The 144179-nt window shown below is 43.3% G+C and overlaps 5 protein-coding genes across 8 annotated transcripts in view; 2 read left to right on the forward strand and 3 right to left on the reverse strand.

Annotated features, from left to right (window-relative positions):
• The first annotated feature begins 11241 nt into the window (after window positions 1-11241).
• Window positions 11242-65839, forward strand: LOC124039980 (ubiquitin carboxyl-terminal hydrolase 22-like). Of its 3 annotated transcripts, none has more exons than XM_046356619.1 (13): window positions 11242-11725; window positions 32383-32515; window positions 39066-39179; window positions 49350-49451; window positions 52331-52497; window positions 52915-53062; window positions 56286-56391; window positions 57741-57899; window positions 58222-58348; window positions 58496-58587; window positions 62386-62445; window positions 63342-63491; window positions 64358-65839. In XM_046356619.1, the coding sequence occupies exons 1-13, from the start codon at window positions 11606-11608 to the stop codon at window positions 64398-64400; spliced, it is 1521 nt and encodes a 506-aa protein (XP_046212575.1). In that variant the 5' UTR covers window positions 11242-11605; the 3' UTR covers window positions 64401-65839. The 3 variants fall into 3 exon arrangements, with proteins under 3 accessions (XP_046212575.1, XP_046212576.1, XP_046212577.1); XM_046356620.1 differs by having other exon boundaries at window positions 56289-56391; XM_046356621.1 differs by lacking the exon at window positions 32383-32515.
• An 852-nt stretch (window positions 65840-66691) lies between these two features.
• LOC124039257 (tumor necrosis factor receptor superfamily member 13B-like) lies at window positions 66692-79041 on the reverse strand. Of its 2 annotated transcripts, XM_046355179.1 has the most exons (5): window positions 77140-79041; window positions 76087-76236; window positions 75633-75749; window positions 67871-68167; window positions 66692-67642 (listed from the first exon to the last, which is right to left on the reverse strand). In XM_046355179.1, exons 2-5 carry the CDS (start codon window positions 76199-76201, stop codon window positions 67389-67391), a joined length of 783 nt encoding a protein of 260 aa, XP_046211135.1. In that variant the 5' UTR covers window positions 76202-76236; window positions 77140-79041; the 3' UTR covers window positions 66692-67388. The 2 variants fall into 2 exon arrangements, with proteins under 2 accessions (XP_046211135.1, XP_046211134.1); XM_046355178.1 differs by having other exon boundaries at window positions 76087-79041.
• A 19459-nt stretch (window positions 79042-98500) lies between these two features.
• On the reverse strand, window positions 98501-102909 carry LOC124039258 (somatostatin receptor type 2-like). The gene is made up of 3 exons (XM_046355180.1): window positions 102434-102909; window positions 100048-100844; window positions 98501-99724 (listed from the first exon to the last, which is right to left on the reverse strand). Exons 2-3 carry the CDS (start codon window positions 100771-100773, stop codon window positions 99308-99310), a joined length of 1143 nt encoding a protein of 380 aa, XP_046211136.1. The 5' UTR covers window positions 100774-100844; window positions 102434-102909; the 3' UTR covers window positions 98501-99307.
• A 7329-nt stretch (window positions 102910-110238) lies between these two features.
• Window positions 110239-113306, reverse strand: LOC124039259 (somatostatin receptor type 5-like). Its single transcript, XM_046355181.1, has 2 exons — window positions 111580-113306; window positions 110239-111388 (listed from the first exon to the last, which is right to left on the reverse strand). Exon 1 carries the CDS (start codon window positions 112664-112666, stop codon window positions 111614-111616), a length of 1053 nt encoding a protein of 350 aa, XP_046211137.1. The 5' UTR covers window positions 112667-113306; the 3' UTR covers window positions 110239-111388; window positions 111580-111613.
• Window positions 113307-130737: 17431 nt separating this feature from the next.
• Window positions 130738-144179, forward strand: part of LOC124039981 (zinc transporter ZIP11-like) — a 153249-nt gene continuing 139807 nt past the window's right edge. Inside the window, 2 exon segments of the mRNA XM_046356622.1 lie at window positions 130738-130845; window positions 136276-136314. Coding sequence (XP_046212578.1) covers window positions 130738-130845; window positions 136276-136314 — 147 coding nt within the window.

The following is a 144179-nucleotide window of genomic DNA, read 5'->3' on the forward strand; positions in this document are numbered from 1 at the left end:
GACTTAAACAACACACTCTTGGGTGTCCTAATGCGTTTCCGCAAGGATTGCATTGCACTAACAGCAGATGTGCAACAAATGTTTTACTGTTTTGGCATACGTGAGGATCACAGAGATTACTTAAGGTTTCTCTGGTATGAAGACAACAACCCAGATAGAAACATAACTGAGTACAGGATGAAAGTCCATGTATTTGGGAACAGCCCTTCACCAGCCGTAGCCATCTACTGCATGAGACGAGCAGCGCTACAGGGTGAGAAGGAACATGGGTCAGAACCCAAGCAATATGTAGTGAGGAACTTCTACGTCGATGATGGTCTGACATCAGTAGCTACTACAGAAGAAGCTGTCAACATTCTAAGAAAAACACAAGCAATGTTGACGGAGTCCAACATGAAACTACACAAGATTGCATCCAATAGCAAAACAGTTATGGAAGCCTTCACTATGGAGGACTGTGCGAAAGACTTAAAAGATCTGGACCTAGGAGTGGATCCTCTCCCCTTTCAACGGAGTCTGGGACTTTCCTGGAACCTGGAAACAGACAGCTTCTCATTCCAGGTGTCCCACAATGAGAAGTCTTTTACGCGGAGAGGCATCCTGTCCACAGTGAATAGTCTTTATGACCCCCTTGGGTTCGTGGCTCCAATAACAATGCAAGGTAAAGTTTAATCAGAGAACTCTCTTCTAATCAGAGTGAGTGGGATGCCCCTCTTCCCACAGAAAAAGAACAGGAATGGAAAATGTGGAAGGAATCTTTGATGGAGTTGGAACATATGAATATTCAGCGGACCTACATCCCAGTCTCCTTGTCTACCACTCAAAGAAGAGAGCTACAGATCTTCTCGGATGCCTCTACAGTAACCATAGGAGCGGTAGCCTACCTGAGAGTTATTGACTCGGAAGGTCAATGCCATGTTGGATTTGTCATGGGGAAATCAAAATTGGCCCCTCGTCCAGCCCACACTATCCCACGCCTAGAACTGTGTGTGGCTTTGCTAGCTGTTGAGATGTATGAACTGATCAAAGACGAAATTGACATTGATATACATGCAGCCAAGTTCTACACAGACAGTAAGATAGTTCTTGGTTACATCCACAATGTCACCAAAAGATTATATGTTTATGTTGCCAATAGGATAACTCGCATCAGGAAGTCTACCCATCCAGATCAGTGGTGCTATATAAACACTGACAGCAATCCAGCAGACCATGCAACCAGGCCCATACTTGCTGCGCTCTTAAACACACTAGTTGGTTCTCAGGTCCACCGTTCCTGACCCAAACAAACTTGAGTAAGCCTGAGAACATCAATTTTGACCTTGTAGAGCCTCACACAGATGCGGAGATTCGACCAGATGTCACTGTCTTTGCCTCTAAAGTTTCTGGAGCTCAACTCGGCTCTCATCGCTTTGAGAGGTTCTCAAGCTGGAAAACTCTCAATCGAGCCACAGCACGACTCATTCATGTTGCAAGATCCTTCCATGAAGGTGCAGACAACACCAGCTGCAGAGCCTGGCATGACTGTAATAAACTATGCGGTACAAGTGAGTTGTCACAAGCCAAAACAGCAATCATTCACTGTGTGCAACATGAAGCTTTCAGAGAGGAATTCAAATGCATTGAAAAAGGAAAAGAGTTCCCAAAGCAAAGTACACTCAAAAAGCTTAACCCAGTGATTGATGAGGATGGGTTGCTGAGGGTGGGAGGACACTTATCCTCCGCTGACATGTTACAAGACGAAAAACATCCTCTCATCATCCCACGGACACATCATGTTGCCACTCTGCTGGTAAGACATTATCACGAGCAAGTGGCTCACCAAGGCCGTCATTTTTCAGATGGAGCTATTCGAGCAGCAGGCTTCTGGATTATTGGGAGCAAACGTCTGGTCTCTGGTATCATTCACAAGTGTGTCACCTGCCGCAAGGTTAGAGGGAGGTTAGTTGACCAAAAAAATGTCTGACTTGCCTGCAGACAGACTCACATCTGAACCACCATTCACCAGCGTTGGACTTGATGTGTTTGGACCATGGAATGTCATAACTCGTCGCACTAGAGGTGGTAGTGCAGACTCCAAGCGCTGGGCGGTGCTCTTTACATGTATGTCTACTAGAGCAGTCCATATCGAGCTTATCGAATCCATGTCCACATCCAGCTTCATCAACGCGCTGAGGCGTTTTTTCGCTATCCGTGGTCCAGCCAAAGTGCTACGGTCTGATTGAGGTACAAACTTTATAGGTGCCTGCAGGGAACTGGGTATCGACACAAATGACTCAGAACTGTCTAAATACCTCTCAGATAAGGGATGTACTTGGATATTTAATCCTCCACACTCGTCTCATATGGGTGGTTCTTGGGAGAGACTCATTGGGGTTGCCAGTCGTATTCTTGATGCTATGCTGTTTCAGACGGGCTCCACTCGTCTCACACATGAGGTCTTGAGCACTCTTATGTCTGAAGTTATGGCAATAATCAATGCGAGACCCTTAGTGTCAGTATCAACCGACCCTGACATGCCTACCATTCTCACACCCTCAATGTTACTTACACAAAAGACCAGCACTACCTCAGCCCCTTCCGGATACTTCAGCATGAACGACCTTCATGGAAAACAGTGGAAGCAAGTCCAGTGTCTCGCTGACACCTTTTGGAAAAGGTGGAGACAGGAGTACCTACCCAAGGACGCCAGAGGACAAAAATCCGTTAACCACCTAACTGAGGATCTCAATTTAACCTTGCGCAATACCCTAGATGCAGTTGCACCCCTAAAAACTAAAAAAATGTCTCATAAGAAACTAGCTCCCTGGTACACAGAAAATACCCGAGCTCTGAAGCAAGCTTCCAGAAAATTGGAACGGAAATGGCGCCACACCAAACTGGAAGTCTTCCGACTAGCTTGGAAGGACGGTACCGTGCAGTACCGAAGAGCCCTTACTGCTGCTCGATCGTCCTATTTTTCTAACTTAATTGAGGAAAATAAGAACAATCCGAAATTCCTTTTTGATACTGTGGCAAAGCTAACTAAAAAGCAGCATTCCCCAAGAGAGGATGACTTGCACTTTAGCAGTGATAAATTCATGAACTTCTTTGAGGAAAAGATTATGATTATTAGAAAGCAAATTACGGACTCCTCTTTAAACCTGCGTATTCCTCCAAACCTCAGTTGTCCTGAGTCTGCACAACTCTGCCAGGACCTAGGATCAAGAGAGACGCTCAAGTGTTTTAGTACTATATCTCTTGACACAATGATGAAAATAATCATGGCCTCTAAACCTTCAAGCTGTATACTGGACCCTATTCCAACTAAACTACTGAAAGAGCTGCTTCCTGTGCTTGGCCCTCCTATGTTGAACATAATAAACGGCTCTCTATCCACTGGATGTGTACCAAACTCACTAAAAGTGGCAGTAATAAAGCCTCTCTTGAAAAAGCCAAACCTTGACCCAGAAAATATAAAAAACTATCGGCCTATATCGAATCTTCCATTCCTCTCAAATATTTTAGAGAAGGCTGTTGTGCAGCAACTCACTGCCTTCCTGAAGACAAACAATGTATACGAAATGCTTCAGTCTGGTTTTAGACCCCATCATAGCACTGAGACGGCACTTGTGAAGGTGGTAAATGACATTTTGATGGCATCGGACCGAGGCTCTGCATCTGTCCTCGTGCTCCTAGACCTTAGTGCTGCTTTTGATACCATCGATCACCACATTCTTTTGGAGAGATTGGAAACCCAAATTGGTCTACACGGACATGTTCTGGCCTGGTTTAGGTCTTATCTGTCGGAAAGATATCAGTTTGTCTCTGTGAATGGTTTGTCCTCTGACAAATCAACTGTACATTTCGGTGTTCCTCAAGGTTCTGTTTTAGGACCACTATTGTTTTCACTATATATTTTACCTCTTGGGGATGTTATTCGAAAACATAATGTAAACTTTCACTGCTATGCGGATGACACACAGCTGTACATTTCAATGAAACATGGTGAAGCCCCAAAATTGCCCTCGCTAGAAGCATGTGTTTCAGACATAAGGAAGTGGATGGCTGCAAACTTTCTACTATTAAACTCGGACAAAACAGAGATGCTTGTTCTAGGTCCCAAGAAACAAAGAGATCTTCTGTTGAATCTGACAATTAATCTTAATGGTTGTTCAGTCGTCTCAAATAAAACTGTGAAGGACCTCGGCGTTACTCTGGACCCTGATCTCTCTTTTGAAGAACATATCAAGACCATTTCGAGGACAGCTTTTTTCCATCTACGTAACATTGCAAAAATCAGAAACTTTCTGTCCAAAAATGATGCAGAAAAATTAATCCATGCTTTTGTCACTTCTAGGTTAGACTACTGCAATCCTCTATTTTCCGGCTACCCGGATAAAGCACTAAATAAACTTCAGTTAGTGCTAAATACGGCTGCTAGAATCCTGACTAGAACCAAAAAATTTGATCATATTACTCCAGTGCTAGCCTCTCAACACTGGCTTCCTGTCAAAGCAAGGGCTGATTTCAAGGTTTTACTGCTAACCTACAAAGCATTACATGGGCTTGCTCCTACCTACCTCTCTGATTTGGTCCTGCCGTACATACCTACACGTACGCTACGGTCACAAGACGCAGGCCTCCTAATTGTCCCTAGAATTTCTAAGCAAACAGCTGGAGGCAGGGCTTTCTCCTATAGAGCTCCATTTTTATGGAACGGTCTGCCTACCCATGTCAGAGACGCAAACTCGGTCTCAACCTTTAAGTCTTTACTGAAGACTCATCTCTTCAGTGGGTCATATGATTGAGTGTAGTCTGGCCCAGGAGTGGGAAGGTGAACGGAAAGGCTCTGGAGCAACGAACCGCCCTTGCTGTCTCTGCCTGGCCGGTTCCCCTCTTTCCACTGGGATTCTCTGCCTCTAACCCTGTTACGGGGCTGAGTCACTGGCTTGCTGGGGCTCTCTCGTGCCGTCCCTGGGGGGGGGTGCGTCACCTGGGTGGGTTGATTCACTGTTGTGGTCGGCCTGTCTGGGTCCCCCCTTGGGTTGTACCGTGTCGGAGATCTTTGTGGGCTATACTCGGCCTTGTCTCAGGATGGTAAGTTGGTGGTTGGAGATTTCCCTCTAGTGGTGTGGGGGCTGTGCTTTGGCAAAGTGGGTGGGGTTATATCCTTCCTGTTTGGCCCTGTCCGGGGTGTCCTCGGATGGGGCCACAGTGTCTCCTGACCCCTCCTGTCTCAGCCTCCAGTATTTATGCTGCAGTAGTTTATGTGTCGGGGGGCTAGGGTCAGTTTGTTTATCTGGAGTACTTATCCTGTCCTATTCGGTGTCCTGTGTGAATCTAAGTGTGCGTTCTCTAATTCTCTCCTTCTCTCTTTCTTTCTCTCTCTCGGAGGACCTGAGCCCTAGGACCATGCCCCAGGACTACCTGACATGATGACTCCTTGCTGTCCCCAGTCCACCTGGCCATGCTGCTGCTCCAGTTTCAACTGGCCTGGGCCTTAGGACCATGTCCCAGGACTACCTGACATGAGGACTCCTTGCTGTCCCCAGTCCACCTGGCCATGCTCCTGCTCCAGTTTCAACTGTTCTGCCTTACTATTATTCAACCATGCTGGTCATTTATGAACATTTGAACATCTTGGCCACTTTCTGTTATAATCTCCACCCGGCACAGCCAGAAGAGGACTGGCCACCCCACATATGCTCTCTCTAATTCTCTCTTTCTTTCTCTCTCTCGGAGGACCTGAGCCCTAGGACCGTGCCCCAGGACTACCTGACATGATGGCTCCTTGCTGTCCCCAGTCCACCTGACTGTGCTGCTGCTCCAGTTTCAACTGTTCTGCCTTATTATTATTTGACCATGCTGGTCATTTATGAACATTTGAACATCTTGGTCATGTTCTGTTATAATCTCTACCCGGCACAGCCAGAAGAGGACTGGCCACCCCACATAGCCCGGTTCCTCTCTAGGTTTCTTCCTAGGTTTTGGCCTTTCTAGGGAGTTTTTCCTAGCCACCGTGCTTTTACACCTGCATTGTTTGCTGTTTGGGGTTTTAGGCTGGGTTTCTGTACAGCACTTTGAGATATCAGCTGATGTACGAAGGGCTATATAAATAAATTTGATTTGATTTGATTTGATACCTGACAACGCTGCAGAGATGCAGAAAATGGACAGCAGAAAAGCCAAATGTAAAAGTGGGAGATGTTGTCTTATTGAAAGACAGTCAGGCACACAGAAATGACTGGCCAGTCGGGCTTGTGGTAAAAACCTTTCCCAGTACTGACAAAAAGGTTAGGAAAGTAGAACTAAAAATTGTCAAGCAAGGAGCTGCTAATGTGTTTCTGAGACCAATCTCAGAGATTGTTGTTCTTCTTTCTGAAGCATCCTAGAGACAAAAGATAAAAATAGAAAGGACATTATTTGTTTCTTGATATGTTTTATTTCATAGTGGCACAATTTCATTATACCAGGCGGGGAGTGTGCTGCCATCCTGTTAGAAGGTAACAGATTATTTTATTACAATGGTTAAATTGGATTTTCATTGTGTTCAATGGTGTTATTTGCCCCCTAGTGGCGCTTTCTGGTACTTAGAAAGACCACGCTGTCACGCCTTGGTCATTGTATTTTGTGTTTTTGTTATATGTTTGGGTAGGCCAGGGTGTGACATGGGTTTATATGTTGTGTTTCGTATTGGGGTGTTATTAGCATTGGGATTGTGTATGATTAGGGGTGTGTCTAGTTAGGCTTGGCTGCCTGAGGCGATTCTCAATTGGAGTCAGGTGATTCTCGTTGTCTCGGATTGGGAACCGTATTTAGGTAGCCTGAGTTCGCTTTGTATTTTGTGGGTGTTTGTTCCTGTCTCTGTGTTGTAGTCACCAGATAGGCTGTAATTAGTTTCACGTTCCGTTCTGTTGTTTTTGTATCTAGTTCAGTTATTTCATGTACCGCAAAAAAAACAAAAAAAACAAAAAAAAAGAAAATCAGCAAACCTGTGTCCAAAAATTGAAATCGGCCATTCCGGTTAATCGGTCAACCTCTCGTCAATATAAGGTACCACAGTTGACATTGGATGTCAGAGTAAAAACCAAGCCATGAGGTCGAAGGAATTGTCCGTAGAGCTCAGAGACAGTATTGTGTCGAGGCACAGATCTGGAGAAGGGTACCAAAACAATTCTGCAGCATTGAAGATCCCCAAGGACACCGTGGCCATCATTAACTGGGAGAAATTTGGAACCACCAAGACTCTTCCTAGAGCTGGCCGCCTGGCCAAACTGAGCAATCGGGGGAGAAGGGCCTTGGTACTGGAGGTGACCAAGAACCCGATGGTCACTCTGACAGAGCTCCATAGTTCCTCTGTGGAGATGGGAGAACCTTTCAGAAGGACAACCATCTCTGCAGCACACCACCAATCAGGCCTTTATGGTAGAGTGGCCAGATGGAAGCCACTCCTCAGTAAAAGGCACTTGACAGCCCACTTGAAGTTTGCCTAAAAGACTCTCAGACCATGAGAAACAAGATTCTCTGGTCTGAGGAAACAAAGATTTAACTCTTAGGACCTGAATGCCAATCTGAATCTGGATGAAACCTGGCACCATCCCTACGGTGGAGCATGGTGGTGGCAGCATCATCCTGTGGGGATGTTTTTCAGCGGCAGGGACTGTGAGACTAGTCAGGAAAAGACAACAACCCTAAGAACACAGCCAAGACAACGCAGGAGTGGCAAGTCTCTGAATGTCCTTGAGTGGCCCAGCCAGATCACGGACATGAACCCCATCTGACATCTCTGGAGAGCCCTGAAAATAGCTGTGCAGCAACTCAGCCCCATCCAACCTAACAGAGCTTGAGAGGATCTGGATAGATACAGGTGTGCCAAGCTTGTAGCGCCATACCCAAGAAGACTAAAGGCTGTAATTGCTGCCAAAGCTGCTTCAACAAAGAACTGAGTAACGGGTCTGAAATTTTACGGAAACTTGATATTATTTTTTTTATTTTACAATTTTGCAAACATTTCCAAAAACAAGTTTTTGCTTTGTCATTATTGGGTTTTGTGTGCAGATTGATGAGGTGGAATACATATTTAATACATTTTAGAATAAAGCTGTAAAGTAACAAAATGTGGAAAAAGTCAAGGGGTCTGAATACTTTCGGAATGCACTATATATATAGTTTACTATTTAATCTGAATTATTTTAATGTTCCGACATATTAAATGTACTGTAACTTTGCCTGTTCCTGATAATTACAGGCATCCACTAGGTGATTCTATCATGCATTATTACATCTATTTAAAATACATTTTCTTCAACACCAAAATGTCTCTAACAGACCAAAAGGGAAGACAACTGTTTATCAAGTGCCACACTGTTTTCTTAATTTTTGCCCTTGAAAACCAAACCCAGAATCAAACTGAAAAGACATTTGAAACCCTTAGACATGCCTCCCCATCCTTCCTTTCAGAATGTTAAGTATCAAAGAAAATGTCAACAAAGTGGAATTTCATTGTGCTTTATTAACACATTTGCTAAGTACAAGATGTGTTATGGTATGCTTAGATGAGTTCATTAAGTGCCATATGAAAATAAAGAGCTATACAAGGTACATTTCAAATATTAGTAAATCACAAGGAGTTATATTTAGCCATTAGATAAACATGTATGAAGAAAGCTGTACAAGCCAACAAAAAAAAACACAAATCAAGAGTTATGCTTAGATAATAAGGTAGAGCTGACAGAGAGAGCTTTACCAGGCACAAAATACAAGATCTTTTTAAAAACACAAAGTATTAGGCCCCGAGTCTAAATACCACATAGATTAACATATTTGGAGCACGGAGTTAGTCTGAATGATTGGAACTCATCTACTATCCTTGGCAGCATGTGTGAAATAGAATGCCTTCAGTTTAGGAATAACATCAGCACAGAACTTCACATCAAATGGCACATCAATAACAACTTGCTTGGATGGAGCCCAGACAAGTAGTTTGCATCTCTCCAGTCCTGTGTAGAACATGCCCATTTGCACCGCAAGTAGTAGCCACGGGCTACATTAGGTTGCCGCTGAGGCAACAACCAGTTTCACATCAGTGAGTTTACCAGAGAACAGTTTAGTCAGAGACTCACACTTCTTACTCAGAACAGGACATTTGATTTCTAGAAGTGTGTAAGCCACCTGCTCGTTCTCCTTGCCAAATGTGGTTGCTGAGTTCCCATGGGACATGGAGAAGAGATGCTCCCACACAAAGTTGTCGGAATTTTTGTGGTGCGCACGGGAAACTTCTTTGCTGAGCTATAAGGGATCCGCAGTTTACGTCCGTCATAACACACATGGGAGGCTCTCTGTGCTTTAGTGACCTCCTTCAAGGTGACACATTTACACTCCTCCAGCTTAACATAAAAATCATAAAATGACAGCATTTCTGACACTGCATATTTATGCCATGTTCACCATGAGGCTGCTGTAGCTGTTGCTAGAACTTGATGACTGTTTGGTTTAGCTTTGATACACTTGTGCAGTAGGATCTCCACTGGAACATTGGCCCCTTCCAAACTGAGATGGAGAAGCGGGCGGGTTTCTGTCAGAGAACTCGTCACTTGGTTTGTGATGTTTGAAACATATCCCGCTCAACCTTTTTGGAGCTAAATTCCGCTGCGTCTCCGAGTTCCACTGGCATTGCTCATACAGTATTTACAGGACATCCATGTCAATCCTCCATAGATAGCATTCTGCACCTTCAGCAAAAAAAAACTACTGTTAGAATAGTAAATTACAGTACAGAACACTGGTTTACATGGTGCTCACAGTTGACTAGTTTAAATAGTTCCATTTTAACTAGTAGGTTTAAGTTATGCTGGTAATGACCAATTTCATTGTAAAATTCACCTTGATTCTGTACCTACCTCATTGTCATTCGAGATTAGACTGATATACTTACACAATGAGCCATTGAAACCAAGAACTGTGTGTGCATGTTGTAATAGTTAACGTTATCAGTTCTGGTCAGTGATATGGTATAATCACAATTAGCGAGCTAACATCAAACGTATCAGTCATAAACAAAAAGACAGCGAGCTTGCTACTTTCCATAGTATTGCAGCTGAATGACTGCAATATTTCCCCTGCCCCTCTGACTGGGCTGGACATCTGCTTTGAGGAACACCAGGTTGTCATCCTCAAAGTGAATAAACACCCACCCAACTTTGCCACTGTGGAGGTATTGATATGCATCTGTGCTTTTGTAGCTCCTCATCTCTGAGCCATCCACACAGACAGACAAGATTCAATAATTCAAGAAGTCTTTGTAGGTGATATGTGGCCATTTTTTCACATCGTCCTCCCACTCTTGAATAATCCGCAGATGTGGCCCAGACTTGCCATTCAACTTTGAAAGGTTTTTCTTGGTGTGATTTTACGACGTTTTGAGCTAGCTAGCTAATGTTCGCAAAAACGGCAAGAATATCACAACGCATGTCCTCCACAAAACTGAACGTTCAGACATTGTTTTGTTTTCCAGGTTCTTAAATAAGGTGAATACATGAGGCCAACTTTACCATATTATCCTGGAGGCATACTTACACATCCTGTCTCATTACTATGAGTGAAAGATATCTCTGAACTTTAAACAAATTCTAATACAAAATCTTTGTTCAGCTTCTTTCTATTCTGTGGTTGCATGAAATAGCAAACATAATGTGAATTCAACAATGACATTACTTTATCTTTGTTACTCCCTGATAAAACAGTAACATCCTTTACTGTAGTTAAACAGTGGGTTAAATAGATTCCACGATCCGGATTCGATCCGAATTTACGCAAGTGCTTGCTTCAGTTCTCGCCCTGTGTGCACCCATATGCTTGCAGAACTGTACGCCCACCTTGAAGTATAATAGCGCCGCCCACCAGGCGAAATGTCGTGAAAAGAGTGTGTCCACCAAGGAAAGAGGACCACTGGAGAGGAAGCATGGTGGTCTTTCGCCCAAAAGACAAAACCTCTGTATTTGTTTCGAACAGTGTAACACAGATAGAAAAACGAGGTTAGTTATAACAATATTTGAGTCTAATGTACAGTACCAGCGCTTCATGTAGCCAATGGGAGTCGTTTTACGAGCGGATAAAGCGCGTAATAAATAATTGAGCCAATCACAATATCAGTTTCCAAATAGGGGCGGGACATAATACGGAAACGATACACACACGCCAATCAAAACCAGGCACTCCTTTCCATTGGCCGATCGAGAAATGAATGAGGTGGGGCTTGCAGCAACGCTCGCGGTGTTCTGTTGAAATTCCATTGCCGAACATTAGCTAGCTAAAATAACTGGAACTAAGGATATAGCTTCCGAAGTGTGGCCAACGACCAATACCACCCAAATGTGGATTTAATTTGGGAAAAATATGTCAAAATTCTGGAATGGGATTACTCAAGGATTGCTTTGATGTGTACTGCATTTACCTCCGATTTAGCTGTGGCTACCTCTCAAGCTAGCCGAATCGGAACAATCGGCGGATAACTGGCTAACTAACGTTAAACGTAACTAACTTAGCTAGCTAATCCTTTAACGTCAGGACTAGGACGGAACACGTTTCATCGTTAAAAATACATAAAACGAATGTTGTTACTGTCATGAGTCCAGCCGGGTGCCCCCATGTGAACGGGTTCAAAGTGGATAACTGGAAACAGAATCTACGGGTCATTTACCAATGCTTTGTGTGGAGTGGGTCTGCCGAAACCAGGAAACGCAAGGTAAACATTTTAAACGTTAGTTAGCTAACGTTGGCTACTACTAACTCGCTCAGAACATGTATGCAGACCGCTTCTCGAGAGAACAGTGCCTACAACGTCTCTCTGGCTAGCTGTCGTACATCGTCATTGTTACCAAGCCACACACGAAGAGGCAACTCGTAGAGTCTGTGAAAGACCCTGTTTTTTTCCCCCGATTAACTGGTGATATATGCTACTGTTTCCCTTGCACGGATAGACCTTGTCCAACGTTAGCTAGGCACACATTTTCAGGCATTTCTTTTTCTCGGCTTGGGCACTTGTAAGTTTGCTTACGCGGACTGCTGCAGTTTTAGACAAAATTGACACTGACTGAGGGTTTGTGTGTGAGAGCCTGTTCGTTAGCTCAGCTCACTACCTAAACCCCCTGCGTCTCTTGCATCACAAAATCTGAGTGTCAACTCTGCCCATGTGTGCGCGATCCTGTTTAAAGCACTCCCAGTTCAAAACTTAAATGTAATGGCAAAATGTAGATTTCCGTCTAAATAGACATACCCAAAAGTAACTGATATTCATGTGTAATTACAAGATTCTGACATGTAATAACTTGGTATATTTGGAAAGAGAACATCTGGGAGACTGCGGAAATGATCAGGAGTTACGTAGTTAAGAATACACAAGATCAAGCACACAAGTTTTTCGTTTGAGTCATCTTTCATTGACAAGCTATAAGTGAGTTATTGATGACTAGACCTGGAAATTCATCAGATGGCTTCCACGGCATGTGAGCAATAGCATAAAAAATGGGATTGATAGAGCAACTAGAAATGTATTTTTTATTTTGCCTTTATTTAACTAGGCAAGTCAGTTAAGAGCAAATTCTTATTTTCAATGACGACCTAGGATCAGTGGGTTAACTGTCTTGTTCAGGGGCAGAACGACATATTTTGTACCTTGTCAGCTTGGGGATGAGATCTTGCAACATTTCATTTACTAGTCCAATGCTCTAATCATTAGGCTACGTTGCCACCTCAAATGGGGAATCCTGGGTACATTCAAGTGTCCTTTTAAACGCTCCAAAGGGTCCAAATGTGCTAAATGCACAGGATGTGCCTAAAAGTTATTGTTCACTATTAAAACAACATTCTTACCACATCAACCTCTCACAAACATTGTGGTGGTGTCAGGGAACATACAGGGGATATCCAAGTGTTTTTTAAATATTTCTTATATTTCTCAACCTAGTCACTCATTGGACATTTTGATTTTGCCATTAAGTCATACATCATGGAAATAGGTTAGATTTGTTCCTACCAGCTTAAAGATTAACTTCATACCTACCATGTATCTATAGCTCAAACACAGACCAAATCTAGGCGTACCTTGTAATGTTTGGTGAAAATGTTGTGTAAAATAAATATTTTAACTCTCGGGGCTGGTGATCAATAACGGTAGATCACAGGCAGACACATAAGATATTCTCATGGTCTGTGGAGTCTCTGCAATCGGTGTGTATCAACGTATTCCGTGTTTATTTTGTTTATGCTTCACAACGTTAACCGGAATGGAGGTAGCAGCCATCTTGAAATGAGGTCATCGGCTTGGCCTTCCCTTATCAATTTGTATGCTCATATATACATTTATATACATATATATATAAGTCACACCAAAGATTTGAAGGCACCGATCAATAGCCAAGATACTCAGCTGTCCGCAGACACACCAATTTTGCACATAGTGGCTACCGTTCTAATACCAGACTGAATTGAATTTAGAAAACAAATGTGGTTTACATTTTTAAGGGTAACGTCATTGCATTCCCAGCTAGCTACATTGCTGGTCTCTCTGGAAAGTATCTTGTGGTTACATTGAAAATAAGTAAATCATGCCATGCTTCCTGAAGAACATGAACACAGTACTTTGGTTGTCTCATCCAAATGTGCAATACCTCTATAGTAGATATGGTACGCCAGCAGCGCTCATCAAATAAAATTGTATTTGTCACATGTTTCGTAAACTAACTATGAAATGCTTACTTACTGGCTTTTTTCGACAATGCAGAGAAACATAGAACAATTGTAACACAAGGAATAAATGTATAATGAGTAATGATAACTTGGGTATATATACTGAGTGTACAAAATGTTAGGAAAACCTTCCTAATATTGAGTTGAACCCAATTTTGCCCTTAGAACAGCCTCAATTCATTGGGGCATAAACTCTACAAGGTGTCGAAAGCGTTCCCCATGGATGCTGGCCCATGTTGACTCCAATGCTTCCCACAGTTGTCAAGTTGGCTGGATCTCCTTTGGGTGTTGGACTATTCTTGATACACACAGGAAACTATTGAGCGTTAAAAACCCAGCTGCATTACAGTTACACGTTGCGGTGCACACTCAAAACCAGCGTGCCTGGCAACTACTACCATACCCTGTTCAAAGGCACTTTTGTTTTCCCCATTCACCATCTGAATGGCACACATACACAATCCATGTCTCAAGGCTTAAACATCCTTCTTTACCCTGTCTCCTCCCCTTCATCTACACTGATTTCAAGTGGATTTAACAAGGGCCATCCAATAAGGGATCATAGCTTTCACCTCTATTCACCTAGTCGGTTTGTCATGGAAAGAGCAGGTGTAAGAAATGTGTTGTACACACAGAGTGTACACAGTGTACCAGTACTGAGTTAATGTTGCAAGGGTACAAATTAATTTGGGTAGATATCAACATATAGGTAGGGGTAAAGTGACTAGGCAATAGGATAGATAATAAGCCGTAGCAGTAGTGTATGTGATGAGTTGGTGCAAAAGGGGATCAATGTAGATAGTCCGGGTAACTATTTGGTTAATTATTTAGCAGTCTTATGGCTTGTGGGTAGTGTCCTGTTGGTGCATCAGTACCGCAATGGTACAGACCGACACAACATTCAACTGATAATCTTATGTCCGTTTGGACCCGAGTACAGTCTGGGATATTGCTAACTAGCTGTTGTAAAATCAACATGACATGTATTTCCATAGCATGTAAATGTAACCCATGCTCCCATTGGATACAGACAGTGCTCATTAACGTATTAATTCATCCCAAAAGTGTTCATTGGTGTCAGCGCTCTATGCAGGTCAGTCAAGTTCTTCCACACCAATCTCAACAAACCATTTCTGTATGGACCTCGCTTTGTGCACTGGGGCATTGTCATGTTGAAACAGGAAAGGGCCATCCCCAAACTGTTGCCACAAAGTTGGAAGCACAGAATTGTCTAGAATATCATTGTATGTTGTAGTGTTAAGATTTCCCTTCACTGGAACTAAGGGGACTAGCCCGAACCATAAAAAACAGCCCTTGACCATTATTCCTCCTCTAAACATTACAGTTGGCACTATGCGTTGGGGCAAGTAGCGTTTTCCTGGCACCCGCCAATCCCAGATTAGTCTGTCGGACTGTCATATGGTGAAGAGTGATTCATCACTCCAGAGAAGGCGTTTCCACCGCTCCAGAGTCCATTGGTGGCGAGCTGTGCACTCCAGCCAATGCTTGTCATTGTGCATGGTGATCTTAGGCTTGTGTGCGGCCATGGGAACCCATTTCATGAAGCTCCTGACAAACAGTTCTTGTCCAGACGTTGCTTCCAGAGGCAGTTTTGAACTCTGTAGTGAGTTTTGCACCCGAGGATAGATGATTTTTACACTCTTCAGCACTCTGCGGTCCCATTCTGTGAGCTTGTGTGGCCTTCCACTTCACAGCTGAGCCATTGTTGCTTCTAGACGTTTCCACTTCACAATAACAGCACCTACAGTTGATGGGGACAGCTCTAGCATGGCAGAAATTTGACGAACTGACTTGTTGGAAAGGTGGCATCCTATGACTGTGGCACGTTGAACGTCACTGAGCTCTTAGTTTGGCAATTCTACTGCCAATGTTTGTCTATGGAGATTGCGTGGCTGTGTGCTCGATTTTTATACACCTGTCAGTAACGGGTGTGGCTAAATTAGCCGAATCCACTAATTTGAATGTAAATTTAGCTACATTAGAGACTATGCCTGTTGGAGTTTGTGTGGGTGGGCAGTGAAATTTCCATTCGCATATATTTTCAAATGTTAGGCTGACATTAACCAACTTATCCCACCCTTGTGTTTTTTCTGAGTTCATCTGTCAAGTTCCACTGAGAGGCTGCAGTGACGGTTTCAATGTACAGTGTAGCTTCCTTCTTAATGGTTTCAACATTGAAGAAATGTAACAGTTTCTTCTCGGGGGGGGGGGGGGCTCGGCTTGCTCAACAGCAACACACAGTATATCCAGTAATGGTAAGGTAAAAGGTAACCACCTCACTATCTGAAAACATTATGAGCAGTACTGACTGAGTCCCCATAAGACTGTAGCATTACTTTGTATCAGTAATGCTACATAAAAATCTACCATGGCTCTTGAAAAGGGGCCCATGGATCATGAAGTCATTGATGCTGCATGAAACAGACAGTTCATAAGACAATTCATAACCCCACCCCCACCCACCAACTCTCCATTTCTGCTGGAGCCTCTATATTTGTTTGACTCCACGCCACCCAATCATATAAGATGTTGAAAGTACTGTGCGTTAGGCCCGGCAATCTTAGATTTATTGCATGGATTGGTAATGTAAACCTACCTATTCACTGGGTAGTGGTTAGTTATGGGGAGGGACGGTGACACCTGTGTTCAGAGCTGTCACAGACTAGGCTTGTATTTAATCAGGGCTGGCGGACTGTCTGGGGGGTGTGGAGCAGGGACTACACAAAGATTTATCAGTTCAAACACTAGCGTCTTTTGCTCCTTTCTTCGCCCCCTCTTTCTGTCAATTTCTTTCTCGCCCTCTTTCTCTTTATGCCTTCCTTTCTTACTCTCACTTCCCCCCCACACACACACATGCAGTTGCCCCTGCTCCATGGATAAGTCAATTAGGATAAATGGAGTGAATGTTGCATGGATGGAGGAGGAGAACTAACAGATCAATCAACTGTGGATGACCTCCTAATGAGCAGTTGAATTGCTCATCGGTCTGCTTTATAAACACCTCGTTTCTGCGCTAAGATGAACAGACCCAAAGGGATGAGGTGACATACCATTGGCAACCATCCAGGTTGTGCTGTACAGCACACTGTAGCAAAATGTTTTGAAACAGAAAATAAAAAGGAGAGTTTCTAATCGGGACATTGCAGGTATTACCTCCCTGTATCATTCTATTTCAAACCTATGTCTCAACCTAGTCTGTTTTCTCTTTTGATACTGTGCCTACCTCCTAAACCCCACAAAGGCTCCATGTGAAGAAGACGCAGCACACCGTGTGAAGTCCCCTCAACACCTTGGACCAGCCACTCCTCTTTGCAGATGGTTCTTTGAGTTATCTGATTGTTGAGGAAATCGTAGCGCCTAACAAGCTGTATAGCAGCAGTACATCAATAATTCATGCACATTGTAACCAGCAGCTATTTTTCATGCTCATATATAGGCTACAGCGAGTGTGTTCAGAATACATATGATCTCCAGGCTGCTGGTTGAGATGAGGGGCTCAAGGTTATTTTCTCAATTTTGTTACCTCTTGAGAGAGACCAGTTCTGGCGACTGCAGGTCATTGTCCACATGCCCAGTCCCTGCTGGGTTTTAGAGAGAGTGTGTGTTTGTGTGTGTTTGTGTGTGCGTCCTAGCGCAATGGTAGGAGGAGTGGCTTGCACACACAGCCTCACACGCACACTGTTGCATATTTATGCTTCTTCATAATTCATGGACACAATGAGAAAGTGGATAGATCTCGTTTCTCATGATAATCAGTAAAATTGTCATTTATAAAATGGATTACTAGCTTTTTGAGACTATAAAAAAAACTATGACCAACCACCCATCTTTGGAGTAGTTAGGTCTATTTCCCGGCTTTTGAAAGGCTGCTGGCTACTGTCCTGGGAGACTTTCAGCAATTGTGCTAAGCTCACGATATGTTATCTTAAATCATCTCAAAACTGCACCCAGAGACATAAAAATGGTATCCATGAGTTTCTCTGACTCTGGGTAATTAAACTTCCTGAATCTCAAAATATCACACTATCCCTTTTAAACATGCAGCGTTCTGACTGGAATAAATATGTAATGTTTCTATCAAAGGGCGTCTGTCATTTGATATACTAGCTCTGAAATATAGCCTAGGGATAACATTTTTGTTTACTTCAGGACCGTAGGTACATTTCCCAACCAGAAGCCATAGATTACAGGCAACATCCACACTGAGTTAAAGGCTAGAGCTGCTGCTTTCAAGGAGCTGGACACACATCCAGACTCTTATAAGAAATCCCGATACGCCCTCAGACGAACCATCAAACAGGCAAAGCATCAATACAGGACCAAGATCCAATCCTACTACACCAGCTCTGACTCTCGTCGCATGTGGAAGGGCTTGCAAACTATCTCCGATTTACAAAGGGAAACCCAGCTGCGATCTGTCCAGTGACGCAAGCCTATCAGATGAGCTAAATACCTTCTATGCTAGCTTCGAATCTATCAACACTGAACCATGCATGAGAGCATCAGCTGTTCTGGACGACTATGATCACACTCTTCGTAGTCAATGTTAGTAAAACCTTTTAAACAGATTAATATACACGGATTACCAGGACGCATACTCAGAACATGCGCTGACCAGCTGGCAAGTGTCTTCACTGACACATTCTACCTCTCCCTGACCGTCTGTAATACCTACATGTTTCAAGCAGACCACCATAGTCCCTGTGTCCAAGAACACCCAGGTAACCAGACTATCGTGCCGTATCACTCACACCTGTAGCCATGAAATGCTTTGAAAGGCTGGTCAACACCATCATCCCAGACACTCTAGAACCATTCCAATTTGCATACCACCTCAACAGATCCACAGATGATGCAATCTCTATTGCACTCCACACTGCTCTTTTCCATCTGGACAAAAGGAACACCGATTAATCGGACGATTTAAAAAAATATTATACATTTTTAAACGTTTTATTTTAAATGTATTTGTAATAATTACAATTACAACAATACCGAATTAACACGTATTTTATCTTAATATAATACATCAATAAAAATCAATTTAGCCTCATTAACATGTTCAATTTGGTTTAAATAATGCAAATGCAAAAACAAAGTGTTGGAGAAGTAAAAGTGTAATATGTGCCATGTAAAAAAGCTAACGTTTAATTTCCTTGCTCAGAACATGAGAACATATGAAAGTTGGTGGTTCCTTTTACCTTAGAATATTGAAGTCTCATGTTAAGAGGTTTCAGGTTGTAGTTAATATAGTATTTATAGGACTGTTTCTCTATACCATTTGTATTTCATATACCTTTGATTATTGGATGTTCTTATAGGCACTATAGTATTGCCAGTGTAACAGTATAGCTTCCGTCCCTCTCCTCGCCCCTACTTGGGCTCGAACCAGGAACACATCGACAACAGTCACACTCGAAGCAGCGTTACCCATCGCTCCACAAAAGCCGCGGCCCTTGCAGGGCAAGGGGAATAACTACTCCAAGTCTCAGAGCGAATGACGTTTGAAACGCTATTAGCGCACACCCAGTTAACTAGCTAGCCATTTCACATCGGTTACACCGGCCATTAGGCTGATAGGCTTGAAGTCATAAACAGCTCTATGCTTGCGAAGAGCTGCTGGCAAAACGCACAAAAGTGCTGTTTGAATGAATGCGTACGAGCCTGCTGCTGCCTACCATCGCTCAGTCAGACTGCTCTATCAAATCATAGACTTAATTATAACATAATAACACACAGAAATACGAGCCTTTGGTCATTAATATGGTTGAATCTGGAAAATATAATTTCGAAAACAAAACGTTTATTATTTCAGTGAAATACGGAACATCTAACGGGTGGCATTCCTAAGTCTAAATATTCTTGTTACATTGCACAACCTTCAATGTTATGTCATAATTACATAAAATCCTGGCAAATTAGTTCGCAATGAGCCAGGCTGCCCAAACTGTTGCATATACCCTGACTCTGCGTGCAATGAACGCAAGAGAAATGACACAATTTCACCTGGCTAATATCGCCTGCTAACCTGGATTTCTTTTATCTAAATATGCAGGTTTAAAAATGTATACTTCTGTGTATTGATTTTAAGAAAGCCATTGGCGTTTATGGTTAGGTACAGTCGTCCAATGATTGTGCTTTTTTCGCAAATGCGCTTTTGTTAAATCATCCCCCAGCGTTGCATCGATTATATGCAATGTAGGACACTCTAGATAAACGAGTAATATCATCAACCATGTGTAGTTATAACTAGTGATTATGATTAATTGATTGTTTTTTCTAAGATAGGTTTAATGCTAGCTAGCAACTTACCTTGGCTTCTACTGCATTCGCGTAACAGGCAGTCTCCTTGTGGAGTGCAACGAGAGGCAGGTGGTTATAGCGTTGGACTCGTTAACTGTAAGGTGAAAATCTGTGGTTCTGCCCCTGAACAAGGCAGTTAACCCACCGTTCCTAGGCCGTCATTGAAAGTAAGAATGAGTTCTTAACTGACTAGCTTTTTTTTTCAAATCGCCAAAATCGGCTCCCTAAAACACCGATTTCCGATTGTTATGAAACCGGCCCTAATTGATTGGCCATTCCGATTAATCGGTCGTCCTCTAGTCCACACACACCAACACAGTCATGAAGAAAGAGGGCATGACAAAGCCTCTTCCCACTCAGGAGGCTGAAAAGATTGGGCTTGGGCCCTTAGATTCACAAAAGGTTCCACAGCTGCACCATTGAGCATCTTGATTGGCTGCATCACCACTTGGTATGGCGACTGCTTGGTTTCCGACCAGCAAGACACTACAGAGGGTAGTGCGTACGGCCCAGTACATCACTAGGGCTGTGCTCGCTACCATCCAGCACCTCTATACCAGGTGGTGTCAGAGGAAGGCCCTAAAAATTGTAACATACTCCAGCCACCAAGTCAGACTGTTCTCTCTGCTACCGCACGGCAAGCGGTACCGATGCAACAAGTTTGGAACCAACAGGACACTGAACAGCTTTTGCACTAACTCTTTTGACTCATCACATACACTCCTGTTACTTGGTTATTGTTTCTCATTGTGTACTTATTATTTGTTTTCTATTATATCTCCTTTTTTCTCTGCATTGTTGTGAAGGGCCTGAGCATTTCACTGTTAGTCCACACATGTTTATGAAGCGTATGACATTTGATCTATCTGGCACTTCTGAGCTCATTTGCTTTCTATCCCATCATGTCTTGCATTTCACAGTCACGCTCTCCGTCTCTCTCTTGTTTTTCAGTCCGAGCATTACAGCAACATTGTTGGTCAGTTCACAGGGGATCTTTCCATCAGCCTGCTGCTCACCTCCCCTTTTGATGTTTGTCTGATTTAGTCGCCACTTCTGCTGCCTAGCCCCCTTTCACCCTCACCGCACCATGCCTCCTCGCCAACACAGAGCAGCCCTTCTCTCACTCTGGCCCAGCCAAGCACTGATGTCATCCCGGAAGAAGACCAATCAACATTCTTAGGCCTCGCTCACTCTTGTCCAATTCCATATTGAACACCAGTGTGTGAGCTAAAATGCATCAGCATGAATGGATTTGTGCTTGTGTCATTTGTGCGTGTGTGTCAGGGTTTCCGTTAAGAAAATGGAGCTAGACAACGTGACGGGAAGATTTTAATTTACCGGCCATTTGTGAAATTTACCGTACCCATATGCATTTGGTGCATAACCCATTAGGTTGTCCACCCATGGTGCTCACAATGACAGAAATCAAATTTTAGGTTAGGGGAATAAATCCTAATTTAATGTCCTCCGGATGCAATGATTTGCACACTGTCCTACCAATCTCTGCAGAGCGCATCGGAGTATAATCTAATCAAAATCACATTTTATTGGTCACATACACATATATTTAGCAGATATTATTGCGGGTGTAGCGAAATGCTTGTGTTCCTTGCTCCAACAGTGCAGTAATATCTAAGAATTCACAACAATACACATCTAAAAGTAAAATAATGAAATTAAGAAATAGAAATATTAGGACGAGCAATGTCCGAGTGGCATTGACTAAAATACAGTAGAATAGAATGCAGTATATACATATGAGATGAGTAAAGCATTATGTAAACATTATTTAAAGTGGCTAGTGTTCCATTTATTAAAGTGACCAGTGAATCCATGCCTATGAGAGGTTGACCGATTTTAATTATGGCCAATTTCAAGTTTTCATATCAATCGGTGGGCGCCTATTACATTGCAATCCGCAAGGAGACTGCGTGGCATGTTGACCACCTTTTTACGCGAGTGCAGCAATCTGAAGGACCTTGTGGCTGCAAGGAGCCACGTTAAGTTGCTAGCTGGCATTACACTTTTCTTATAAAAAACAATCAATCTTCACATAATCACATCGAATCACAGCCTACTTCAACTTTGAAAAGCATATTTGTGGAAAAAAAGCACAATCGCTGCACAAATGTACCTAACCATGAACATCAATGCCTTTCTTAAAATCAATACAGAAGTATATATTTTTTTAAACCTGCGCATTTAGTTAAAATAAATGCATGTTAGTAGGTAATATTAAATAGCGAAATGGTGTCACTTCTCTTGCGTTCAGTGCAAGCAGAGTCAGGAAATATGCAGCAGTTTGGGCCACCTGGCTCGTTGCGAACTGTTGTGAAGACCATTTCTTCCTGACAAAGACCGTAATTAATTTTCCAGAATAACATTGAAGGTTGTGCAATGTAACAGCAATATTTAGACTTAGGATTGCCACCTGTTCGATAAAATACGTAACAGTTCCGTATTTCACTGAAAGTATAAACGTTTTGGTTTTCGAAATGATAGTTTCTGGATTTGACCTTATTAATGGGGCGGCAGATAGCCTAGTGGTAAGAGCGTTGGACTAGTAACCAAAAGGTTGCAAGATAGAGCAGTCTGACTGAGATAGATAGAGCAGTCTGACTGAGCGGTGGTAGGCAGCAGCAGGCTCGTGAACATTGATTCAAGCAGCACTTTACTGTGTTTGCCAGCAGCTCTTAGCAATGCTTGAGTTACAGCGCTGTTAATGACTTCAAGCCTATCAACTCCCGAGATTAGGCTAGCAATACTAAAGTGCCTATAAGAACATCCAATAGTCAAAGGTGTACATAGAAATAGCCGACGTGTAGTTTACGTGTCATAATTCCTATAATAACTACAATCTAAAACTTTTTAACTGGGAATATTGAAGACTCATGATAAAAGGAACCACCAATGTTCTGAGCAAGGAACTTAAACTTTTGCTTTTTTACATGGCACATATTGCACTTTTACATTCTTCTCCAGCACTGTTTTTGCCGTATTTAAACCAAATTAAACAGGTTTCATTATTTATTTGAGACTAAATAGATTTATTTATGTATTAAGTTAAAATAAGTGTTTGTTGTTAATTCGGTATTGTTATAATTGTCATTATTACAAATATGTGTATTTTATATTAAAATCGGCAGATTTGAATCAGTATCGGCTTTTTTGGTCCTCCAATAATTGGTATCAGCGCTGAAAAATCATAATCGGTTGACCTCTACTATGTGTATATAGGTCAGCAACCCACCTGAGTAACTGGGTCGTAGCCGACTAGTGATGGCCATTTAACGGTCTGCTGGCCTTGAGATGGAAGCTGTTTTTCTGTCTCGGTCCCAGCATTGCTGCACCTGTACTGACCTCGCCATCTGGATGATGGTGGGGTGAACAGGCTGTGGCTCGGGTGGTTTATGTCCTTTAGGATCTTTTTGGCCTTCCTGTGACATCGGGTGCTGTAGGTGTCCTGGAAGGCAGGCAGTTTGCCCCCGGTGATGCATTGGGCAGATCGCATCACCCTCTGGAGAGCCCTGCGGTTGTGGGCAGTGCAGTTTCCATACCAGGCAGTGATGCAGCCTGACAGGATGCTCTCAATTGTGCACCTGTAAAAGTTTGTGAGGGTCTTAGGTGCCAAGCTGAACATTTTCAGCCTCCTGACGTTGAAGAGGGCCTCCTGATGATCTTCACCACACTGACTGTGTGGGTGGACCATTTCAGTTTGTCAGTGATGTGTACGCTGAGGAACTTTCCATCTTCTCCACTACGGTCCTGTGGATGGCGGCGTGCTCCTTCTGCTGTTTCCTGAAGTCCACGATCAGCTCCTTCGTTTTGTTGAGAGAGGGGTTATTTTCCTGGCACTACACCGCCAGGGCCCTCACCACCTCCCTGTAGGCTGTCTCATCATTGTTGGTATTCAGGCCTACTTCTGTTGTCGTCTGCAAAGATTGAGTTTTTGGCCACACGGTCATGGGTGAACAGGGAGTACAGGAGGGGGCTGAGCATGCACCCTTGTGTGTTGATGATCAACGAAGTGGATGTGTTGTTTCTTACCTTCACCACCTTGGGGGGGCCCGTCAGGAAGTCCAGGTCCCAGTTGCATAGGGTGGGCTTCTATGGTGTTGAAGGCGATTAAAAGGACCTTGATAAGCTGACTGCTGTGTTTGAACAGGGTTGGACCAAAAGTCTGCCTACAATACTTCACCAAAAAGCATGGCCACAGAGGAATTGAGGATCATTAGCTTCTTTAAAAAAATTGCTGGTGATTGTTTCAAAACCACAAGCACGTGGGCCTATGTCTATTTGGGAAGCCTGTAATTTGGGAAGCGCGTGTGTCCCATTCCTCCTGACCGAGCTGGTGTAACTGAGTCAGGTTTGTAGGCCTCCTTTGTGAGCCCTCCTTTGTGAGCCCTCCTTTGTGAGGGCTTTGTGATGACTTTGTTGTCCTTAAGCCATTTTGCCACAACTTTCGAAGTATGTTTAGGGTCATTGTCCATTTGGAAGACCCATTTGAGACCAAGCTTTAACTGATGTCTTGAGATGTTGCTTCAATATATCCACATAATTTTCCTGCCTCATGCTGCCATCTTTTTTTTTTAAGTGCACCAGCCCCTCCTGCAGCAAAGCACCCCCACAACATGATGCAGCCACCCCTGTGCTTCACGGTTGTTCTTCGGCTTGCAAGCCTCCCCCACTTTTGTACCCGTTTCCTACAGCATCTTCACAAGGTCCTTTGCTGTTGTTCTGGGATTGATTTGCACCTTTCACACCAAAGTATGCTCATCTCTAGGAGGCAGAACGCATCTCCATCCTGAGCGGTATGACGGCTGCGTGGTCCCATGGTGTTTATACTTACGTTTGTACAGATGAACGTGGTACCTTCAGGCGTTTGGAAATTGCTCCCAAGGATGAACCAGACTTGTGGAGGTCTACAATTTTTTTTCTGAGGTCTTGGCTCATAAATGTATTGTTAAATGTACATTTATTTTATTTCTTTAGCGTCTAAGACATTGGTGGTGGGGTGCTATTATGCTGACATATTGGAATTGTTTTAAAATGCCCATACTATGGTTCATTTAGCTATTTGATTTTATTATTTTAGTACCCCTTTAGGTATCAAAAATATAAAATGTTGATTTAAAAAGTGTATTTTGACCTTTACAACAAATTCATACATGTCAGGAAGGACAGTAAAAAAAGCAAGTCTTTTGATGTCTCTGTCCAAAATCCAAGAGATATCTAAATATTTTTTTAAACTCAGGAAATGTAGATTTTTTTTTTACACATGAACCCCTTTTTTTGAGTAGGCACAAAAATATGTGACTCTTGTGGGTGTCCTAGAGAAAAATGGAGAACACCATCGTGTTTGAGTCTCCCCTTTCCATAAAATGGTAATAGTTTCTGTACGGATGCTACAGACGTTTTAAGTGAGAAGACCGATTTTTCTTTCTCGGGATGTCTCATCTCAGCACTGCTCAAGCCCTGCCCTTTACAGTTCTCATTCTCAGAGTGGAAATGCTGTTTGCAGAGTTCACAACCTGCTTCATTTGTGAGAAACAAACAAGTTTTGGTTGATTTCATAACCATACTTTATGAGATTTATTTTGTCTGGAGTGCTCAATGTGAGCAATAAATAGGTAAACTGATTTCTCTGTCCTGATAATGTTGAAGGGGTGCGCACACATAGAAGTACCTGGCCTGCTGCCTTGAAATGTAGCAGTGTTTTTAACATCCATTGTGAATGATAATATATTAAAGCTATAGTTACTAAAATTAAGTTATTTGAACAATCTCTCATAGAAGTTATTGTCCTACTGCTACATTGGCCTATCGGCTATGAGGTCCACACGCTAATTTCTCTAGCGTGTGGATTGCTGCCCTACCAAGCAAAAATGCAGTAACTGCTCATTGCGTGGAACTGAGAATTTGTTTTTATTTACATTGGTTTCACAGTACATTTATGCAGTTACTGTTAACATGACCCCCATTTTCTCCAAAACACAATACAATAGAGGCAGGATACTTGTCAACATGATTAATCATGTACACTGCTCAAAAAATAAAGGGAACACTTAAACAACACAATGTAACTCCAAGTCAATCACACTTCTGTGAAATCAAACTGTCCACTTAGGAAGCAACACTGATTGACAATAAATGTCACATGCTGTTGTGCAAATGGAATAGCCAACAGGTGGAAATTATAGGCAATTAGCAAGACACCCCCAATAAAGGAGTGGTTTTGCAGGTGGTGACCAGACCACTTCTCAGTTCCTATGCTCCCTGGCTGATGTTTTGGTCACGTTTGAATGCTGGCGGTGCTTTCACTCTAGTGGTAGCATGAGACGGAGTCTACAACCCACACAAGTGGCTCGGGTAGTGCAGCTCATCCAGGATGGCACATCAATGCGAGCTGTGGCAAGAAGGTTTGCTGTGTCTGTCAGCGTAGTTTCCAGAGCATGGAGGCGCTACCAGGAGACAGGCCAATACATCAGGAGACGTGGAGGAGGCCGTAGGAGGGCAACAACCCAGCAGCAGGACCGCTACCTCCGCCTTTGTGCAAGGAGGAGCACTGCCAGAGCCCTGCAAAATGACCTCCAGCAGGCCACAAATGTGCATGTGTCTGCTCAAATGGTCAGAAACAGACTCCATGAGGGTGGTATGAGGGCCCGGCGTCCACAGGTGGGGGTTGTGCTTACAGCCCAACACCGTACAGGCACCCTGTGCTCTTCACAGATGAAAGCAGGTTCACACTGGGCACATGTGATCGACGTGACAGAGTCTGGAGACGCCATGGGGAACGTTCTGCTGCCTGCAACATCCTCCAGCATGACCGGTTTGGCGGTGGGTCAGTCATTGTGTGGGGTGGCATTTCTTTGGGAGGGCCGCACAGTCCTCCATGTGCTCGCCAGAGGTAGCCTGACTGCCATTAGGTACCGAGATGAGATCCTCAGATCCCTTGTGAGACCATATGCTGGTGCGGTTGGCCCTTGGTTCCTCCTAATGCAAGACAATGCTAGACCTCATGTGGCCGGAATGTGTCAGCAGTTCCTGCAAGAGGGAGGCATTGATGCTATGGACTGGCCCGTCCGTTCCCCAGACCTGAATCCAATTGAGCACATCTGGGACATCATGTCTTGCTCCATCCACCAACGCCACATTGCACCACAGACTGTCCAAGAGTTGGCGGATGCTTTAGTCCAGGACTGGGAGGAGATCCCTCAGGAGACCATCCGCCACCTCATCAGGACCATGCCCAGGCGTTGTAGGGAGGTCATACAGGCATGTGGAGGCCACACATACTACTGAGTCTCATTTTGACTTGTTTTATTGACATTACATCAAAGTTGGATCAGCCTGTAGTGTGGTTTTCCACTTTAATTTTGAGTGTGACTCCAAATCCAGACCTCCATGGGTTGATAAATTTGATTTCTATTGATAATTTTTGTGTGATTTTGTTGTCAGCACATTCACAGTATTTAATAAGAATATTTCATTCAATCAGATCTAGGATGTGTTATTTTAGTGTTCCCTTTTATTTTTTTGAGCAGTGTATTTAATCTAGCAAAAATGACTAACTAATTTCTGACCAAATTAGCACTTACTGACTTTTTGCTTGGTGGGGCAGAATGGATCAGTGTATCAATGTGTCCACATGGCTGGTGGTCTTGCATTAGTTGACTTTAAACTTTTAGATCTTTTTCATTCCGATGTTTATGATTAACATCACATGAAACGAAAACAACATTATTATTTAAATGAAACGGTTCCACAAAAATGCACATATGACAATCATAACTCACACGCAGAACAGTTGAAATGTTTCAAGCTTCCCTAAACTTGAAACTTAAATATAATAATTGTCTCCACATTTCCATGGTTGGATTTTGCCTGTAGGCTACTTTGAAATTAGGTAAGACATGCCTCATAATATGAATTAAAACAATCAGGATTCAAAAAATTATGTTTTCAAAATGCATACTGCCTCCAGCTCGCGTTGTAAAGTGGTGGATGACGTGTTGCCTGCACTTGAATGGTGAATGGGAGGCACACTTTAACTACCAGTTGAACATTTTTTAGAAGCTGGATTTGCCTGTTTTTGCAATTAGTTTTAGGTTAGTTTTAGCTCGTTAACATTTAGCTACATGATTTCGCTATTAGTTTGTGCTAATTTTGTAGTCTGGTTAGAGGCCCAATGGGCTTTTCTTGCATTTTAGCACCCCCTTGTGTGCTATGCCGTTAATGGCGTAAATCCCCATATGAAAGAAGGATGGTATGACAATATGAAAATCTGGATACCACCCAGGCCTAGCTCCTACAAAGGTTGTAATGATGAACTTAGCATTTAGATAGGCCTTGATCTGATCTGTCTCCAGCTCTCTTTATCAGATGGTCTGGTCATGGGCGAGGCTGTGATTGATGCACCCCCTAATAGCATATCAACACCAACTGGGAAGACTGCTGACAACATTGCCTTGCCTGCCTGCTACAGAGGAGGGAAGGAGGGATAGCGGGAAAGGATGGGGAGAGGATAGAGAATGCATCCGTACTGGTTAAAATACAGATGGAGAAAGTGAAGAGAATGATGAGAGGAATAGATGGAAAGGAAGAAAGAAAGAAGAGGGAGAGTGAGCAGTGGAGGAGAGATGTATGACGATGGGGGTGTGAGAGGGCAGGCTGTGAGTCTGGGACAGACCAAGGAGAGAGGGAGTCTGAGAGCAGCTGTACTGCAGTGCAGAATCCTGTTGTCACGATACCCACATTTTCTGCCATATTTGCCAGTCACAGAATGGCACTTGATCCAGACAGATCTTTTGAGTTCAAGGGAGAGCCATGCATTAATGAATCAATTATATAGTGATAAAATCGATTTGACTTAGTTTTTACTAATGTAACAACAATAGTAATAATTAATTTGAATGATAAATTTCCATTAATAAACTGTTTTAATCAAGATGTAGCCTAGGTCTATTCACAATACAGATGAATCACAGGTGTCTGGTGTAGAGGTCGATCGATTAATCGGAATGGCCGAATTAAAGTTTTCAATCGGAAATCGGTATTTTTGGATGCCGATTTTGCAGGTGTAAAAAAATATATATATATATTTTTACAACTTTATTTAACGAGGCAAGTCCGTTAAGAACACATTCTTATTTTCAATGACGGCATAGGAACAGTGGGTTAACTGCCTTGTTCAGGGGCAGAACGACAGATTTTTACCTTGTCAGCTCAGGGATTCAATCTTGCAACCTTACTGTTAACTAGTCCAACGCTCTTAACCACCTGCCTCACGAGGAGCCTGCCTGTTACACGAATGCAGTAAGAAGCCAAGGTAAGTTGCTAGTTAGCATTAAACTTATCTTTATAAAAAACAATCAATCATAATCACTAGTTATAACTACACATGGTTGATGATATTACTAGTTTATCTAGCGTGTCCTGCATTGCATATAATCGATGCGGTGCACATTCATGGAAAAAGGATTGTCGTTGCTCCAATGTGTACCTAACCATAAACATCAATGCCTTTCTTAAAATCAACACGCAGAAGTATGTATTTTTAAACCTGCATATTTAGCTAAAAGAAAGGTTAGCAGGCAACATTAACCAGGTGAAATTGTGTCACTTCTCTTGCGTTCATTGCACGCAGAGTCAGGGAATATGCAACAGTTTGGGCCGCCTGGCTCATTGCGAACTAATTTGCCAGAATTCTATGTAATTATGACATAAGGTTGTGCAATGTAACAGCAATAATTAGACTTATTGATGCCACCCGTTTAGATAAAATACAGAACGGTTCCGTATTTCACTGAATTAATTTAAAAAAAATATATTCGAAATGATAGTTTCCGGATTCAACCATATTAATGACCAAAGGCTCGTATTTCTGTGTGTTATTATGTTATAATTAAGTCTATGATTTGATAGGGCAGTCTGACTAAGCAATGGTAGGCACTAGCAGGCTCGTAAGCATTCATTCAAACAGCACTTCCGTGCGTTTTGCCAGCAACTCTTCTCAATGCTTCAAGCATTGCGCTGTTTATGACTTCAAGCTTATCGACTCCCAAGATTAAGCTGGTGTAACCGATGTGAAATGGCTAGCTAGTTAGCGGGGTGCGAGCTAATAGCGTTTCAATCGTCACTCGCTCTGAGACTTGGAGTGGTTGTTCCCCTTGCTCTGCATAGGTAACGCTGCTTCGAGGGTGGCTGTTGTCGATGTGTTCCTGGTTCGAGTGTTACACTGGCAATACTAAAAGGCCTATAAGAACATCCAATAGTCAAAGGTATATGAAATACAAATCGTATAGAGAGATATAGTCCTATATTAACTACAACTTAACTTCTTACCTGTGAATATTGAACACTCGTGTTACAAGGAACCCCCAGCTTTCATATGTCCTCATGTTCTGAGCAAGGAACTTAAACGTTAGCTTTCTTACATGGCAAATGCTGCACTTTTACTTTCTTCTCCAACACTTTGATTTTGCATTATTTAAACCAAATTGAACATGTTTCATTATTTATTTGAGGCTAAATTGATTTTATTTATGTATTATATTAAGTTAAAATAAGTGTTCATTCAGTATTGTTGTAATTGTCATTATTACAAATTCATTAAAAAATCGTCCGATGTATCGGCGTTGAAAAATCATAATCGGTCGACCTCTAGAACGGAGTTCCATGCAATAATGTCTCTATAATAATGTATGCTTGAATTTGTTCTGGATTTGGGGACTTTGAAAAGACCCCTGGTGGCATATCGGGTGGGGTAAATGTGTGTCAGCTGTGTAAGTTGACTATGCAAACAGTTTGGGATTTTCAACACATTAATGTCACTTGTTAAAAAAAATGTGCTGCAGTCAGTCTCTCCTCAACTCTTATCCGAGAGAGACTGGCATGCCACAGTATTTATATCATCCCTCTGATTACAATAAAGAGCAAGTCTCTGTTGTTCAGCTGCAGCTTAACAAGGTCTTTCCTTGCTGCACTCGACCACACGACTGGACAATAATCAAGATAAGACAAAACTAGAGCCTTCGGGATTTAGTTTTTGGAGTGTGGTGTCAAAAAAGCAGAGCATCTCTTTTTTATTATGGACATACCTTTCCCCATCTTTACAACCATTGAATCTACAGCACCAGTCAAAAGTTTGGACACACCTAACGGCACGTTTTTTTTTTTAGCTAACTTTGATTAGCAGACCGTGCCGTTTGGTTGCTGTTAAGGAGGTTGTCATGGAGAAGTGTTCTATCGTGTCCAACTACGTTGACAATTTTAATTGGCTGAAACGGAATTAGAACCGGATATAATCACGGCCACCCGGTGAGGATGGCATGGGGCTAAATAGGCCAGGTTATGTAATGGGAAAGGCTAACATGTAGCCTTTTGATCACGTACTACTACGTCAATGATTTTAATTGGCTGATGCTTTAACTTTTTCTAATATTCGCAAGTATGGCCCCAGGGTTTTATGGAGTTTTTTGTCTTGTCTGTGTTTTCACTCTCATGCGTGCACTCTCTCTCCTCTCCATTTCTGTGTGTGTGATTTTTGTGCTTCCACTTCACCAACTGATTTTGGCTGAGGCAATGGTCATGGTGTGAACATGTGTCACATATACTCTCTCAGCTCACTCAGGTGGCATGTCAACGGGGGACACTGTGGCAGGACAGCTTGCCACGCCGAAATGGGCTCGGTGCAAAATGTTACATCAAAGAAACTGTAACAGGAAGGCTACCCCAAAGCAGCCTAAAGAAAAGGGAACCAAAAATCGAGGTCTATTTCAAGATCTGGTTGTAGGCCTACCTGTGTTATTGATACGATGCCAAATGGGTTCTCTTTATTGAGAATACATTGTGTGTCGCGGACTTGTGATCTCCAGGCTGATGATGTCAGGGGAGGGGTTTGGCAGGTGTGGAAGATAGCGATCTTTTTCACCTTGCCAAAAGTGCGGAGATGAGGCAAGGACATTATAAGCAAACACCCACACGCCAGCTGAAAATGACACGCTGGCTTTCTCTCTCCATGACAAATGGATGTGGTGTTTTATCATGTGCCTTCCATTCCTTTGTGTCCCAGAGATGCCAGGTGTTCTCTTCAGCCCATTTTGTCTTTTGTGAAAAGAAAGTAAAGTACAACCATGTAAATTTGCTCCTCTTTTCACGACAGACTTTCGCTCCATTAGGCTCTAACACGGCTGCCGACTTTCACTATAAACTGGATAAATCCGGTCTGATTGACTGACCTGAGTCTTTGTGAGTTTATGATGGTGATGATGACACTTTTGGTTTCTATCAGTGATCCTCAACCTGTCACCGTCTCTCGTCCCCCCGCAGGCCAAGTCGTGTGTCTGTCACATGTGCGGTGCCCACCTGAACCGGCTCCACTCCTGCCTCTACTGCGTCTTCTTCGGCTGCTTCACCAAGAAACACATCCACGAGCACGCCAAAAACAAACGACACAATCTAGGTAAGACAGGTGCGCACTCACACACGAGCGCAACAAACGCTTGAGAACATCACAGCAAACTGCTCATTGTAAGTCGCTCTGGATAAGAGCGTCTGCTAAATGACTTAAATGTAAATGTAAATTGTCCTATCAGGTTGGGTGGTGCTGTAGTATAGCTCTCCTCCTATCCTATGGACCACAGCTTGAGTCCACACCAGCTCTACACTGCCCTCTGAGGGGAAGCCATAGCTCATGTTTCCGGCGCCGACTGAGATGGCCGCCTCGCTTCGCGTTCCTAGGAAACTATGCAGTTTTTTGTTTTTTTACGTGTTATTTCTTACATTAGTACCCCAGGTCATCTTAGGTTTCATTACATACAGTCGAGAAGAACTACTGAATATAAGATCAGCGTCAACTCACCATCAGTACGACCAAGAATATGTTTTCCGCGACGCGGATCCTGTGTTCTGCCTTACAAACAGGACAACGGAATGGATCGCATGCAGCGACCCAAGGACACGACTCCGAAAAAGAGGGAAACGCGGCGGTGTTCTGGTCAGACTCCGAAAAAGGGCACATCGCGCACCACTTCCCAGTATTCTTCTTGCCAATGTCCAGTCTCTCGACAACAAGGTTGATGAAATCCGAGCAAGAGTGGCATTCCAGAGGGACATCAGAGACTGCAACGTTCTCTGCTTTACGGAGACATGGCTTACTGGGAAAACGCTATCCAGGGCGGTACAGCCAACGGGTTTCTCCACGCATCGCGCCGACAGAAACAAACATCTATCTGGTAAGAAGAGTGGAGGGGGCGTATGCCTCATGACTAACGGGACATGGTGTGATGAAGGAAACCTACAGGAACTCAAATCCTTCTGTTCACCTGATTTAGAATTCCTCACAATCAAATGTAGACCGCATTATCTTCCAAGAGAATTCTCTTCGATTATAATCACAGCCGTATATATCCCCCCAAGCAGACACATCGATGGCTCTGAACGAACTTTATTTAACTCTTTGCAAACTGGAAAACATTTATCCGGAGGCTGCATTCATTGTAGCTGGGGATTTTAACAAAGCCAATCTGAAAACAAGACTCCCTAAATTTTATCAGCATATCGATTGCGCAACCAGGGGTGGTAAAACCTTGGATCATTGTTACTCTAACTTCCGCGACGCATATAAGGCCCTGCCCCGCCCCCTTTCGGAAAAGCTGACCACGACTCCATTTTGCTGATCCCTGCCTACAGACAGAAATTAAAACAAGAGGCTCCCACGCTGAGGTCTGTCCAACGCTGGTCAGACCAAGCTGACTCTACACTCCAAGACTGCTTCCAGCACGTGGACTGGGACATGTTTCGTATTGCGTCAGATGGGAATATTGACGAATACGCTGATTCGGTGTGCGAGTTCATTAGAACGTGCGTCGAAGATGTCGTTCCCATAGCAACGATAAAAACATTCCCTAACCAGAAACCGTGGATTGATGGCAGCATTCGCGTGAAACTGAAAGCGCGAACCACTGGTTTTAATCAGGGCAAGGTGTCTGGCAACATGACTGAATACAAACAGTGCAGCTATTCCCTCCGTAAGGCTATTAAACAAGCTAAGCGTCAGTACAGAGACAAAGTGGAATCTCAATTCAATGGCTCAGACACAAGAGGCATGTGGCAGGGTCTACAGTCAATCACGGACTACAAGATGAAATCCAGCCCAGTCACGGACCAGGATGTCTTGCTCCCAGGCAGACTAAATAACTTTTTTGCCCGCTTTGAGGACAATACAGTGCCACTGACACGGCCTGCAACGGAAACATGCAGTCTCTCCTTCACTGCAGCCGAGGTGAGTAAGACATTTAAACGTGTTAACCCTCGCAAGGCTGCAGGCCCAGACGGCATCCCGAGCCGCGCCCTCCGAGCATGCGCAGACCAGCTGGCCGGTGTGTTTACGGACATATTCAATCAATCCCTATACCAGTCTGCTGTTCCCACATGCTTCAAGAGGGCCACCATTGTTCCTGTTCCCAAGAAAGCTAAGGTAACTGAGCTAAACGACTACCGCCCCGTAGCACTCACTTCCGTCATCATGAAGTGCTTTGAGAGACTAGTCAAGGACCATATCACCTCCACCCTACCTGACACCCTAGACCCACTCCAATTTGCTTACCGCCCAAATAGGTCCACAGACGATGCAATCTCAACCACACTGCACACTGCCCTAACCCACCTGGACAAGAGGAATACCTATGTGAGAATGCTGTTCATCGACTACAGCTCGGCATTCAACACCATAGTACCCTCCAAGCTCGTCATCAAGCTCGAGACCCTGGGTCTCGACCCCGCCCTGTGCAACTGGGTACTGGACTTCCTGACGGGCCGCCCCCAGGTGGTGAGGGTAGGCAACAACATCTCCTCCCCGCTGATCCTCAACACGGGGGCCCCACAAGGGTGCGTTCTGAGCCCTCTCCTGTACTCCCTGTTCACCCACGACTGCGTGGCCACGCACGCTCCAACTCAATCATCAAGTTTGCGGACGACACAACAGTGGTAGGCTTGATTACCAACAACGACGAGACGGCCTACAGGGAGGAGGTGAGGGCCCTTGGAGTGTGGTGTCAGGAAAATAACCTCACACTCAACGTCAACAAAACTAAGGAGATGATTGTGGACTTCAGGAAACAGCAGAGGGAACACCCCCTATCCACATCGATGGAACAGTAGTGGAGAGGGTAGCTAGTTTTAAGTTCCTCGGCATACACATCACAGACAAACTGAATTGGTCCACTCACACTGACAGCGTCGTGAAGAAGGCGCAGCAGCGCCTATTCAACCTCAGGAGGCTGAAGAAATTCGGCTTGTCACCAAAAGCACTCACAAACTTCTACAGATGCACAATCGAGAGCATCCTGGCGGGCTGTATCACCGCCTGGTACGGCAACTGCTCCGCCCTCAACCGTAAGGCTCTCCAGAGGGTAGTGAGGACTGCACAACGCATCACCGGGGCAAACTACCTGCCCTCCAGGACACCTACACCACCCGTTGTTACAGGAAGGCCATAAAGATCATCAAGGACATCAACCACCCGAACCACTGCCTGTTCACCCCGCTATCATCCAGAAGGCGAGGTCAGTACAGGTGCATCAAAGCTGGGACCGAGAGACTGAAAAACAGCTTCTATCTCAAGGCCATCAGACTGTTAAATAGCCACCACTAACATTGAGTGGCTGCTGCCAACACACTGTCATTGACACTGACCCAACTCCAGCCATTTTAATAATGGGAATTGATGGGAAATGATGTAAATATATCACTAGCCACTTTAAACAATGCTACCTTATATAATGTTACTTACCCTACATTATTCATCTCATATGCATATGTATATACTGTACTCTACAACATCGACTGCATCCTTATGTAACACATGTATCACTAGCCACTTTAACTATGCCACTTTGTTTACTTTGTCTACACACTCATCTCATATGTATATACTGTACTCGATACCATCTACTGTATGCTGCTCTGTACCATCACTCATTCATATATCCTTATGTACATGTTCCTTATCCCCTTACACTGTGTATAAGACAGTAGTTTTGGAATTGTTAGTTAGATTACTTGTTGGTTATCACTGCATTGTCGGAACTAGAAGCACAAGCATTTCGCTACACTCGCATTAACATCTGCTAACCATGTGTATGTGACAAATAAAATTTGATTTGATTTAGTGTTGTGCCGACATGGCCGTACTGGTCATCCTATACTCAAATCAACAGTTGATAATCTGATTGGATGATACTCCTGATTGTGCAAAACTGAAGTAAAAAAATAAATATATATTATATGCCTAAGTAGATATTGGCAAGATACCTCTCTGCACATTCTCACTGCAAAAAATCTGCAGATTAGAAGCAGCGCACAGAAGGGTGTCTGAACATGCAGCGGGAAGCCAAGTTTGCTGTCAACCAGTTAGAATATGCGGATCAGCGTTTCGTCTTTTTTTTCCCCGTACCCTTGCCCCGCTTGTTAAATGTTATTCACGTTGATAGCTTCATAGCAAACATCCTCGTCGTGTAATTTATCACGGTAGCAGGCAGCAGCAATCTCACCTGAAAAACATGCAAGGAAAAGTGATTGGGTGAAATTATGACACGAGTGTACGGAGAAATACAGTTTCACTTTATCCAATCAGAGCAGCAGGATCAACGTACAGCCCGCCCTTCTCTTTACAGACAGTCAGTTGCGTTATTTAGACCACGTAGAACCTCACACATGACTGCCTGACATGAGAAAGAAGCGTGCTAGCACCCGATTAAAAAAAAAATATATATATATATATATTCTTTTTTAAATTCTTTTGTCCATATCCGTTGCGATACTCGTTTAGTCCGACTACTCGGCACACCTCTAACATAGAACATGTGCTCTGCTCCTCTGTCTTACTTCATATTTGACACGTTGGACCTGTACAGCACCACCACAACACTCCGCCCCCTGCCAGGTCCCTCACCCACACCCCTGAAACATTAAAGAGTCATAATTACCCCCTTCGCTGAACTAGGCAGGCCTCGGCTGCCCCTCCTTCACACACGGGGCCCAAACAAAGGCTGCTAAGTAGCTAATTATACTGTTGAGGGTAATAAGCACCAGTAAATAAAAATGTATGTCCTTTTGTTCAGCTCTAGGGGTTTTATGGTGGCAGAAATGAGCCAATGTCAAGATGAACGTGTCATCAAACCTTGTTGGGTTATCGTCGCTGTACCACATCAGGGATGGAGCTGATGGCGACATAAATCACCGACCTGTTATGCAACCTAACGCAACATAATTGCAACACAATGCAACACGCCAGGACTGATGCCCCAGGGGTTATTAAATGTGGCCTGTGTAGTTGGCCACATAGGCACTTGGCACCAGTGGGGTTGCTGATTCTCTGTTGCACAAATGTGCCTGAGCAGCTCAATGCATTGCAGCCCGCGTCTATTAGCCTATAGGGCATAGATAGATTTACGCTACAGCAGGAGGAGAAGAAAAGAATGACCGATCTCACTAGATGAGTACACAGAGTAATTAACATGTCTTAATAAAACCCAACAGAATTCAGTTAAACCAGTTCCTTCATTTTCCAGTAATTATTTTTTGAGTTCTTTCTTCCTTTTAGATGTTTGGTCTGTTCTTCCTCTATTTTGGCTCTTCATGTTATGTTTCTCCCTGTATCGGGTTATTTCTCTTTCTCTCCCTCCTTTTTCTCGGTTCCCATGGTTACATGAAGGTCTGTGGGTTTATTTTCATTTTGTCTTCTCTCAGCAAGTCTCACCTTGTTACGCAACTTTGTTCTCACTCTCTCTCTCTCTCTCCAGCTCTTATTGTGCCATTAACAGTGTGGCTGTTATTCAATCTGAGTCCTAAGGCTAGGGTTTTACTTTTTCAGTCTCTATCCTATTTTTGTGCCCGATTTTTGTTTTTGTGTTTTTTTTGGTGAATAGCCTCCCTCGATGATGTGGCAATCTGCAGGAAAGTTATATTTTCACTGCAATGACAGCATTATACACTTATGTCCAATATCCACAACATATTACAGCTGTAAAACTGGTTGTATTTGGTTTGGTGTGTGAATTGAATCCACAGGCAGACTTGATGTTCCACTCTTTGCTATTAGCTGCAACTTGGTTCTCCCCAACACCTGCAGGGCCCAGTTTGACATTTCAATACATTCGGTCACAGCTGGGACACCAGTCAACACTGTATCTATCCACATTTTAATACCGTAATTAATCATTCGGGCGATCATTTAGACATACACACAACCTGCATACCCCGTGCTTTCTCTCCACATACACCTAATGATTGTTATGTCTGCCTCAAGCAGCCAATTGCATAGGCAGGTTGTCATGGGAACTGCAAACAGGTATTGGAGCTGCGGCTGCTGAGAAGGTGAGGAGGATATTAGAGGGGGAGAGAGAGAGGGATAGGGAGAGGTGCAGCTTTTACCTGGCTCTATCCTCTTTCTATCCCTCTGTCTGTGGGTACCTGCATGCGTGGTAGCTGACGAGTTGACGGTGAAAAGTCTGATTTTTCAGATTGAAGTGGTGTAAAAGATGTCAACGATGGCTGACAAATTGTATTAAAAAACGGGCCCTTTACACTACATTCATAAATAGACATTTATCAAAACATTATCAAGCGGGGATGTGTTCACATCGTCACATTGACTATAAGCCCTCCCGCTCGCCCCGGATCTTTTCCTACGCCAAAGGATGTTATCAGAAAGTCAAGATGTCAGCGCGTAAGCTGGCCTTGCAGAGGTAGAGAGCTAGCTAGCTGCCTACTCCTTTCTCCAGGACTGATCTTGGATTCGCGACCCAAATTGGCACCTTTGCCTCTGTAGTGCACTGGGCCCTGGTCAGAAGTAGTGCACTATATAGGGAGTAGGGTGCCATTTAGGATGCAACCTAGAGCTACAAATGAACAGAATGTTCCAATGTAGCCTTGAGCTGTTTCATACCTCCTTTTCCTCCCCATTTATCATTTGTCACTTCATTCTCTTTCTGTGTCTGTTTTTCTTCCAGCTATAGATCTATTGTATGGTGGTATATATTGCTTTGTGTGCCAAGACTACATATACGACAAAGAAATGGAACAGATTGCCAAAGAGGAACAAAGGAAAGCGTGGAAATTGCAAGGTAAGTTCTTTCCCCTATTCAATCCCCCAGTATTGCCCTCTGATTTATACATTGACACCTCGGTTATAACACAGCTTTTGTTTTCTAAACTTTTGATTTATTGCTTGAGTTTAGCGTTCTCTCTCTCGCTCTCTCTTTTGGCCTGTTCCCAATCCCATTCACCAAGCCCTGCCCCCTGTTACTCAAGCAGGCAGTTTCTCATGCTCAATATTCACTCTGCATTGCATGCATTGACCAAACAACAGCATGCAGTCAACAGGTTTTTACAAAAAAAAGATCAACACACCTTTCCATTTTTCTTGTTAATATAAATCCACATGTTTTCTGTCGTATACTATTCTTTTGTGTAATTTGCTAGTAAGTTGGTTTTAGCAAGCTACAAATTTGCCCCTAATGCTAATCGCTTGCTAGCTAAATCTGGGAAACACTCTTTTCACACCACTTCGATAGCAGGTTAGGAGATTGACGTTAAGGTTAGGAAAAGGGTTAGTGAAAATGCACCCCTAACCTGCCACGAAAATCCCTTTTTCTCTAAGTGGTGTGAAGTGTCTCAGCTTTTTTTAAATGTGTATTTTTCCATATAGACACACCCTATATGCATCGAACTTGTCTGATGCTTTAAGCGTACTGTTTGAAATAAGACACAAACAAGAGGGAGCCAGATATCAAGATAAATTGACCCGACCATCCCCATACCGCTCCTACTGCTGATAATTTGCTACACGAGGAGGCGGCAACCTTTTTCTGATATGTAATTTCAATTTATCTTACCACTTCTACCTGATCTGCGTGCCAGTTATAGTTTTCATGTGCACGTTTTTTTTGTGCAACAGTTTAATTTCATTTCTAATAATGTCTTCGTTTCTCAAAGTTATTGTCATGTGGCTAATTAAAATTATATCTGAATGAAAGTGATACCTCTTAGGTTTGTAACTTCTATTGTCATTGCCAATTATGTAAAAAAACACTTTGAAAAAACAATAAAAACATTGCAGGTAGAAAATATCCATAAAGTAATGTATATCCAATAAATCACATTGGCTGTGCACGGCCTGTCTACAACTAACTTGAAACAATGGTTCAACTATTAACTTGGGTCTGGCCTGAAGCTCATGCTAGCAAAATTGCAACATTGTATAAGGTATTCTGGGCCCTCAGTTTCCTAAGCCAGTAAAGCTCAGGAAAGACGGATATATACAGTGGGGCAAAAAAAGTATTTAGTCAGCCACCAATTGTGCAAGTTCTCCCACTTAATAAAATGAGAGAGGCCTGTAATTTTCATCATAGGTACACTTCAACTATGACAGTCACATTGTAGGATTTTTAATGAATTTATTTGCAAATTATAGTGGAAAATAAGTATTTGGTCAATAACAAAAGTTTATCTCAATACTTTGTTATATACCCTTTGTTGGCAATGACAGAGGTCAAATGTTTTCTGTAAGTCTTCACGAGGTTTTCACACACTGTTGCTGGTATTTTGGCCCATTCCTCCATGCAGATCTCCTCTAGAGCAGTGATGTTTTGGGGCTGTTGCTGGGCAACACAGACTTTCAACTCCCTCCAAAGATTTTCTATGGGGTTGAGATCTGGAGACTGGCTAGGCCACTCCAGGACCTTGAAATGCTTCTTACGAAGCCACTCCTTTGTTGCCCGGGCGGTGTGTTTGGGATCATTGTCATGCTGAAAGACCCAGCCACGTTTCATCTTCAATGCCCTTGCTGATGGAAGGAGGTTTTCACTCAAAATCTCACGATACATGGCCCCATTTATTCTTTCCTTTACACGGATCAGTCGTTCTGGTCCCTTTGCAGAAAAACAGCCCCAAAGCATGATGTTTCCACCCCCATGCTTCACAGTAGGTATGGTGTTCTTTGGATGCAACTCAGCATTCGGCATTCTTTGTCCTCCAAACACGACGAGTTGAGTTTTTACCAAAAATTTATATTTTTCTTTCATCTGACATTCTCCCAATCTTCTTCTGGATCATCCAAATGCTCTCTAGCAAACTTCAGACGGGCCTGGACATGTACTGGCTCAAGCAGGGGGACACGTCTGGCACTGCAGGATTTGAGTCCCTGGCGGCCTAGTGTGTTACTGATGGTAGGCTTTGTTACTTTGGTCCCAGCTCTCTGCAGGTCATTCACTAGGTCCCCCCGTGTGGTTCTCTGTTTTGCTCACCGTTCTTGTGATCATTTTGACCCCACGGGGTGAGATCTTGCGTGGAGCCACAGATCGAGGGAGATTATCAGTGGCCTTGTATGTCTTCCATTTCCTAATAATTGCTCCCACAGTTGATTTCTTCAAAACAAGCTGCTTACCTATTGCAGATGCAGTCTTCCCAGCCTGGTGCAGGTCTACAATTTTGTTTCTGGTGTCCTTTGACAGCTCTTTGGTCTTTGTCTTTTATACTGATAACAAGTTCAAACAGGTGCCATTAATACAGGTAACGAGTGAAGGACAGAGGAGCCTCTTAACCTCTTGCGCCGAGCCATCTCGGATCCGGTATCGTGACTACAGCCTCAAGCTCATTACCATAACGCAACGTTAACGATTTCTAAAAATCGCAAATGAAATGAAATAAATATGCCTGCTCTCAAGCTTAGCCTTTTCTTAACAACACTGTCATCTCAGATTTTCAAAATATGCTTTTGAACCATAGAAAATCAATCATTTGTGTAAGAGTGTTGATGGCTTGCTTAGCATTTAGCGTAGCATTTAGCACGCAACATATTCACAAAAACCAGCAAAGGAATCAAATAAAATAATTTACCTTTGAAGAACTTCAGATGTTTCAATGAGGAGACTCTCAGTTACATAGCAGATGTCCAGTTTTTCCTGAAAGATTCGTGTAGGACAAATCGCTCCGTTTTGTTACTACACATTTGGCTACCGAAATGAACCGAAAATTCAGTCACCAAAATGTCGAACTTTTTTCCGAATTAACTCCATAATATCGACCGAAACATGGCAAACGTTGTTTGAATCAATCCTTAAGGTGTTTTGTCAAATATCTCTTCATTGATATGCCGTTCGTGGAAGCCTGGTTTTTCTCAGAATCCCATGGAAAAATACCAGCAGCTGAGTTTTGCGCACCAATTTCCACGCAGGACACCGTGCCGACACTTGGCAAATGTAGTCTATTATGGTCAATCTTCCAATGATATATCTGCAAATACGTCACAATGCTCCAGACCCCTTGGGGAAACGATAGAAAGGGTAGGCTCATTCCTGTCGCATTCACAGCCATATAAGGAGATAATGCAAAACGTAGCCTCAGAAATCCTGTTCATTTCCTGGTTGCAGAAACATCTTGGTTTTGCCTGAAGCTTTTGTTCTAGGGCACTCACAGTGAAAATATTTGCGGTTCTGGAAACGTCAGTGTTTTCTTTCCAAAGCTATCAATTCCATGCATAGTCGAGCATCTTTTCGTGACAAAATATTGCGCTTAAAACGGGCACTTCTTTTTATCCAAAAATGAAATACTGCCTCTAGAGTCTCAAGAGGTTAACCTGTTGCGACGAGCAATCCCGTATCCGGGATCCTATTTATAGCCTCAAGCTCATTACCATAACTCAGGCCAGGAATATAGTATATGCATATGATTAGTATGTATGGATAGAAAACACTGACGTTTATAAAACTGGTTAAATCACGGCTGTGACTATAACAGAATGTGCGTTTCATCGAAAAGTGCAGGAAAATCTGATCACTGAAAGTGGAAAAATATATCCATCCGCCACTTCAACCCATTGTTATGGGCGAACAACATTAATTGGGGCTGAGGTTGCAGTACCTACAGCTTCCACACGATGTCAACAGTCTTGTCATTTGCCAATTCTTTGTTTCTTGGTCAAACTAACAAGAGACAGGCTTTTTCTTCAGGTCTCCGACCGGATATTTTGGTTGAGAAATACACGGACATTATTTCCAGACGGACCCCTATAGAAAACACTTCGTCTCGTGATTAATTTGATCGCTTATTAACGTTTACTAATACCTAAAGTTGCATTACAAAAGTATTTCGAAGTGTTTTGTGAAAGTTTATCGTCGACTTTTTTAATTTAAAAAAATGACGTTACGTTATAAGACGCTATTTTTTTCCGTTTATCACACAGTCTTCATAGATCGATATCTAGGCTATATATGGACCGATTTAATCGAAAAAAAAGACCCAATAGTGATTATGGGACATCTAGGAGTGCCAACAAAGAAGATGGTCAAAGGTAATGAATGTTTTATATTTTATTTGTGCGGTTTGTGTAGCGCCGACTATGCTAATTATTTTGTTTACGTCCCCTGCGGGTCTTTTGGGGTGTTACATGCTATCAGATAAAAGCTTCTCATGCTTTCGCCGAAAAGCATTTTAAAAATCTGACTTGTTGCCTGGATTCACAACGAGTGTAGCTTTAATTCAATAACCTGCATGTGTATTTTAATGAACGTTTGAGTTTTAACTAGTACTATTAGCATTTAGCGTAGCGCATTTGCATTCAAATCTCTAGATGGGACGCCTGCGTGCCAGGTAGGAGCAAGAGGTTAACTATTCATGAAAATCGCAAATGAAATGAAATAAATATATTAGCTCTCAAGCTTAGCCTTTTGTTAACAACACTGTCATCTCAGATTTTCAAAATATACTTTTGAACCATAGCTAAACAAGCATTTGTGTAAGAGTATTGATAGCCTAGCTAAGCATTAAGCCTAGCATTCAGCATGCAACATTTTCACAAAAACAAGAAAAGCATTCAAATAAAATAATTTACATTTGAAGAACTTCAGATGTTTTCAATGAGGAGACTCTCAGTTAGATGTTCAGTTTTTCTCTAAAAGATTATTTGTGTAGGACAAATCGCTCCGTTTTGTTCATCACGTTTGGGTAAGAAAAAATACGAAAATTAAGTCATTACAACGCAAACTTTTTTCCAAATAACTCCATAATATCGACAGAAACATGGCAAATGTTGTTTAGAATCAATCCTCAAGGTGTTTTTAACATATCTATCGATGATAAATCATTCGTGGCAGTTGACTTTCTCCTCTGAAGAAAATGGAACGCGCATGGACCTGGAGATTACGCAATAATTTCGACGGAGGACACCGGGCGGACACCTGGTAAATGTAGTCTCTTATGGTCAATCTTCCAATGATATGCCTACAAATACGTCACAATGCTGCAGACACCTTGGGGAAACGACAGAAAGTGCAGGCTCATTCCTGGCGCATTCACAGCCATATAAGGAGACATTGGAACACAGAGCATTCAAAATCTGGACCATTTCCTGTATGAAATTTCATCTTGGTTTCGCCTGTAGCATTAGTTCTTGGGCACTCACAGATAAAATCTTTGCAGTTTTGGAAACGTCAGAGTTTTTTCTTTCCAAAGCTGTCAATTACATGCATAGTCGAGCATCTTTTCGTGACAAAATATCTGGTTTAAAACGGGAACGTTTTTTATCCAAAAATTAAAAGAGCGCCCCCCTATCTCGAAGAAGTTATAGAAGAAGTTACAGGTCTGTGAGAGCCAGAAATCTTGCTTGTTTGTAGGTGACCAAATACTTATTTTCCACCATAATTTGCAAATAAATTCATGTGTGATTTTCTGGATTTTTTTTTCTCATTTTGTCTGTCATAGTTGAAGTGTACCTATGATGAAAATTACAGGCCTCTCTCATCTTTTTAAGTGGGAGAACTTGCACAATTGGTGGCTGACTAAATACTTTTTTTGCCCCACTGTATAGGCTAGTTTGGCAAAGGAAAAATAAATAATCAAGTAGGCCTATTTTATTAACTTTTTTCTCTTTCATGCGGAGTGGTTATCGAAAGGGACAGAGCTGGAAATATTTTTCAAAAACATTGAGGAGATAGGATTGTGTCAAGGCACAGATCTGGGGAAAGGAACCAAAAAATGATTGCAGCATTGAAGGTCCCCAAGAACACAGTGGCCTCAATCATTATAAATGGAAGAGGATTGGAACCACCAAGACTCTTCCTAGAGCTGTCCTACCGGCCAAACTGAGCAATCGGGGGAGAAGAGCCTTGGTCTCAAGCACCCGATGGTCACTCTGACAGAGTTCCAGAGTTCCGCTGTGGAGATGGGAGAACCTTCCAGAAGGACAACCATCTCTGCAGCACTACCAATCAGGCCTTTATGGTAAGTGGCCAGACGGATGCCACTCCTCAGTAAAAGGCACATGACAGCCCGCTTCGAGCTTCCCAAAAGGCACCTAAAGGATGAGAAACAAGATTCTCTGGTCTGATGAAACAAAGATTGAACTCTTTGGCCTGAATGCCAAGCGTCACGTCACGTCAGGAGGAAACCTGGCACCATCCCTACGGATGGTGGTGGCAGCATCATGCTGTGGGGATGTTTTTCAGTGGCAGGGAATGGGAGACTAGTCAGGATCAAGGCTAAGATGAACGGAGCAAACTACAGAGAGAACCTTGATTAAAACCTGCTCCAGAGTGCTCAGGACCTCAGACTGGGCATATAATAATTTCTCATCAAATCACAGCCTTCTTCGCAAAACGGGCGATGATTTAACAAGCGCATTCGCGAAAAATCACTGTTGCACCAATGTGTACCTAACCATAAACACCAATGCCTTTCTTTAAAATCAATACACAAGTATATATTTTTAAAACTGCATATTTAATTAATATTGCCTGCTAACATTAATTTATTTTAACTAGGGAAATTGTGTCACTTCTCTTGCGTTCCGTGCAAGCAGTTTGGGCCGCCTGGCTCGCCTGCAAACTGTGTGAAGACCATTTATTCCTAACAAAGACCGTAATTCATTTGCCAGATTTGTACATAATTATGACATAACATTGAAGGTTGTGCAATGTAACAGCAATATTTAGACTTATGGATGTCACCTGTTAGATAAAATACGGAACGGTAATTTTTTATATTTTTTATTATAGTTTCCGGATTTGACCATATTAATGACCAAAGGCTCGTATTTCTGTGTGTTATTATGTTATAATTAAGTCTATGATTTGATAGTGCAGTCTGACTGAGTAGTGGTAGGTAGCAGCAGGCTCGTAAGCATTCATTCAAACAGCACTTTCGTGCATTTGCCAGCAGCTCTTCGCTGTGCTTCAAGCATTGAGCTGTTTATGACTTCAAGCCTATCAACTCCTGAGATTAGGCTGGTGTAACCGATGTGAAATGGCTAGCTAGTTAGTGGGGTGCGCGCTAATAGCGTTTCAATTGGTGACATCACTTGCTCTGAGACCTTGAAGTAGTTGTTCCCCTTGCTCTGCAAGGGCCGCAGCTTTTGTGGAGCGATGGGTAACGATGCTTCGAGGGCGGCTGTTGTCAATCTGTTCCTGGTTCGAGCCCAGGTAGGGGCGACGAGAGGGACGGAAGCTATACTGTTACACTGGCAATACTATAGTGCCAATAGTCAATAGTCAAAGGTATATGAAATACAAACGGTATAGAGAGAAATAGTCCTATAATTCCTATAATAACTACAACCTTCTTACCTGGGAATATTGAAGACTCGTGTTAAAGGAACCACCAGCTTTCATAGGTTCTGAGCAAGTAACTGAAACGTTAGCTTTTTCCTTGGCACATATTGCACTTCTACTTTATTCTCCAACACTTTGTGTTTGCGTTATTTATTTGAGGCTAAATGGATTTTATTGATGTATTATATTACCGTAATTGCTGGACTATTAAGCGCACCTGAATATAAACCGCACCCACTGAATTATAAAAAAATATGTATTTTGTACATAAATAAGCCGCATATGTCTATAAGCCGTAGGTGCCTACCGGTACATTGAAACAAATGAACTTTACACAGCCTTTAAACGAAACACGGCTTGTAACAAATTAAACCGTGGCCTAGCCTACCAAGAAAGTCATTGGTCACTATCTTCCTCCTCCTGTGCACTGAAACCACTGAAGCCATCTCCTTCGGTGTTGGAGTTGAATAGCCTCTGAATTGCTTCATCCGATGTTGGATCGTTTTCATTGTCGCTCTCGTCACTTTCATCCGGAGGCAAATACCCCGCTGAGCTCATGCTGCCCCTTCAACACGCAGCAGTCCAGCCTTTCGAAACCCGTTGATGATAGTGGATTTTTTGACAATGCTCCACGCTGTCAGAAACCACTGGCAGACTTGACCATAAGTTGCTCTTCGCATGCGGCCCGTTTTAGTGAAGGATTTCTCCCCACTTGTCATCCAAGCCTCCCACTGAACAAGGAGCACCACCTTAAATGCACGATTTACACTGATGTAGAGTCGCTGCAAATACTTTGGGCCTTCTGCTTTTCTTCCCTCTGAAAGCTGTTGTTGTCTTTTTGCACTGAGTCAGTTCCTCACGCTGCTTTCCAACGTCTTATCATCGACTCATTAAGGCCAAGTTCCCGTGCAGCAGCTCTATTTCCTTTTCCAACAGCCAGATCGATCGCCTTCAATTTGAAAGCTGCATCATATGCATTTCTCCGTGTCTTTGCCATGATGAGGGTGACAAAATTACTACCGTAATCAGAATGATGGGAAGTTTGAGCGCGCTCGATTTACATCACATTATGTGACGGTGCTCAGTTTTTTGGCGGCATGATTCTTGTGAAAGCGGGAAAAATCCATAAATTAGCCGCGTCATTGTATAAACCGCGAGGTTCAAAGTGTGGGAATAAAGTAGCGGCTTATAGTCCGGAAATTACGGTAAGTTAAAATAACTGTTAATTCATTTTTGTTGTAATTGTCATCATTACAAATAAATAAAAATAAAAAAATCGGCCAATTTAATCGGAATCGTTTTTTTTTGGTCCTCCAATAATCGTTATCGGCATTGGAAAATCATAATCTGTTGACCTCTACCGGAGAGACCTGAAAATAACTGTGCAGCGATGCTCCCCATCTAACCTGACATAGGTTGAGAGGATCTGCAGCGAAGAATGGGAGAAACTCCCAAAATACACGTGTGCCAAGCTTGTAGCGTCATACGTCAAGAAGACTCGAGGCTGTATTCGCTGCCAAAAGCTTCTTCAACAAAGTACTGAGTAAAGGGTCTGAATACTTGGGGTATTTCTAGAAAACAGGTTTTGCTTTGTCATTATGGGGTATTGTGTGTGGACTGAGGGGAGAAAAAAACAATTGAATCAATTTTAGAATAAGTATGTAACATAACAAAATTTTGAAAAAGTAAAGGGGTCTTGAATACATTCTGAATGCTCTGTACATGCATGCATGCAAGTACGTATGTGGACATCCTTTCAAATTAGTGGATTCGGCAGTTTGAACATTGGCAGTAGAATGGCCTTACAGAAGAGCTCTTTGACATTCAACGTGGTACCGTCATAGGATGCCACCTTTCCAACAAGTCAGTTCGTCAAATGTATGCCATGCTAGAGCTGTCCCCGTCAACTGTAAGTGATGTTATTGTGAAGTGGAAATGTCTAGGAGCGACAATGGCTCAGCCACGAAGTGGTAGGCCATACAAGCTCACAGAACGGGAGTGCTGAAGCGCTTAACGTATAAAAATCGTTGGTCCTCAACACTCACTACGAGTTCCAAACTGCCCCTGGAAGCAATGTCGGCACAACTGTTCGTCGGAAGCTTCATGAAATCATCTTCCGTGGCCGAGCAGCCGCACACAAACCTAAGATCACCATGCGCAATGCCAAGCATTGGCTGGGGTGGGTTTGGCAGATGCCTGGAGAATGTTACCTGCCCCTTAGTTCCAGTGAAGGGAAATCTTCACGCTACAGCGTTCAATGACATTGTAGACAATTATCTGCTTCCAACTTTGTGGCAACAGTTTGGGGAAGGCCCTTTCCTGTTTCAGCATGACAATGCCCCAGTGTACAAAGCAAGGTTCGTACAGAAATGGTTTGGTCGGTGTGGCAGAACTTGACGATCGCAAGTAGAATCGCAATAATTGGGACCAAAATCTCCATTTGTTTTTGTTGCCCTTATTGTACAGCCCTAGTGCAGTACATTACTGCACCTCTGGTATATGTCAAATGCATATTCTCTAGAGATTCCACTGCATTGGCCATGTAGGTTTCCCTATTTCCTGTTCCCCTCCCTTCAGGTTTAAGGTAAAGCCACCCATCTAGTTAAATCTAAGTTCTCACATCCTCTCTCTAGCTCTCTGCCTTGCACTTGTTTTTTTTACTGATTTCTTTCCTGTTGTTGTCTGTGTCAGGTGTAGGGGAGAAGTATTCGACGTGGGAGCCCACCAAACGAGAGCTGGAGCTGCTGCGGCACAATCCAAAGCGTCGGAAAATGACGACAAACTGCACCATCGGTAAGGGCTCCTCCTCCCAGTGCTGCACTGTCTGGCTACAGCAAGAGTTGTCTTGTGCCTCGTCTGAAAACCATCTCCCTGGTCCCTTATCCTAGCTTCTTACCCCTGCCTAGCCCATACCCTCTACCCTTTCTGTATTTCCAAATCTGATGAATCCCAATAATGGGATAAGCAATATGGCAGATGGAAATTATAAGGCTTGGTGGAGCCATTGTCGTATTGAACCCGCCATATTGGTCCATTCAGACCTGCCAACACAGAAGGGTTAGTGGTGAGGACTCGGGCAAACCGCTCTAGTCTGCTTCTCTCTATATGGGCGTAGTTCATTTCCTATGAGGTTCAGTGCGATGACAGCATCTGCAGTACAGACTGTGTGATGTCTGTGGGCGGATAGAACCCCCAGTCTCTCCTTAATCTCATTGCAGAGGCTTCTGTTGGCTGTGTCTGAAAAATGTGTTTATCTGTGTGTGTGTGTGTGTGTGTGTGTGTGTGTGTGTGTGTGTGTGTGTGTGTGTGTGTGTGTGTGTGTGTGTGTGTGTGTGTGTGTGTGTGTGTGTGTGTGTGTGTGTGTGTGTGTGTGTGTGTGTGTGTGTGTGTGTGTGTGTGTGTGTGTGAGAGAGGTAGTATGTTATTGATCAGGGATTTAGAAAGTGCTGTCCTGTGGAGAAATAAGACATTCCTCTCATCTCACTCATCCCTCTTTAATTCTCACTCCTCCTTCACACAGCTATGGAGCAGCTCAGACAGAGTTGGAGATGAGTGGTGTTAAACATCATCGCAGTATGCTTCTGCTAGGTGCTAAACGTTCACGCTCGTGCGCTCTCTCGCGCGCTTGCAAATCTCAATTTGTTTTTTTTGTCAAGATGCCCTGTACTGTGTGTAATGGTGCCCTGTAGGGGTACTGAGGTGAGCAGCTGGTTAGGGGCAACATGTTTTTTAATACACAAACGTCACTTAGAAATGTCCTTGTTTTTGAAAGAAAAGTAACATTTTTTTGCCCATTTAAAATAACATCAAATTGATCAGAAATGCAGTGTAGACATTGTTACTGTTGTAAATTACTATTGTAGCTGGAAACGGCTGATTTTTAAAGGAATATCTACATAGGTGTTTTCTTTCAAAAACGAGGACATTTCCAACTGACCCCAAACTTTTCACACGGTAACTGTGTGTCATTATGTCTTTGTTTTCGTGGCATTTGTGTAAAAAGTTTGGAAGAGATAATTGAAAATAATGTCATTGTTGATTAGATGCTTCTCTTTCATTAATTAGGCTATTTTTCTCTTCAACCATAAGGTTTATCTACTACAAACTCATGGACAATATGGACAGACATATAACACATCTATTCTGTATATATGATTCATTTTATAAAAAGTTATTCGCATCAAAATTTGTATTTGTCACGTTCTTTGTAAACAGCAGGTGTAGGCTATTAGTGACATGCTTACTTACAGGTCCTTTCCAACAACGCAGAGTTAAAGCTAAAACATTCAATGACGTCGAGACACGAGGAATAAACACACAGTGAATAAACAATAACAATAACGAGTCAAAAATAACATGGCTATATACAGGGAGTACCAGTACCAAGTCTATGTGCAGGGGTAGCAGGTGATTGAGGTAGCTACATTACCAGTCCAAAGTTTATAAACACCCACTCATTCCAGGATTTTTCTTTGTTTACTATTTATAATAGTAAACAAAACTATATAAGACATCAAAACTATGACATAAGACATATGGAATCATGTAGTAACCAAAAAAGTGTAAAACAAATACAGTGTATATATATATATATATATATATATATATATATATATTGAGATTCTTCAAAGTAGCCAAACTTTATCTTGATGACAGCTTTGCACATTCTCACCCCTCTGTTTCCTGTAGTCCACGATCAGCTCCTTTTATCTTGCTGATGTTGAGGGTGAGGTTGTTGTTGTCCTGGCAAAACACTGCCAGGTCTCTGACAACATCCCTATAGGCTGCATCATTGTCGTGTGTGTGTGTGATCAGTCCTACCACCGGCGTGTTGGCGTCTTACATGCAGTCGCATGTGAACATGATGTACAGGAGGGGACTGAGCAAACATCCCTGAGGGGCTCCCATGTTGATGGTCTGCATGGCGGATGTGTTGTTGCCTACCCTCACCGCCTGGGGGCGGCCGGTCAGGACGTCCAGAATCCAGTTGCAGAGGGAGGTGTTCAGTCACTGTCCTGAGCTTGGAGTGGACTATGGCGTTGACTGATAAGCTGTAGTCAATGAACAGCATTCTTACCTTGGGTATTGCTTTTGTCCAGGTGGGCAGCGTAGAGTGTGATGGAGAGTGCAATGGAGATTGTGTCATATGGTTGATGTGAGCCATGACCAGTCTTTCAAAGCTTTTCATGGCTATAGATGTGAGGGCCCAGGGGGCGATAGTCCTTTTGGCAGGTTAACTTGGCTTTCTTGGGCACGGGGGACTGTTATTCAAGTATAAATTACCAAAGTTACCATAGACTGCCGTAGATTACCTGTTATGTACCCAAATGACTGAAAATGCCAGTAACTTTGGTAAATTACCGGTAGCTTTGCATGCAACCCTACCTGTCAGGGTAGCCCAGCTCAGTGGGTCTTACCCTGTTGTCCTCCTGCCAGTGTGAGGCTGCTGTATTCACTCCAGCCTCCGTCTAGGGACCACTGTGGCCATCTGTTACAGCCATGTTCTCCACTGGTTCTCATTTACTGTAGTGGTTTTGGCGCTAGAATTGATATTATGTCTCTTTCTGCATGTCCCCCCCCCCCCCATTTACCTGTCTGTTCCTTTCTCTCTCCATCTTCCTCTGCGTCCTGCTTCACTCTCTCGCTCGACCTCTAACCCTCCTCTCCCTCAGGACTTCGAGGTCTGATCAACCTGGGCAACACGTGTTTTATGAACTGCATCGTCCAGGCCCTCACCCATACGCCCCTGCTGCGGGACTTCTTTCTGTCCGACAGACACAAGTGTGAGATGCAGTCCAACTCCTGTCTGGTGTGTGAGATGTCCCAGCTCTTTCAGGAGGTAAGGGGGTTAAAAATATCTTTCTCTTTCAGGCTCGCACACCTCCTCCATCCTTCTCCCTCTTTCTTTGCCTGGCCACCTCTACTGCTGTCTATAACGCTCTTGTTCTAAATCTCTCTCAACCCAAAACTATCTATCTCACCCCCACCTCTCTCCCTCTAAAACCATTGTAGTGGAAGTACTTAGCTAGCGAAGTTGTTGTCAGTACGTGGTGGGATTTGCATGGTTTTAAGTTCCTGTTTCATCCCGCCCCTTCTCCAACCCTTATTCTCTCTTATACCTCTTTTTATTTTCCCTCTCCTCACTTTCGCGCTCTCTCTCTCCATTCCCCCTCTCCTTCTCCCCTCACATTTAATGTTTCCATTCTTTCTTCCTCCTCCTTTTTTCTTATCCCTCCCTCTCTCTCTCTCTTGTCAGTTCTACTCGGGCCACCGTTCGCCCCACATTCCCTTCCGACTGCTGCACCTGGTGTGGACGCACGCGCGCCACCTAGCAGGCTACGAGCAGCAGGATGCCCACGAGTTCCTCATCGCTGCCCTGGACGTGTTGCATCGCCACTGCAAAGGTTTGCATCATAGTACAGGGGCGAACGCATAGAATCGCGCAGGAACACACACACACACACACACACACACACACACACACACACACACACACACACACACACACACACACACACACACACACACACACACACACACACACACACACACACACACACACACCACCTTTTTTAAGACCTACCTTTTTATATATACAGGGGTAAACACAAATATATTACACAGCCTTACACCCACATACAGTGCCTTTGGAAAGTATTCAGACCCCTTGACTTGTTCCACATTGTTACGTTTAACCTTTCTGGCGCAGGCGTTCTGCTAGCGACCCACCTCGACAACATCCAGTGAAATTGTAGAGAGTCGAAATTCAAATGACAGAAATAGAAATATTTAACATTCATGAAAAAACAAGTGTCATACATCAAAATAAAGCTTAACTTCTTGTTAATCCAGCCGCTCTGTCAGATTTCAAAAAGGCTTCACGGTGAAAGCACACCATGCGATTATCTGAGGACAGCGCCCTGAATACAAAAGCATGAAAACATTTTTCCATCAGGCAGGTGCGCCACGCCACGAAAGTCAGAAATAGCGATTTAATAAATACCTTACCTTTTGAAGATCTTCTTCTGTTGGCACTCCAAAAGTTCCCAGCTACATCACAAATGGTCCTTTTGTTCGTTACAGTCCTTCTTCTTTATAACCCCACAAACTCAGTTTAGCTGGCGTGTTTCATTCTATAATCCACTGGTTTCCCTCCTTCAAAATGCATACAAAATGAATCCCAAATGTTACCAATAAACTTCTCCAAACAAGTCAAACAACGTTTATAATCAAACCTCAGGTACGCTAATATGTAAATAAACGATGAAATTTAAGACGGAGAATCAATGTCTTCACCGGAGTTAAACAACAAAGAACGCGCTCTCACTCATGCGCATGAAAACAAGACAGCCAAAATGGGAGCCACTTAGAAAAACTACAAATTCTAGCTCATTTTTCCAAAATCAAGCCTGAAACTCTTTCTAAAGACTGTTGACATCTAGTGGAAGCCCTAGGAACTGCAATCTTGGAGGATTTCACCTCATAATTAACATGACAGCCATTGGAAACAGTGGTAGGCTGAAAATGTTAATTTTTTGGATGGTTTGTCTTCGGGGTTTCGCCTGCCATATCAGTTCTGTTATACTCAGACATCATTTTAACAGTTTTAGAAACGTTAGAGTTTTTTCTATCCAAATCTACCAATTATATGCATATCCTACTTTGGGCACGCTTTTCATCCGAACGTCAAAATACTGCCCCCTAGCCCAAAGAGGTTTAAGCCTAATTTTAAAATGTATTTAAATCTTTTTTTTTCCCTCATCAATCTACACACAATGCCCCATAATGACAAAGCATAAACAGGATTTTAGAAATGTTTTCTAATTTATAATAAAACAAAACACTGAAATATCCTATTTACATAAGTATTCAGACCCTCTACTCAGTACTTTGTTGAAGCACCTTTGGTAGCGACTACAGCCTCAAGTCTTCTTGGGTATGACGCTATAGCGTTGGCCCACCTGTATTTGGGGAGTTTCTCCCATTCTTCTCTGCAGATCCTCTCAAGCTCTGTCAGGTTGGATGGGGAGCGTTGCTGCACAGATATTTTCAGGTCTCTCCAGAGATATTAGATCAGGTTCAAGTCCAGGTTCTGGCTGGGCAACACAAGGACATTCAGAGACGTGTCCTGAAGTCACTCCTGTGTTGTGTGCTTAGGGTCGTTGTCTTGGTTGTTGGTCAACCTAAGCCCCAGTCTGAAGTCCTGAACACTCTGGACCAGGTTTTCATCAAGGATCTCTGTACTTTTCTCCGTTCATCTTTTGCTCAATCCTGACTAGTATCACAGTCCCTGCCGCTGAAAATCATCCCCACAGCATGATGCTGCCACCACCATGCATCTCCGTAGGGATGTTGTCAAGTCTCCTCCAGATGAGACGCTTGGCATTCAATCTTTGTTTCAAACTCCAAGCGTGCTGTCATGTGCCTTTTACTGAAGAGTGGCTTCCGTCTGACCACTCTACCATAAAGTCCTGATTTGGTGGAGTGCTACAGAGATGGTTGTCCTTCTGGAAGGTTCTCCCATCTCCACAGCGGAACTCTGTCAGAGTGACCATCGGGTTCTTGGTCACCTCCCTGACCAAGGCCCTTCTCCCCTGATTGTTCAGTTTGGCAGGGCGGCCAGCTCTTTGTGGTTCCAAACTTCCATTTAAGAATGTTGAAGGGCACTGTACTTGGGGACCTTCAATGCTGCAGAATTTTTTTGGGCACCCTTTCCCAGATCTGTGCCTCGACCATAATCCTGTCTCGGGGCTCTACGGACAATTCCTTCGACCTCATGGCTTGGATTTTGCTGTGACATGCACTGTCAGCTGTGGGACTTTTTATAGACAGTGTGCCTTTCCAGATCATGTCCAATCAATTTAATTTACCACAGGGGGACTCCCAAGTGGTAGAAACTTCTCAAGGATGATCAATGGAAACAGGATGCGCCAGGACTCAATTTCGAGTCTCATAGCAAAGGGTCTGAATACTTATGTAAATAAGGTATTTCTCGATTTAATACATCTTGTAAAATTTATAAAAAAAACCTGTTTTTGCTTTGTCAGTATGGGGTATTGTGTGTAGATTGCTGAGGTTTTTTAAAATACATTTTAGAATTAGGTTCTATCGGGAAAAATGGGGGTCTGAATACTTTCCGAAGGCACTGTGCATGTACACATACTAACTTGAACAGACAATCAGATTGTAGAAAGCAGACTGCTCTACTCAAATGGCGCCCACGCTCTCTACTTCTGCTACAGTCAAATGGTGGGAGGAAAAGCAGGAATACGGGAAAGGAAGGGAGCAGTGATTGGGGGAGAATGAACTAGAGAGGAGGAGAGTGAAGAAAATGGCTGGTCTGCTATCTGACTGGATGAGCTGAGACGAGGGGCTGCTAATTGACACAGACAAAGAGCCTCTTTACATAAGTGCTGATTGTGTTTGCTTAGCCCTGTGTCCTCCTTCAACATCCCTCATTCTCTCACTCTCTCTCTCTCTCTCTCTCTCTCTCTCTCTCTCTCTCGATTATGTCTTTCTCTGATACTGTGGTGGAGCGGGGGGGTGGAGTTCTGCAGCAGTCGACAAGCTTTAATTCTCAATCGCGTGTGTGTGTGTTTTGTCCCTGTGCTCTCGATGTTCACCAAGGAGATGATAACGGGAAGAAGGCCAACAACCCCAATAACTGCAACTGCATCATCGACCAAATCTTCACTGGGGGTCTGCAGTCTGACGTCACCTGTCAAGTCTGCCAGTATGCTCCTCCATCTTTCTCTGTGTGTGTGTGTGTGTGTGTGTGTGTGTGTGTGTGTGTGTGTGTGTGTGTGTGTGTGTGTGTGTGTGTGTGTGTGTGTGTGTGTGTGTGTGTGTGTGTGTGTGTGTGTGTGTGTGTGTGTGTGTGTGTGTGTGTGTGTGTGTGTGCGCTTGTAAACAGTGTGAAAGTTATTTCCTCTACATCTTTGTGCTTCACCCTTACTGTTTGTTTGTGTGGGCGTGTGTACTGTTGATGCATCATGTTGATCACGTTTCAAACCAGCATTTGTAAAAAATATATTTAAAAAATGTTTTTAAATCACTCACTCTTAGCCCTGGTCAGACCCCCTCTCTGCAGTGAGTCAAGGAGAGTGGGACTGATTTTTAAAAATATTTTTTTTAATTAACACACGCATCACCCTTTGCTCCACTCCCACTGCTTTAGCAGCAAGGCACCTACTGGGCAATGTAGACTCTGACATAGTGTTCTACCTACATCTGGTGGACACAGAGTAATGCACAATATTTACTCATTCACAAAGAATTAGTCATTTCGTGTTGAGTTTGCAACACTAATTGAGAAGCATTTGTGCAACATTTTGTAAATGTGTATAGACAGGTTTGTTGTTTAGCAACAAAACCAACGTGGGCGCAACTATGGGGCAAAACAGACGGGGTTGGCTTAGATTGTTGACAACACGTAAACAATTTTTAATCTCCAATGTTTAATGAAAACATAAGTGAATTTGCACAATGAGCACTTGTTGTCTCTCAAATTCATCGTTATAGATGTTTGTTGGTTGGTTAGCTATCTCGCAAACTTGAGCCATATTAGGATTGACATGAAATCAGTCGAAATACCTCAAAACAAGACCTATCAAGAACAAGATGAAACTAGCTGAAACAAGTCACTTACGATTCCCCACGTCACAGTTTCTTGTCATAGTTGGTAGCCATCCCGAATCACAACAACTCCGACTTCTACCCCATTGAAGCGTGCGCATCGTTTTCGTGACTTTGTCAGCTAAGTCGTCTATATATACACTCACACTCGCATGCAAACGAACATTGTTCAAGTGTTGTAACTGGCTACTTAGGTATTCTAGCGGTTAAGAGCATGGGGCCAGTAACTGAAAGGTTGCTGATTCGAATCCCTGAGCCAACTAGGTGAAAAATCCCATGTGCCCTTGAGCAAGGCACTTAACCCTAATTGCAACTGTAAGTCGCTCTGGATAAGAGCATCTGTTAAATGACTCAAATGTAGAGGTTATAAGATGGATTCATAGGCTTTGGGTCAGTCAAAGCCCAAAAGCCATTCCCTAACAGACCCCCTCCCCTCTCGTCCTGTAGTGGTGTTTCCACGACGATAGACCCGTTCTGGGACATCAGTCTGGACCTGCCGGGGTCGTCCACGCCCTTCTGGCCCCTCAGCCCCGGGGGAGACGGGATCACACTCAACGGAGAGAGCCACCTCTCAGGGGCCACCACACTCACAGACTGTCTACGCAGGTATCTCACCCCTCTCCCCCTCTCTCAGGGGCCACCACACTCACTGACTGTCTAGGCAGGTTCTGCTCATCCCTTTATCACCATCCCTTTCTCTATCGCTCTCTTTCTCTCATTCTCTCTTCATCTTTCAGGGGCCACCACTCCCACTTTCTTTCTATGCAGGTAATCATCCCTCTGACTAATTCCTTCCACATCATCGCTTTAACCTTCTCTGTATCTCTCTGTTCTGCTGTCCATCTTTCTATCATGCGAGCGCACACACACTCGCAGGCACACACACACACACACGGTGTGGGTTCTGACCCTGGTCCGTCTTCTGCAGGTTTACCCGACCAGAGCACTTAGGGAGCGGCGCCAAGATTAAGTGTAGTGGTTGCCATAGTTACCAGGAGTCCACCAAACAGCTGACTATGAAGAAGCTCCCCATTGTGGCGTGTTTCCACCTCAAAGTGAGCGTGTGTGGTGTTTTGTTGTTGTCTGTATTTGTGTAAAAGAAATGTAAGTGTGAGAGCTCAACTTTAGTTCGTCCTTCGCACTGTAATATCTCTAACCTCTCTCTTTGTCGTGTTCTTTTTCTCCCCCCTCCCTCCCCCCAGAGGTTTGAACACTCTGCGAAGCTGCGGAGGAAGATCATTACGTACGTCTCGTTCCCCTTAGAGCTGGACATGACTCCCTTCATGGCCTCCAGGTCAGTCTGAACAATGAGCCAGTCGCACAGTGGCGGAGACCAGGGCTGCATCTCAATAGTCTGAAGACTCTTCCTTTATTCATATTATTCATCCTCTGCACTGAGCCGAGAGAAGTGAAAGTCAGTCCCCTGATGGTCTCTTTGCTATGTAGCCTTCACCTGCTGATTTCTTAAATCAGTGCTAGTGAAGTGAAGGAGCCTGGGAAAAGGAAGCCCCTTGAGTCAATCGAGTGTGCGCATCGGTGTGCGCATATTTGTGTGTGTATGTGCTGTCCGACCAGCCATGTTCATTTGCCGTGTGTGTGTAATTGGTGTTTTTAACTTAATTAGCCAAACAAACACAGGTGTGCGCTCACACACACACACATCAACCCATGACTCCCCATGCGTATCCCCTGATGTGCAGGATGTCAAAACAGCACCTGCTGCTGAAGGGGACTCCAATGAACTCAAATGGATTCAGATCTCTCTCCTCCAGAGAGAAAGAGAGGGATGACTGGAACTGCATGAATTGAATGAACGAGTATACGTATGAAAGGGATGCGCCATATTGGTGCGGAGTTGGGAATGTGATCTAGGATTGTGTCAGACGAAGCAGTCAGGGGCCTCATTTAGAAACAGTGCCAGACTGGGTGAGGTGTTAATCTCATAGCTAACTCAACTTTAGGGGTGCTTTTTATTATTATTTTTACATTTATCCTTCATTTAACCTTTATTTAACAAGTCAATTCAGTTCATTCTTAGGGCTGCAATCCCGTTAACGGGATGATATGACAACAGCCAGTGAAAGTGCAGGGCGCCAAAAACAACAAAAATCTCACAATTAAAATTCCTCAAGCATACAAGTATTTTACACCATTTTAAAGATAAAATTCTCGTTAATCCAGCCACAGTTTCTGATTTCAAAAAGGCTTTCCAGCGAAAGCACCACAAACGATTACGTTAGGTCACCACCAACTCACAGAAAAACCCAGCCATTTTTCCAGCGAAAGAGAGGAGTCACAAAAAGCACAAATAGAGATAAAAATGAATCACTAACCTTTGATGATCTTCATCAGATGACACTCATAGGACTTCATGTTACACAATACATGTATGTCTTGTTTGATAAAGTTCATATTTATATTAAAAAATCTGAGTTTACATTGGCGTGTTAGGTTCACTAGTTCCAAAAAGATCCAGTGATTTTGCATAGCCACAACAATTCAACAGAAATACTCATCATAAATGTAGATGAAAATACAAGTTATACACATGGAATTATAGATATACAGTGCTTTGCGAAAGTATTCGGCCCCCTTGAACTTTGCAACCTTTTGCCACATTTCAGGCTTTCAAACATAAAGATATAAAACAGTATTTTTTGTGAAGAATCAACAACAAGTGGGACACAATCATGAAGTGGAACGACATTTATTGGATATTTCAAACTTTTTTAACAAATCAAAAACTGAAAAATTGGGCGTGCAAAATTATTCAGCCCCTTTACTTTCAGTGCAGCAAACTCTCTCCAGAAGTTCAGTGAGGATCTCTGAATGATCCAATGTTGACCTAAATGACTAATGATGATAAATACAATCCACCTGTGTGTAATCAATTCTCCGTGTAAATGCACCTGCACTGTGATAGTCTCAGAGGTCCGTTAAAAGTGCAGAGAGCATCATGAAGAACAAGGAACACACCAGGCAGGTCCGAGATACTGTTGTGAAGAAGTTTAAAGCCGGATTTGGATACAAAAAGATTTCCCAAGCTTTAAACATCCCAAGGAGCACTGTGCAAGCGATAATATTGAAATTGAAGGAGTATCAGACCACTGCAAATCTACCAAGACCTGGCCGTCCCTCTAAACATTCAGCTCATACAAGGAGAAGACTGATCAGAGATGCAGCCAAGAGGCCCATTATCACTCTGGATGAACTGCAGAGATCTACAGCTGAGGTGGGAGATTCTGTCCATAGGACAACAATCAGTCGTATATTGCACAAATCTGGCCTTTATGGAAGAGTGGCAAGAAGAAAGCCATTTCTTAAAGATATCCATAAAAAGTGTAGTTTAAAGTTTGCCACAAGCCACCTGGGAGACACACCAAACATGTGGAAGAAGGTGCTCTGGTCAGATGAAACCAAAATTGAACTTTTTGGCAACAATGCAAAACGTTATGTTTGGCGTAAAAGCAACACAGCTCATCACCCTGAACACACCATCCCCACTGTCAAACATGGTGGTGGCAGCATCACGGTTTGGGCCTGCTTTTCTTCAGCAGGGACAGGGAAGATGGTTAAACTTGATGGGAAGATGGATGGAGCCAAATACAGGACCATTCTGGAAGAAAACCTGATGTAGTCTGCAAAAGACCTGAGACTGGGACGGAGATTTGTCCTCCAACAAGACAATGATCCAAAACATAAAGCAAAATCTACAATGGAATGGTTCAAAAATAAACATATCCAGGTGTTAGAATGGCTAAGTCAAAGTCCAGACCTGAATCCAATCGAAAATCTGTGGAAAGAACTGAAAACTGCTGTTCACAAATGCTCTCCATCCAACCTCACTGAGCTCGAGCTGTTTTGCAAGGAGGAATGGGGAAAAAATTCAGTCTCTCAATGTGCAAAACTAATAGACATACCCCAAGCGACTTACAGCTGTAATCGCAGCAAAAGGTGGCGCTACAAAGTATTAACTTAAGGGGGCTGAATAATTTTGCACGCCCAATTTTTCAGTTTTTGATTTTTTTACAAAGTTTGAAATATCCAATAAATGTCGTTCCACTTCATGATTGTGTCCCACTTGTTGTTGATTCTTCACAAAAAATACAGTTTTATATCTTTGTTTGAAGCCTGAAATGTGGCAAAAGGTCGCAAAGTTCAAGGGGGCCGAATACTTTCGCAAGGCACTGTACCTCTCCTTAATGCAACCTCCTTAATGCAACTTCATGCAAAATGCTTGATTTGTTTGATAATGTCCATTATTTATGTCCAAGTAGCTACTTTTGTTAATGCGTTTAGTACACAAATCCAAACGCTCGTGCGGGTCCATCCGAACGTCGGACGAAAACTTCAAAAAGTTATATTACAGGTCGAAGAAACTTATCAAACTAAGTATAGAATCAATCTTTAGGGTGTTGTTATCATAAATCTTCAATAAAGTTCCAACCAGAGAATTCCTTTGTGTGGAGAGAAGCCAGCAGGTCGCTAATCATGTGAATTGTGCATGACCAGCCCTTGGCTCTCTGCCAGACACCTGGCTCATTCAGCTCCACAACACAGTAGAAGCCTCATTCAAGTTTCTAAAGACGGTTGACATCTAGTGGAAGCCCTAGGAAGTGCAACTTCTTCCATATCCCACTGTGAATTCAATAGGAGCTGGGTTGAAAAATCGACCAACCTCAGATTTCTCACTTCCTGTTTGGATTTCTTCTCAGGTTTTTGTCTGCCATAAGAGTTCTGTTATACTCACAGACATCATTCAAACAGCTTTAGAAACTTCAGAGTGTTTTCTATCCAATAATATTAATAATATGCATATATTATCAACTGGGACTGAGGAGCAGTGCCAATTGTGCATCGCCCTATGGGTCTCCCGATCACGGCCGGTTGTGATACGGCCCGGGATCGAACCAGAGTCTTTGGGGATTCCTCTAGCACTGAGATGCGGTGCCTCAGACCGCTGCGCCATTCAGGAGGCCTGCTCTGAGGATTGATTGTAAATGTATACGTGTGGTATTATGCTAGAGTTTGGCTTAGTGTGATGGTCTTTGTTCATTGTTGCTGACATATTGTCTGATCGTGTGTCTTTCAGCAAAGAGAACAGGATGAACGGACAGTACCAGCAGTCAGTAGACGTTTTCAACGACAATAAGTAAGTGGACTCTCCCTCTAACACTGAGTATACAAAACATTACGAAAACATGCTCTTTCTGTGACAGACCAACCAGGTGATTCTAGGCTAAAGCTATGATCCCTTATTGATGTCACTTGTTAAATCCACTTCAATCAGACTTGAGACAATTGAGACATGGATTGTGTATGTGTGCCATTAAGAGGGTGAATGGGCAAGACAGAAGATTTTAAGTGCCTTTTGAAACGGGGTATGTTAGTAGGTGCCAGGCGTACTGGTTTCCGTCAAAACCCAGCAGCGTTGCAGTTCTTTTCACGCTCAACAGTTTCCCGTGTGTATCAAGAATGGTCCACCACCCAAATGACATCCAGACAACTTGACACAACAGTTGGAAGCATTGGAGTCTACATGGGCTAGCATCCTTGCCTTGACGAATTGAGGCTGTTTTGAGGGCAAAAGGAAGGATTTCAACTACATTTTAGGAAGTTTTCCTAATTTTTTATTTATTTTACCTTTATTTAACTAGGCAAGGCAGTTTAGAACAAATTCTTATTTTCAATGATGGCCTAGGAACAGTGGGTTAACTGGCTGTTTAGGGGCAGAACGACAGATTTGTACCTTGTCAGCTCGGGGTTTTGAACTTGCAACCTTCCGGTTACTAGCCCAACACTAACCACTAGGCTACCCTGCCGCCCCAACAGAAATACTCATGAACACGTATTCCATAATTTTTGGTATAGTCAGTGTATGTTGCATGTAAAGAACAATATATAATGACAGTGAATTTGCTCTGTTCTCTTGCTTTGATTTGAACCAATTCTCACCCATTTTCTGCCTCCCTTCCCTTCTCTCTCTTCCCCCTTTCCCTCCACCTCCTTCCCTCCCTCCACGCCTTCGCCTCTCCTCCCTCCATCCAGGTATTCTCTGTTTGCGGTGGTCAACCACCAGGGTACTCTGGAGAGCGGTCACTACACCACGTTCATCCGGCAGCACATGGACCAGTGGTTCAAGTGTGACGATGCCATCATCACCAAGGCCAGCAACAAGGACGTGTTGGACAGTGAAGGGTGAGCTCAGACCGCTGCAACCTCGACCTTTATGGTGCTAAGCTCGACGTCCATTCCCCCGCGGAAATTGAATTTGCGTAAAAAATATTTTAAAAATCCCCACAGAAATCTGTCAGGTTAATCTACAGATGGGTTTTTTTGTTGTCGCATTGGATGGGTCTCAATCCACCGTATCCGCCGATGTCGCACCTCCGCATCTGCGGTGACCGAGCTAGAGCGGTGTTTGTCAGAACTCGAGACGTGGTGAAAAATTGGTTTTCTCACAAAATCGTGTGTAGCGTCCGAATGGGTTACAAACTATTTTGACCCCTCGATGGAAAGATGAGACTCTAACGAACGCGGTGGTGTTCTCCGCTTTGCTCTTTGAACCCCACAAGCGTCTTGGGACTGGTCTGGAGTCGGGTACAGCTTCTTCTGTCTGTTTTTCATCAAACATATAGCAGATCTGGTGTCAGAGGTAAGGGGAAACTTCTACCTACTCTGTATTGTTGGGGAAGGTTTCCCAGACGTCGTTTAAGCCTAGTCCAGGACTTAAAAAGCACTTGGAGATTCTCCATTGAACTTGCTTGTCGTCCAGGTTTATATTTTATGGTCAATCAGTAGACTTCAAAGCTACGTTATTTTTAAAATGTTTAACAAACTTCAAAGCCACGTTATGAACACCTGCTATTAGGAAGGTGTTTTAATGTTTTGTACACTCTGTGTATATTATTTCATTCAAAACTCCATCTCCCCTGTTCTTTCCATTTGTATCATTATGCAGTAGCTTCGACCTTGTGTTTTTCATAAGTAATTCCTCAAGATAATGAGAGAAATATATTTTGAGTGTGAAATCTTACCAGTGATTCTTTTTTTCTTGTTGTCAGGTACCTTTTGTTCTACCATAAACAGTTTCTGGAGTATGAATAGCCAAGCTTCCTTCAGCACTGATGTCAACAGCCACCAAGAGTTGCGCAACAACAAAATGGCAACATAACACAAGCCTGCCTGAAACTCTACATCGGTGAAGATTTGAAGCTGTGGGAATGGAGGAACCCCGCATCCTTTCTAACTAAAAGGACACTCCACAACCAATCTGCATGGAAGCTACTACGTAGGATCTACTTGATAGGGCAGAAAGGAGGAAGAGGAGGGGGAAGATTGCAGAACGGCGAGAGAAACCAGGAGCCTTTGTTGGAAGATGAGGTGCTTCACTCTCTCGCTCTCCTCTCCTATCGTTTCGGGCAGATGAAGGAACAGTCCGGCAGTGGCCACATCTCATAAAAACAGTCAACTACACGTTGTATTATTTTCTGAAAACCATAATTCCACCCCCCCCCCACACCACACACACACACACACACACACACACACACACACACACACACACACACACACACACACACACACACACACACACACACACACACACACACACACACACACACTCAAGTGACCAAACATTTCTGAGGGAAGACATTTGGTTGTCTAAGTTCATTTATATGCATTGTTATAGCTCTGAATGCAAAACAAGCTGACAGATTATATTAAGAACATTGCAAACACAAGAAGAGATGATTATAATCGTTGTTTGAACTTTTTGGTTTTGAAAATACTGTATGATGAATCTAGCGCACATTTTTTTTTTTTTTTTTTTTTTACTGAATAAAAGATGGGAGGTAGAGAAAGGGAGGTTGTTGTTCTGTGAAAAGTCCCCCCCTCTTTCTTTTCTTTTTTCTTTGAGGGCAGGGAAAATGTAGAAGTATATTTTTATAAGTCATTTGAATCCTTGTTCACGGTTTCCAATGTCCCCCCCTCCCTCGAACCCATGTCCTTGTTATGTTGTGCAGTCAATCATGTATTTTTATTTTTTATGTATGCTTCTTCTCATGAGACTGCTGTTGTGGAGCCTTTTTCACATTTGATGGTTGGTTTGTTTGTTTCTTGTGACGGGATAATTATTTTGTTGCTGACTTGGTTGTGAAGGTGTTTCAGGTGATGCGTTGTTGTGAATAAGAAAAAGACGAGCACTATTCTGACACGGTGTGTATCCTGCCGTGGCGCGATCCAACAGTGTTAAACTTTGGTCACATGTTGCTCTTAATTGTGTGTGTGTGGGTGTACGCACATGTGTTGTGCGCATGTTTGTGTACTGAATCAGTACTTTTTTTTTCACATGTTAATTATGTATGTTAAAGTATGTATGTATGTTAAAAAAGAAAACCAAGGTATAAACTGAGTTCCTTTATCCATGTTGCAGGAAAAGGTCAAGGGTTATTATGCTAGTCAAAAATACATCCCCCACACTTTATCTGCTGCAAGAACTGGACACTGATGGTGAGACACACAATAAAAAATCTATATCTATACTCTCGTGTGCGTCAGGGTTTTATTAACTTCTACAAGACTTACTGGAGGTCTTTGCTGAATCATGACACAAGGAGGCCACCCACATGTGAATGTCTCCCGAGAGATGCAGCGGGTGTCATTTGGGGTGAGTACATACAGGCATAAATCATGTTCTCTGTTACTCCCTCAATACCGTTTGTGTATCCTTTACCACCTATTTAATTTCTGCTCTCCAGACTTCTCACATCACAGTTGTTTCTGGTCTGCATGGTGTAGGCCAGGTGAAGTTCACCATAGATGTGGCTGATCTTGTGACAGTTTAGAGTTATTGTTTTTTTCCTCCTAATGATTCAGGTTAGGATTGTGGAGGGCAAGCTGATCCTAGATCTGTACCTAGGGGAAACTACCCTGGAGTGGGCGTGTCATCTGTCTAGGGTTGTTTTATTGCGATTATAATACTAGAATGGCCATGAACCTCATGATGGTCCAAAGGTCAGCCATGATGGTCATGGTCAACCTTGGTTTGCCAGTGCTGTGATAAGATATTGTGTAAAACAATGAATGTGAAGAATTGATCCGCTCTGTGTATCAAGGCACAAGGTGAGACCAACATGCTAACACAGTAGGCAGATGGTTGGAGTCTTACAATGTTAATTAATCCAAAGGGGTAGGTAAGAGAATGGTTGTGAACAAGCAAAAAGGTCAAAACCAGATCAGACTCCAGGAGGTACAGAGTGGCAGACAGCCTCGTGGTCAAGGCAGGCAGAATGGTCAGACAGGCGGGTACAAAGTCCAGAAACAGGCAAGAGTCAAAACCAGGAGGACTAGAAAAAGGAGAATGCAAAAAGCAGGAGAACGGGAAAAACGCTGGTTGACTTGGAAACATACAAGGCGAACTGGCACAAAGAGACAGGAAACACTGGGATAAATACACTGGGGAAAATAAGCGACACCTGGAGGGGGTGGAGACAATCACAAGGACAGGTGAAACATGACAGCATGACAGGATGGGTGTTTGCTAGCTAGCTGGCCAACCTTTTTTGAGGAATGACACCATAAATGTGTCTAATTAACTGCCAACAAGCAAACATTCCATTCAAACAAGGCAGACAATACACAGCTATACACTGGCTCAAATCAGTTGATGAGACCTAAATGCAACAAGTACTGATATTGTATCATAGAGTAGCACACCGTTTTTCAAGAAAACTAAGACGTATGGTCTGTTTACATGTATTTTAGAAGGTATTTGTACAGAAAATTGGTATAAAACCAGTATCAAATGTTTTTAGAATTACAACACTATTTTAGGTTGACTATAATTACATTACACAATTTCTAATACATCATCTGCCTTTTATTTTCCGGCATCAGTAAAAACAGGACATGCATCACCTATGCCTCTGCCATTCATTCCAATTAGACTGGTTTTGTATTTCTCCCTGACCAAGATTGCTGCCATTTTCACCCCATTATGGAACTTTGAGGGTTTATGACATAGCCCCTCTAGTCATTTAATAGGATTTCTATCATTGCCGTAGTGTCCAGTCGGTTTCAGTTCTGCTCCTGTCAGAAGCTAGGCTGAGAGGGGGAGCAGATTATTTTTTCTGATGATCCACAAGTGAGTCGTCTGGTAGGAGTGTGGAGGTCCTGCGAGACAGCCTGCTGGTAGAGGGTGAGAGGGGGTCTCTGCTGCTTCTCACCTCTGCCAGGCACTCTGAGGTCAGGGAAGCAGTGGACACACACACAGGTCTCTATTGGGCTGGACGAACGGCCCGCTGTAACACTGTTCAGCTTGGGCAGGGATGGATCCATCAGGTTGTCTAAAGATGGTACGAATGCATGCACACAGAGAAGAGAGATAAATGAGCTAAAAGAAGCCATGCTGAGTTATTCGATTGTGATCTAGGATCATTTTTGCCTTTTGGATCTTAATGAATAGGAATACATGGACGAGGGGACCTGATCCCCAATCAGCACTCCTACTCTGAGTGGCTTTATGAAGACATGCCCTGAGCTATGTTTTAGACTAGAGTTGTGCCCAAACTGACCTTTGGAGGACTTGCTGTGCTGGTTAGGCTCTTGGGCCCCCTGGCTTCCACGGACCTGGGTGGGACTGCTCTGTGTGGCCCCTGGTCGGGGACCTCTGGCCCTGGCCCTCCTCAGCAGCACAAGCAGGGCCAAAGACAGGGTCAACAGCAGCAGAGCCAGACACAAGCCCAGCAGAGAGTACACCAGGATGACTGAGTTAGACACACCACTGAGTAGGGAGCCCCCCTTGGTGGTAGGGTTCTGGAAGACTGTCCCATCCACAGGCCTCAGGGTTGCACTCAAATCAGGCTGTTGGGCTTAAGGTGAATTAAATTACTTAAATTACTTAATTTAAATCCTTATTTACCTTCCAATAACATCAATGTAATGCAAAGTGAGTCTAAACAAATGTATGCACCATTTCCAAATGTCAAAGCTCTACTTCTAGGAGTTTCTCAATTCAAAAGATCAAAACCAAAAGCATTTAATCCCAAGGTTATCCTATTTAAATGTGACTGAATTACAAAAAGACGCCAAATGGCACCCTATTCCCTAAATAGTGTACTTCTTTTGGCCAGTGCCTCATTGAAGGGTGCCGTTCGGGACGTAAACAACACATTTCAGCCTTTGGCGTTGGGATGTATGGCAGCAGTTTTACGGGCTCCTGACCAATTATGCTATTTTGAGTTGTTTTTTTATTTATTTTTATGTAATGAAACAGGCAGGGAGCAGGTCTCGAACCATCGACCTTCGAGCCCGAGGTCCAGCGCGCTATCGACTGTGTCACAAAAGCGTGCTCGTGCGACAGACTCGATTTCCGCGCTTATAAACCCAGGGTCGTTACAATAATATTTTTTTATATTCACCCCTACTTGTTTTGATTGGGCCCCATCGCACATTTTTTAAACGAGTGTAGGGGACTCGTCTAGATAAATGAATCAATGTCAGATCTTTGTTTTCGCTGAATTACCGTTTGGATATTTAGTAACGATTAGGCTAGGGGAAATGTTAGCTAAATTGAGGCGAGTGCTTAATCATCATCTTCGTTCTAGTTTTCTCATATATTAGCTGATCAGAACAGTTTGCTAGCATCTTATACAAATGGATTTTGCTCTTCACTCGCCTGTCATACTCCCGACCAAAAGCCTGTGATTTGTCTGATAATCAATGTGAATTTTTCCCCCACTGAATCTGTCTGTACACAGTAGTTGGTTAGTTGATCTCCGTCTGGAAAACTGGAAGTTGTAGCTCATTTATTTGTTTGCTCATCTATCACTGATCAGAAACATGGAGCATGAAATAATGTAGCGGAAATCAAGTGTATTAATTATCTAATGACCAACGTAGAATGCGTATATAGCCTTAAATAGATTCCATGATGTTTTCCTATCGTCCCAATCCCACTGAAACCCAGAATTCAGACTCCTGTCTCACATGGAAACTCCTAACTGTATTCTGTAATCCATAGGTGGCATTATCAAAGCACGTCTCGCCTATGCATGTCAACATATTGCTATAACATTGTTTATAAAAATTTCCTCCGCTTCTCTGCGCTGTCCCATATGAGAGCTTTGGTAGATAATATTACATTTACATTTTTACATTTAAGTCATTTAGCAGACGCTCTTATCCAGAGCGACTTACATAATATGTGATCATTAAATGGTTTAAGAGTAGATATGGATTTTTTTTAACAGAGTTGATCCCCATTATACCTTGATATTTAAGCATTTCCATCTCCCCGTTATTCAAGCTGATCTGCTACCTGTATAATCATCAATTCGATTTGACCAAATAGGACATTGTGATAGGTGAGTCTCGGTGAGCGGTGTAGGAGTCAGGCGCAGGAGAGCAGGGATTTCTGAGAAGCGTGTTTAATTAATATATATATATATATATACACACACACACACACACACACACACACACACACACACACACACAGTCCACCAATACAAAATTGGCACAGATGAAAATCCAAAACAACGTTCTCGAAGGAACAGAAACTAGTGCCAATACACGAAGGAACAACCACAGTTCCGACACTACATACAAGTGCCTAAATAGTGAAGACAATACAGAAACTCGTGCCAAACGCACACGGAGGAACAAACTCAGTCCCGAAATTTAACTACACGTACGTAATAGCGAAAACAATAAACATCATAGATCATCGAACGCAAATACACACAAGCTTAATCCTGCACGAATTAAGGTCGGTAACAGGTGCCATATATACACACAGAAATAAACGCAATTGAAACCAGGTGTGAAAAGGAACACAGACAAAACAACCAGAAAAGGAAAAAGGGATCGATGGGGGCTAGTAAACCGGCGACGCCGAGCGCCGCCCGAACAGGGAGAGGAGTTACCTTCGGTAGAAGTCGTGACAGACATAATATGTCATTCGTTGGAGGTTCTCTCGCAAGCTTAGCAACTTTGGTCGTTTTTCTTTTGTTTGACTGCGGTTACAAAGTTTGTATGATTTGACAACGCGTTGGCCAACTCGGGGACCGCTCTGTGTTAAGGTAGTTTACAGCTGAAATGCGCTGAATTAATTGTGGAACATGATAAACCTCAAAACCGGCTTGCTTAGCAATTCACAACAATGTCATTGTCGATCAAAGTTACTCTATAATTGTTTTTATATCAGTTTTACTTACTGTAAAATATTTACAAAGTGGCACAGCAACAATCTTTTTGGGGGAGAAACCCGAGTAAAGATATCTTGGTTTTAAAAAATTTGCACTTATGGTTTTTTAGGTATTTCCCGGGACAAATATAAATTATTGAAACTTGGTTGATTTTCGAGAAACTTTAAGGGGCAATTTGAGATTGAAGTTCGAAGAAATGTTAAAATGATAAAATGTATTCAAAATGAAGGTGTCTGAAGTTGAACACTTGTTCTTTTTCCATATTCCCTTGTATAGAAATAATAATTTTTGTAAATTATCCCAAGTATATTGAGGTAACTATTTGCATCAGCTTTTTAAGTATAGCTGTGAGTATATATTTGAGTAGTAGGAACCCAATTTAAATACATTTTACTAACCTGAGTACCATAAGTAACTGAGCTAAAAAACATTTGTAGAATATCAATTATGACACTGAGTAAATTCAGAAAATTAAACTTACAATATTAGTTCTGTAGCTGATTACATTAAGTATATCAAACTTATAACGTTAGTTCTCGGACTTGAAGGACTTAAGCAGGTAAAATAAGAAAAAAAATAAGTTGAATTAAATACATTTTTGAGATCCAGTTAGTTGTTTGCACTTAATATATTTGAGTTTGTTATACACTAAAAGCAACGTAAATTACACTTAAAACATCCTCCTTGTTGGATTTTAAAAAGCTGATGCAAATAGTTACCAAAAATGTTCAAGTAAAAGGGGCACAATATTTTTTACAGTGTGGGATTCTCTGCCTCTAACCCTATTACGGGGGCTGAGTCACTGGCTTACTGGTCCTCTTCCATGCCGTCCCTAGGAGGGGTGCGTCACTTGAGTGGGTTGAGTCACTGACGTGATCTTCCTGTCCGGGTTGGTGCCCCGATCGGGTCCGTGCCGTGGGAGAGATCTTCGTGGGCTATACTCAGCCTTGTCCCAGGGTAGTAAGTTGGTGGCTGAAGATATCCCTCTAGTAGTGTGGAGGTTGTGCTTTGGCAAAGTGGGTGGGGTTATATCCTGCTGGGTTGGCCCTGTCCAGGGGTATCGTCGCATGGGGAAACAGTGTCTCCCGAATCCTCCTGTCTCAGCCTCCAGTATTTATGCTGCAATAGTTTATGTGTCGGGGGGGCTAGTGTCAGTCTGTTATATCTGGAGCATTTCTCCTGTCTTATCTGGTGTCCTGTGTGATTTTAAGTATTCACCCACTAATTCTCTCCCTCTTCCCCCCCTCCCGGAGGACCATGTCTCAGGACTACCTGGCCTGATGACTCCTTGCTGTCCCCAGTCCACCTTGTCATGCTGCTGCTCCAGTTTAAACTGCCTGCGGCTATGGAACACTGACCCGTTCACCGGACCTGCTACCTTGTCCCGGATCTGCTGTTTTCGACTCTCTCTCTCTACTGCACTGTTGTCTCTAACTCTGAATGCTCAGCTATGATAATCCAACTGACATTTACTCCTAAGGTGCTGACCTGTTGCACCCTCTACAATCACTGTGATTATTATTATTTGACCCTGCTGGTCATCTATGAACGTTTGAACATCTTGGCCATGTTCTGTTATAATCTCCACCCGGCACAGCCAGAAGAGGACTGGACATCCCTCAGAGCCTGGTTCCTCTCCAGGTTTCTTCCTAGGTTCCTACCTTTCTAGGGAGTTTTTCCTAGCCACTGTGCTTCTACATCTGCATTTCTTGCTGTTTGGGGTTTTAGGCTGGGTTTCTGTATTGCACTTTGTGACATCGGCTGATGTAAAAAGGGCATTGTAAATAAATTTGATTGATTGAAAACTGTCATGGTCAAAAAAATAAAGGGAACACTAAAATAACACTTCCTAGATCTGAATGAATGAATGAAATATTCTTATTAAATACTTTTTTCTTTACATAGTTGAATGTGCTGACAACAATATAAAAATTAAAAAATGATCAATGGAAATCAAATTTATCAACCCATGGAGGTCTGGATTTGGAGTCACACTCAACATTTAAGTGGAAAACCACACTTCCTCTTGCAGGAATTGATGACACACTCCAGCCACATGAGGTCTAGCATTGTCTTGCATTCGGAGGAACCCAGGGCCAACCGCACCAGCATATGGTCTCACAAGGGGTCTGAGGATCTCATCTCGGTACCTAATGGCAGTCAGGCTACCTCTGGCGAGCACATGGAGTGCTGTGCGGCCCCCCAAAGAAATGCCACCCCACACCATGACTGACCCACTGCCAAACCGGTCATGCTGGAGGATGTTGCAGGCAGCAGAACGTTCTCCACGGCGTATCCAGACTCTGTCACGTCTGTCACATGTGCTCAGTGTGAACCTGCTTTCATCTGTGAAGAGCACAGGGCGCCAGTGTCGAATTTACCAATCTTGGTCTTCTCTGGCAAATGCCAAACGTCCTGCACGGTGTTGGGCTGTAAGCACAACCCCCACCTGTGGACATTGGGCCCTCATACCACCCTCATGGAGTCTGTTTCTGACCGTTTGAGCAGACACATGTACATTTGTGGCCTGCTGGAGGTCATTTTGCAGGCCTCTGGCAGTGCTCCTCCTGCTCCTCCTTGCACAAAGGCAGGGGTAGCGGTCCTGCTGCTGGGTTGTTGCCCTCCTACGGCCTCCTCCACGTCTCTTGATGTACTGGCCTGTCTCCTGGTAGCGCCTCCATGCTCTGGACACTACGCTGACAGACACAGCAAACCTTCTTGCCACAGCTCGCATTGATGTGCCATCCTGGATGAGCTGCACTACCTGAGCCACTTGTGTGGGTAGATTTAAGTCAACACTGTAACTCGGCCACTCAAAAACATTCACTGTCTTCTTGGTAAGGAACTCCAGTGTACTGTAGATTTGGCTTTGTGTTTTAGGTTATTGTCCTGCTGAAAGATTCATCTCCCAGTGTCTGGTGGAAAGCAGACTAAACCAGGTTCTACTTGAGGATTTTCCCTGTGCTTAGCTCCATTCTGTTTATTTTTTACCCTGAAAAACCCCCATCCTTAACGATTACAAGCATACCCATAACATGATGTAGCCACCACTAAGATTGAAAATATGGAGAGTGGTACTCAGTAATGTGTTGGATTTACTTCAAACATAACACTTTTTATTCAGGACAAAAAGTGAATTGCTTTGCCAAATGTTTTGCAGTATTAGGGGTGGCAGGGTAGCCTAGTGGTTAGAGCGTTGGACTAGTAACCGAAAGGTTGCAATTTAAAATCCCCGAGCTCACAAGGTACAAATCTCTTGTTCTGCCGGAAGTTCACAGGCAGATAACCCACTGTTCCTAGGCCGTCATTGAAAATAAGGATTTGTTCTTAACTGATTTGCCTAGTTAAATAAAGGTAAAGGTTTCAAACAGGATGTATGTTTTGGAATATTTTTTTATTCTGTACAGGCTTCCTTGTTTTCACTCTGTCAATTAGGTTAGTATTGTGGAGTAACTACAATGTTGGTACATCCAAAGTGTTCTATTATCACAGCCGTTAAACTCTGTAACTGTTTTAAAGTCAGCATTGGCCTTATGGTGAAATCTCTGTGTGGTTTCCTTTCTCTCCGGCAACTGAGTTAGGAGAGAGGCCTGTATCTTTGCAGTGACTGGGTGTATTGATACAGCATTCAAAGTGTCAATAATAACATCACCATGCTCAAAGGGATATTAAATGTATGCCCCCCCCCAATCTACCAATAGGTGCACTTGTTTGCAAGGCATTGGAAAACCTCCCCGGTCTTTGTGGTTGAATCTGTGTTTGAACACTGCTCAATTGAAGGACCTACAGATAATTGTATGTGTGGGGTACAGATATGAGGTAGTCATTCAAAAGTCAAGGTAAACACTATTATTGCACACAGAATGAGTCCATGCAACTAATTGTGTGACTTGTTAAGCAAATTTTTACTCCTGAACTTATTTAGTCTTGCTATAACAAAGGGGTTGAATACTTATTGACTCATAACATTAAAGCTTTTAATTTTATTAATTAGTTTACAAATATATATATATATAATTACACTTTGACATTATGGGGATTGTGTGTAGGCCAGTGACAAAAACATCTCAATTGAATCCATTTTAAATTCAGGTTGTAACACAACAAAATATGGAAAAAGTCAAGGGGTGTGAATACTTTCTGAAGGCACTGTATATTGGGTAAGACACCAAGAAACAACAAAAAAATGCTATTTGCACTATTCACATATACAGTACATATTAATATTCTTATATATACAGTAGAGTTAAATTAGATCTTTAGACAGAGGAGAGGTGCTGTGATACAGGATTTTTTTTGTCTGTTTTTTTTATGCTAAACTTGCTTTTTGCTTGAGAAACCTCTGGTGGGAGATCATTCCATGATGACATGACTCTATACATAACTGAGCGACGAGTTAAATCTTTGTGTTCCGTGAAGGAACCCATAGTGGCGTGTCAGATGGGGTATGTACACTACCGGTCGAAAGTTTTAGAACACCTACTCATTCAAGGATTTTTCTTTATTTGTACTACTTTCTACATTTTAGAAAAATAGTGAAGACATCAAAACTATGAAATAATACATATGGAATCATGCAGTAACCAAAAAGATGTTAAACAAATCAAAATATGTATTATATTTGAGATTCTTCAAATAGCCAGCCTTTGCCTTGATGACAGCTTTGCACACTGTATCTAGAGGGATTTGTATTTAGCTGAGCCTGCTAGCTAGTTACATTTCGGTTAGCGAGAGATTGCTGTGAAGTCATTGAAATAACTTAAAAATAACGATTAAGGTAGCCACAGTATGTAATCTAACTCAACACTTAACTACTACAAACTCATTTCAATTACAATAAATAAAGGTCAACGTATTTGTTTTCCACTGTCCAGTGGCAGCACAAGTGGGGCATTTGATTTCCGAACTCATCACATGATCAGTGTGTCATCAGCAACACTAAAAAAGTACTTCTAGGTCATGGAATTTTGGACCAATTTTCAAAATAAAATATGTCTAAATATTGGATCGTCAGCCAGAAACTATTTTGGAGATGGCTGTAGGTTCAATTAATTATTTAGTATTGTACAAACTCTTATGACTGTTTGTGAGAGCTGTCTGTGTATGTGTGTACCTGCCTGCTACTCACTCTGACATTGGTGGGAACACTCTGAGGGATGGTTGCCACACACGACAGCACACGTCAGACACTTCTTCAACAGCCTGTCGTAGTACTGCCCTGGGACTGCCTTACACCCTAGAGAAACTGGCACAAACATACACACAATGGCACAGGAATGGTATACGTATTATAAAATGTCTGTGTTTTGACACAAAATGGCTACTATGTATCAATCACAATTTCACTAGACTATGCTTGTTACTTAACCCCACAAAAAGGATCTTGAGATTCATTGATCTTTGTGTGAGCCTTTTACCACTGATATAAAACCATAGAATGAAATATAACATGTATGTTATGTGTATAACTTTGAGGACTGAGTCATATGGACAATCGTGTGGTGCATTGGCCTCTCATTGACTTCTTAAGTGTATGTGTTATTTCCTTCGGTGAGCGTTTGTGTGTGTGTGTGTGAACTTACCACAGTACTCGATGCATCTGAGGTGGTGGTGAGGCTGCTGGCAGACCATCTGACAGGTCAGACACTTCCTCACCAAGCCATCCCAGAAGTGACCCTCAGGACAGCCAAACCCCATGGCTCAGCTCAGGTGTCAACTCACACTCTGACTCACTGAATGACAGGCAGAGGAAAATCAGGGTCAGTTCATGGAATCCTTGCGTAATCAGCTTTGTATCACTTGGTTGGGATTGATTCAAACCTGACACGAATCAAGTTGATTTGGGGGTGTTAGGATTCCAGATTTGACATTACTTTATGATGGAGTTCCTTAGATTTTGTGTTTTATTTTTCTTCTTTACTTTTAGATGGTGTAGGTTCGTCTACAGGCAAACAAGCAGGCTCAAACAAACTGGACACAAAAAAAATGATGAATTACTCATGTACTGTATATTATTCTGTCCAAGTAACTCTAGAAGGTATCAGAAGAGAGGACAAGCCTCTATACACAACTTCAAAGATTTAAATGCACTTTTCTTGACAGAGGCATACTGCGCTGTGCTCCACTGGGCACAAAATCACTGAGCTGGAGAAATGACACGCTCTACAAATAAAGCTACGCCTCGCCTTGGTCTTCAACTTCATAAAATTGACTTGTACATTTGTTCTTATCTGTGAATTTGCCTAAATCACTCTCCAACAATAGCATTTTACGCCTTTACTGATTATTCATTCCTTTTACCACACATGATGTGATCAATGGTGTCTTTGTTGGTGTAACACTCTATAGCATAAGCAATGACTCATTGCTTACACCATGTAAGTCATGTATTCAAGGCATGATGTTGATCTTTAAGTCTGGATATCCGATAAGTAAAAATGTAAATAATTATGTTCTCCTTCAATACCATTCCCAGGTGTTCTATGAATAATCAAAGACAACATCCATCTTTTAAAAAGTTTATAAACCATGAACAGCTTACTCATTAACCAGCTCACTTGTAACTAAAAATACATCTCATCATGGAATGTAATAATAATGCCCAATGTAATACAACACAATATCGTATGACTTACCTACAGAGAGAAGAAAGACATCTGAGGACCTCAGCTTGAAATGTGCCCCTCTTGCAGTGACCTTGGGCGACATGTATTTGAGTAAGGGGCTGATTTGGGTGCAACCACAATGCATTTTCTGGGACTTCCCCCTTGCACTGAAGGTAAGCTCTTCTCCAGTTATGATGAGTCAGGCTTGATAGGTGTGAATTGTGACTAAAATGTGGAGTTTTGTCATATCTATGTATATACTACTACTAAGAAATATGAATTTGCCTACCTTTCCCAAATGTTGAATGAGACCGTAAGTCATTTTCAGTGGTGTGTCATTTATACATGGTACAATGTCAGTTTCATGTCAAGTTCATGGAGAATGCAGACTTGGAGAGCAATATACCGTACGGTTCTTTTATTGCACTAGACTTCCATGACCATCTTACTATGCTATTTGAAAGAGCATGCACTCATCTGTCCTGCATAACCATATTCTGTTAATTTGAACCGGTGTTTTGCAGAATGACAATTGTCTGTTTTTAATAGTAACGTGACAGAGAGGTTACATACAGTATGCATGCATATCTGTTTCATAAGCTACCGTTCATAAATATTGCTAGACTTACACACAGCAGATGTACTTTAAATCCATGTTTATGTTTTCACATACATGCAAGTAGTTTGTAGATGAAGCTGTAATAACAGCGTCAACTCAGTGGCCTTGTGGTTAGTGAGTGTCCGCCCTGAGATCGGAAGGTTGAGCGTTTGATCCCAGGCAGATTCATACCAAAGACTGTGGAAATGGGACCTGATGTGTCTCTGCTTGGCAGGTAGCATTAAGGAGATATAATTGGGGGGTAAGGCTCTGCTGTAGAATAGCCACATACTTTCCAGGGGCTATACTTGTACATCAAGCTGCCTCACGCTACAGACACAGGAGATAGGCTCCTGCTCTCCTATGAGCTGTTCCGGCTCGCTCATGCAAGGCTACTTAAGGGAGACCAGGGTTTGTTGTATCATGGTTTGGTTGTATCATGGGTTGGTTGTATCATAGGTTGGTTGTATCATGGGTTGGTTGTATCATAGGTTGGTTGTATCATGGGTTGGTTGTATCATGGGTTGGTTGTATCATAGGTTGGTTGTATCATGGGTTGGTTGTATCATGGGTTTTTTGTCCCGGTGCTTATTACTACCAATCCAGAGGGCACTGTGTAATAATTCTACACTTAAAATGTGTGAATTGTTGGAAATAACTCATCCACCTGGTCAATTAATATCAGCATTACAAAACATTTTGGTGATGGGAATGTACTGTATGTGTTTTTCTATGCATTGATATTTTCTTGAATTATGGAAGTATCAAATTATATTAATCACATGGGCCGGATACAACAGGTGTGGTCTTACGAGCCCTTTCCCAACAATGCAGAGTTAAATAGTAAGAAAAATAGCAAAAATAAATAGGAAATAGTAACACAATAAAATAGCAATAATGAGGTTATAGACAAGGACTACCAGTACCGAGTTATAGACAAGGACTACCAGTACCGAGTTATAGACAAGGACTACCAGTACCGAGTTATAGACTAGGACTACCAGTACCGAGTTATAGACAAGGACTACCAGTACCGAGTTATAGACAAGGACTACCAGTACCGAGTTATAGACAAGGACTACCAGTACCGAGTTATAGACAAGGACTACCAGTACCGAGTTATAGACAAGGACTACCAGTACCGAGTCAATGTGCTGGGGTACGAAGTAGTTGAGGTGATTGAGGTAATATGTAATGTACAGGTAGGTAGGGGGGAAAGTGACTAGGCAATCAGGATAGATAATAAACGGATAATAAACAGAGTAGCAGCAGTGTGTCTGTGTGTGTGTGTCGTCAATATGCATGTGTGTGTATGTTTTGTTTGTGTGTGTTTTTTTAAAGGGGTTGGATCAGCTTAATATTGCGGAAAGGTTGTTGCTTCCATCAATGTAATTGTCTGCATCATTTCCAATCCCCCATATATTTCTGGGGTAAATATATATATACATACACGTACACATACATCTACACATATATACATACACATACCTATATAGATATACATACTTTTTAAAGAATATAACTTTATTATTCCCCGCAAACCCTACCACCCTTCCCCCAATTGGAGTAAACTAATAAACACTTAGGCTTCTACCTTCAGATTATACATCTTATACACATTTTACAGACACAATCTATTTTACAATAGTTATATTTGTTTTGTTTTTAGTCCTTCCTCTATTTCTAATGTCCATCCAGTTTGATTTCTATTTGTAACTGTGCTATTTCACAACATTTCAGAACCCATATACATTTTACAGACCCTGTATTTTTTACATTGGTTATCTTGTTGTTATTAGTCCCACCCTTCATTCCCCTTCAACCTCTCCCATCCATCCATTTTGGATTTCTATGTGCCATATATTTTTAAACTGTGTGCGAGCATATGTTGTGTGTGTGTGTGTGTGTGTGTGTGTGTGTGTGTGTGTGTGTGTGTGTGTGTGTGTGTGTGTGTGTGTGTGTGTGTGTGTGTGTGTGTGTGTGTGTGTGTGTGTGTGTGTGTGTGTGTGTGTGTGTGTGTGTGTGTGTGTGTGTGTGTGTGTGTGTGTGATGGGGTGTCGGTGTAGTAGTATGTGTGAGTGTGTGGTTAGAGTCCAGTGAGTGTGCATAGAGTCAGTGCAAGACAAATACGAGTCAATGCAAATAGTCCAGGTAGCCAATTGATTAAGTTTTCAGCAGTCATGGCTTGGCGTTAGAAGCTGTTCAGGAATCTTTTGGTCCCTGTCTTAGGGCTCCAGTACCGCCTGCCGTGCAGGATCACAGAGAACAGTCAATGACTTGGGTGGCTGGAGTATTTGGCAATTTTTATAGCCTTCCTCTGACAGCGCTTGGTATAGAGTTCCTGATGATGTTGGAGGGCACTGTAGTGTTGAACGCTGAGCTGTAGTCAATGAACAGCATTTTCATGTCGGTGTTCCTTTTGTCCAGGTGGGAAAGGGCATCTGTGGATCTGTTGGGGCGGAATGCGAATTGGAGTGGGTCCAGGGTGTCTGGGATGATGGTGTTATTGTGAGCCATGACCAGCCTTTCAAAGCATTTCATGGCTACAGATGTGAGCAATGTGGTAACTAGCATTATAGTTAGCATTTTTGCCAGGTTTGGGGATTGTTGTCACATGGAATTGTTCTGCCCCAGAACAGGCAGTTAACCCACTGTTCCTAGGCCGTCACTTAAAATAATAATTTGTTCTTAACTGACTTGCTTAGTAAAATAAAGGTTAAATTAAAAAATTTAAATCTGGGGTTGATCCGTTATGATAAGAAAATGGGGATTGGTTGTCGCAATCTAACTAATTTTAACCATATTGCTCAGGGTACATTGCCCCTGTCAGCATACAGTAAATCCCAAGCTCTTTTGTGCTTGTGCTATAAAGAGCTCCCTTTGTTGCTTCTCTCTCACACACATATTTTTTTCTGTCACATACCCACACACATGCATGTGCATACACACACACACACACACACACACACACACACACACACACACACACACACACACACACACACACACACACACACACACACACACACACACACACACACACACACACACACACACACACACACACACACACACACACACACACACACACACACACACACACACACACAAAATATGTTGTTCTCAAGGCATAAAACACTGCATTTTCTCAGGAATATTGTTTGATCAACGAAAAGCTATTTTTAAGACTGTATGCCATATTGCTTTATTTCCTGTTACAAAAGGAATAAGCTACTAGCAAACATTGTGACAAGTTGACTGGCTAATAACTACGTGCTGGAATTGGATATGAGGATAAAAAGGGTCTCCATTTTACCCCAAGACCTTGGTCTTTCTATACATTTTTAAATGAGTCATACAAACTGGTGGTTTGGAATTCCCATTGTCAGAGCCTAGCCCATGATTTGTAACGCCAGGATAGTGGGTTCAATCCCCGGGACCACCCATACATAGAATGTATGCACACATGACTGTAAGTCGCTTTGGATAAAAGCGTCTGCTAAATGGCATATATTATTATTATATTATTATTATATTATTATTATATATAGATGACTTACACTGAGCATACCAACAGTAGGAACACCATCCTAATATTGAGTCGCACCCCCCCCCCCATCTCCCTTTTTTTGCCCATAGACTCTACAAGATGTCGAAAGCCTTCTTCAAGGATGCTGGGCATTGTTGACTCCAATGCTACCCACAGTTGTGTCAAGTTGGCTGGATGACCTTTGGGTGGTGGACCGTTCTTGATACACACAGGAAACTGTTGAGTGTGAAAACCCAGCAGTGTTGCAGTTCATGACACACCAAAACTGTTGCACCTGGCAGTGCCTCCCGAATGGCGAAGCGGTCTAAGGCACTGCATCTCAGTGCATGAGGTGTCACTGCAGTCCTCGGTTCAAATCCAGGATGCATCACATCCGGCTGTGATTGGGAGTCCCATAGGGCGGCCCACAATTGGCCCAGCGTTGTCCAGGGTAGGCCGTCATTGTAAATAAGAATTTCTTCTTAACTGACGTGCCTAGTTAAATAAAGAGTAAATAAAACCTACTACCTGTTCAAAGGCACTTAAATATTTTGTCTTGCCCATTCACCCTTTGAATGGCTGTTATGGATCCCTTTGGAACTGTGTCATTAGGCACACCTGGACCCCATTCCCACTGATTGTAATTGTTTAAACGTGCACTTTGGTTTCCATTGGGTTTTGATTATTGTTCCAATGTCCATTGGTCGTGTGAGTACCTGTGCTGTGTTGTTTTGGCTTTCGTGCCGCTTGTATTGTGCAGATGATTACGGGTCTCGTCCCGTGTGGTATCATTGTGCGCTTGTGTATTTATTCGAGGTACTCCTCGGCTCTTTTGTTTGGGTCTTAACCCTGTGTTTTGTATACGTGTTTGTTTGGTCTTCATCCCCGTGCATTTACATGGCACACTAATTTGTGTAAATAAAAAACACAATTACACATTCCTGCACCTGTCTCCCTGTCACGTTCGACATAAGGAATGGACCAAGCCGCAGCATGCGTAGAGTTACACATTTTAATAAATAGAAACTCATCAAACAAAACAAACAAGCACAAACTAAACATGACTACTCACAGGCAGCTACACAAACAAAAGATCCCACAAAGCACAAAGGGGAAATGGCTGCCTAAATATGATCCTCAATCAGAGACAACGATAAACAGCTGCCTTTGATTGGGAACCATAACAGGCCAACATCGACATATAAAAGCCTAGATGACCCACCTTAAATCCCACCCGACCTAACCGACATAGATAATAAAAGCTCTCTATGGTCAGGGCGTGACACTCCCGATGCCTTTATACCAACTTGACAATGGCACACATACACATTCCGTGTCTCAATTGTCCAATAATCTTTCTTTAACCTTTCTCCTCATCCTTAATTTACACTGAAGTGGGTTTAACAAGTGACATCAATAAGAGATCCTAGCTGTCATCTGGATTCCACTGGTCAGTCTATGCCATGGAAAGACCAGGTGTTCTTAATATTTTGTGTACTCAGTGTATGTACAGTATGCTTTTGCTGAGAACCAACCCTGGTATCCCCTACTTACTTTAAAAACAACACAACTGCAAAGGAAGGGAATTTGCAATGACTTCACAGCTATACAGATCTGTGTGTTGAGTCACTGTGAAACTAAAACCGGCGACACATAATTGTACCCTCCTCTGCACCTGGTGTACCAGTTCTCTGTGTGCTAGTAGACATCATGTAGAAACAGGCAGCCTGTTTTTGAACAGTTCACCTACAGAAACCTACTAACTCTCAGAATAGGCCTACAAACAGATGTTCAGTCAAATAGGAGGAAGAAGAAAAACCCAAACAAGTCAACACACTTAATCCCCAACAGCACTGGAAATGCTAACAAATTTGTCAACCCAAACGAGTGAAGGCAGCCATTTTTAAATGGAACTGTTTTAATTGCAAATAGTAGTAGCAATAGTAATATTAGTAGTAGTATTAGTAGTAGTAACAACAACAGTAGCAACAATATGACATATTTACAAAAAACAGACATTTGACATGAAACCAACATAAATGCTACAGTGGATTTTGAACACAATAAGAAATCGAACAAATGATCTCAACCCAGGTATTCTCAGATAAACCATTTAGGATCTCACAATGTCTGTTTGTTTGGCTGTATGGACAAAGAGCCTTCTTCAAGCCTAACAGAGTAAGTACAGTCAGGTCCATAATTATGGGCACGCTTGATAAAGATGAGCAAAAGATACTGTAGAAAATCAATTTTACAAATACTGAGCTATATTGTATACTCCAAAGGAATGGGAAACAACATTATGCTATGCTATTACAGTTGCTCAGATAAAGAGATTTTGTTGAACAAGTAATACAAAAACAAAAATCAACAACAAAAAACATAGGGGTCAAAATGATTGGTACCCCTGTATTCAATAGTCTAGCACTCTACCCTTGCGAGGATAACTTCACTGAGCCACTAGGGAGCTCTATTTTTACATCATCTGAACATAGCACTGGTTCCAATCCAAGTGCCAATGCCATTTATCAAACGTTAGCCAGTGCTATGGGCAGATAACATGAAATATGCAGTGCCTTTGAATGTATTCAGACCCCTCGACTTTTCCACATTTTGTTACGTTACAGATTTATTATAATCGTTTTTTCTCCACATCAACCTACGCACAATATCCCATAATGACAAAGCAAAAACGTTTTGTTTTATGTTTGCTCATTTATTACAAATAAAAATGACATTTACAAAAGTATTCAGACCCTTTAATCAGCAGTACTTTGTTAAGCGCCATTGGCAGCGATCACAGCCTCGAGTCTTCTTGGGTATGACGCTAAAAGCTTTGGGGAGTTTCTCCCATTCTTCTCTGCAGATCCTCTCCAGCTCTGTCAGGTTGGATGGGGAGCGTTGCTGCACAGCTATTTTCAGGTCTCTCCAGAGATGTTCGATCAGGTTTGCCTAGTTAAATAAAGGTTAAATATAAATAAAAAATAAGTCCGGACTCAAGGACATTCAGAAACTTGTCCCGAAGCCACTCCTGCATTGTCTTGGCTGTGTGCTTAGGGTTGTTGTCCTGTTGGAAGGTGAACCTCCGCCACAGTCTGAGGTCCTGAGAGCTCTGGATCAGGTTTACATCAAGGATCTCTCTGTATTTTGCTCCATTCATCTTTGCCTCGATCTTGACTAGTCTCCCAGTCCCTGCCGCTGATAAACACCCCCACAGCATGATTTTGCCACCACAATTCTTCACCGTAGGGATGGTGCCAGGTTTTCCTCCAGACATGACGCTTGGCAATCAGGCCAAAGAGTTCAATCTTGGTTTCATCAGACCAAAGAAACTTGGCTCTCATGGTTCTGAGAGTCTTTAGGTGCCCTTTGGCAAACTCCAAGCAGGTTGTGATGTACCTTTTATTGAGGAGTGGCTCAGAAGGTTGTCCTTCTGGAAGGTTCTCCCATCTCCACAGAGGAAATCTAGAGCTCTGTCAGAGTGACCATTGGGTTCTTGGTCACCTCCTTGACCAAGGCCCTTCTCTCCCGATTGCTCAGTTTGGACAGGCGGCCAGCTCTAGGAAGACTCTTGGTGGTCTTGGCACTCTATGGACAATTCCTTTGACCTGAGGGTCATGGTGCATTTCCAAATCATGTCCAATCAATTGAATTTACCACAGGTGGACTCCAATCAAGTTGTATAAACATCTCAAGGATTATCAACGGAAACAGGATGAGGCTGAGCTAAGTTTCGAGTGCCATACCAAAGGGTCTGAATACATTTTAATAAATTAGCAAACAAAATTAAAACCTGTTTTCACTGTCATTATGGGGTATTGTGTGTAGATTGCTAAGGATTTTTATTTTTAAAATCCATTTTAGAGTAAGGCTGTACCATATCAAAATATGGAAAAAGTCAAGGGGTCTGAATACTTTCCGAAGGCACTGTAGCTCTTTGGCCACACTCACCAGTGGTGGGTTTGGCATTGAATAACAGAAGCATATGCAGAAAAGTAACTCATACTTACGGTAAAATGTGGTGTTATGACGCTAGTCCTGTGGTCAACAGCATCATTAACTTTACCAAGTACCAAGACATTTTTTTTGCCAAAAACCTGGTTACCTCGGCCAGGAGTCTAACATTTGGCCTCAAGTGGATCTTCCAGCAACACATTAACTCCAAGCACTAATCAAAATCCACAAAGGAATGTTTAATTTACCACAAAATCAACATTTTGCCATGGCTATCTCAGTCTCCAGACTTGAACCCCATTGAAAACCTGTGGTTTGAATTGAAGAGGGCAGTCTATAAGAGCAGGCGAGTGATATCATGGATCTGGAAAGATTCTGTAAGATCCTTCCTAACATGTTCACCAACCTATTTTTTTTTTTTTTTAATGTAAAGGCTCAGCCTTGTTATCCTCGCAAGGGTGCAAGAGTGTTGTAAAAAAACATGGGTGCTAAAAATGTAGAACCATATCTTTTTTACAGGATTTTTTATTACTTGTTAAACAAAATCCACTTTCTCTGAGGAATTGTATTATCAAGGGTTCCAATAATCATGGACCTGACTGTATATCCAGTGTATCCACAGTGGTTTGTATATCTATATCTAGCTATCTTGGAGCGATCACATTACATAATTTCAAAAACTAACCATGTGAGGGAGACATTTAGTAACATTTTTGGTGATATCTCAACCAGATTTGACGTGTTACAGTAACCACCCACTGGGCAAATACAGGTTGAATCAACATTGTTTCCACAGCATTTCAACCCCTAAAATCTATGTGATGACATTGAATCAACGTGGACAACTGATTGGATTTGCAAAAAGTCATCAACGTAGAGGCATTTTGTGTTTGTTTTTTCACCAAATGTTTTATCTAAATCCAATGACATGGAGATATGTTTTGTTCATTTCATGTTGAATTCACATTAGATGACAACTCAAACAAATGTAAATCAAATCTAGGTGTTGAACTGATGTCTGTGCCCAGTGAGCAGATTTCCTTCCAACCTTTTTATGCAAGTAAAGTACATGTCGGAGAAAAATTTTCATGAGGGGCCTGATGGAAACTGCTAATTTGTCGGTAAACTTTCCAGATGTTGACTAAACAAAATACGCTAGACAAGGTGGAGCTTTGATGTCGGTAAAATGTATTGTGTGAGAAATGGTGGTGGAAATGCTTTTATGAGCAAATATTGAGCTACAGAAGGACCATATTATGGTCCTTCTGTAGCTCAGTTGGTAGAGCATGGCGCTTGTAACGCTTGTAACGCCAGGGTAGTGGGTTCGATCCCCGGGACCACCCATACGTAGAATGTATGCACACATGACTGTAAGTCGCTTTGGATAAAAGCGTCTGCTAAATGGCATATATTATTATTATTATATTATAATAACAATTATTTCAAAGTAAATTGGAGTCACGCAATGATATTGTGTGGTTCTCATACTACTACTCGGGAAGGTATGCAGTTTATTAGGCTACAAATTAAATAAATTATTATGAACTTCACAGGGTGGTGAAAGTGCACGGTGATGAGCTTAATGCTAATTTCCAATAAATATTGAGGGTTTTATTCTGGTGAGATGATGAACAATCCTTGGTTTCTGTTTAACAAATAAAAATAATCTAGTTATTTTGTTCATAATAATCTCATTGTGTATAGTAGGTAGCCTACCCGCACTGTATATACGAGTGCGAGGTGTTGGCTAGAGCTCATGTGCCAAGGCTAGAGTGGACACATTTGTTATTGTCACGCACTGAACATAGAGAGCTGTTTATTCTTTATGTTGGTTAGGTCGGGGTGTGATTAAGGGTGGGTTAACTAGGGGAATTATATGTCTATGTTGGTCTGGTATTGTCATGTTTTGTCATATATTGTCTTGTCATTATGCTTTCCCTTCTGTTCGTTTCCCCCTGCTGGTCTTATTAGGTTTGTTCCCTTTTTCTATCCCTCTCTCTCCCCCTCCCTCTCTCTCCTCTCTCTATCGTTCCGTTCCTGCTCCCAGCTGTTCCTCATTCTCCTAACTCACTCATTTAGTCTTTTTACACCTGTTCCCTATTTTGTCTTCTGATTAGAGTCCCTATTTCTCCCCTTGTTTTCCACTTCTGTCCTTGTCGGATCCTTGTCTATTGTTCACCGTGCTGTGTTTGTGTATCGCCCTGTCGTGTCGTGTTTCCCTCAGATGCTGCGTGGTGAGCAGGTGTCTGAGTCTGCTAAGTTCAAGTGCCTTCCCGAGGCAACCTGCAGTTCAAGATCAAGTCTCCAGTCGGTTCTCGTCATTACGAGTGGAAATTGTTTTATTTGATTGTATTTTTACTTTACTGGATTAAAGACTCTGTTTTCGCCAAGTCGCTTTTGGGTCCTCATTCACCTGCATAACAGAAGGATCCGACCAAGAATGGACCCAGCGACTATGGATTCTCTCTACTCTACTCTCGAGTTCCAGGGAGCGATGCTCGGCAGACACGAGCAGGAATTGTCTGCTGCTCGGCATGCCGTTGAGAACCTGGCCGCTCAGGTTTCCGACCTCTCTGGACAGTTCCAGAGTCTTCGTCTCGTGCCACCTGTTACTTCCTGGCCTGCCGAGCCTCCAGAACCTAGGGTTAATAACCCACCTTGCTACTCCGGGCAGCCCACTGAGTGCCGCTCCTTTCTCACCCAGTGTGATATCGTGTTCTCTCTCCAACCCAACACATACTCAAGAGAGAGAGCTCGGATTGCCTACGTCATATCACTCCTTACTGGTCGGGCTCGGCAGTGGGGCACAGCTATCTGGGAGGCAAGCGCTGAGTGTACTAACAATTATCTGAACTTTAAAGAGGAGATGATAAGGGTTTTTGATCGCTCAGTTTTTGGGAAAGAAGCTTCCTGGTCCCTGTCTTCCCTATGTCAAGGTAATCGATCCATAACGGATTACTCTATAGAGTTTCGCACTCTTGCTGCCTCCAGTAACTGGAACGAGCAGGCGTTGCTCGCTCGTTTTCTGGAGGGACTCCACGCTAAGGTTAAGGATGAGATTCTCTCTCGGGAGGTTCCATCCAGCGTGGATTCTTTGATTGAACTCGCTATTCACATTGAACGACGGGTAGATCTTCGTCACCGAGCTCATAGAAGAGAGCTCGCGTTAACTGTGTCTCCCCTCTCTCCGACACTACCGTCTTTCCCCACTGACTCAGGTGTTGAGCCCATGCAGCTGGGGGGTATTCGCATCTCGACTAAGGAGAGGGAACGGAGAATCACCAACCGCCTCTGTCTCTATTGCGGTTCCGCTGGTCATTTTGTCATTTCATGTCCAGTTAAAGGCCAGAGCTCATCAGTAAGCGGAGGGCGACTGATAAGCGCTACTAGACGGTCCTCTCCGTCAAGTACATGTACTACTTTACCGGTCCATCTACGCTGGACCGGATCGGCAGCTTCCTGCAGTGCATTAATAGACTCTGGGGCAGAGGGCTGTTTGATGGACGAAGCCTGGGCGCGGGAATATGACATTCCTCTCAGACAGTTAGGGGAGCCCACGGTCATGTTTGCCTTGGATGGTAGTCCTCTCCCCAGTATATTATGTGAAACACTACCTTTAACCCTCACTGTATCTGGTAACCATAGTGAGACCATTTCTTTTTTGATTTTTTGTTCACCTTTTACACCTGTTGTTTTGGGTCATCCCTGGCTAGTGTGTCATAATCCTTCTTTTGATTGGTCTAGTAATTCTATCCTTTCCTGGAACGTTTCTTGTCATGTGAAGTGTTTAATGTCTGCTATTTCTCCTGTTTGTTCTGTCCCCTCTTCTCAGGAGGAACCTGGTGATTTGACAGGAGTGCCGGAGGAATATCATGGTCTGCGCACGGTCTTCAGTCGGTCCAGAACCAACTCCCTTCCTCCTCACCGGTCGTATGATTGTTGTTCTGATCTCTTTAAGAAGCGTTTTGCATCCGCTCCTATCCTTGTTGCACCTGACGTCACTAAACAGTTTATTGTTGAGGTTGACGCGTCGGGGGTGGGCGTGGGAGCCATTCTGTCCCAGCGCTCCGATACTGACGATGGGGTCCACCCTTGTGCGTATTTTTCTCATCGCCTGTCACCGTCGGAACGTAACTATGATGTGGCTAACCGCGAACTGCTCGCCATCCGTTTAGCCCTAGGCAAATGGCGACAGTGGTTGGAGGGGCGACCGTTCCTTTTGTCGTTTGGACTGACCAAAGGAACCTTGAGTACATCCGTTATGCCAAACGACTGAATGCGCGTCATGCTCGTTGGGCGTTGTTTTTCGCTCGTTTCGAGTTCGTTATTTCTTATTGCCCGGGTACTAAGAACACCAAGCCTCATGCTTTATCCCGTCTCTTTAGTTCTTCTGTGGCTTCTACCGATCCCGAGGGGATCCTTCCTGTTGGGCGTGTTGTCGGGTTGACTGTCTGGGGAATTGAGAGACAGGTTAAGCAAGCACTCACGCACACTGCGTCGCCGCGCGCTTGTCCTAGTAACCTTCTTTTCGTTCCTGTTTCTACTCGTCTGGCTGTTCTTCAGTGGGCTCACTCTGCCAAGTTAGCTGGCCATCCCGGCGTTCGGGGTACGCTTGCTTCTATTCGCCAGCGGTTTTGGTGGCCTACTCAGGAGCGTGACACGCGCCGTTTCGTGGCTGCGTGTTCAGACTGCGCGCAGAAGAAGTCTGGTAAAAAAAATTCTGCTTCTGCTCCTGGTCTTGCTGGGTCTCAGTCTGTTCCCTGCCATCGCATCTCTCCTGTTCTTGTTCCTGCCCTTGCTGTGTCTCAGTCTGTCCCTAGTTGTTACTCTCCTGGCCTGTTTGGTTCTGTTTGCTCTTAAGCTTTCAGTTCTCTACCCGTGTCTCATTTTTTTTTTAGAGTAGTACCCTAGTTTCCCTTTTTATCGTTTTCCGTTACGGTCCTGAGGAGAGGAGTTGGGTTCTTTCTCGGGACGTGCTGGACCGTTTGTGATCTATGATTTCCTCCGTTGCCGCCAGTGTTCCTCCTCGAGAGCGCCAGGAGGCGCTCGGTGAGTGGGGGGGTACTGTCATGTTTTGTCATATATTGTCTTGTCATTATGCTTTCCCTTCTGTTCGTTTCCCCCTGCTGGTCTTATTAGGTTCGTTCCCTTTTTCTATCCCTCTCTCTCCCCCTCCCTCTCTCTCCTCTCTCTATCATTCCGTTCCTGCTCCCAGCTGTTCCTCATTCTCCTAACTCACTCATTTAGTCTTTTTACACCTGTTCCCTATTTTGTCTTCTGATTAGAGTCCCTATTTCTCCCCTTGTTTTCCACTTCTGTCCTTGTCGGATCCTTGTCTATTGTTCACCGTGCTGTGTTTGTGTATCGCCCTGTCGTGTCGTGTTTCCCTCAGATGCTGCGTGGTGAGCAGGTGTCTGAGTCTGCTAAGTTCAAGTGCCTTCCCGAGGCAACCTGCAGTTCAAGATCAAGTCTCCAGTCGGTTCTCGTCATTACGAGTGGAAATTGTTTTATTTGATTGTATTTTTACTTTACTGGATTAAAGACTCTGTTTTCGCCAAGTCGCTTTTGGGTCCTCATTCACCTGCATAACAGGTATGGTTCCAATCAAAGGCAGCTGTTTATCGTTGTCTCTGATTGGGGATCATATTTAGGTAGCCATTTCCCCATTGTGCTTTGTGGGATCGTATCTATGTATAGTTGCCTGTGAGCATTATTATAGCTTCACAGTTTGTTTGTTCGCTTTGTTGTTTTGTTCTTTGAAATTTTCTATTCCAAAACAAAGGATGGAAACATACCACGCTGCATCTTGGTCTACTCCTTATGACGAACGTGACAGTTATACAACATTTTTTTGGTGAAAAAACATCAGTAAATACCATGGAAACCCATTTAACTTGTATTTTTTATTCGGTACATGGATACATGGAATTTAACCGCAAAAGTAGTTTTTTTGTGCAATACGTCATCATGCAGCCTTTTACGCATAAGTCAATTTGATGAAAACACATTTCCTTTGGAATTTTTTAATGCAGATTTTTGAATATTCACATTCGCTAATTGGATGGAAAGCTAGTTAGTATTAGCCATTCAATATGACCTCAACACATTCAAATACATATTCCTCCATTTCTATGGCCATTGGGAGTAAAACAGAACCTCTAAACATCTTTCTAATAATAGGCTAACTGTGTGCCACTGCTGCTAACGCAAACTCTCAAATAAAACTAACCAACCATTTTTACATGTGCAGGGTTTCAAAGACAACAATCTGTAAAAGTGTCAGAGAAGATGCCAAAATAAAGGAAACACTGACATAACTTGTATAAATAGGGCATTGGGCCACCACGAGCCAATGGGGCGGCACACAATTGGCCCAGCGTCATCCGGGTTAGGGGAGGGTTTGGCCAGCAGGGATCTCCTTGTCCCATCGCACTCTACCGACTCCTGTGGCGGGCAAGGGCGCATGCACGCTGACACTGTCACCAGGTGTACAGTGTTTCCTCCGACACATTGGTGTAGCTGGAATGCTGTTCATTGACTATAGCTCAGCGATCAACACCATAGTGCCCACAAAGCTAATCACTAAGCTAAAGACCCTGGCACTAAACACCTCCCTCTGCAACTGGATCCTGAACTTCCTGACGGGCCGCCCCCAGGTGGTAAGGGTAGGCAACAAAAAATAAGCCACGCAGATCCTCAACACGGAGGCCCCTCAGGGGTGGGTACTTAGTCCCCTCCTGTACTCACTGTTCACCCACGACTGCGTGGCCAAGCACGACTCCAACACCATCATTAAGTTTACTGTAGACACAACAGATCACCGACAACAATGAGACAGCCTATAGGGAGGAGGTCAGAGACCTGGCAGTGTGGTGCCAGGACAACAACCTCTTCCTCAACATGAGCAAGACAAAGGAGCTGATCCTGGACTACAGGAAAAGATGGGCCGAACACGCCCCCCATTCACATCGATGGGGCTGTAGTGGAGAGGGTTGAGAGTTTCAAGTTCCTTGGTGTCAACATCACCAACAAACAATCATGGTCCAAACATGACAAGTTGTGAAGTACATCACTGGGGCCAAGCTCCCTGCCATCCAGGACCTATTTACTGTCAGAGGAAGGCCCAGAAAATTGTCAAAGACCCCAGTCACCCAAGTCATGAACTGTTCTCTCTGCTACCGCATGGCAAGCGGTACCGGAGCACCAAGTCTACGTCCAAAAGGCTCCTTAACAACTTCAACCCCCAGGCCACTACTGAACAATTAATCAAATGGCCACCCGGACTAATTACACTGCTGCTACTCACTGTTTATTATCTATGCATAGTCACTTTACACCTACCTACAGGTAAAAAATTACCTTGACTAACCTGTACCCTCTCACATTGAGTTGGTACCGGTACCCCCTTTATATAGCCTTGTTATTGTTATTTTATTGTGTTAATTTTTATTACATTTTTTACATTAGTTTATTTAGTAAATGTTTTCTTAACTCGATTAAGGGCTTGTAAGTAAGCGTTTCACGGTAAGATCTACACCTGTTGTATTCGGCACATGTGACAAATAATATTGGATTTGATTTGATTTGCTCCTTTGAGACCCCTCTCTCAAAGTCACTGAGATTTCTAGACCACTGAGATCTCTAAAATGATTTTTTTTTATACATGACTCTAAGCATGGATTTGAATTGCTTAATTAACTCAGGAACCACACTGTGTGGAAGCACTTGCTTTCAATATACTTTGTATCCCTCATTTACTCAAATGTTTCCTTTATTTTGGCAGTTACCTGTATATTGTAGTGTTCTGTACATTGTACCTGATAACTGTCTTTGGTCAGTACATTATGACCCCAGTAAATTACGACCACATACCCCAACTATTTCTTGCCCCAGTAGACTACCTCATATAACATTTTAGCACTTTGAGGATGTTTTTCAAGAAGCGCATTATCAATTAAATGTATTATTATAATTTATTATAACTACATTAAAAAAAGACTCTATCACAACAATCACAATGCCTACATGTAATAATTTCACTTGCTGAGCAGGGATATGCTCTGTATTCAACTGCATTTGTTAGCCTGAGTGCCAGTCTGTTTATGCTATCATGCCAACTCCTTGTCACTCGTTGCCAGGCCAGACATGTTTTTTTTTTGACAATGACAGCGGTGGAGTTGGCAAGAGCACAAACAGATCTTGGACCAGGCTACTGCTCCTCGGAGCGCAAGAAGAGCAGCTGATATTGAGAAAAACACTGTGTGAAGAATACTGTTGGTGCTGATGATGAGTACTGCTCCTTCATTTCACTGACATTCAATAGTATATTACCCCTGTATCGTTTAGAGTTCAACCACTTGTGACACTTGAACCTGAGAGACAGACCCTTGACATGATGGAGGGGATGGTATGGTTTGACCTCTGCATTTTGCCGTTTCTTTTAAACATTAACACCCTGTTTACTTAATGGAAAAGACTGTGTTTGAGTAACAGTGTATGACCGTGTTCGACCCCTTCCTCTAACTCTCTGTGGCTACTTTGTTCAGTTAGTGATCATTACATATACAAATGTATTGTATATATGTCATCTCTCCAGACGACCATCTATAATATAATGCTTGTTTAAGGTTCAGGAGCGTTCACCGGGGGCTTCCTTCACTAATTAAGTCGATTTTAACGGAACACTAGCACAACTGATACGTAGTAATGAATAGACGAGATAGATAAATATGTGCACATTGACACAGTGTTTTGTACATACCCTAATCGTGAGTTATGGTTAACAGAAAGGGTGAGTGATATCAAGCGGCAGTCACCACACACACACGCATAAACACACACACACACAAATTGCTCTGTATTACGAAAGTGCAGTATAATTACTATCCAATAGACTATAATCCATCTGAGAACTCACACGTGACAATAAACACATTTTGACACATCATTAACAACATTTTACACGGCGCTTACAGTTTGCAAGCTGAAGGAAAGCAAGTGACCAAGAAAGAAAGATTGCTCCCACTTAGAGGACAATAGTGCTTACTGTAGACGAATATATGACCTCATATCTTATATCTGTCCTCCTTGTTCTCATTTAAGACACCCTGCTCCTCTGTAAAAGGAGCAAGCATTGGTAATGGAGAATCCTAATGGTTGTGAACTCATCACTTGTTCTCCTCAATGTGTCTGGAACTGTGTCTGTGTGAACGTGTGTGTGTGTGTGTGTGTGTGTGTGTGTGTGTGTGTGTGTGTGTGTGTGTGTGTGTGTGTGTGTGTGTGTGTGTGTGTGTGTGTGTGTGTGTGTGTGTGTGTGTGTGTGTGTGTGTGTGTGTGTGTGTGTGTGTGTGTGGGAACAAGGTAGGGATTCAACGATTTATAGACAGTTCATTTTGAACAGTGCACCCAAAGGTTAGCACGTTCTAGCCCTTCACAAATGAACAACAAATAGAGAGAAGGCTTAGGTTCCATCCTCCCGTGTGCTATACTAAACCCTCATCCTCTTGGGTTAAATATATCTACAGGCCTACATAACCTACTGTACATGAGCGAGAGCGTTCTCGCGCCTCTGGCATAATGATGCTAATTACAACGCCTGATTTCACCACTTTAATGGGCTGTGAAATGTGTGGCTCACACGCACGCTAACACGTTAAGGCCTTCCAGAGAAAATACATGAGATACACACTTAAACACACACACACACACACACACCATGGATTCCCCATCCGTACACATTGGAGAGATAACAACGTTGCCCTTGGACTGTGGTATTGAAGCCCACCCATCTCTCTACCAACCAAAACACTGCAGCTATAGCTCCTCCGCTCCTTTGGCTAGGTATCATCACTCCATGATGCAATGCTGTTCATTCAGAAAACATCAGCGTCACTCTGAAAGCATAGAATTGACGCTGACACACAACTCATTCTGCTGAGTATCAACAAGATTGGCCCCAAGACATTGGGAAAATGTTATACCAGATTATGAACTGTATACAATAGCTATATGAACCGCCCATGTCAGAGACAGTGTGTGTGTGTGTGTGTGTGTGTGTGTGTGTGTGTGTGTGTGTGTGTGTGTGTGTGTGTGTGTGTGTGTGTGTGTGTGTGTGTGTGTGTGTGTGTGTGTGTGTGTGTGCGTGCGTGCGTGCGTGCGTGCGTGCGTGCGTGCGTGCGTGCGTGCGTGCGTGCGTGCGTGCGTGCGTGTGTGTGTGTGTGCTTTTGCATGTGTGAGCAGAAGGGATCATGAACAGAAGGGATCAGTCCTGCCTGCCTTATTTCATCACTATCATATTGACAAGGATAGGTTGTGATGCAATCTGACACGGTTTGGGAATAAGTAAAATCCACAAATGAGAAAGATATATCTAGGGAGACCTAAACCTGCAGGCGGGCTGGACCTTTCCTATTATTTACACTACCACTGGTCAGCAAATATATTTAAATGTGTTTATTTGGTTTCGACATTTGAAAACAAGGATGGTCCAATTTGGGCTTTCATGGAGATTACAGTCAAGCCTTCCAACTACTCCTGTCTCGTTCCTGTGCTCCCACTCCCCATGAACCTTGGCACCCATGTTTTGAATCCCATTGTCAAGAACTTAAAAAATCTGGTCCCAATTCCGGAATTGCCTTAAACAACCAAAGTGCTTTTTTCTCCCCATTAACATCTAATCATGTCTACCGGGCATCGCAGATTGACACATCGGCTCATTCAAAACTCTGAGGGTTGACCATAATATTCCCAACACCCACTTTTTTAGGTACCTGCAAACTCACAGCTTTGCTAAAAAACCATTTCCCTTCATTTCCAGTCGACACCTCTAAGTGTCCAGTCGAGAAATGCTTCGATCTTAACCCCTATCTGAAGGGCACAATCTCCAGATAATACGACATACTACAGAATGTTAATCCGCCTTCCTGGGCAACACATCATTGAGCGTATCCACACCTCATCATTTTGCACGAGGCACAGGTTCATTCAGTTCAAAGTTTTGCACTGTCTCCATTAATCAAATGACAGATTGGCAAACATATATCCAAATGTTGACCCCTAAGTGTTTGAGATGCCACCAGAGTCCAACGACTGTAGGACACATGGTTTGGTCATGCCAATCTTTGAGTAGGCTTCTGGGGACCCCATTTTTGAGGCATTTCCACATATGTGTAATATGACTCTTAGCCCCAACCCATTCAATGCTATTTTTGGAGTGCTTCCCCTAAGATCAGAATGTTACCAAGCATCAGGCGAATGTGAAAGCATTGGCCTCGCTGCTGGCGCGCCGCCTTGTCGTCTTTCACTGGAAGTCTGCAAAGCCGCCCTCCTTATGCAGTGGGTTAAGGAGTTAATGTCATCCCTGCCTCTGGATAAAGATTAGGTACACTGTGCTTGGGTCCTGACAAAAGTTAGACTAAACCTGGTCTCCATTCATACAATACGTGGAGAGCCTGTCTTTTACACAGTGTCACTTGTATATTTTAGTAAGCAGTCATGTCTGTTCTAGTGGCCACATATTGTGCTGATAAGATTCAACTATAATTATGAATTTGATGTCACTTTTCCCATTGTTTTTGTTTCTATTACTGTTAACGTTTCGGTCGTTTTCTCTGATACCCTTGTATGATACCTTGGTGGGTGGGTGGGATGGGTGGGAGATAGGGATGGGTGAGTGGGTGGATAGGGGTTGGGGATGTTGTACTGTTTTACTGTTCTCACATTCTGAAATGCTATAAATAAAGGAAGAAGCAAAGGGACAAAAAGAGCAATAAACCGATAATAAGCTATTCTTTTCATTGCTGTTACCACTCCTCGCTCTCTTATTCTGCCCGTCATTGGCTGTGCTAGCATCTAAGGTATGAGCCAAATATAAATCAGAGAGTAATGACTTCCTACAGATGAATGGTAGTAACAAGGCGCAGTAAACATAGTGTGTGATCGAAACTGAACTGGGTTTTACAAGGAGAAGCAAACACACGTCACAGAAAACCATGTCTACAGTGCATTTCAGAAAGTATTCATTCCCTTTGACTTATTCCACATTTTGTTGTGTTACAACCTGTGTTACAATTCAGAATGTATTAAATATATGTTTTTTTTCTCACCCATCTTCACACAAAACTGAGTAATGACAAAGTGAAAACATTTTCAGAAATGTTTGCATATGGATTGAAAGTTAAATACAGAAATATCTCATTCACATAAGTTTTCACACCCCTGAGTCAATACATGTTAGAATCACCTTTGGCAGGGATTACAGCTTTGAGTCTTTCTGGGTAAGTCTCTATGTGCTTTGCACACCTGGATTGTACAATATTTACACATTATTCTTTTAAAAATTATTCAAGCTCTGTCAAGTTGGTTGTTGATCATTGCTAGACAGCCATTTTCAAGTCTTGCCATAGATTTTCAAGCTGATTTAAGTCAAAACTGTAACTAGGCCACTCAGGAACATTCAATGCAATCTTGGTAAGCAACTCCAGTGTGTATTTGGTCTTGTATTTTAGGTTATTGTCTCCCAGTGTCTGTTGGAAAGCAGACTGAACCAAGTTTTCCTCTAGGATTTTCCATGTGCTTAGCTCTATCCTGTTTCTTTTTATCCTAAAAAAACTCCCTTGTCCTTGCTGATGACAAGCATACCCATAACATGATGCAGCCACCACCATGCGTGAAAATATGAAGAGTGGTACTCAGTGATGTGTAGTATTGGATTTGCCCCAAACATAATGCTTTGTATTCAAGACATAAAGTTCATTTCTTTGCCACATTTGTTTGCAGTTTTACATTAGTGCCTTTTTGCAAACAGGATGCATGTTTTGGAATATTTTTATTTTGTACAAGCTTCCTTCTTTTCAGTCTGTCAATTAGTTTAGTATTGTGGAGTAACTACAGTACAAAGTTGTTGATCCTCAGTTTTCTCCTATCACAGACATTAAACTCCATAACTGTTTTAATGTCACCATTGGCCTCATGGTGAAATCTCTGGGCGGTTTCCTTTCTCTCTGGCAACTGAGTTAGGCAAGGCACCTGTATCTTTGTAGTGACTGGGTTTATTGATACACGGTCCAAAGTGTAATTAATAACTTCAACATGCTCAAAGGGATATGAAATATCTGCTTTGTTTTTATTTTAACCATTCAATAGGTACCCTACTTTGTGAGGCATTGGAAAACCTCACTGGTCAATGTGGTTGAATCTGTGTTTGAAATTCACTGCTTGACTGAGGGACCTTACTGATAATTGTATGTGTGGGGCACAGAGATGAGGTAGTCATTAAAAAATTATGTTAAACACTATTATTGCACACAGAGTGAGACCACTCAACGTATTACTGTATGTGACTTGTTAAGCACATTTTTATGCTTGCCATAACAAAGGGGTTGAATACTTGTTTAAATTTGACATTACGGGGTATTGTGTGTAGGCCAGTGACACACACTCAATTGAACCCATTTTACATTTGTGCGGGAACACGACAAAATGTGGATAAGTAAAGAGGTGTGAATACTTTCCGAAGGCACTGTATATACATCCAGACGAGATTGTCTTGTTTGAAGTCAGAGAAGCTTCACGAATGCAGTCAGATAGGATTTCCAACCTTCCTGGATGCAGAATTCGAAAGTCTCCAGCTTCAGTCAAAGGGGATCTGACTTGGCGAGTAACATCTTCCTTATCAATAAATAAGATGCTTTATCAAAGGTGTTCTTTCTCTTATATCCTGCTCTCAAGACAGTATGAATCAATCCATGTCAATGAAACATGATAGGACATCTTTTTCGTCTTCTTCAAATCAATCTTTTTTCTCTGTTTTCCAAGATGGATCTTGACAGGTATGTTGTAAAAGACAGTATGGACCTCCTTGGTGACTGGGCCACTGCCCAGCAGTTTATAGGAGAGTGATGTTAAAATGACTAGTCTATCTAACTCGTCTACATACACTCTGGTAGTGGGCAGAGGACCATCCATCAGTTCAGGGTGACGATACTCACAAGCAGCCCCACGGCCACCTCAGATGAACCGAGTACTATGCGGATTTCATACCTGCACACAGACACACACGCGTACACATGCAAGCAAGCACGCACACAAACACTGTCTCACACACTCTGGCAAACAGGTCATATACTGGTCTGCAGCTCGCCGTTGAGCAGCGCCGCGTTGCGCGTTTCGGCGGTGACGTCTTTGACCGTGCGCGTCCGCTCCATGCGGCTGTCGCTGCGCTCCGCCTCATCCAGGCCCGCCACCTTCTTCAAGCACAGAACGTTCTGAAAGCTCTTCTTGAAGTTGTCCGACAGGAAGGCGTACAGGATGGGGTTGGCACAGCTGTTGGCGTAGCCCAGCACCACCACAAACTCAAAGGTGCTCTTGAGGACAGGCGTGGTGTTGATGGTCCCCGTCACCGAGGTGACGTTGAACACGTAGAAGGGCAGCCAGCAGAGCACGAACATGGCCACTACGATGGACACCATCCTGGTCACCTTCCTCTCCGAGCGCTTACGCTTAGTTGAGCCCACGCGCATGCCTGACGACTTCACCTAGTGGCCGGGGAGAGAGGGGACACATCCTTTGTTATTGGTACTACCTTCATCGATGCCGCAACTGTACCTACAGTGCCTTCAGAAAGTATTCACACCCCTTGACTTTTTGCACATTTTGTTGTGTTAGAGCCGGAATTCAAAATGTGAATAAGTCATAAGTCAAGTGGGGTGTGAATACTTTCTGAAGACACCGTATCTCTATAATTCTAGATTATAGGTCAATAAATACTATATCAGAATAGATGGGAGAACTTCACCAAAGAAGTAAAAGATGAATGAACTTGAGAATAAAACACCATTAATAGGGAGGAGGAGCTCACCTTGACGATGATGAGCAGGTAACAGAGGCAGATGATTGTGAGTGGCAGGAAGAAACCCAGGAAGAAGGTGTAGAACATGAAGGCCGTCTGATAGGCCTCCTGAGGCTCTGGCCACACAATGGTACACACCCACGCCTCGTTCTTATTGGGCATCAGACCGCTGAAGATCATGATTGGCAGGTTGACCAGCAGGGACACTCCCCACACGGTCAGGTTGATGATCTTAGCCACGCGTGGCTTCCGCCACTTGGTGGACTTTATGGGGTGGACCACAGCCAGGTAGCGGTCGATGCTCATGACCGTGAGGCAGAAGATGCTGGTGAACTGGTTGAGGCAGTCCACGGTCATGACCAGACGGCAGAGCACGGAGCCGAAGGGCCAGTGGACCAGGGCCAGCTGCATGGCGATAAAGGGTAGACTCAGCATACAGAGGACGTCAGCCACGGCCAGGTTCAGGATGTAAATGTTAGTGACTGTTTTCATCTTAGCATAGCGCAGGATGACATAGATCACCAAGGTGTTGCCCGTCAGGCCCACGGCGCAGACCATGAAGTAGATGAAGGTAATAACCACGGAGCTGGTCTTGTCGAAGACCTGTTGGGTCTCGTCAGGAGTGTCATTCCGGGACCCCAGGTCAGACTCGTTCCCTGGGAAGTAGCTGTCATAGTACAGGGGCTCGGGGAGGGAGAGGTTGGGGGATGATGGGAGGAGAGGCCAGAGATCCATATTGACAGGGAGGAGGGCTGGGTTGAGTCTGTTTCAGGGTTGAGATAGGGGACACTAGTGTCACATCCCACCTGAGTGCACAGTACATAGAGAGAGAAAGAGAGAGAGAGAGAATGGAGAGAGAGAGAGAGAATGGAGAGAGAGAGAGAGAATGGAGAGAGAGATGACAACAGAGCAACACCATGGTGAAGGAGAATACATTCCTTCCAAGCACCATGGCAACTGTTAGCCTATACTATATAAGGGTTTATGACTGTCTTTCAAGCAACATGAAGTTACTTAATAAAGCCTGCCCATCACTTATAGGCCCCCACACAATACACTTGCAGGCCTCCACACTCCTCCTGTAGGGCTTTCTGTGTGTTTTTTCATTTAACATTTTAACTTTAATGTGTTGAACGGTTGGGACTTTATAGCCTTGTGTCTCTTCCACTGTGTCTAGCAGCAGCTATGTGTACTGTACATACTGATGACAAATGTTGATTTAATTGATCTGGATTGGACAAACAACCTCAAGTTGATGTTAGACCATTTGGAAAAACAGCCATTGATTCCTCAGCAGAAATAAATGATGAATAGGATCAGCGCTATGCTATAGTTTTAGGCTATGGTGCATTTGCCAATGCTACCCCCAGAGGATGGGATTCCTCTGGGTGTTGTAATGAAACTACTTTCTGATGCAAATGATTCAATTGTTTTGCAGACAAGGACCAGGCAATGGCAAATGAATGTTGAACCCATTCATTTCCTATGTGTTTGTGGTTGCTGAAAGATTATTTACTTAGAGAAACAAAACCATTGGGAATGTTTAATTTTGGGATAAAATATATTTGCAGGGCACAGGTCAAGATTTGATGTTGTTATTGTTTGGCATCTGTGGATCCGGGTTTATTGCGCAAATGCAGGCATTCTATTGGATTGTTCTGGAGATGAGGAGCTGGGTGCACTACATGGGCAACCTTTGCGCTCTAATTACAGACAGTGGCAGTCATTTTCTTAAGAGAGGTTTTGTTTTTATATTATAGATCTTTTTAAAACGTACTCAGTAGGCAATTGTGAGAAAAATGACTAGATTGTTTGTTTTGTTGCAGAAATTAGATTACACTTGTTCAGTATTGATTATATTTATTTTATGCAGAAGTATTGGTCTCACTAATGCAAGGTGGCTATGATTAGTCTGTCTTCTATCATTCTAAAATATTTCTCACGCCAAAACAGACTTCACATTGTAATATTTTTTGTTCAATATTGCAGGACAAGTTATTTTATATGAATGTATTGTTTGATCTGTTTGGCTACCAAAGGTGGACAATACCATTCAATTAATTGTTTAAGTCAAGTAAAATTGTGGTACATTGCAGGCATTAAAATTCTACAACAAGCACAATGGCACACAAACGCGCACGAGAAGTAACCTTGATTAGACTAAAAATATTACAGATGCGCTGTTACAATTTACTTCAGGTAGAACATTTAACAGAAGGTGTCAATTGAACTAAAGTTTCCGACAAAAAATATATATATACATTAGTTATTCATATGGTAGACTATTAGTATTATTGAGCATGCCTTTTGCAAAAACCAAGATCACAGTTAATTGGCTTATTATTTGTTAATAGCACATGTACAATTTCAAGATGTATGTACAGGTTAAACTTACCTTTATTTGTACACTTTAACGTCACATTAGATCCATTTTGGAATGGTTTAATTTCAGCCAAGAGTTTTCTGACCATTACTGGAAATCCAACGGAAGGCAACATTCTGCCCTGTGGCTCATACTTAACATATAATGCACCTGTTCTCCCATTGCGCACAGTGGTATCTTGTGGTGACGGAAAAAGTGCCACATAACAGGTATGTCTAATATGTCAAATAGGCAATATAGTATATATTACATTTTTCTTTGAAATACCTCAGCAATACAAAATTGTGTCAATCATTTGTAGATAGTTTTGAATAACTGATGTATCCAAAAGTAGCTTACTGGCGCTGAATCCGTGGCCAGAGCTAATGCGAAATCTGCTCTAGCAGGAGGACTGATGCACAAAGAAGAGCGCAGCCTGTTCAGCGCTCAGATGAGCGGTGCATTCACTTCTGCGATCAGTGGAATTGGATGATGGATGAGTGCGCGTTTTCTTCAGGTTTCGTCTCTGCATGCAGATGGAGCTGCGGATCCGCTATACTCTCGCCCTCTCCTCCCTCCCCCCCTCACCAAACTCCCCCAACAGGGTTAGGGTTGTGCGTCAGTGTCTGGACATCGACCTGCGTGGAGGAAACTGCCATAGAGTTCCTCGCTCTCATATTTTGTAGGGGGATATGTGCTCATACTAACTAATGACCTTAATTGTAACGGTTGCCTCAGTCACCCAGACCGGAGAATTTTCTGTGTTTATATGAGAGCTACAATGCGACAGATTGAGTGCAAAAATCTGTTCTAGCAGGAGGACTGGTATTTATTTTATGCAGAAGTATTGGTCTCATAAATGCAAGGTGGTTATATTGAACCACGAAAGGAGAAATTCTTCTGAAAAGATTTGGTAGCCACAAGCGTTCTCTAGACCTAAACACTGTTAAAATCCTTGAAAAAAGTAAACGAACTCTCCAGTAAGCCTTCACCCACCAAGACAACAGTTTTGGAGTTAACATAGAGCTGATATCAAAGTAAGTGTTAACTGTTAGCAATGGAGAAAGCCACATGGTATATACATGTACATATTTTTTAAGGTCATGCAATCCTACTAATTTTGCCATGGGGCAGAGAAAGAAAATGTGCACTTTTACAGCTAATTTCCTGCAGTTCTGCCAATTTTGCAATGGGATGGAGAGACATTTTTGCAGTTTTAAAGCGAATTTCCTGCACCTTTACACATTTTGCCAATACTTATAACATGTTAATGATATCTGAGTGAGAGTGACTAACCAAATCAATGGGGGCCCCTGGGTTCTTGCCCTGCGTGCCGTGTTGGTATTCGGCCATGATTACTACAAGTTTAGATAGCTGGCTAGACTAACTACCAATCTAAAAATTGTTAGCTGACATGACTAATTGAGTGACTGTCAATGACTGACATAACAAGATAAAAACTGCTGAAGCACAGTCAAATGTTGAAATTGCAACTTGTGTATTCTACTATTCTAACTCTCAACAGTAAATTGAGAGCCCTAGTGGCCGGGGCCCTTCGGAGAGAGAAAAAAGGAATTTCAATAGTTAAATGCACTTTGAGATGAACATTGAGGGATGGAATCTTATAAGAATGTTGAAAAAAATACTATAAGAATCTACTCGTGTCAATTATATTCAAAAGCCTATACAATATAAATATAATATAATTCAGGTAACTGGTACCTTCATTCCTGCCACAGCAGACACTGCCAGATTTCAATTCCAGTAGTGACTGTGGGTCTCTCTACTCTGGAACCAACCTGGACTCAGGGGTAGACATACTAAACTAAAATCTGGGACACTCAAATTAGTATGATATGTTATGTTTGGTATGGTATGTATTAATATGTGGTTGTTCATCATCTATTTTGTATGATATGTTACGAATGACAATTCATACAATATGTTACGAATTTGCAATACATATGTTATGAATTCCAAGTTGTTGTGGCTAAGATTTGCTAAGTGGCTAGTTGGCTAATGCTAACATTAGCTAGTTGGCTAATGTTAGCTAGGCTAAGGGTTAGGGGTGAAGGTTAGGGTTAAGGTTAGGAGTTTGGTTAAATGGTTAAGGTTAGGCTTAGGGGAAGAGTTAGCTAACATGATAAGCTGTTGCAAAGTAGTAAGTAATTGCATAGATTTAGCTTAAATACAAAAGTTGTCCGTGATGAGAGTCGAACCTTTGGTTTGCTAGAAGTTTGGTTGCTAGAAGTTTGCGTTATACATCCACCTTCCTTCCTTCCTTCCTTCCTTCCTTCCTTCCTTCCTTCCTTCCTTCCTTCCTTCCTTCCTTCCTTCCTTCCTTCCTTCCTTCCTTCCTTCCTTCCTTCCTTCCTTCCTTCCTTCCTTCCTTCCTTCCTTCCTTCCTTCCTTCCTTCCTTCCTTCCTTCCTTCCTTCCTTCCATCTCTCCCTCCTTTAATGTATGCCTTAAGTAATCATCTGTCTTATGTAACCATATCATACTATATTGAGTGTCCTGCTGGAACACATACATCTACACTGTAATGCCAAAAACCTCCATACCCCCCAAACAGCCTGCCCACCCATTCCAAGGTGTCCACCAGGTCCTATAGCACATGTTACCTCTTTTTTTTACAGCCTTCAATTTCACAATTCTTTGACCATCAAAAGGTTGGCGGCTAGACCAAAAACATTCAGGGCTACAGCACCGGAAGCCAACCCCTAACAATGGCGATGCTGCTGGACCAACAGTGACCACCGTTTCAAATCTCTGATGCATAAATCATGGCTATTCCACAAAATGTGGGTATTTAAAAACCCATGCTCTTTTACAATATCAAGGTTTTGTGATTAATCATTTTGCGCCCTGAAGCTTCCCATCCTTCATTGGTGGCCTTAGCAACATTACAAATGAAAGTATTTTGAAACTGAAATGATCTATCTCATTATCACTGACTGTTGTTTGTAAGGATGCTTGAGTGGATGTGTGGGGGCTTGCACCAGGATTGAGGGTCAGAGGCTGTGGGGAACTACTTTGCATCTGAAGGACACCCCGCTCTGGGCTGAGTTGGAGGCATGTCATCTTCACATCTCGGGTCATCTGCTTTTTAAAAAAAAACATTGATTCTCTCTTTGCTCTCTATGTCTTTCCTCGCAAAACATTGCAGAGAGTGGTGAGTGTGTGGCGCGTTAAGAGGACGCGTTGTGATTATTTGACACCACAGGACCGGGACACACAAGGATTCCGGTATCGTCATGGCCATTGTCTGCATTGACTCTCCAAATAGTACAGCCCTTTTGCAGAGTCGGGGCAATTCTATGATAAATCTTTTCCAGGAATGTGCCAAACAAATCTCTTGGTTCAGAAAGTAGCAATTGCAATGCCATATCTTCATATTCATTTAGAGTTGTATTCTTGGGTTAAACCCAAATGGTAGCATAGAGCAGGTTTTACCAAACTCTACCCTGGGGTCCCCCCTTGGCGAACATTTTGTTATTTGTCCTATCACTACACAGCTGATTCAAATAACCATTCATCGTCAAGCTTTGATTATCGAATCAGCTGTGTAGTGCTAGGGCAAAAACCAAAATGTGTACCAAGGGGGGACCCTCAGGGCAGAGTTTGGTAAACCCTGGCATAGAAGAGGGACTCTATGTATGGCAGAAAACAATTACAATTTTTTTTTTTTTTTTGCACTGTAATTACAGAACATGTCCATAATATATCTGCCACTGATAGTGGAATGATAGTGTTTCACAGTGTTTTGATTGGCTGTGATATTTGGCTATTCATTTATCCCGCCGGTGTGGCATCTGCTGTCAAAATGTGACTTTGTGGCTGTGATATCTAGTGGAAATTAGCCTGTTTGCTAAAATTCTACACTGTTCACTAAATTTCAGTTACAGTGCATTCGGAAAGTATTCAGAAACCTTCCCCTTTTACACACTATGTTACGTTACAGCCTTATTGTAAAATGAATTAAATAAAAACATTTCCTCATCAATCTACACACAATACCCCATAAACACAAAGCGAGAACAGGTTTTTAGAAATGTTTGCAAATTTATAAAAAACAAAACCTTATTTACATAAGTATTCAGAACAATTGCTATAAGTCTCGAAATTGAGCTCAGGTGCATCTATAACGACACAAGGCGAGACCCAGATGCAGATGGTTTGAGTCTCTGATATTTATTGAACAATGAGGGGAAGGCCAGAGACAGGCAAGAGTTCATAACTAGGTCAGGGTGAAAACAGTACAAGGGGGCAGGCAGGCTCGAGGTCAGGGGCAGAAAGAATGTTCAGGCAGGCGAGCTCAGTGTCAGGGCACGCAAAAGGTCAGGACCGGGAGGACTAGAGAAAAGAGGCTAGGAAGAACATGAGCTTGGAAAAACATTGGTTGACTTGGCAAGACAAGACAGACTGGCAACAGACAAACAGAGAGCACAGGTATAAATACACTGAGGGTAATAGGGAAGATGGGTGACATCTGGAGGGGGGTGGAGACAATCACAAGGACAGGTGAAACAGATCAGGGTGTAACAGCATCCTGTTTCCATTGGTCATGCTTGAGATGTTTCTACAACTTGATTGGCGTGGTAAATTGGTCAGACATGATTTGGAAATGCACACATCTGTCTATATAAGGTCCCAAAGTTGACAGTGCATTTCAGAGCAAAAACCAAGCTATGAGATCGAAGGAATTGTCCGCAGAGCTCCGAGACAGGATTGTGTCAAGGCACAGATTTGGGAAGGGAATCAACAATATTTTGCAACATTGAAGGTTCCCAAGAACACAGTGGCCACCATCAATTGTAAATGGAAGACGTTTGGAAGAAGTTTGGAACCTCCAAGACCCTTCCTAGAGCTGGCCGCCCAGGCCAAACTGAGCGAATCGGGGGAAAAGGGTCAGGGAGGTGACCAAGAACCCAAGAACCCGAGCTCCAGAGTTCCTCTGTGGAGTTTGGAGAACTTTCCAGAAGGACAACCATCTCTGCAGCATTCCACCAATCAGGCCTTTATGGTAGAGTGGCCAGACGGAAGCACATGACAGCTGCTTGGACTTTGCTTAAAGGCACCTAAAGGACTCTCAGACCATGAGAAACAAGACTATCTTGTCTGATGAAACCAAGATGAAACCAAGATGGAAACCAAGCATCACGTCTGGATGAAACATGGCACAATCTCTACGGTTAAGAATTGTGCTGGCAGCATCAGTGGCAGGGACTGGGAGACTAGTCAGGATCGAGGGAAAGATGAATGGAGCAAAGTATAGAGAGATCCTTGATGAAGCCCTGCTCCAGAGCTCTCAGGACCTCAGACTGGACTTGTAGCATCATAGCCAAGAAGACTCGAGACTGTAGTCACTGCCAAAGGGGCTTCAAAAAAATACTGAGTAAAGGGTCTGAATACTTATGTAAATGTAATATTTCAGTTTTTTTTATTTTTAGTACATTTGCCAAAATATCATCAAACAAAAAAAATCTTAGTCATTGTGGTGTATTGTTTGTAGATTGATGAAGGTTAAAAACAATTTAATCCATTTTAGAATAAGGCTTTAACATAACAGAATGTGGAAAAAGTCAAGGGGTCTGAATAATTTCAGAATGCAATGGATATCTGCCTGAGGATGAAAAATTAGGTGCTGTGTGTGTGTGTGTGTGTGTGTGTGTGTGTGTGTGTGTGTGTGTGTGTGTGTGTGTGTGTGTGTGTGTGTGTGTGTGTGTGTGTGTGTGTGTGTGTGTGTGTGCGTGTGCGTGTGCGTGTGCGTGTGTGTGTGCGTGTGTGTGTGTGTGTGTGTGTGTGAGAGAGAGAGAGAGAGAGTCTTTGATGACAGCTGATAGCTATTAGACATGGATTGTGTAATTTAACTTTATTGATTAATTTCCCACCCACACTCCCATGGTGGCCATTATCATTCTTTACTGCTGTCTGTCACCGGCAGTTAGCAGCTGCTTCTAATTACTGAAGAAGAGGGAAGGTTGGATCGCAATCTAGCAAAAATAACAAGGAAAACTAATCGTCTGCAACATTAAGCAAAGTCTTTAATTAAAACCTTATTGGAAGATGACCGTGCAAATGTTTTATTTGCACTGACCCTCATGGACCCATTTCCATAATCCCTACAGATTTGCACATCATAGAGCTGCACATATACAACCTTACAGTCACAGTCTCTCTTCCTTTTATGTTGTTCAAACCCAGAATGAGCAAACATGCCCCTATTGACCCTTGACATTGATCAAGCGCGCTTCAGAAAAACAAAAACTTCAGAATCTTATGGAATGTCTTCCCTTTGCAATATGAACTCGTAAAAACAAAAACAAAAACAAGTGACAATGTTCCAGAAGCACACAAGTTTGAAATCTGCCAGTGAACCCTTAAAGAGGGGCACATTTGAACCAGTGGAACTCCTCTTAAAACTTACTGTAAACGCTGCACATTTTATATTTGATTGCTTCTTTAACATAGTCCACATGCCAGACACAAGTCAGTCCAAGGCCCTAGTTAGCAGAGTGGCATACTACGAAGCAAGCAAGATCTACTTAGGCTTTTATAAATCTAGCCAGCTTCAGTTAGCTTCACATTCCAGGTCAGGCTTCATCCTACGAAGGTGGATATAGCTTGTCCACTTGCCGCTAACTCTAGCAGGCTTGTATCGTCGCGTGCATGTCGCACATGGCTAGTTGAACGGCGAACTCTTCGTTGAGACAATGCTGAAACATCAATCCATGGGCAAGTCAGCGCCACATTTTCAGTTGTGCTGAAATCAAAATGAATGAAAAGTTATCTTGCACAGATGTATCGAAGTGCTGTGTTTTTAGGTAGTCCCTTGAATGGGAACTGCCATCTATGGATTATATTTCTATGGTTGGTTGCGGCTGTCAGTTTGCCTTTTGCACATTTCTAAATACAAACGTGCAAAAAAAAACGTTACATTTGGAAGCAAATGCTGTCATCACTACGTGTGTAATGTGACATGTATTCTAACATTACACACGACAAATTTGATTAATAAAATATTTAATCAGTCGTCTTCGTCAAATGAAGGTGATGATGACAATCTTTGTGAGAGGGAGGGTATTTAATTTTACTGGTCCTCAACTCGTGGCTCAGCACCTCCAATCTTCCCACGGCCATGGACGGATTCGTTGTCATAGAAATTCACCTGGCTAAAAGGTAAGCCACCTTCATGGTCTTGGTCATCTCGAGTTGAAGTCAGAGCTGACTAAAGTTACTAAACTAACTCTTCAAACCTGATTCGTAGTATAGGGCTCAGGTCGTAAATATTTAGTCTCAGAGCAGCTCTACACTAGGCTTCACAGAGAACCACAAATTGTAACAGAAAGTTGGTCAGAACATCTCATAGTGCAAATTCACCACACAATTCACCACAAGCAAACTGTTTATACATGGAATGTACAAAATATTAGAAACATATTGTTGCACATATTGAGATGCACCCCCTTTTGCCCTCAAAACAGCCTCAAGTTGTCGGGACATGGACTCTACAAGGTGTCGAAAGTGTTCCACAGGGATGCTGGCCCATGTTGACTCCAATGTTTCCCACAGTTGTGTCAAATTGGCTGGATGTCCTTTGGGTGGTGGACCATTCTTGATACACGCCGGAAACGTTTGAGTGTGAAAAACCCAGCAGCGTTGCAGTTCTTGAGACACTGAAACCGGTGCACCTGGCACCTACTACCATACCCCGTTCTAAGGCACTTCAATATTTTGTCTTGCCCACTCACCCTCTGAATGGCACACATACACAATCCATGTCTCAATTGTCTCAAGGCTTGAAAACCATTCTTTAACCTGTCGCCTCCCCTACATCTACACTGATTGAAGTGGATTTAACAAGTGACTTCAGTAAGGGATCATCGCTTTTACCTGGATTCACCTGGTTAGTCTATGTCATGGAAAGAGCAGGTGTTCCTAATGTTTGGTACGCTCAGTGTGAACCAGGAGGCTATAGTCATACACACATACTGTACAACTATGTAAGTAGTTCACTAACTTGAGCCTCACAGATTATTTATTTTTGTAACGAACCTAAGTAGAAAAACCCAACATTGTGATTTGTATGTTTTAATGGAAAATTCCTTCAGTTAGCTTCCTCTCATGTGAGATTTGATATTTAAAACAGGAAGGTGATGATACAGTAGTGAGTAAGTGAGTGAGATTCAAGCAGCATTGTGTAATACGTATCCATAAACAATATTTGTAAACTGTGAAACTAATTTGACATAACAATAAGTTGAGCTTAATTGCAACATGAAAGCAACTACAAAAAAATGTGTTGATGACGATGGCGGTGATGGTTATGATTAGAATTATGACGATGATTATACCATCATATACCATCTCTAGCTTGTATTTTCTTGGTCCATTGTCTTGATAAAGAATCAGTTGCTTGATCATAAAGTTTACATAAAGTCATATATTTTTCATTCATCTTCCTCCGTCAAGAAAACTTACTCTATTTTATTTAGGCAAAAGCGACTAAATTATAACTAATACAAAATGTACCCTGTTAAGACGGAATAACTTAAAAATATTAAGCCACATACAACAAGCATTTTAAGTATAAACCATCCATAGTTACAGTGTGAACATTCTTACTCTATGAACATCCAATAGGACTAATCTTGGGATGAACCAAACACCTTTTCGTCTTGTCCTTCGTATCTCACCCCAAACAGTTCTGTAGTAAGAATTTCCCCTAAAGAAATCAACTCTGAGCTGACTTCCATGACAACCATGACATCACCCCAAAAGTCATTGAGTCAACTTCTGTGGGTCTTCTGGGAGCTCATTGTCTTGGCCAGCAACACATAGCTGCTATCTTGTTTACATGCCACCTTTCACCGCCTCTCTGTTGTCGCATCATTTATGCTTCATTTCACGAGTTATGGAAAATCAAATGACCGAGGTGTGCTAGAGCAGCGGGGCCAATGCACAACAGCTGTGTTAGAAGTCAAATCTGAGGAAAAAGCCAGAGCAGAGCAGAAATATAAAGTATATTATCCAGTAGAAAAACAACAGCTGTACAGAAACACTTGTAAAGAAAAAAACACCTCCTTATATACACAATAATGAAGGTAATAATTGATAGGGCAGGTTTGCATACGGTACATACGTACACAAAAAAGTTTCCACATTTCCACATTGTACCTTGAGGCTGATGTGAAATTTTTTTCTGGCTTCTCTACGCCACCACACTGATGTCCCTCCCGTTCGTGTCATTGAGGTCATAGCGCTCCGTGTCAGGGTTGCAGTGCACGCTGGGAGACCTTTTGGTGGGGCAGAGGAGGGTGAGGAAGTGGCGTCCAAAGGATTCGGAGAGGCAGGCGTACAGTATGGGGTTGGCACAGCTCCAGGAGTAAGACAGCAGCACCACGAACTCAAAGCCCCTGGCGAAGGTCAACACCAGGTCCATACGGTAGAGAGAGCAGAAGTTAAAGGTGTAGAAAGGCAGCCAGCACACGCCGAACACCAGCACCACCGACACCACCATCTTGGTGACCTGGGTCTCTAGGCAATGACTCTCCTGGCTTGGGGAGCTGGCCTGGCAACGGTGAGTCCTCAGGGTGACCACCAGGGCAGTGTAGGAGACAGTCATGACCAGGGAGGGCAGAGCGAAGCCCAGGACAAAAGTGTAGCTGAGGAAGGCCAGCCACCAGGAGTCAGAGGTCACGTGGGGGTCCACCGTGCACAGGCCGTCCCTGGCCGAGAAGTGAATGGCCATGGGGAGGACAGGCAGCAGGGAGAACAGCCACAGGAAGCCACTGACAATCTTGGCCCGCCTAGGTGTGCGCCAGCGGGCGAACCGCAGTGGGTCGACCAGCGCCATGTAGCGGTCAATACTCATCACGGTCAGGCAGAAGACGCTGGTGAACTGGTTGATGCCATCCAGGACCATGACCAGCTTGCAGGCCAGGTCCCCAAAGGCCCAGTGGTTCTGGAAGTTCTGGATGGCGATAAAGGGGAGGCCCACCATGAAGAGGGCGTCAGCCAAGGCCAGGTTAAAGATGTAGACCGTGGTGGCAGAAGCCATCTTGTCCAGCTTTAAGACGGCCACGATGACCAGTGTGTTCCCGGCCAGCCCTACGATGCACACAACCAGGTAGAGAACAGCCATGGTCACACTGAACACATCCAGATCCTCCGGCAGATAGATGTCCTCGTCCAGGTAACTGGCGGTGGGGGCTGCGATAGACCCCGCATTGTAAAACATCTCTGAGGTGAATGAGGAGTCCATCTTCGCTTCAATATCTCCGTTTTTCAATACTTGGTTTGGATAAGTTGTGGAGAATGTGAAAAAGATGAAAGACAATTTTTTTAAAGGTGGTAAAATAGTCACAATAACAGTGGGTTACAATTCAAAAACGTTCCTTCCTGTCTTTCTATCTTTTCCTCTGCGAACAGCTTGACAGTGCCCGTCCACCATTAATATCTACATCACAAATGTACCCCCGAAACCTGGCTGCTACTTAGCCCAAAAAACATCCAATCTTTAAAGAGAGGGAATGTTTGTGGTCATATGCTGTCCAAATTAACTATCTCTTTTTCCTCTAAAACCTTTCAAGTTGAGTCGTGTGGTGTTCTGGAGGAAGCATTCTCCGTGATGAGAAACTCACACCCAAGTCATACGGAGCCCTTCAGTGAAGTGTGGAGTGTGCCAGACGACTGGACGCTGTGTGGGAGAGTGCTTTTATATCTCCCCCCCGCAGTGCTAAAGTGTGTGTCTGCCGCCGCGAGCCCCGTCAGTCAGCGTCCCTCTGGCTCTCCTGTGAGGCTGATAAGCTCCCTTGGCTCTCCCGGACCCGCTTTTATGCTGTTTCCAAGGTGCAGCTGGCCCCATCTGTTACAATACTTTTGTTTTCATAACTGAACCTTCTCCAGAAAGTGAGCTCCTGCTTTTTTTTCTTCCTCTCCTCCCTTCACCCCCCCCCCACCACAACCCACCCACCCCCCACCCCCACCACACACATCCAATCCTTCTCTCTCACCAACACCACCACTCTGCTCTCCTATACTTCCCTTACAGTTCAGTGTGGGGTCACTCGGAGCTGAACTACCCCCACACTTCCACACACATACCCCACCACTTCCCAGCTAGGGCCACCCACCTTCAAGATTGGCTCTAATGGATGAACTGTTGACAGGAATGAAGCCCCTGTCGGTTTTTCAGGGTTGTTGTTTTTTGGTCTTTGTCTTGTACTTTTCTCTCTGATTGGCTTTGTTCCATTGCAGTTCATTCATCACGGAGACAGCGAGAGAGCAAGAGAGAGAGAGAGAGAGGGAGAGAGAGAGAGAGAGAGAGAGAGTGTGTGTGTGAGAGACTGACAGAGAGAAAGAGAGAGAGGATGTGGCCCATTGTGGGTGGGGGGATGGCAGGCGGGTAGATAGAAGGCAGGATGAATGATTGCCTCTGTCCTGTTTCCCCTCAGACACGCATAGCTGGAATACCCCGGCAGCCCACCGACCCAGGAGCCGCTTAGCACAGAACAAACACATCAACACGTCCCGCACATCATCAACACATCCAGGTGCCAAAGTGGTTCAGGCGAGTGGAACATTCAGTACCATCATAGTTACCGATCTGATCCACTATCCCCTGTTATATGAGAATAATTTAAATTCTCGACTTTTCCTAAATGCACACTTTCCATTCCCCACACCCATTAACTCCTAGTGCATGGCATTTTACAGGCCTCTGTAAAGTGAGAAATGCCTTTGTAGTCTTGGTACAAGATACCAGATCAGGTACCTCCCCAGAGGAGTAGTAGCCTACTTCAAAGAAGTAACCTCTTTAGAGACACTCGGTTTCATGAAGCTAAATGTTCTGAATTTCTCAGGCATTGGATTTCACGGATAACTTTGTCATTCTGTTATGATGGACAAGACACATAGTGTATGTGAGATGTCCTTACTAAAGTGCAGAGGTGTTTGTTTGTGATCAAATACGGTCAGGTTCACGAACACAGAACCCACAGGCCACCTTGATTCTTCCAGATGACAATAAGTGGCCTTTAAGATAAAACACCAGGGACATCACCTGTGCCTTGTTACATCTGTTACATGGGTCTTTCTACGAAAATGTTGTTTTTTGACCAGACAATGAAAAAATATATATTGAACAAAAATATAACCGCAACATGTAAAATGTTGGTCCCATGTTTCATGAGCTGAAATAAAAGATCCCAGAAATGTTCCATACACACAAAAAGCGTATTTCTCTCAGATTTGGTGCACATCTCTGTTAGTGAGCCAAGATAATCCATCCACCTGACAGGTGTGGCATATCAAGAAGCTGATGAAACAGCATGATCATCACACAGGTGCACCTTGTGATGGGGACAATAAAAGGCCACTCTAACATATGCAGTTTTGTCACACAACACACTGTCACAGTTTTGAAGGAGCGTGCAATTGTCATGCTGACTGCAGGAATGTTCATTTCTCTACCAAAAGCTGCGTCCAACGTTGTTTTTGAGAATTTTGCAGTATGTCCAACCGGCCTCACAACCGTAGACCACGTGTAACCACGCCAGCCCAGGACCTCCACATCCAGCTTCTTCACCTGCGGGATCGTCTGAGACCAGCCAACTGGACAGCTGATGAAACTGGGTTTGCACAACCGAATCATTTCTGCACAAACTGTAAGAAACCATCTCAAGGAAGCTCATCTGCATGCTCGTCATCCTCAAAAGGGTCTTGAGCTGACTGTAGTTCGTTGTCGTAAACCGACTTCAGTGGACACATGCTTACCTTGGCACTCTGGAGAAATGAGCTCTTCACAGATTAATCCCGGTTTCAATTGGCATCCTGTGGCAAGTGGTTTGATGAAGTCTACGTTGTGAACAGAGTGCCCCATGGTGGCGGTGGGGTTATGATAGGGGCAGGCATAAGCTATGGACAACAAACACAATTGCATTTTATCGATGGCAATTTGAATGCACAGAGATACCGTAATGAGATCCTGAGGCCCATTGTCGTGTGATTCTCCCTCCATCACCTCATGTTTAAGCATGATAATGCAAAGCCCCATGTAGCAAGGATCTATACACAATTCCTGGAAGCTGAAAATGTCCCAGTTCTTCCATGGCCTGCATACTCACAAGACATGTCACCCAATGAGCATGTTTGTGATGCTCTGGATTGACGTGTACAACAGTTGACATGTGTTCCAGTTCCCGCCAATATCCAGCAACTTCACAGAGCCATTGAAAAGGAGTGGAACATTCCACAGGCCACAATAAACAGCCTGATCAACTCTATGCGAAGGATATGTGTCACACTGCATGAGGTAAATGGTGGTCACACCTAATAGTGACTGGTTTTCTGATCCACACCCCTAACTTACAAAAAGGGAGTCTGTGACCAACAGATGCATATCTGTATCACTAGTCATGTGAAATCCATATATTAGGGCCAAATTAATTTATTTCAATTGACGGATTTCTTTATATGAACTGTAACTCAGTAAAATCTTCGAAATTGTTGCATGTTGCCTTTATATTGTAATTTAATATATATTAGTCAGAAAATCATTAACCTCTTAACAATATAAATCCACATAAATGACAGCTTAATGTATTTGGATATTTTTACTATATTAAATAACCAAAAAATGCTTGTGTTGCCTTTTGTCACGAATGTTACCTACAGTTAAAGTCGAAAGTTTACATACACCTTAGCCAAATACATTTAAACTCATTTTTCACAATTCCTGAAATGTAATCCCAGTAAATATTCCCTGTTTTAGGTCAATTAGGGTTGACACTTTATTTTAAGAATTAGTCACAAGAATGTGAAATGTCAGAATAATACTAGAGAGAATGACTCATTTCAGCTTTTATTTCTTTCATCACATTCCCAGTGGTTCAGAAGTTAACATACACTCAATTAGTATTTGGTAGCATTGACTTGAACTTGTTTAACTTGGGTCAAACATTTCGGATAGCCTTCCACAAGCTTCACACAATAAGTTGGGTGAATTTTGGCCCATTCCTCCTGACAGAGCTGGTGTAACAGTCAGGTTTGTAGGTCTCCTTGCTCACACACACTTTTTCAGTCAGCCCACAAATGTTCTATAGGACTGACGTCAGGGCTTTGTGATGGCCACTCCAATACCTTGACTTTGTTGTCCTTAAGCCATTTTGCCACAATTTTGGAAGAATGCTTGGGGTCTTTGTCCATTTGGAAGACCCATTTGCGATCAAGCTTTAACACTGATGTCTTGAGATGTTGCTTCAATATAGCCACATAATTTTCCATTCTCATGATGCCATCTATTTTGTGACGTGCACCAGTCAATCCTGCAACAAAGCACCCCCACAACATGATGCTGCCACCCCCGTGCTTCACGGTTAGGATGGTGTTCTTCGGCTTGCAAGCCTCCCCCTTTTTCCTCCAAACAATAAAAAATATAATTATTTCACCTTTATTTAAGCAGGTAGGCTAGTTGAGAACAAGTTCTCATTTGCAACTGCGACCTGGCCAAGATAAAGCAAAGCAGTGTGACACAGACAACAGAGTTACACATGGAGTAAACAATAAACAAGCCAATAACACAATAAGTCAATGATACAGTATAAAAAGAAAGTCTATATACAGTGTGTGCAAAAGGCATGAGGAGGTAGGCAATAAATAGGCCATAGGAGCAAATAATTACAATTTAGCAGATTAACACTGGAGTGATACATGTGCAGATGATGTGCAAGTAGAGATACTGGTGTGCAATAGAGCAGAAAAGTAAATAAAAACAGTTGGGGAGGAGGTAGGTAGATTGGGTGGACTATTTACATATGGACTATGTACAGCTGCAGCGATCGGTTAGCTGATGTTTAAAGTTGGTGAGGGAAATAAAAGTCCAACTTCAGCGATTTTCACAATTCGTTCCAGTCACTGGCAGCAGAGAACTGGAAGGAAAGGCGGCCACATGGGGTGTTGGCTTTGGGGGTGATCAGTGAGATATACCTGCTGGAACGTGTGCTATGGGTGGGTGTTGTTATCGTGACCAGTGAACTGAGATAAGGCGGAGCTTTACGTAGCATAGACTTATAGATGACCTGGAGAAAGTGGGTCTGGCGACGAATATCTAGCGAGGGCCAGCCGACTAGAGAATACATGTCGCAGTCGTGGGCGGTATGAGGTGATTTGGTAACAAAACGGATGGCACTGTGATAGACTGCATCCAGTTTGCTGAGTAGAGCATTGGAAGCTATTTTGTAGATGAGATCGCCAAAGTCAAGGATCGGTAGGATAGTCAGTTTTACTAGGGTAAGTTTGGCGGCGTGAGTGAAGGATGCTTTGTTGCGAAATAGAAAGCTGATTTGTTACGCACGCCTCTATGAAGAGGGAACGCAACACCCTGCTACAACTAAACTCTCCGTGAAGTGAAGAAGGTCTGGACTGTAGGTGCAAGTAAGAATGACATCAGGCAGAATGTGGTACCGTTTACAAGGACTTTATTCCTTTACACGGTAATATGGGGAAAAGGGGCTGGACGGAACCAAAGCAAAGAAAGTAAATCTCAAAGCCCCCCCTCTGCTATCTTACCTGCCTACCCACTACTTACCTAATTTAGCACCACCTGGTGCCCTAACCAAAATACAGGGAGTGGTCCACCCAGGTCTTACCTAGTGTGCCTAGACAGCGAATATGCTACGGGTATATGTATGCCCGCGGGCCTCTTGCCTAAGCACTCCCTAGGTGCCTTCCCCTTCTCCCCTGGGAACAAATGAAACAGAATATTAAACAATTTCACAAACAAACTAAGAAAGGACATCAAATAAGCTCTATCTGAGCAACAAACTCACAAAACATACCAACTCTCAGCAATGAACTCCCAGCAAAATCTCTCTAGCAAAATCTCTCTAGCAAAATCTCTCTAGCAAAATCTCTCTAGCAAAATCTCTCTAGCAAAATCTCTCTAGCAAAATCTCTGCAATGACCTCCCAGCAAAACTCACTTGCAAAATCTCTGCAATGACCTCCCAGAAAATCTCTCTCTCCTGAACAGAACACTGGCTTTTATATAGCTTCAGATTGAATGGGTAATTGGAGACAGCTGCGTCTTGACGAGGGGGCGGGGTCAGCTCTCCAATTAGCCATGGAGTCGACCAATCAGCTGCTTGAGGGATTTCAGGAAGCCATTTCCTGAAATAAACACATGCAAATACACAAACTACAACACATAAACTGGGGAACGTAACACAATTCTAGATTTGATTTTGGATTGGATTTGATTTGAAATAATGATGGTCATTATGGCCAAACAGTTCTATTTTTGTTTCATCAGACCAGAGGACATTTCTCCAAAAAGTACGATCTTTGTCCCCATGTGCAGTTGCAAACCATAGTCTGTCTTTTTTTTATGGTGGTTTTGGAGCAGTCACTTCTTCCTTGCAGAGCGACCTTTAGGTTATGTCGATATAGGACATGTTTTACTGTGGATATCGATACTTTTGTACCTGTTGCCTCCAGCATCTTCACAAGGTCATTTGCTGTTGTTCTGGGATTGATTTGTACTTTTCGCACCAAAGTAAATTCATCTCTAGGAGACAGAACACGTCTCCTTCCTGAGCGGTATGATGGCTGCGTGGTCCCATGATGTTTATACTCGTACTATTATTCGCCGTATTTTCAGGTGTTTGGAAATTGCACCCAAGGATGAACCAGACTTGTGGAGGTTCAGGCTGATTTCTTTTGATTTTCCCATGATGCCAAGCAAAGAGGCATCGAGGTTGAAGGTAGGCCTTGAAATACATCCACAGGTACACCTCCAATTGACGTCAATTAGCCTATTAGAAGCTTCTAATATGTAAACTGTATGTAAACTTCCGACTTCAACTGTACAGTATATTTAATTTGACAATTCTATCACGACACAAGGCGAGACACAGGGAGCAGATGGTTGGAGTCTTGCAATATTTATTAATCCAAAAGGAGTAGGCAAGAGAATGGCCGTGAACAGGCAAAACATCAAAACCAGATCAGAGTCCAAGAGGTACAGAGTGGCAGACAGGCTCGTGAAACAGGCAAGGGTCAAAACGAAAAAGCAGGCGAACGGGAAACCCGCTGGTTGACTTGGAACATACAAGACGAACTGGCACAGAGAGACAGGAAACACTGGGATAAATACACTGGGGAAAATAAGTGACACCTGGAGGGGGTGGAGAAAATCACAGGGACAGGTGAAACAGATCAGGGCGTGACAAATTCAGGCTTTCCATAATGTAACTTGACTATTTAATTCACATATATAAAAAAAGACAGAAAAGCATTATGATAAAATTAGTTAGTTTTTGTTTAGTAATAATTTACTTTCACCATAACACATTTTTCTATAATAACACCAGTGACAGTAACACCAGTGACAAGTAACACCAGTGACTAATCTTCCGACTACTTAATTAAAACCAGCAGGAACTGTTACACCAGTGATGGTAACACCAGTGCCAAATCTGCAGAAAATATAGAATATCTAAGATGGCGGCCACAGTAGCTCAAACCACACTCCTTAAATTGTAAATAAATCAAATCAAATCAAATCAAATTTATTTATATAGCCCTTCGTACATCAGCTGATATCTCAAAGTGCTGTACAGAAACCCAGCCTAAAACCCCAAACAGCAAACAATGCAGGTGTAAAAGCACGGTGGCTAGGAAAAACTCCCTAGAAAGGCCAAAACCTAGGAAGAAACCTAGAGAGGAACCGGGCTATGTGGGGTGGCCAGTCCTCTTCTGGCTGTGCCGGGTAGAGATTATAACAGAAAATGACCAAGATGTTCAAATGTTCATAAATGACCAGCATGGTCAAATAATAATAAGGCAGAACAGTTGAAACTGGAGCAGCAGCACAGTCAGGTGGACTGGGGACAGCAAGGAGCCATCATGTCAGGTAGTCCTGGGGCACGGTCCTAGGGCTCAGGTCCTCCGAGAGAGAGAAAGAAAGAGAGAATTAGAGAGAGCATATGTGGGGTGGCCAGTCCTCTTCTGGCTGTGCCGGGTGGAGATTATAACAGAACGTGGCCAAGATGTTCAAATGTTCATAAATGACCAGCATGTGTAATCATGTGATTTGGGCAATTATTTTCCCCTTACTGTAATCTTAAGGCTGTGCATGAAATTACCAAATGAAATCATCAAATTGCTAACATACAGTACCTTCGGAAAGTATCTCTTGACTTATTCCACATTTTCTTGTGTTACATTCTGAATTCAAAAATTAAATTGATTATTTGTATCACCCATCTACAAACAATATCCCATACTGACAAAGTGAAAACATGTTTTTAGAAATATTAGCAAAGGGATTGAAAATTAAATACAGAAATATCTAATTAACATAAGTATTCACACCTCGGAGTCCTTACTTTATATAAACACATATGGCAGCGATTACAGCTGTGAGTCTTTCTGGGTAAGTCTCTCAGAGCTTTCCACACCTAGATTGTGCAACATTTGCCCATTGTTCTTTTCAAAATTCTTCAGGCTCTGTCGAATTTGGTTGTTGATCATGGCTTGCCAACCATTTTCAGGTCATGCCAAAGATTTTCCAGCAGATTTAAGTAAAAACTGTAACTTCGCCACTCAGGAACATTCACTGTCTTCTTGGTAAGCAACTCCAGTGTAGATTTGGCCTTGTGTTTTAGGTTATTGTCCTGCTGTAAATGAATCTCCAAGTGTCTGGTGGAAAGCACACTGAACCAGGTTTACCTCTAGGATTTTGCCTGTGCTTAGCTCCATTCCATTTCTTTTTTATCCTGAAAATCTCCCCAGTCCTTAAAATGTTTTAATATCAACTAAATAGTGTAAAAAATAGTGAGTATCAATCTCCATGTTTCCAAGCATAGACATATCTGATATGGGCAGAAAGCTTAAATTCTTGTTAAGCTAACTGCATTGTCCAATTTCCAGTAGCTATTACAGTGAAAGAATACCATGCTATTGTTTGAGAAGAGTAAACAATTATGAACTTGAAAATGTATTTATAAACCAATTAGGCACATTTGGGCCATCTTGATACAACATTTTGAACTGATATGCAATGGTTCATTGGATCAGTCTAAAACTTTGCACACCGATAAGTATACGTCTAACCCCTCTCCTATGCGGAGAATGAGGTCATGGAGACCTACGTACAAGAGAGCCTCCAGCAGGGTTTTATCTGTCCCTCTACGTCACCAGCCTCCTCTAGGTTATTTTTGTTAAGAATAAAGATGGGAGACTGCACCCCTGCATTGATTATCGAACACTGAATAAAGCCACTTTTAACTTCAGCTATCCTTTACCCTCATCCCAACCATCTTCAAACAAAGATTTGTGTTCCGGAGTTCTAAATTGAGCAGCTGCTGAAAAATGAGCTCCTGTATATATTGAGATTTAAATGTTTTTTTAGAGTGAAGTACATCGAAAAAATCAAGAGAAAACTGCAAGACTCAATAGAAGACAAAACCAGGAACAAACCAAAAAAGACGGGCTTTTGAAAAATTAACTATTTTTCATAAAATTGTACAGTTATCTTAGCTAGTTGAATTGCTAGCAGAATTGTTTACTTGTTGCTAAGCAGTTGCTAGGGACTCTCCTGTAAGAAGCTAGCTAGCTTACAAAGAATAACAACAAAAATTGTCTAGTTAACAGAAGAAAGGAAGACAAAATAAGGACAAAAGAAGGACAGAAGAAAAAGGAAAAGAAAGAGGACAACAAAGTGAAACAGTCAGCACTTCTATTGCAACATCGTATTTCGTCGTCCTAACGTAGTCTACACTGCTATCTGCCCAGCAGCTAGCCAGCTAGCAAACGTCCACCGTCTACCGAATAGCAGCACTGTAGAAACTATTACACTCAACTGAACGACTTGATTAGTGTAGTGTTAGCTAGCTACATAGTTGTCTTTGCTGTCTTCGTATCCAAGATAATTGTGTAGTTTAGAGCGTGTAGTCTTAGAGTGATTATCTTAATTTACCGAGGTTAGCTAGCCAGCTATTTGTCGTCCTTAACGTAGGAGACTCTGCTAGCTAGCCAACAGCTAGCCAACGTCTACTGAATAGAACTTCCGCACTCAACAACCCGGTCGCATTCCGCTTCGCTCCACAGGTAGTATCACATTTTTCATTTCATTTCTTTACAGCACAACGGTTTGATTTGTTTGATCGTAGCTAGCTACATAGCTAGCTACATAGCCGTCTGTGTATCAAAGATAATTGTGTAGTCTAGAGCGATTTTCTAGGTTAGCTAGCCAGCTATTGTCGTTCTTTTAACGCAACGTAACGTAATCAACACTGCTAGCTAGCCAGCTAGCCCCGAATAGCAGCACTGTAGAAACTATTACACTCAACGGAACGACTTGATTAGTGTAGTGTCAACAACGCAGCAACTGCCAGCTAGCCTACAAAGTCAACAACGCAGCCACTGCCAGCTAGCCTACTTCAGCAGTACTGTATCATTTTAATCATTTTAGTCAATAAGATTCTTGCTACGTAAGCTTAACTTTCTGAACATTCGAGACGTGTAGTCCACTTGTCATTCCAATCTCCTTGCATTAGCGTAGCCTCTTCTGTAGCCTGTCAACTATGTGTCTGTCTATCCCTGTTCTCTCCTCTCTGCACAGACCATACAAACGCTCCACACCGCGTGGCCGCTGCCACCCTAATCTGGTGGTCCCAGCGCGCACGACCCACGTGGAGTTCCAGGTCTCCGGTAGCCTCTGGAACTGCCGATCTGCGGCCAACAAGGCAGAGTTCATCTCAGCCTATGCCTCCCTCCAGTCCCTCGACTTCTTGGCACTGACAGAAACATGGATCACCACAGATAACACTGCTACTCCTACTGCTCTCTCTTCGTCCGCCCACGTGTTCTCGCACACCCTGAGAGCTTCTGGTCAGCGGGGTGGTGGCATGGGGATCCTTATCTCTCCCAAGTGGTCATTCTCTCTTTCTCCCCTTACCCATCTGTCTATCGCCTCCTTTGAATTTCATGCTGTCACAGTTACCAGCCCTTTCAAGCTTAACATCCTTATCATTTATCGCCCTCCAGGTCCCCTCGAAGAGTTCATCAATGAGCTTGATGCATTGATAAGCTCCTTTACTGACGACGGCTCACCTCTCACAGTTCTGGGCGACTTTAACCTCCCCACGTCTACCTTTGACTCATTCCTCTCTGCCTCCTTCTTTCCACTCCTCTCCTCTTTTGACCTCACCCTCTCACCTTCCCCCCCTACTCACAAGGCAGGCAATACGCTCGACCTCATCTTTACTAGATGCTGTTCTTCCACTAACCTCATTGCAACTCCCCTCCAAGTCTCCGACCACTACCTTGTATCCTTTTCCCTCTCGCTCTCATCCAACACTTCCCACACTGCCCCTACTCGGATGGTATCGCGCCGTGCCAACCTTCGCTCTCTCTTCCCCGCTACTCTCTCCTCTTCCATCCTATCATCTCTTCCCTCTGCTCAAACCTTCTCCAACCTATCTCCTGATTCTGCCTCCTCAACCCTCCTCTCCTCCCTTTCTGCATCCTTTGACTCTCTATGTCCCCTATCTTCCAGGCCGGCTCGGTCCTCCCCTCCCGCTCCGTGGCTTGACAACTCATTGCGAGCTCACAGAACAGGGCTCCGGGCAGCCGAGCGGAAATGGAGGAAAACTCGCCTCCCTGCGGACCTGGCATCCTTTCGCTCCCTCCTCTCTACATTTTCCTCCTCTGTCTCTGCTGCTAAAACCACTTTCTACCACTCTAAATTCCAAGCATCTGCCTCTAACCCTAGGAAGCTCTTTGCCACCTTCTCCTCCCTCCTGAATCCTCCTCCCCCCTCCCCCTCCTCCCTCTCTGCAGATGACTTCGTCAACCATTTTGAAAAGAAGGTCGACGACATCTGATCCTCGTTTGCTAAGTCAAACGACACTGCTGGTTCTGCTCACACTGCCCTACCCTGTGCTCTGACCTCTTTCTCCCTCTCTCTCCAGATGAAATCTCGCGTCTTGTGACGGCCGGCCGCCCAACAACCTGCCCGCTCGACCCTATCCCCTCCTCTCTTCTCCAGACCATTTCCGGAGACCTTCTCCCTTACCTCACCTCGCTCATCAACTTATCCCTGACCGCTGGCTACGTCCCTTCCGTCTTCAAGAGAGCGAGAGTTGCACCCCTTCTGAAAAAACCTACACACGATCCCTCCGATGTTAACAACTACAGACCAGTATCCCTTCTTTCTTTTCTCTCCAAAACTCTTGAACGTGCCGTCCTTGGTCAGCTCTCCCGCTATCTCTCTCAGAATGACCTTCTTGATCCAAATCAGTCAGGTTTCAAGACTAGTCATTCAACTGAGACTGCTCTTCTCTGTATCACGGAGGCGCTCCGCACCGCTAAAGCTAACTCTCTCTCCTCTGCTCTCATCCTTCTAGACCTATCGGCTGCCTTCGATACTGTGAACCATCAGATCCTCCTCTCCACCCTCTCCGAGTTGGGCATCTCTGGCGCGGCCCACGCTTGGATTGCGTCCTACCTGACAGGTCGCTCCTACCAGTTGGCGTGGCGAGAATCTGTCTCCTCACCACGCGCTCTCACCACTGGTGTCCCCCAGGGCTCTGTTTTAGGCCCTCTCCTATTCTCGCTATACACCAAGTCACTTGGCTCTGTCATAACCTCACATGGTCTCTCCTATCATTGCTATGCAGACGACACACAATTAATCTTCTCCTTTCCCCCTTCTGATGACCAGGTGGCGAATCGCATCTCTGCATGTCTGGCAGACATATCAGTGTGGATGACGGATCACCACCTCAAGCTGAACTTCGGCAAGACGGAGCTGCTCTTCCTCCTGGGGAAGGACTGCCCGTTCCATGATCTCGCCATCACGGTTGACAACTCCATTGTGTCCTCCTCCCAGAGCGCTAAGAACCTTGGCGTGATCCTGGACAACACCCTGTCGTTCTCAACTAACATCAAGGCGGTGGCCCGTTCCTGTAGATTCATGCTCTACAACATCCGCAGAGTACGACCCTGCCTCACACAGGAAGCGGCGCAGGTCCTAATCCAGGCACTTGTCATCTCCCGTCTGGATTACTGCAACTCGCTGTTGGCTGGGCTCCCTGCCTGTGCCATTAAACCCCTACAACTCATCCAGAACGCCGCAGCCCGTCTAGTGTTCAACCTTCCCAAGTTCTCTCACGTCACCCCGCTCCTCCGCTCTCTCCACTGGCTTCCAGTTGAAGCTCGCATCCGCTACAAGACCATGGTGCTTGCCTACGGAGCTGTGAGGGGAACGGCACCTCAGTACCTCCAGGCTCTGATCAGGCCCTACACCCAAATAAGGGCACTGCGTTCATCCACCTCTGGCCTGCTCGCCTCCCTACCACTGAGGAAGTACAGTTCCCGCTCAGCCCAGTCAAAACTGTTCGCTGCTCTGGCTCCCCAATGGTGGAACAAACTCCCTCACGACGCCAGGACAGCGGAGTCAATCACCACCTTCCGGAGACACCTGAAACCCCACCTCTTTAAGGAATACTTAGGATAGGATAAAGTAATCCTTCTCACCCCCCCCCCTTAAAATATTTAGATGCACTATTGTAAAGTGGCTGTTCCACTGGATGTCATAAATGCATGTAAATGCATGGGGCTTCACAAACTGGACTTGAGGAGCGCCTACAATCTGGTGTGCATGCGTGCAGGCAACGGCCTTTCCATGACCACGGGGCATTATGAGTATCTCGTAATGCCCTTTGGACTGTCTAATGCGCCTTCTGTCTTCCAGGCCTTTATTAACAAAGTGTTTTGGGAAATGCTAGGACAGGGCGTTGTGGTTTATATAGACAACATTTTGGTCTATTCTGCTGACCTCACACAAGATGTCTCGTTGGTCAGGTCTGTGCTGGGAAGACTGTTGGAGCATCATCTATATGTTAAACAAGAAAATAAAATGTTTTTCCAGCGGTCCCTGTCCTTTTTGGGCTACCTCATATCCACGGAGGGAGTGGAGAAGGAGGAGCAACGCGTCAGCGCAGTCAGGTCAAGGCCCATCCCCAACTCCAGGAAAGCAGTCAAGCGATTCCTGGGGTTTGCCAACTATTTCCGGAGATTCATCTGGGGCTTCAGCACGGTGGTCGAGCCTCTTACCTTCCTGTTGAGAGGAGGTCCCCAGCGGCTTCGTTGGACAGTGGAGGCGGAGAGGGCATTCGAGACACTGAAGGCACGCTTCACTACTGGTCACATGCTGGCACATCCTGACCCCTCACTCTCCTTCATCGTCAAGGTGGATGCCTCCGAAGTAGGAATCAGGGTAGTGCTGTGTCAGTGCACCGGAACCCTTCCAAAGCTGCGGCCCTGCGCCTTCTACTCCAAGCAGCTGAGCCCCGCCCAGAGGAACTACGATGTAGGGGACCGGGAACTCTTGGCGGTCAAGAAGGTTATGAAGGCATGGAGGCATTGGTTGGAGGGGTCCAAACACCCTTTCCTGGTGTAGATGGACCACCACAACCTAGAGTACAGTCTCGAGCCTAAACCCGAGACAGGCCAGGTGGGCTCTATTCTGCACCAGGTTCCAATTCACACTTTCCTATAGGCCAGGCTCGAAGAACATGAGGGTGGACACCCTGTCTCATCTCTATGACACAGAGGAGAGGCAGGGAGAGGAGGCCCCCATCATCCCTCCGTTCTGTATCATCGTGCCAATGGTGTGGGATGTGGATGCTGACATACAGCAGGCCCTGCATGCAGAACCGGCACAACGTGACAGTAGTCTCCTGGAATGCATTTTTATTAACAGGTGTGCCTTGTTAAAAGCACATTTGTGGAATGTCTTTAATCCCAAGAGTAGTAATTTTAGGTTTTTAAATCCCCAGAGTAGTAATTTTCTTCCTGTATTATATCGAAGGAAATTGATGTACCATTTGTAAATAAATAACCAACAAGTATGTCTTAGTGGGCATCCAAGGGTGTCCTCTGCTCTCTTTTACGGCAGGTGCTGAGCTGTGAAGTCATATCTATGATGGACGACTGCTTCAGGGGTTCGAGGTCAGGGGAATTCTAAAGATCCATTAGGATTTACTGGCCAACACGTTAATGAGATCCAAACTGGAAAGAAATTCAAAACATTCCCACCGGGTCTGTGTGGAAAGAACATTCCTGAGTGCCACAACGTTTACATCGCCTCCTATCTTTATCAAAACACAGCATGGACCACTTAAGCAGAGCTGTGAAGCTATTTCGACAACACACACACACACACACACACACACACACACACACACACACACACACACACACACACACACACACACACACACACACACACACACACACACACACACACACACTATTTAAAGGGATAGTTCACCTAAATTACTAAATTACACATTGGTTTCTTGACCTTGTAAGCAGTCTATGGACAAGGTATAACAGCAATCCATGCTTTGGTTTTATTTCCTTGGCAATGTTTCCAAATGTTAACGTTTTAGAATTTGTGGCACTAATCAAATCCAAGCACAGATACCGATATTAGCATTTTTCATGCATTATGTCCAAATCATCTAAAAGTATCTCGAATTGATTGTGAAGCTCAACAAAGTCACTTATAGATGATTTAACATGATGCATGAAAAATGCTAATATAGGTACCATGACTTTGTGGCATTTGTGTCACAAATTCCATTCAAGCCATGGTACCAATATTAGACAGTACCAGGGAAATAAAACCAAAGCATGGATTGGTGTCAAACCTTGTCCATAGCCTACTAACAGGGTAAGGAAACCAATATGTCATTTTGTCATTTAGGTGAACAATCCCTTTAATGCTTTTAGCTGGTAGACTAAAAAGCTAAGCTTCCCTCCATCCTCTTTCTTGTGTTTTGTCGGAAGATTCCACAAAACGGAATATAGGGTTGTGTGACCCACACAGCCTGACCATTCAGGGCTACTTCTTGAATGGAACCAACTGAATACAAACTAATTCAAGTTGGTTAACTGGATAATGGCACCTTGATTATGATATTTCTCAAAAAAGTAAGGAAAACTCACTAGCTTAAAAACCCTGAACCATCCATTATTCACACCTCGAGAAGAACTCACTCCCATATACAGTCGGAAGTTTACGTACACTTAGGTTGGAGTCATTAAAACTTGTTTTTCAACCACTCCACAAATGTCTATAGTTTTGGCAAGTCGGTTAGGACATCTACTTTGTGCATGACACAAGACATTTTTTCCAACAATTGTTTAAAGACAGAGTATTTCACATCTAATTCACTGAATCACAATTCTAGTTGGTCAGAGGTTTACATAAACTAAGTTAACTGTTCCTTTAAACAGCTTGGAAAATTCCAGAAAATGTTGTCACGGCTTTAGAAGCCTCTGATAGGCTAATTGACATAATTTGAGTCAATTGGAGGTGTACCTGTGGATGTATTTTAAGGCCACCCTTCAAGCTCAGTGCCTCTTTGCTTGACATCATCGGAAAATCAAAAGAAATCAGCCAAGACCAAATTCTAAATGCCTGAAGTTACCACGTTCATCTGTACAAACAATAGTACGCAAGTATAAACATCATGGGACCCTGCAGGATGGAGATGCGTTCTGTCTCCTAGAGATGAACGTACTTTGGTGCGAAAAGTGAAAATCAATCACAGAACAACAGCAAAGGAACTTGTGAAGATGCTGGAGGCAACAGGTACAAAAGTATCCATATCCACAGTTAAACATGTCCTATATCGACATGACCTGAAAAGTCGCTCAGCAAGGAATAAGCAACTGCTCCAAAACTACCATAAAAAAGCCAGACTACGGTTTGCAACTGCACATGGGGATAAAGATCATACTTTTTGGAGAAATGTCCTCTAGTCTGAAATAAATATAGAACTGTTTCGCCATATTGACCATTGTTATGTTTGGAGGAAAAAGGGGGAGGCTTGCAAGCTGAAGAACACCATGCCAACCGTGAAGCACGGGGGTGGCAGCATCATGTTGTGGGGGTGCTTTGCTGCAGGAGGGACTGGTTCACTTCATAAAATAGATGGCATTATAAAGCAGGAAAATTATGTGGATATATTGAAGCAACATCTCAAGATATAAGTCAGTAAGTTAAAGCTTGGTCGCAAATGGGTCTTCCAAATGGACAATGACCCCAAACATACTTCCAAAATTGTGGCAAAATGGCTTAAGGACAACAAAGGAGGACTGGCTCATCGTAATGTCTGGAATGCCATTCATTGAACGGTATCAAACATATAGAAACTACATTTTATCATTATTATCATATCACTATTTTGTCATTCAAGCCATTACAATGAGCCCGTTTTCCTAGAGCTCTTCCCACCAGCCTCCACTGATGGACACCCACATGTAGGAACACCCCCCGAATTGCGGGCGCAGTTACACCCTTGTAGTATATGTTCAGTTTGAAGTTTGAATTGTCCACATACATTTTTTTTTTACTTGACAGCTACATATCTAAATTCAAGAAGGACTATGTCAAAGTTAGTGAATGCGGTTTGTGGCTTTGTGAATGAAGGCTCGTTGTCCTATCATATTTCAATTAACGCCGCCAACCTGGACTAGCCAATGGCATCTTGCAAGGGGCGGTGCTCAACCTGTTACAGATACGCGTACAGTGAAGTAGGAAGTAAATAGATTAGACTTTAGGTGCAGGAGTGACAGTAAGTAATTTACCCTTTTCAACCAAATTAGAATATATTATTCTGGACCCGGATAGTGCATGCATTTTAGTAATGCCGTAAAGCACGTGTTACGTTCCAACAAGACCAGCGAACAAAAGCGAAGTTGTCTCAGCATCATCGAAACAGACATTGGCTTGGTGTTTGACTGTGAACTTACAGTATACAGCACACATTCTAACTCATTGGACAATACTAGCTAGCTTGCTATATGGAAAATAGCTACATGGGAATGCACATACTAAATATTTAATCACGTTCCTCATTGACATTTCTGGAACTTTGCAAGCTAGCTAACTAGCAAAGCACATTGATTTCAGAGACAGCATGTCAGTAGAGAGCTATTTTGGACATAAAGAAAGATGGAACAATTCAATGATAGGCAATAGCTAATTGTCCCTTCTTGCATGCCAAGCAAGTTTATTTAGCGAGAAAGTTGTATGTTGGGCAGTAATTCACAAACATGCCATACTGATCCAAGAGGATTAGGCACACACCCCCTTGTCCTACATAGATCTGGGTTATTTGAAGCATTCATATTACTGGGATTGTCTTACAATGTACCGTACACTCTGAGTCATAAACACAACCTAAAAGTAACCTGTGCTGCTCTTCTCTCCTCACCCCTCTGTGTGTATCTCTCTGTCCCCAGGATTGGCACCATGCTTCCAGGCTACAGTCCTGTGACCAAGGCCCTGCTGGGGACTCTGCTCACCTGGGGCCTGACTGCTGCTGGGGCTGCCCTGGTCTTCATCTTTTCCAGCCGACAGGTGAGGAACAGACACAACATTTCTGTGTGGTGCTGCAGTATGATGTTTTATTATATTGTGACACTGGCGAATGCACACATATATAGTTTGTTATTCCTGGTGTGTACTGCAATGAGCAACCATTATCAGCAACCATCACTCCTGTGTTCCAATGGCATGTTGTGTTAGCTAATACAAGTCTATCATTTTAAAAGGCTAATTGATAATTAGAAAACCATTTTGCAATTATGTTAGCACAGCTGAAAACTGTTGTCCTGATTAAAGAAGCAATTAAACGGGCCTTCTTTAGACTAGTTGAGTATCTAGAGAATCAGCATTTGTGGGTTTGATTACAGGCTCTATATATCACCATATCATATTGCTGACAACGTCTAAACTTTAGTTAATATGTATTCATTATTACAGGAAAATAAACCTAAAACCAGATCGTTATTTACAATTTAATGGTGAGCTAATTATAGATTATGTTTATTAGTGTGATGAAATATAAGCAGGGCATTCTACCGGATATTTTTTTTAACATGGGCACTGTCTCATTGACCTAACATTATATCCTAATTTGACTTTGCTGCAGGTAATGATGTTCTTCACATGACCGTTTCTGGTAAACACACACTATATCAAATATAATCTAAGTTTATTTGTCACATGCACAGGATACAGAAGGTGTAAACGGTACAGTGAAATGGTTACTTGCATAGTAATATGCCATTTAGCAGACGCTTTTATCCAAAGCGACTTACAGTCATGTGTGCATACATTCTACGTATGGGTGGTCCCAGGAATCGAACCCACTACTCTGGCGTTACAAGCGCCATGCTCTACCAACTGAGCTACAGAACCACTAGTGGAGTCTTTTGTTTAGACATGTAGCTCGCTAGCTAAACAATGAACCATAATCCCAACTCATAACATTAGCTAGGTTCAATGTTAGCTAATTAACTAACATTAGGCTATAAATAGCAATACAAATGGCTCTGAGATACGAATAGTATTAGTACACAGGTCATGCATACAACGTTAGCTAGCGAACCAGCTAGCTAACAGTATGCTTTAACTTGTAATGAAAACAACTTTCTGACACAATTAGAAATGCATAATATCTGAATGTAGCTATCTAGACTCTCTTACCCATCTGTATACATGGATGAACGCTTCTTTTTTTACATTTACATTTAAGTCATTTAGCAGACGCTCTTATCCAGAGCGACTTACAAATTGGTGCATTCACCTTATGACATCCAGTGGGACAGTCACTTAACAATAGTGCATCTAAAACTTAGGGGGGGTGAGAGGGATTACTTATCCTATCCTAGGTATTCCTTAAAGAGGTGGGGTTTCAGGTGTCTCCGGAAGGTGGTGATTGACTCCGCTGTCCTGGCGTCGTGAGGGAGTTTGTTCCACCATTGGGGGGCCAGGGCAGCAAACAGTTTTGACTGGGCTGAGCGGGAGCTGTACTTCCTCAGTGGTAGGGAGGCGAGCAGGCCAGAGGTGGATGAACGCAGTGCCCTTGTTTGGGTGTAGGGCCTGATCAGAGCCTGGAGGTACTGAGGTGCCGTTCCCCTCACAGCTCCGTAGGCAAGCACCATGGTCTTGTAGCGGATGCGAGCTTCAACTGGAAGCCAGTGGAGAGAACGGAGGAGCGGGGTGACGTGAGAGAACTTGGGAAGGTTGAACACCAGACGGGCTGCGGCGTTCTGGATGAGTTGAAGGGGTTTAATGGCACAGGCAGGGAGCCCAGCCAACAGCGAGTTGCAGTAATCCAGACGGGAGATGACAAGTGCCTGGATTAGGACCTGCACCGCTTCCTGTGTGAGGCAGGGTCGTACTCTGCGGATGTTGTAGAGCATGAACCTACAGGAACGGGCCACCGCCTTGATGTTGGTTGAGAACGACAGGGTGTTGTCCAGGATCACGCCAAGGTTCTTGGCGCTCTGGGAGGAGGACACAATGGAGTTGTCAACCGTGATGGCGAGATCATGGAACGGGCAGTCCTTCCCCGGGAGGAAGAGCAGCTCCGTCTTGCCGAGGTGCAGCTTGAGGTGGTGATCCGTCATCCACACTGATATGTCTGCCAGACATGCAGAGATGCGATTCGCCACCTGGTCATCAGAAGGGGGAAAGGAGAAGATTAATTGTGTGTCGTCTGCATAGCAATGATAAGAGAGACCATGTGAGGTTATGACAGAGCCAAGTGACTTGGTATATAGCGAGAATAGGAGAGGGCCAAGAACAGAGCCCTGGGGGACACCAGTGGTGAGAGCGCGTGGTGAGGAGACAGATTCTCGCCACGCCACCTGGTAGGAGCGACCTGTCAGGTAGGACGCAATCCAAGTGTGGGCCGCGCCGGAGATGCCCAACTCGGAGAGGGTGGAGAGGAGGATCTGATGGTTCACAGTATCGAAGGCAGCCGATAGATCTAGAAGGATGAGAGCAGAGGAGAGAGAGTTAGCTTTAGTAGTGCGGAGCGCCTCCGTGATACAGAGGAGAGCAGTCTCAGTTGAATGACTAGTCTTGAAACCTGACTGATTTGGATCAAGAAGGTCATTCAGAGAGAGATAGCGGGAGAGCTGGCCAAGGACGGCACGTTCAAGAGTTTTGGAGAGAAAAGAAAGAAGGGATACTGGTCTGTAATTGTTGACATCGGAGGGATCGAGTGTAGGTTTTTTCAGAAGGGGTGCAACTCTCGCTCTCTTGAAGACGGAAGGGACGTAGCCAGCGGTCAGGGATGAGTTGATGGGTGAGGTAAGGGAGAAGGTCTCCGGAAATGGTCTGGAGAAGAGAGGAGGGGATAGGGTCAAGCGGGCAGGTTGTTGGGCGGCCGGCCGTCACAAGACGCGAGATTTCATCTGGAGAGAGAGGGGAGAAAGAGGTCAGAGCACAGGGTAGGGCAGTGTGAGCAGAACCAGCGGTGTCGTTTGACTTAGCAAACGAGGATCGGATGTCGTCGACCTTCTTTTCAAAATGGTTGACGAAGTCATCTGCAGAGAGGGAGGAGGGGGGGAGGGGGCGGAGGATTCAGGAGGGAGGAGAAGGTGGCAAAGAGCTTCCTAGGGTTAGAGGCAGATGCTTGGAATTTAGCGTGGTAGGAAGTGGCTTTAGCAGCAGAGACAGAGGAGGAAAATGTAGAGAGGAGGGAGTGAAAGGATGCCAGGTCCGCAGGGAGGCGAGTTTTCCTCCATTTCCGCTCGGCTGCCCGGAGCCCTGTTCTGTGAGCTCGCAATGAGTCATCGAGCCACGGAGCGGGAGGGGAGGACCGAGCCGGCCTGGAGGATAGGGGACATAGAGAGTCAAGGGATGCAGAGAGGGAGGAGAGGAGGGTTGAGGAGGCAGAATCAGGAGATAGGTGGGAGAAGGTTTGAGCGGAGGGAAGAGATGATAGGATGGAAGAGGAGAGAGTAGCGGGGGAGAGAGAGCGAAGGTTGGGACGGCGCGATACCATCCGAGTAGGGGCAGTGTGGGAGGTGTTGGATGAGAGCGAGAGGGAAAAGGATACAAGGCAGTGGTCGGAGACTTGGAGGGGAGTTGCAATGAGGTTAGTGGAAGAACAGCATCTAGTAAAGATGAGGTCGAGCGTATTGCCTGCCTTGTGAGTAGGGGGGAAGGTGAGAGGGTGAGGTCAAAAGAGGAGAGGAGTGGAAAGAAGGAGGCAGAGAGGAAAGAGTCAAAGGTAGACGTGGGGAGGTTAAAGTCGCCCAGAACTGTGAGAGGTGAGCCGTCCTCAGGAAAGGAGCTTATCAAGGCATCAAGCTCATTGATGAACTCTCCGAGGGAACCTGGAGGGCGATAAATGATAAGGATGTTAAGCTTGAAAGGGCTAGTAACTGTGACAGCATGAAATTCAAAGGAGGCGATAGACAGATGGGTAAGGGGAGAAAGAGAGAATGACCACTTGGGAGAGATGAGGATCCCGGTGCCACCACCCCGCTGACCAGACGCTCTCGGGGTGTGCGAGAACACGTGGGCGGACGAAGAGAGAGCAGTAGGAGTAGCAGTGTTGTCTGTGGTGATCCATGTTTCCGTCAGTGCCAAGAAGTCGAGGGACTGGAGGGAGGCATAGGCTGAGATGAACTCTGCCTTGTTGACCGCAGATTGGCAGTTCCAGAGGCTACCGGAGACCTGGAACTCCACGTGGGTCGTGCGCGCTGGGACCACCAGAGTAGGGTGGCCGCGGCCACGCGGTGAGGAGCGTTTGTATGGTCTGTGCAGAGAGGAGAGAACAGGGATAAACAGACACATAGTTGACAGGCTACAGAAGAGGCTACGCTAATGCAAAGGAGATTGGAATGACAAGTGGACTACACGTCTCGAATGTTCAGAAAGTTAAGCTACGTAGCAAGAATCTTATTGTCTAAAATGATTAAAATGATACAGTACTGCTGAAGTAGGCCAGCTGGCAGTGGGTGCGTTGTTGACACTACACTAATCAAGTCGTTCCGTTGAGTGTAATAGTTTCTGCAGTGTTGCTATTCGGGGGCTAGCTGGCTAGCTAGCAGTGTTGTTTACGTTACGTTGCGTTAAAAGAACGACTCTGTCACGGATGCGATGGTTGCCCTTAGTTTGAAGATATACTCCGTAGACAGGTGTTTTATACAACAGCCTTCTGTGTTCTCTTTTCGACTCTGCATTTGCAATAAAACGGCTGAATTCTCTTCATCTCCTAAGCTTTCATACTCTGCTTCCACCAGGCATTCCACTGATTTCAAAACTCGGCCCTCCAGTGAGAGCCAACTTTTGAAGTTCTTTGTGATATGTATAAAAAAAGCAGCTTTAGAAAGGATTTACCTACACATACTACGCAGAGCGTTATAGACAGAAAAAAATGTATGTTCAAATGCCTCTCCTGTGAAGTATTGGCGCGCGACATACAGCTACTTTCCTGAAACTAGTCACAATGTTCTGCAAAGGTGAAATGGGCTACTTCTATGTGAATTAATGGCAAGGCAGAACACACCTCAATTAAAATTGTTGTATGAAAATAAAAATGGTTAGAAAATAATTTTAAATTGACAAGTTGAACATAGCCTATAGATAATTAGCATGCAGCGTGCCTTGGTTTGAGAGCAGCGTGGGTTAACTGTCCTGTTGAGTAACAATCACATTTTGGAACAGTGAGTGCATTCTGACATCACACGCATAAATAATCTCACGCTGGGGTGACTGTTATTTGGAATTCATACGTGAAAAGATTAAAATAACTATACTGTTTATGAACAGTATTAGATTACTTTTGTTCCTGATTCTGATTATGTATCTCGACTAATTTCGTTTTAAAGTTTTGGGTTCTGTTTCCTGGACCCGTTCCAAGTTCCAACCCCTGATAGAAATTGATTGAAAGTTCGACAATATCTTGGAGAACGTGCCTTACTCGTCAACTTAACACCACAGTGGCTTGTTGATGCCCTTGGTTTGGTTTGACCCCCCCCTTAGAAGCAGATCTTGGATGGAAGTCTGGGCTTTGCTGCTGGGGTAAGAAAATATGCTTTTGAACCAGTCACACACACAAAAATGCCAATATAATCCTCCACTTCGGCAGGACGAGAGCTGTTTCTCTCTCTCACACACACACACATGTCCACCCACCTTTACCCAACCCAGGATTGCCCTGCTATCTAATATGTGAATGCAAGTAGATGTTAGATGTGACAGTCTTTTCAGTTGATGTGGTGGACTCAAAGTCAAAGGGTGGGTAAGACTTTTCCAAAGTATTCCCTACTGTCTCATAAGAAGAAGTGTAACTTTCTGGGAAGTTTTTCAGAAGCATTGCTACCTTCCTGACAGTTATTATATAATTCTCAATCTTAATAAAATATATGTGTAAGGCTGTAAATCCCACTGTCTCCTAGAATGACAGAAGAGGAATAGATGAATAAGGTATTATTGCTCACCTCAACAAACGATAATAGAAGACTCACCTTAGTATAGGGCTGTCCCCGACTTAGGAAAATGTTGGTCAACCAATATTTCTGTTTTGTTGACCAATCATGTATTTCTCCATATATAGACACATCCTATGTGTTTTAGTCTAATCTACTATATGTGCCGAGCTTGTCTGATGCTTTAAGAAAACTGTTTGATGAACTAATTAAGACGCTCACATGTCTGGAGCGAGTCCGACCGCAATTTATTTGCTTGTACCAGGACTGACTTGCTGCACTATGTAAAAAAAAAAAGAAATACAAAAGAAAAGACAGCAAGTGACTTTGACTAGCACCGGTTATCTCTCTCTCCTCCCTGCTTCAGCAATGACCACAGAACATTAACAGTGTGTATCGAGCTGTCCGTATTGCTGAGAGTGCAACAAAATTTCAGTCAAAGTTATGTTTCGGAAAAACATTTTCTATTCCCTCAACCCTTGCTCTCTTTACGTGACATGTGACCAATAGGGTTTGACCTATAGCGTATCATAATCACATCAATGAATTGGTTAAAACAAACTCTGAACACCGTAATACGTGACAGCGGAATGGATACAGAGGACGTGACAAATAGACTCAAAACGTGGGAATGTTTACTGGTTTCTCAGGAGGTAAAGGGGAAGTCAGATATGTGGAATACATTTGACTAGTTGTGGAAAATACAGGAGATCAAGAAAAATAAAATAAGGAGCAAGCCCTGTATGCATATTATGTGTGCCAAACAGGTTATACTGTTATATTTATAATTGACCGTTTGTGACAATGTAAACAACACTAAATAAATTATAAGCGTACCAGTGAGTTTGTTGTAAGCCTTTATTACAGCAAAGAATAAAAACAATTCCATTCCTTTGTGAATGCAATTTTTGAAATGGAGCGGTTTAGGGCTATTTATTGTTTACGCTAATTATTCAATGGTCGCTATATTTTATTTGAACCAAATTGCATGTTTGCATTACAAATCATGAATGACTCATATGCTTTGTGATGACATGAACAAATAAATGATTGATTGATACACTGACGATTTTGCAGGTTTTCCGACTTACAAAGCATGTCTGTAATTTTTATCATAGGTGGACTTCAACTGTGAGAGATGGAATCTAAAACAAAAATCCAGAAAATCACATGATCGTATGATTTTTAAGTAATTAATTAGCATTTTATTGCATGACATAAGTATTTGATCACCTACCAACCAGTAAGAATTCCGGCTCTCACAGACGTGTTAGTTTTTCTTTAAGAAATACTCCTGTTCTCCACTTTTTACCTGTATTAACTGCACCTGTTTGAACTCGAAGAAGGATGAGTACAACCCCAAGAACACCATCCCAACTGTGAAGCATGGAGGTGGAAACATCATTCTTTGGGGATGCTTTTCTGCAAAGGGGACAGGACGACTGCACCTTATTGAGGGGAGGATGGATAGGGCCATGTATCGCGAGATCTTGGCCAACAACCTCCTTCCCTCAGTAAGAGCATTGAAGATGGGTCGTGGCTGGGTCTTCCAGCATGACAACGATCCGAAACACACAGCCAGGGCAACCAAGGAGTGGCTCCGTAAGAAGCATCTCAAGGTCCTGAAGTGGCCTAGGCAGTCTCCAGACCTGAACCCAATAGAAAATCTTTGGAGGGAGCTGAAAGTCCGTATTGCCCAGCGACAGCCCGGAAACCTGAAGAATCTGGATAAGGTCTGTATGGAGGAGTGGGCCAAAATCCCTGCTGAAGTGTGTGCAAACCTGGTCAAGAACTACAGGAAACGTATGATCTCTGTAATTGCAAACAAAGGTTTCTGTACCAAATATTAAGTTCTGCTTTTCTGATGTATCACATACTTATGTCATGCAATAAAATGCAAATTCATTATTTAAAAATCATACAATGTGATTTTCTAGATTTTTGTTTTAGATTCCGTCTCTCACAGTTGAAGTGTACCTATGATAAAAATGACAGACCTCTACATGCTTTAAGTAGGAAAACCTGCAAAATTGGCAGTGTTTCAAATACTTGTTCTCCCCACTAAGTATAGAAATATAGGCCTAAGTAAGTTAGTGTTAAAACTAAACAGGATGCGCTCTTAGGCCTATAGCTTGATGGTGATTATACAAGGTTGCTATACTAAGCCTACTAATGGTAATGACATTACTTATTATTATAATGATGATCGTAATAACAACAATAAGAAGGGTTTAAAGCTTTAATATTTAATGATTTTAGCTCCACAAACTCATATTCATTACCTAAAAATAGGCATGTTTAATTTTGGCTGTTTTAGCATTCCAAATAAAATATCTTTCTCATATAATAAAAAAACGAGTGTTCTGGAGTAGGCAGCGTCATTAGTAAGTAAGTAAACTGTGATTGGACCAAAGTGTTAATCAATGTGATGTTTCCATAAATAGACAAGTTTTTACCTCTTCACACTAACTTTCTATTGAAATTGATTGTGTTAATTCATATGTTTTCATGTGAATGCCAAGTATGTCTACTTCACCATCCACCCATTTTATTGGTAAACTACAAGGTAGTGTAAACATTGTATTTTAATGATCCAATACATAATATGGTACACTTTTCATAATTCGGTTTTAGTCCAGAGAGGCTAGGAAAGTGATCAAGATCTGAGGCTGTGCAGTGATCCAGATTGGTCGGACTTTGAAAAAAACTTGAGTCATCTGCATTCATTGACACATTTTGTTTCTAACCCCTTGATATTCTTGTTGGATCTGATTTAAATGGCTCTCATTTCAATGGATATAATAAATAGATATGGTGACAATGGACAGCCTTGTTTTACTCATTTTAAAAGCTCAATACCTTCTGAGATGTAACCATTATTTACTATTTTACACCTGGGGTTGCTGTACATAACTTTAACCCATTGTATAAGAGATTAACCAACATTTAAGTAATCCAGGCATTTATATATATACATACTAGTTGTACTTTATTAAATGCCTTTTCAAAACCTGCCTGGTATCTTTGATGTTTCATAATGTTCAGTTGTTTCAAGTAATTGTCGTATATTATCTCCATATGTATCGTCCATGTAAAACACCTGTCTGATCAGGATGAACAATATCTGGCATCCTGTCGGACTGTATCACAGTACGGCAACTGCACCGCCCTCAACCACAAGGGTGGTGCGGTCTGCACAACGCATCACCAGGGGCAAACTACCTGCCCTCTATGACACCTACAGTACCCGGTGTCACAGGAAGGCCAAAAAGATCAAGGACAACAACCACTCGAGCAAGTGCCTGTTCACACCACTATCATCCAGAAGGCGAGGTCAGTACAGGTGCATCAAAGCTGGGACTGAGAGAAGCTGTTTTTCAATCAATCTATATCTAGGCCTTCAGACTGTTCACTAAGTCAGTGAGGCTGCTGCCTACACTGAGACCCAATCACTGGACACTTTAATAAATGGATCACTCGTCACTTTAAACAATGCCACTTTAATATGTTTTCATATCTTACATTATTCATATCACATGTACATACTGTATTTTATACTATCTACTGCACCTTGCCTATCCTGCTCGGCCGTCGCTCATTCATACACTTATGTACATATTCTCATTCACTCCTTTAGATTTGTGTGTATTAGGTAGTTTTTGGGGAATTGTTAGATTACTTGTTAGATATTACTGCACTGTTGGAACTAGAAGCACAAGCATTTGATTAGATATATCGTAAAAAATGAATGAACACAAAAATGTGCTTTCTGGCCTTGTAGGGCTTATGGGCGGGGTGTATGACTTTGTGGCTGTGGTAACTAGTAACGATCCTGAAGGAGGATCTCTTCTTTATACTTGGTCCATTTTTAAACGACCTCCCCATAAGAAGTTGCAGCCACTATTTTAATGTAATTTCCTGTGCTAAAGAGGAAATGCAACTTTAGGTTCCACCTCTGAAGAGGCTTGCACAAGTTACCACAGCCACAAAGTAAAAATAGTCTATCGTAAAAATGTATGCAAACAAAAATGACCTTTTTGGTCTTAATTTAAGGTTCAGTCTAGGCATAATGATAGCAGTGTGGTTAAGGTGATGGTTAGGGTTAGGTTTCAAAGCTGATTTTAACAAGATCAATTGTAGAAATGGGTGTATCTGTTGTAATTAGTGATGACCCTTCAAGCTTAGCTAGCATGCTAACCTTATCTAGCTAGCTAGATAACTTGCTAGCCTTATCTAGCTAATTATCTATTGTTGCTGGGTTGCTAGCTAGCTAGGACTCCGGTACACAGGAGGCGGAGGTGACACCGGCAGCTAGCTAGGACACCAGAGGGCAGTGTCCTTTTGTCCCCGCCTGTCGGGCACTGCTTTCCCGCAGTTTCTATTATATAATTGTAAAGGATCCATAACTCTGCAACTCTTTAGGCTAGAAACAAGCTGTAAAAGGCACAAAGATATGGCTCGAGTGAACATGGGGATAGCTTTGTTAAGTCTCTATGGTTGAGTGATACGACCTTCAAAAGTCACTGACTTAAAACCGTTTTCTTTTACTTTGCTTTAAATGAGAATTGAATCATATTTGACCATTTAAGACTGCCAAAATGAGCTAATTCACCTTCTGAAAACTGCAGACAATTACTTTTGACTATATATGGAAAATTCTACACATACTTCAAAAGTTAGTTCAAAATAGATTTGAGCTACTAGAGGGTAACAAGGCCAGAAGACCAATGTTCAAACCAATGATGTCTATAAACCCTGTATGATTGACAGGGACACTGTACTGAAGCCAATGCGCAGCCATCTTGGTACTCCTCCTCCGGTGTCAAAAAATAATTTGGACTCTATAGAAATTCATTTATTGAATAATCTACATTTGTTTTGACATGTGTATTCTATTACAGGACACCTTAATACATATTTGTAAAATATATTATGTGAGCTAAACATAACAAAAAATTATTAAAATAAATATATATTTTCATTATTAAAGTATTATTATTTTGGTACTAATGTTACTGTCCCCACTACAACCACAAACAATACTTGAATACCTATCATTTTAGAATTCTGTTCATTCCTATGGATTACCGTGCCTACTGGGGAGTGCCAATATGGCCAACCGGTGGCTTCAAAGCCTCTCAAAGGGTGGGTGAATTTTGGCCCATTCATCCTGGCAGAGCTGGTGTAACTGAGTCAGGTTTGTAGGCCTCCTTGCTCGCACACGCTCTTTCAGTGCTGCCGACACATTTTCTATAGGATTGAGGTCAGGGTTTTGTGATGGCCACTCCAATACCTTGACTTTGTTGTCCTTAAGCCATTTTGCCACAACTTTGGAAGTATGCTTAGGACGGCTCACCTCTCACAGTTCTGGGCGACTTTAACCTCCCCACGTCTACCTTTGACTCATTCCTCTCTGCCTCCTTCTTTCCACTCCTCTCCTCTTTTGACCTCACCCTCTCACCTTCCCCCCCTACTCACAAGGCAGGCAATACGCTCGACCTCATCTTTACTAGATGCTGTTCTTCCACTAACCTCATTGCAACTCCCCTCCAAGTCTCCGACCACTACCTTGTATCCTTTTCCCTCTCGCTCTCATCCAACACTTCCCACACTGCCCCTACTCGGATGGTATCGCGCCGTCCCAACCTTCGCTCTCTCTCCCCCGCTACTCTCTCCTCTTCCATCCTATCATCTCTTCCCTCTGCTCAAACCTTCTCCAACCTATCTCCTGATTCTGCCTCCTCAACCCTCCTCTCCTCCCTTTCTGCATCCTTTGACTCTCTATGTCCCCTATCTTCCAGGCCGGCTCGGTCCTCCCCTCCCGCTCCGTGGCTTGACGACTCAATGCGAGCTCACAGAACAGGGCTCCGGAAGGCCGAGCGGAAATGGAGGAAAACTCGCCTCCCTGCGGACCTGGCATCCTTTCACTCCCTCCTCTCTACATTTTCCTCCTCTGTCTCTGCTGCTAAAGCCACTTTCTACCACTCTAAATTCCAAGCATCTGCCTCTAACCCTAGGAAGCTCTTTGCCACATTCTCCTCCCTCCTGAATCCCCCCCCCCTCCCTCTCTGCAGATGACTTCGTCAACCATTTTGAAAAGAAGATCGACGACATCCGATCCTCGTTTGCTAAGTCAAACAACACCGCTGGTTCTGCTCACACTGCTCTACCCTGTGCTCTGACCTCTTTCTCCCCTCTCTCTCCAGATGAAATCTCGCGTCTTGTGACTGGCCGGCCGCCCAACAACCTGCCCGCTCGACCCTATCCCCTCCTCTCTTCTCCAGACCATTTCCGGAGACCTTCTCCCTTACCTCACCTCGCTCATCAACTTATCCCTGACCGCTGGCTACGTCCCTTCCGTCTTCAAGAGAGCGAGAGTTGCACCCCTTCTGAAAAAACCTACACTCGATCCCTCCGATGTCAACAACTACAGACCAGTATCCCTTCTTTCTTTTCTCTCCAAAACTCTTGAACGTGCCGTCCTTGGTCAGCTCTCCCGCTATCTCTCTCAGAATGACCTTCTTGATCCAAATCAGTCAGGTTTCAAGACTAGTCATTCAACTGAGACTGCTCTTCTCTGTATCACGGAGGCGCTCCGCACCGCTAAAGCTAACTCTCTCTCCTCTGCTCTCATCCTTCTAGACCTATCGGCTGCCTTCGATACTGTGAACCATCAGATCCTCCTCTCCACCCTCTCCAGTTGGGCATCTCCGGAAGCCCACGCATTTGGATTGCGTCCTACCTGACAGGTCGCTCCTACCACGTGGCGTGGCGAGAATCTGTCTCCTCACCACGCGCTCTCACCACTGGTGTCCCCCAGGGCTCTGTTCTAGGCCCTCTCCTATTCTCGCTATACACCAAGTCACTTGGCTCTGTCATAACCTCACATGGTCTCTCCTATCATTGCTATGCAGACGACACACAATTAATCTTCTCCTTTCCCCCTTCTGATGACCAGGTGGCTTAATCGCATCTCTGCATGTCTGGCAGACATATCAGTGTGGATGAGCTAGGACTCCGGTACACAGGAGGATCACCACCTCAAGCTGAACTTCGGCAAGACGGAGCTGCTCTTCCTCCCGGGGAAGGACTGCCCGTTCCATGATCTCGCCATCACGGTTGACAACTCCATTGTGTCCTCCTCCCAGAGCGCTAAGAACCTTGGCGTGATCCTGGACAACAAACTGTCGTTCTCAACTAACATCAAGGCGGTGGCCCGTTCCTGTAGGTTCATGCTCTACAACATCCGCAGAGTCCACGACCCTGCCTCACACAGGAAGCGGCGCAGGTCCTAATCCAGGCACTTGTCATCTCCGTCTGGATTACTGCAACTCGCTGTTGGCTGGGCTCCCTGCCTGTGCCATTAAACCCCTACAACTCATCCAGAACGCCGCAGCCCGTCTAGTGTTCAACCTTCCCAAGTTCTCTCACGTCAACCCGCTCCTCCGCTCTCTCCAC

This window comes from Oncorhynchus gorbuscha, linkage group LG07 (assembly GCF_021184085.1).
Source record: "Oncorhynchus gorbuscha isolate QuinsamMale2020 ecotype Even-year linkage group LG07, OgorEven_v1.0, whole genome shotgun sequence".
Taxonomy (NCBI): Eukaryota; Metazoa; Chordata; class Actinopteri; order Salmoniformes; family Salmonidae; genus Oncorhynchus; species Oncorhynchus gorbuscha.

Excerpts from the sequence above, each read along its gene's own strand:
- LOC124039980 (XM_046356619.1), top strand. The coding sequence starts at position 11,606 with ATGAGTCCAGCCGGGTGCCCCCATGTGAACGGGTTCAAAGTGGATAAC. Across the intron at positions 32,516-39,065 it reads AAACAAACGACACAATCTAG|CTATAGATCTATTGTATGGT; the intron begins GTAAGACAGGTG and ends TTTTTCTTCCAG. Across the intron at positions 52,498-52,914 it reads TGTCCCAGCTCTTTCAGGAG|TTCTACTCGGGCCACCGTTC; the intron begins GTAAGGGGGTTA and ends CTCTCTTGTCAG.
- LOC124039258 (XM_046355180.1), bottom strand. The coding sequence starts at position 100,773 with ATGGATCTCTGGCCTCTCCTCCCATCATCCCCCAACCTCTCCCTCCCC. Across the intron at positions 99,725-100,047 it reads ACCTGCTCATCATCGTCAAG|GTGAAGTCGTCAGGCATGCG; the intron begins GTGAGCTCCTCC and ends CCCGGCCACTAG.
- LOC124039259 (XM_046355181.1), bottom strand. The coding sequence starts at position 112,666 with ATGGACTCCTCATTCACCTCAGAGATGTTTTACAATGCGGGGTCTATC.
- LOC124039257 (XM_046355179.1), bottom strand. The coding sequence starts at position 76,201 with ATGGGGTTTGGCTGTCCTGAGGGTCACTTCTGGGATGGCTTGGTGAGG. Across the intron at positions 75,750-76,086 it reads CAGATGCATCGAGTACTGTG|TTTCTCTAGGGTGTAAGGCA; the intron begins GTAAGTTCACAC and ends TGTTTGTGCCAG. Across the intron at positions 67,643-67,870 it reads GCACAGCAAGTCCTCCAAAG|ACAACCTGATGGATCCATCC; the intron begins GTCAGTTTGGGC and ends TACCATCTTTAG.